This window comes from Diadema antillarum, unplaced genomic scaffold (genome assembly GCF_040938485.1).
Source record: "Diadema antillarum isolate AM-2024a unplaced genomic scaffold, OU_Dant_1.0 seq00000475_RagTag, whole genome shotgun sequence".
Classification (NCBI taxonomy): domain Eukaryota; kingdom Metazoa; phylum Echinodermata; class Echinoidea; order Diadematoida; family Diadematidae; genus Diadema; species Diadema antillarum.
Window position 1 is genome coordinate 357,706 of NW_027271442.1, and position 121,896 is coordinate 479,601.

Here is a 121,896-nt window from a genome sequence, read left to right on the forward strand (position 1 = left end):
ACGAATTGCGCGCGAAATTCCTCTTTCCGCTCGTCCGGTATGCAGGCATATTGGTAGATGTTGACAAAATAGCATAGAGCCATCAGCGAACGTTTGTACTTGTTGGGATGATTGGGGTTCTCTATACAATTTTTGAGCAGGGCCTCTATACAATCGTCGAACCTCTCATTGCCTCGAAGCTTGATTCGTCGCACACGGGAAAATTGTTCCTCGCTTGCAATTGTCCGACATGCGCGTAAGATTGTCTCGGTGTCTACGGCGTGAAAGTCGGAAGGAAATGTGTCCTTTATCACCGTTAATAGCAGTCGTTCGTCTAAAGCACGTTCCACTGAGGGTCCGTCAAGACAATGTCGGGCAGGCCGGTCTCGAGCCCCAAGGCCCTGTAGACCACTCTCACAGCGGCCTCTATCCCCTCCACGTGTCTCCCTATGTTGACTCTTCTTTGTTCCAGCTGCTGTTGAGTCTCTCCCCTCAGAATAAATTTGATGTACTCCAGGAAAAAACCGCACTCGACGAGATCTGGTCTCATCCAGAGCACCCTGCCAACGTAAGGGTACACTCTCTCCACAGTCATTGGGTCCAAATGATGAACCGCCTGGAACACTTTGCGCTGTGGATCTTCGGGAGTACCGTCTATTGGAGAATCTGGCACGTTTTGCACCCGTTTCAAGACTTCGATGAGAGTTAGATACTCCGTCAACATCAGCAAGTCCACCTTCTCCACCGTCCTCTGCATTTCGGGACACCAGGTGTTGGCGATATTCGGCTGAGACATTCTGTAACATGTGATGCTCTCGGAAGGTTTCAAATTGAAATGTGTCCCTCTCGCATGTTCTTCGAGTTTTTATTCTTTTGCTTTGCAAAGGACGCCACCATCTCTTTGAATATGTATGAGGCATCTATTGTTTTATGCAGGACGAGTCCGAACCCGTCACTGGCTCCAGGTCCAGTTTATGTATTTCTTTATTTAAAAATTCTTTTGTCTTCGCTCGCGTACAAGCGTGGGTCAGAGGACAAGTCCGAACTTATCGTGAACTTGAGGTCCAGTCTTATGTATTTCTTTGTTTTTCTAGTCTTTTGTCTTTGAGTGTGCGAGCGTCGGTCTGAGGACAAGTCCGAACTTATCGTGAACTTGAGGTCCAGTCTTATGTATTTCTTTGTTTTTCCAGTCTTTTGTCTTTAAGTCCCCGAGCGTTGGTCAGTGGACACGCCCTGACTTTTCTCTTCGATTGCGCAAGCATTGCGCAAGCGTCGGTCAGAGGACACGCCCCCATTTTTATGTATTTCTTCGTTTTTTAAAGTTCTTTTGTTTTCGATCGGGCGAGCGTCGGTCAGAGGACAGGTCCGAACTTGTCGGAGTGACGTCATCAAATCAAACAAATGTCATGCATACGATTGCAATCGTCATTATGACCATTTCGACCATTGCCTTCGAAAATATCTCTCGATGTGAGAACAAAAGAATATGATGAAACAATGACGCGGATTCTTAAAACAATAGCATATTTTTCATAATTCATTCTTCATATTTCATATCGATCCATAAATATTCATATTTCATAATCATCATTCATCGTTCATATCTATAATTCATATCTCATGAATATTCATCTTTCATTTTTCATATTTCATACATTCTTTTGTTCTTTCCTATTTCTATTGTTATGCAAATATCCATAATTCATATCTATTATCATAATTCATCGATTTATCATAATTCATATCGTAATCCATCTTTTTATCATAAATCATATCATAATCCATATTTTTATCATAAATCATATCATAATCCATCTTTTTATCATAAATCATATCATAAGCCATATTTCATAATTCATAATTCTTTTGTCTTTTCATATTTCTTTTGTTCTAGAACAATAGAAATATGAATCATATTTTTATGACGCTATACGTACACCTATACTACTAACATATAGGTAATCTATTGCAAGCTAAATGAATGTTTATGCCGTCGAAATGAGCACAATGAAAATGATATTTGTCACACTACGTCAAACTGGAAAAGCATTGGCGGCTGAAAACGGAAGTGAACTTTCACCTACAATTACGAGTAGTCACAGAAACAAGTTTTTTAACACCCTTAGAGGTAGAACTTTCTTCATCTATAGGAGGTGTTTGGTATCTGAATATTTGTTCATCTTACCTGAGGTGATATAAGTCCATCAGGTGTGAAGTTTTGTGTTTATGAGTATCTTTGTCATCCTCCAACATAGAACGTGCTAGGAGAGTGATGAGTGTCGTGGTATAACGTCCCCACTACGTTACAGTAGAAGGGTTGCATTATAATTACCTTTGCTCATTTATTCAATCTGATGTCTTCCTTGTGTAAAAATGACACTGGATATATAAATTAACTAATCTTGACGGTGGAAGCAATGAATGATCGTAAGACAACTGACATAATTAAATCGTCTTTTCAGGTTTATTTTCTTCCATATCAAGGCAGAGGAAGCATTTCAAGTTCGATTCCTTATAATACGTATGGTCGTATAAGCTTTGCAAAATGAAGAGAGTATCAGTAGTAAAGATGATAGTCTGTGTAGGAAAGGCATTTTGACTGGCTCGCTGACCATTTACTGATTTTCCCGGACATGTTCGATTTCCCGACCGACGGAAGTGACAGTCCATTTCTCCTTCGAATTCACGTTAATAATACGACGCTATTAACAATTTTTTGCAACTGTTTAAGAGAATCAGTGGTGAAGATACATTTCGAATTTTCCCTTCATCAACACTTTCAAAGAAATCGCCATTTAATCTTGATAAGAAGATGATGCCATAAGGAATAGATGAGCAGCAATATTAACTGACAAAGGCAGACAAAGTCCAAGAGTACACTGGCCATACTAAATTATTGCAGCTGTAGCACTGGCACAAGTACATGCCCCGGCTATGCGGGTGAGTACATGCGGTTTGATATCTTGAACACGTTCCAAAACACACACGCCATGTAACACGAAGGGCGAAATGGTACAGAAATTCTTCTTGCATCGGCGTCCACATTAGAAGATATTTATATTAAGCTTTGAGCAATATCAGGTGAATTGTTTCGTGAACTTTTTGTCGTCTTCCTTCATTGTAATGATGAATGATTAAAAAAAAGAAAACTCAGCCTCGCAATAATGTTTCGAAGAATTCACCGGTAATAATCATTCATCGAATGTTTATGATAATTCATACAAGCCCTACGATACACAAGTAGGCATACACAGATTATGCAATTGTTATTGTTGCGCATGTATTGACTGTTCTCTTGATTTTCCACTGCAGACTTTCTGTAAATGAATTTCAAACTGGGCGATACATTGCCACAATAATACATGACATTGAATTGCGTATGTCCTCGCTTTTCTTTTGGGTGTGTGCATATACGTCGTTGTATTACGTGATTGTAGCCCAGGCGCTAATTCCTGTAAGGGGCTTAATTAAGGAGTTCGTTCAACCCACCCCGCAGAAAAGATTTGACCACACAGGGTGGTAGATGGGACCTAAATGAATACCCCCAGGTAGTATGTGATTCAAAATTGTGGTATCAATAAAATTTTACAGGCCTTTTTTCATTGTTATTTGTTGGAGCAAACGTAAAACAGTCTGCGCAAACCAAGACTATTACACTCACCAATGGCACTTGCAGGAAGCTCTATGGGACGTATGCGTACAGTGCAAGTGGCGCATGTAGTAGTCTTGATGCAGACTTTTTTTCCGAATAAAAAAGGGTTTGTGCCTGCAAACTAACGGAGCTGTCATACCTATCCGGGCAGCTACGCCGGCTTGTAACGAGTAGGGATTTTCCAGCACGCAGGAGAATTTTTTTGCGGGTGGACAAGGATGTTGGCGAGTTCCGTACTTACGTCTTACCTGCTAGACGCGTGCTACTTTCCTGTTACTTGCGTGTATTTCATGTGACCTGCGTGAAAGCATCGAAACCGACCGGTTTTCAGTTACGAGCGACATAGTACGGGGACTGCAAAGTACCTGCGTTGGAGTTGCCTGCGAGGTATGCCACCATTTCAAGGGCCTCTTACTTGTGTTCTGCGTGTACCTCTGCGGGCAACCCCCCGCGACTCACCCGGAACAAGTTTTGAGCATGCTCAAGGCCTTATCAAACCGTGCCTGGGGAAGGCTTGCGGGTTGACTTGCGGGAGAAAAAAAATAGCTACCCGGAGCTCCCCGCAGTTGGACCGCACCTGGCAGTACCTGTCCGGTATCTCGCCCTTACGTGCCCGGAGGTGCGGACGCTAGTTCGATACATTTATCCGCAGCCAAGTTTTGAGCATGACCAAAACATTTTCCGAGTGAGTCGCGGAGATTGCCTGCAGAGGTCCACGCAGAACACCAGCACTCTGGGGCCCGTAGCTGCCGCAAGTCGCAAGCAGTTTACCCACTTGAAGTACCTAAGTTGCCCGTGGATCTATCAAAAATCAATTTCCTTTAAAAGGATTCCTTCACCAAATTGTCAGCCCTTATTCGCTACCCATGCGCCTGACACGCAGGTCACACGGAATGCACTTAAGACGAACGTATAAGTAGCACGGGTCCACCATGTACAGGATGCACGTGAAACTCGCCCAAAGCCTTGTCCGCCCGCAAAATATTGTCCTGTGTGCAGGAAAACCCCCACATGTAACAAGCCCGCGTACCTTCACGGAAAGGTGTATCAGGGCCTAAACTTGACTGCGGGTAAATAGGACTTGCGTGCGCAACTCCGGCTACCTACGGGCGAGATTCATACTAGGTAGTGTCATGTGCGGGTTATCTGCGGGGAATTCCGTGTAGCAAAAATAAAACCTCATCATTCTTCGCAAGTCGCACGCAATGCTTGCCCGGAAATGTGTAATAGTACGGTCTTTTCTTTTCATGCCAAATGGTAGGTGACGCTGGTCGCTATCATTTTAAGTAGATTGTTGAGAAGCAAATGTGGGAAGACTGAACAGAAAGTATCTTTTAAAAAGAGATGAAAGCTTGAAATTTGGCATCAATTTTCCAATGTGTCATAATATCTTAAGACAAAAATAACATCCTCACAAAAATTCAAGATAGTAACCATCAAAACATCAAAGTTGCCATTAATGTGTTACGTTAAAGTTAATTCTCAACCTAAGATTTGATAAAATTGCCATTTAAATAAATAGTTTTGCTGTCTATTCGTGTTCATACGCATTCGAACAATATTATACTAATGAAAATCATATTGAGGCCCCCTTCAATTTTTTTTTCTTGAATGTTACTCTATTGGTGTACAAGCATAATAATGATGATGTTACTTTTACAATAATTTCGGGGTCAGACAAATTTCTACTTTACTATAGTCGATTATAATTTTGCCACAGCAAAGTAGGATAAAGTGAAAAAAAAAAGATATCTGGAACCCAGACAGATTTGTTTCCTTTGCCTTTCGTGCACATCACCCATTGTAGATCGGATCTTTAACTACCTACCTCAAGACTAGAAGATTAGCCTGGATAAAAGGGAAAGGACGCTCAAGATTTTTCCCTCATTCTCTCCTTAGCATTAATTCATTACTGCACATTTTGATACAAATTTACATATTCATCATGATTTTTCATTTTATTCCATTACTTCTTTTACAATAGCTTACGAACACAAAAGTATGACTTAAATACAGCGTATGTGTATATTCCTTCTTTAGAAAGGAATTTATCTGCATTCTTGAATAAACTTCCTTTAAGAACATGAACAATCAATTGCTTTCCTCTGCTCTTTTCCAAGGTTGTTTCGAATTACCATCGCTCTGTAAACACTCAAAAAGCTAACAGTAGAATATCATTGGCTTTGCTCTCTGTATTCACATACATTTTTAAAGGGAAATTTGTGTCCATACATTGCTAAAAACTACATTTGCCTGTACTTTGAAGTCAAATTTGTGTTGGAGTACGACGGATGCAACTTTTTCATGCATTTTACTATTTGAAAATGATGGCTTCCTTTCAATGGCCGTTTTCTCAAAATGTGTTTTATGTGCCTCTGTTTACAAATTTTGCTGTATAACTTGAGAATGCTGCAATATTTTCTTCCCGTATGTGGTACACTTATGCAGAAGGACGTGCTTATTGAGCTTTTTGAAAATATGGGCTTTAGTTTTTAAGTTATTGACAGCTGAATCCTGACTGGATAATACTGGGTGTCATGGCAACAGGAGAAAACTTTTTTACAATAATCAATAAAAATGTGGGTTTTTTTTAATTCCATCTGTCTACAAAAAAAGAATGAACAAAAAATACCAAAGTTTGCAGCAGTAGGAGGCATTTTTGGGGTTACCAATCACCTGTAGGCATCCGGTTACCATGGTTACCATGCACAATATTATACCTTACAATGTATCCCATTGTTTTGCTGACATCTCTAGCAACATGGACATATATGGTTTTATGAAGTTTTGATGAATTATTCATGAAATAAGTGCAAAAAACTGTGATTATTTTGTCATTTTCAGTGCCAAGCGTCACCAACCCTAGTCTAGTTTCTAGCCGTTTTTATTTCGTCTTTATTTTTCCGAGTTGTAGCTGGTGTATGTGTAGAAGCCCGCTGTATTGTGCTAAGCCGAGTGAGGGTGCATACCCAGTGATTGCAACGCCCGAACGGTTCGGGCCTCGCAATCACTGGGTATGCACCCTCACTCGGCTTGCTTCAACTCGGAGGAAATAAAGACGAAATAAGAACGGCTAGAAACTAAACTACACTGACCCCCAGCTTGGCATGAAAAGTTAGTTTGCAGGCAAAAACCCTTGTTTGTCGAAGAAAAAGTCTGCGTGCGCTAAGACTACTACACGCACCACTGGCTCTGGCGCCTGTAGCGAGTGCTAGTGGTGCGTAGTAGTCTTGGCGTGCGCAGACTCTTTTTTGAACAATACGGTCTTCTCGCAACTAAAGTGGCCTGTAAAATCTTATTGATACCGCAATTTGGAATCACATACTACCTAGGGGTGTTCCACAGGGTCCAACCAACCACCTCATGCAGTCAAACCTTTTCTGCGGGATGGGTTGAACGAAGTCATTTTTTTCTGGATCCCTGCGCCTTGACTATTATGAGTGTTTTTATTTTTTGGTCACTTTACAGTGAGGCTGGTTGGTGGATCAAGCGAAAGGGAAGGCCGAGTTGAGATATCGTGTAACGGGCAGTGGGGCACGGTGTGTGACGATTATTGGGATATCAACGACGCGCACGTTGTCTGCAGAGATCTCGGCTACTCATCGGCCTCAGCTTATTATGGGTCAGCGCACTTTGGACAGGGATCTGGACCAATCTGGTTTTCACCTATTGACTGTGCTGGAACTGAGAACTCTCTTCTGCAATGTCCACGTGCTTACTGGGGATGTCATGGTTGTAACCATGGTGAAGACGCTGGTGTGAGATGTGAGGGAGACAGTAAGTTCACTCAAGGAATTCAAGACAGTTTTACCTGATGCCAGTCAAAATGACGCTAATTTCTACGCTTATATTCAGGCACTTTATCATATCGGTTTTATGGGTAGTAATAATGCCATCTACCCTCTTCAATTGTGATTTGTTTTCGATTTTCTTCCCACAATATTGACTGTTTTGCTGCAACAAGTTCTTTGCCTTTAAAATCATTATTGCAATAACAGTTATAGCAAAATAAACATTCAGGCAAATTTAACCAAGGTGTTATTGTTGTTACACGTTGTCATTGTAGATTCTGAAGAAGGGTAATTAGCCCGAAAGTTCATTTGTGACCCTGCACCTCAAAACAACCAAAAACGTCGCCATATATGGATTTTTAGTTAAGGGCAGATTCTGAAAGAGCAGACTCTAAGCTTTACAATGATGTACAACTAAATTCAAATTGATTCTCCTAACCTGTATAAATACTGGAAAGAAAGCACACACTCTGAAAAGTGTGAACTGAGAAAAGAGGCTCTGAAGTACAGGGTCTATTCAAGTGCTTAATCTTTACTAAGCCGTGCTACCTGTGCCATGAAAGGGACAAAAACATGATGTTTACCACTGTAGCACCAACAACTAAGGGATATTCAGATTAAGCTGCAATTGAGCATGGTCTATTATGACATTCTGACAATGATCAATTTCAACTTTCAGAGCAGTAGCATCATTCTTTCAAAAGCTATTAGAGTTGAAAGTGAAGAGGGTGCAAAGGATTTTCAAGAAATGAAAGGGGCCTCTTAGAAAAATCTGATTACAATAATAGCAAAAAAGGGGTTGTAGGAAAACTGCAGAAAACCCACTTTCTCATTCAATCTATGATCCCAAACTCAAGAATAATGTAGAAGAAGAATAGCTCTTTCAGAAAATATGGAAAACTCAAAATTGACTTGGTTCACCCATTTCACCTTTCTTGAGTCCTCACGTAAAATCAAGGGGTGCGACTTTTTGTTTGTTTTGTGGTGCACGGTCACAATTAAAGGAGTTGCAACTCAACATTGCAGCCACGTCTCTCGTCCAAGTTTGTTGGCAATATATTTAACTGTCCTTACGACGCCAAGCCATGTTCTGGTTTAGTCCATTGCTATTATTCATGATACATTTGAAAGGTATATCACTTGGTATATGAGACAGTCTTCAGTATAGATTTTTTTTTCTCAAAGTCAGTTTCTGTTCCTCGAGTGGCTTTGTATTAATGTGTAAAGGACAGCTGATTTTGCGACAACACCTATATTTCCAACAACAATATTGTCCGAGTACACTCAGACTTGTCCTCAGCGGGGGTGGGGTGGGGGTGATTACATGCAATGCAATGATTCCAAGTACCATATTCAATCATCCCGTACCATATCTAATAATAGCTGCACCTGTGACACATTCAGAAATAAATAACAATAATTCATATCTTCACTCCATTATTCACATCCTTCAGTTATCTAAAACAATGCAAAACACTCAGCAAAGAGTGATTAAAATAACATACAACAAAAGTAAATTTCAGGTCTATGGATGAACGAAAAAGAAGTGATAAAAAAATTTGCCTCGATATTTGGACTTTTAGAAGGCATCAACAAAGTACTGCGTTTATACAACGAGACGTATAGCGCCACGAGGCGACGGTATGCCGAATATTTGTCTCTGCTTTTCGTATCGCACACAATCAGGGCTAGTATACATGAACATAATGGACCCGGCATTGGACGCGATCTTGAACTTTAGTGTCGTGACTCAGACTCTGCCTTGGACAAGGCTACATTAGATTAACTTCATTTTATATTTTTCCATTTGTGACCGTGCACCTCAAAACGAACATAAAGTCGCATACACTGATTTTGCGTGAGGACTGAAAATAAGTGAAATGGGTCAACCAAGCCGAACTTGACTTTTTCATATTTTCTGAAAGAGCGGGTCTTCTTTTACATTATGCTAAAATTTGATATCATAAAACGGGCAGGAAAGTGTTTTTTTTTAGCAGTTTATCTCGAACATTTTTGGTAAAATAGTGTGATTAGGTGTGTCTTTAGAATCCCTTTTTCATTTCTGAAAAACCTTGTCCACACACTTCACTTTCAACTCTAATAACTTTTACAGGGATAGGGCTACTGCTTTGAAAGTTGGCATTAATTATGGACAGAATGGGTTAATGAGGCATGCTTAATTTCAGTTTAATCTGATAATCCTTTCATTGTTGTTACTCTGGTAGTTTACTTCCTGTTTTTTTGTCCCATTCATCACACAGCCAGCACGGTTTGGTAAAGATTAAGCGCTTGAATAGACACTGTAGTTCAGAGCCTCTTTTCTCAGTTCACACTTTTCCAGAGTTTGTGCTTTCTTTCCAATATTTAGATAGGTTAAAAGAGTCCATTTGGTTTGAGTTATACATCATTTTAAAGCTTAAAGTCTGTTCTTTCAGAATATTATTATGGCCTTAACTAAAAATTCATGTCTGGTGACTTTTTGTTTGCTTTGAGGTGCAGGGTCACATTTTATCTCTTATCTATGCATGATCATGATTAGTTACAACCGAATTGAATTGCTGACACAACTAATAGTATAGAGGCTACTATGTAATCCCGTGAGATTTTTCTGCCAAAATTGATTTTTGGGGGGCTAACTTTGTCAATTTTGGGGTGCTAAATCCAAAAAACTTTAGTTCCATTTTTTCTGACCACGTCTTCAGCCGCCATTTTGAATTTCAAAATGGCCGCCATAGAAAACTGTAATTTTATCCATATCTCATTAGGTGAGCCTTGTAAAAGCTTCAAATTTGGTGCAAAATGCATGGTTGCGATGTCAGACACTCTGGTATATCTGTTTCTGATATTGTGGATTGTTTTCAAACAATTTGTAGGCTGCCATCTTGAATTTCAAAATGGCCGCCATAGAAAACAGTATTTTGAACCATATCTAATACAGTGAGCATTGTAGACGCTTTAAATTTGGTGCAAATGCATGGTTGTGATGTCAGACACTCTGATATATCGTTTTCCGATATTGTGGATTGTTTTAATACAATTTATAGGCTGCCATCTTGAAATTGAAAATGGCCGCCATAGCAACTTTACCCATATCTCAAGTTGAAATTACTGTAGGAGCATCAAATTTTCAGTAATGCACATGCTTGTGGTGTCCTTTCCAGCTTTCCAGTACAGCTGTTTCCTATTGTAGATCATTACATAGGCCACCATCTTGAAATTCAAGATAGTGGCCATAGAAAAGCATATAATAGGCCTACTGTGGTAAGCGCCTAAATGAATTTGCCAAAATTGTCCTAGTTTAACCGATTTTCAGGTCACGCAGAACGACAGCCATTTCTTAAGTCAAAATGGCCGCCATAAATTCAGACTGTAATGACGAGGTTCCAATGACGTCATCAAGCCATCTTGAGGGGCAAAAACTGCGTGAAGGGGGGGGGGGGGGGGGGGGTCCCATACCACCAGGTTCCCATAAGTGTGGACAAGCGTGTAAGCATTACATTTCACGTCCCATAATAGCCAATCGGGTATGTGGTTCGCGTATACGTAATATGTTTTTGCCTCTCAAGCAAACCATTATTTGGTGTCGTAGAACCTCGTTAATAGTTATATTTAATCCCAGTTATTAAACAGTTTGCATAAAAGCAAGCATTGATACGATTAAAGGTGATCTTCAAAAACTTGATGTTGCCTCGAGAGAATGAAGACAAACAAGGAAAAGTCTTGTACTGGCAAGAAATGCCATGGTCACCCTACCAGGTATCCCATTCACAAGCTTTATCTGTTGACCATAAAATGAAACAACTCATCAGGGAGCTCATTGATTATTGCTAGATGTATTTCCGTAATAACACAAAATGAATAAGGAATGCCAATGAGTAGGTTTTTTTTTTTCTGATTGCTCTTGTGTTAGTCATCCTAAATTATCACGACTTCCAAGTTGCTTGTAAACTGCTGTACTGCCAATGATTCTAAAACTACAAAGGAGCAATAATATCTCCGTTTTGTGGTACTTTGGATGCATCAGAATTCCTCAACAATTTCGAACACCACCACACGAGGGTATTCTCAAAAATGGTCACTGCACTGAAACTGCGGGGTGATGAAAGTGGTGTTTGGCAAGTATAGGTATCGGAAACATTCAAGGAGAATATTCTAGAAAGAAATGAAAAGGGAAGTTTTCATGTTCTGTACTAAGAATTTGTATCTGAAAGAATAAAAAAAAAATCTGTCTGGGATGATATGAGAGAAACCAGACATTCAGATCTTGCAATTTTTTAAGTACAACGTGTAAGATTGGATCTTATAACACTTCTACCAATACAACAATCTGATAGACCTGTCATTATCCAGTCATTACTGGACGATACAATTATCGGAAGTTATAAGTTCTACTGTTCTGTGGAATTCAATAATCATTCTTCATCTCACAATTTTATGGCTTTCTCCTCATTCTTACTAACAAAGTTTACTTTTTTTTATAATCATGCATTAGAAACCCACAAAACTGAGCCAAATAATCAGCCTGAAAGTTGAAATACTAATCAGTCAATTCCACCTGACACAGAACGTGGGAGAAAAAAAGAAACAAAGGGTTCATCAATGAAAGATGCCATGGGAGCTGTCACCCGTCACAACGAGGAAGCAGATAGACCTATCCATATTCCATTGCATGTATTAGATGCTACTTCAAGAGCAGCAGAGAATTTCAGAGATATTGATGATTAGTACGTATAGACACTAACATGTTCATTCTCCTAATGGATCTTTGCTTTCTGCTCCATCACTGGAAAAGAAGATGATAAAGTACAATATTGACATTGTTGAGAGATTATGTTCTGCGAAATTGTTGCGAAAAAAAAAAGGTCTGCTTGGTCATGCCTTTCATGGCGCAGGCTGGAGTTGAAAATTTGAGGATAAATCAAAAAGCAGATGGGTCAAGAATTCTCTAAGCCTAGAATCATGCAGAATTTCCAATAACACAGTCCATGCCTTACAGAAGTTGGGCGTGGATGACTTCAACCTGGACAATCTCCCGCTTTGCTCTCGTAGAGTCTTGATGCAACACATCCAGAGAATAAACCTCGTAAACTTTCACAACCTAATTTGTGCCTCTACTTACAGGGGAATATAATAAAGATATTAACTAAGTAAATTTCCGATAAATTTTCTTGTACACGGTTAATATTGTTTTATTTAAACTCTACAACCAAATCGTCTAAATGGGGGCATTTTGTCACTCATACTGTACACAGTTACTGAGGTACTTTTGAAAGTCATTTGCTTTGACACCAGAATCACATGATTTCCCATTCACAAGTTTTACCCAAATGCAATGGTCTTAAAGGAATGTTTCCCTTGGCAGCCATTTTGCATTTCAACATGGCAGTATACCTATACAGGAAGCAGTCCCGCCTATACAATAATATTATTATTTATTGAAGTGATTGACTTAAACATAGGTCCTACATGAAAGTGCTCCAGCATGCTTGAGTTTGCAGGGTAAAGATCTTACAGCACCAAATGGGTCGAGATCCGTTTTCAATTTCAATGCAAATAATTCATAATTACAGAATGTATATAGTTATGTGTGTCTGTGTCTGTGTAAAAGAATGTACAATGTACACCACCATAAACATTGATATGCCTGTAATTTGCTTGTAACCACAGATATTAGCTGAAAATCAGCCATTTTGAATGATAAAATGGAAGCCTTAAAAATTATCTGCAATTTTAGGGAGGGGATCAAAGTGCATCTGAATGTTCAACATCATGAGCCTGGTTTATGCCCGAAATGTGAACTTTCTGTATTGTTTACAACATGAAATATGGGTCAAAATATACATTCTAGTTAGAACCTTAAATACTACATACGACATGAGATATAGGCACAATTACATTTGCTATGGTGGCCATTTTGAATTTCAAGATGGCTGCCAACCAAAATTATCCATCATTTAAAACAAAAATGTATACATTAACATGTCTGACATCATAAGCATGTTTTTTGCCCCGCATTCATACTTTTCTTAATGCTTCAACCTGAGATACAGGTAAAAATACATTTAGCAATGGCGGCCATTTTGAATTTCAAGATGGCAGCCGTCAAATTGTATTAAAACAATCTACAATATCAGGAAATGGTGTATCAGAATGTCTGACATCATAAACATGCTTTTTGCATCAAATTTGAACCTTCTATGATGCTCACATTATGAGGACTGGGTCAAAATACAGTTTGCTATGGCGGCCATTTTGAAATTCAAAATGGCGGCTGAAGACGTGGTCGAAAAAAATGGAACCAAAGTTTTTTGGATTCAGCACCCCCAAATTGACCAAGTTAGCTAAAAATGTCAATTTTGACACGAAAATCTCACGGGATCCAATATTTCGACATAGCAGACTGTAATATAACCGCCAATGTCATATTGGTTACTTTCTCTGTTTAAAGGAACCGCCAACGTAGACACGTACGCCATTCGTAGCGAGCTGACATTAACTCCGACTGTAGCTGACCATGAGGGCGTCTTACAGTGCAACCTTCTCAGCAGTGAGCAGTCTAGGACATTGCAAGTCCAACGTAAGTAACAAAAATACTTTTAAGAACAGACTACGCCAATGATATCATGATTTAATGTTCCCAGTGCATGTATGCTTCCCTCATTTGCAGCTTGTCGTTTTTCAGCTTTGTGTGTGTGTGTGTATGTGATGGTTTTCTCAATCAAAATTGCGTGCTTGATTCCAGTTACAATATACGTTAATATACGTTAATAAATTAAGAACTCCAATTTCTTAGGTACAACTGTGAATATTTCTCCGATTGATATGCAAAAAGCGTGTGCGGGGGGGGGGGGGGGGGGGAGAACCGGCTGTGATAAACACACACTCAATGATACAATAAGCCATTTCGTAGCTCTTTTGCGCATTTTGGAAATGATTTTTTTTTTTCTCCTCATACTGCATACGCTTGCCCAATTTAACAAGCAATGAATTTCATTATGAAACGAAGAATTAACTTGCGTTTACCTGGTTACCGGAAAGGCCAATAAATCAATAAAGCATTCAGTCTGGATCGATAGTGTGATGTTTGTGATGCAATGTCACACAAATGCATGTTTTTGAAGGCAATATACCCTGAATTAGCCTTTAATCTAGGGTTACTTGAATATTAATCTGCTTAAACCTCCTGGTTGCATGACAGACGCTCCCGCAGACAATATCGTCTCGATCAAGATAGTTGACAACGAGGATGGACAAGAAACTAATGGTCTCCAGATCACATGTCACGTCGCCCCAAGTGACCAACCATTTCCACTCATCGGGACATACGAGATTGCAATCGATGACGTCATTCGGTCATCTTCAAGCTCCCCATCGGTGACCCTTGACCCTCCCCCTAGTGGATGCGTAGACATCTCCTGCACTGGAATCAACGAGATCGGGAGGACGACCACTACACGAACTCATTGTGTCAGAAGCTGTGGTAAGTGAATATGTACAATTATAGATCTTCGTGCGATATGCACTAATTCTTTTCACATCCAGAATGAAAGGATATCAAGAGATCAGAGAGAAAGGCCATATCTTAAAAAGAGAGAGAAAAAAATGTATAAAAACGATTTTGTGTTTAAACGTGTAATAGATAGATTTTTAAGTTTACCTTATAAACTTTCTCATCGCAAATTTCAATTTTTCCCAAAGTCTGTTTCAGTTTCGGTAAATCTGTATAAATGAATGAATGAATAAAAATGAATGAATGGTTTATTGATCATCAAACTTCGCAGCCGAATGACTTAACTGCGTCTGATTTACATCGATAAGAATAGATCACTTATACAAAACACGACCAAATACAATCATTACGACAACAACAACAACAAATCATCAGTACATCAATAATGGCAATACTAGATAGACTGAAGAGTATTAGACATACATTGCTTTATTGATATTGATAGTTCTTTGATGAAATATGGGTAATAAGTGACATACTTCTCTATGTATAGGCCTACATTAAAAATTTTGTTTTTAAATAACTTCATATCATCGGTGCGGTCGGTATCTTTAACGAGAGTATCAATATTGCAATCATCATATAGGGTGTCATGGTAAGATTTAGAGGAAATGGATGGAAAATGTCGTAAGGGCTTTTTACACTTGCAAATTTTTGCTTAGTCCAGTACCAACGGTGGGGCTTAGGGGAGGGGGGGGGGGGGGGGGGGGGGCTTAGCCCCACCGTTGGTACCGGACTTTCCTTGGCCCACTTTCTGTTTACACTTGTTTTTGCCAAAGTGGGCTAGCCCCACCGATTATCCCGTACTATCTGGCACTGCAAAATAGCAGAGTTAGCACCGCAATTGCGGTGCCAAGCAAGCGAGTGTAAACAGAACGAAAAAATAATCCGGGGCTAAGCGACAGAGACGAAGTACGACCCCCACTGACCAATCAGAAACGAGGTAATCAAGTGCTGCCGGTGCGTGCGTGTACTTCTACAGTGCACAGCGTAATCACGAACACGAATACTTATGTGGTATGGAAAGTACGGGACTAAGAAATACGAGTGTAAAAAGGTACATTTTCTCCTTAGCCCAGGACAAGAGCTTGGTACGGGATTTAGTGGGGAGTGTAAAAAGCTAAAAAAATTGGTACGGGACTATCGATAGTCCTGGGTCAGAGACAAGTGTGAAAAGGGCTGAAAAGTATAAGCGATAATATTCTCTCGGGGGGGGGGGGAGGATCAAAGACATACGCTTATTAAGAAAATTTACGATGGTGATGATACAATGATTTCGTCAATAGCAAGAGGTTATAAGTGTAATTACGTTTAAATATAATTTTAAACTAATAAACATTTCTTTTGAATCCAACAAGCAGAGTTTGACAATTTGGTACCAAATGATATTCAGGGTATTGTCTCAGAAGGCAAAGAAGTTTGGTGAAGGTTTGATCACACGCATTGAGTGTTAAAGGGGATGGCTAGTAACTGATCAGTGGGAATCAGTGGGAATGCTGGGGGATGATTGTTCCAATCCTTGTGGGATTCTTTTAAGAGCACATTATATATGAATATATATAATATATATATATCTATATATATATATATATATATATATACGAAGAGTTTGTTCGCAAAAACCGATAAGTCCATATTTGCCGAATGGAGATATTTGCGATTAAAGGTCAAGAAAAATAAAGAGAATAATAAGAAAATATTTGGGTTTTTTTTACCATAACTTCAAAAATGAACCTTTATATGTAGTGACCAATATATCATTTAAAAGGTATTATTTTGTACTTCATGACAGAGACCGTACTTCAAAATCTTCAAAAATGGACTTATCGGTTTTTGCGAAGAAACTCTTCATATATATATAAGGAGAAAGAGTCTCAAGTAGGCCTACGCCGTGGATCCAACGAGAAGTTTTTTATTACAAAATGTTCGGTCTGCCTCAGACCTTCGTCAGCGTAAAGACAATGATAGACAATGATAAACATGAATCACAACACCACAACATCATAACAATGCTATGCGAGTCATGCGCGTAGTGCGTTGCCCTGGAGATGCGTTGACAAGGAGAGCGCTGATACGTATGCAGCTTAAGCAACACTTGTGGAGAATAGGGGCATGGTAGAAAATGATGTACGATAATCAAAATCTCAATGAAGACTGAACTCAGACTCAACAAAAGTTCCAAGTGCATGTTCATATCATATATATGCTATATATACATTGCTATACATACGTCCATGTAATATTAGACTTTAGCGACTTCATTTTTTTTCGTAGATAAACATCGAAGAAAAGCATGTACTGACGAATATCGAGCATTGATTATAAGTGGAGAAGAGATTGAAAGAAATGAGCTAATAATAAAACCAGTTATCAGAACATCTATTTACTGTGATGATAAAGATTATGACAAATTTGCGGATAATCAAAACATAATATTTAGCATAAAAATTTAGTAGACAATATATATATATATATATATATATATATATATATATATATATATTGTTGTGTGACAATAATTTGCTTCAGAATGGTCTCATATTCAAGTAATGTGCAGTTTAATGTTTCCAGATAGGCATGCCTGTACAATGACAGGGCGATCGTTTACGGGCCGGTATCATTTCCATAATGAGTTTTACACTTTTTTTTTTTTATGAGTGTCATTGGGCCTACTAGTTCTATAGTATTGTTACTCCTTTACCTATCTCTAGAACACAATTCTACCAATTATTGTTACGGATGTATTTATCTACCCACAGAAACCAGTGGCGAGCCTCCAGCTGCTGATATCTTGTCGATCAAGACTTCGGAGTTCCTGGACAAAGACCGTCAGATGAATCTGCTAATCCTGTGCAGAGCGAACCTGAGTGACCAGCCGTACCCGTACCTCCATTCGTATTCAATTGGAGTCGATGGGACCATCCTGTCCAACGCGAGCTGGACCTCGGCCGTCCTCAGACCACGCCCAAACAGGTGTATTAATGTCACGTGTTCCGCAACTAATGGCGTCGGAATTACTTCCGCTTCGACGAGGCACTGTCCGAGGGGTGAGAAATTTATCTCTCTCCCTGCCCCCCCCCCCCCCATCAGATCGTCTGCTTGTCACACAATGATTATACAATAATGTGTAGTAATTCAGAACTCTGTGGTTCAGTCGGTGATTTACCGAATTCTATTCCTTTTCAGAAGAGTGATCGTTTCCCCATTTATCAAAACAAAGCGGGCAAAAAAAAAAGCAAACGATTGTGAATAAAACCGGGTGCCATTTACAATGAAATCCATGCAAAGAATCCATGCATACAATCGGGCAACCTAGATTCACATTACGTTTGCTTATATTGTGGACCGCGAAATATATTTCACGAGTCCCCAACTCTCATAGATTTAAGGATTATATTGGCCCAAACAGACCACCAGGGGCAAAAGGTTAGGGCTGAGCTTCGTAGAATTATACATACTAAAATATTGATTTTTAACAAACAAACTTTCGTGTACTTTTAAAACTTTTATTGTGAACATAAAAAAAAAATGATCTTCGACGACATCTTTCTCTATTCCTCAGACCCACCTGCACTTGATATCATCTCGATCAAGGTAGAAGAAGACGAGGATAACTGGGGACCGAGTCTCAATATCTCGTGTCACGTGGATCCGATCGATCAACCGTTTCCACCGATCGGTGTGTTCGAAATCACCGCTGATGGAGACATTTTGTCAAGATCCAACTCCTCTTCAACGATCATGGAAGATCAACCCAACCGGTGTATCGATATATCTTGCACCGGTATCAATCAATACGGGGAGACGGTTTCTATGCGGAATTATTGTCCACGGAGAACAGGTAGGTTTCTTATGGGTTCTGATTATAAAGAAGGTGACACTGCCACTGAGAACAGGTATAGGTTTGTTATGGGTGTTGGTTATATAGAAAATGGTAACAGCATATCTTGAATGTCTGAAAGTCTGTGTATTAATGTATGTATATGCTTTATATGTTTTGTGCTCTGTATAGTCCGTTTTTTGTGGAGATTATAGGAAAAGGAAAGAGCGAAAATTGAATGAAATGTTTGAATCGATATCTGCTTTAAAGTTAGATTCAAATTACATGATTGATGTTATGTTTTGACACAATTTGTCGAAGAGATGCTTGTTGTGATTAATGTTGCTTTGCTTTGGGATGAAGACAAATCAATTATGTTGTTCTTTGCTCTCATAGGTCACGCACCCCCCGCAAGTAACATCCTCTCCATCGAGACCCAGGAGATCGAAGGAAGCCAGGTCATTCTCGTTATCACGTGTCACGTCAGGCTTCAAGACCAGCCGTTCCCACACCTCCACACTTACACCATCGGAGTCGACAACACCACGCTTTCCTCGTCCAGCTGCGCCTCGGCTCTCTTCAGACCACGCCCTGGCAACAGGTGCATCAATGTCACGTGCTCTGGGACGAACGGGATTGGCTGGACCTTCACCAGTGTTGAACACTGTCCAACTTTTGACTTGGAGAAAGGTATTAAAGTCAGTGCGAGGTACTCTGATGATGACTCAATGTTCAAGTTGACGTTCAAAGATTAAATTTATTTTCGTTACCATCAAATAAACAAAGAAAACTATATACAATGCATAAGCAGAACGTATCTGTAATTATTGAAAAACTTAGATTACAAAATACTAGTAATAATGAGTAACAAAATTAAGAAAATTCAATTATTTTTTTAATTTACATAATATGATCAGCCATAAGCGAAGAGATAAATATATTTTTACATCGAACAAGGAGTCACCGTGTATTCATAACTCTAAATCTATTAAACCAATTTGCCTAGATTTTGTAAGACATGTTCTAATAGTAAAAGTCACTCGAAACCAGGAATCTCTGTGTTTGTTTATCAGTTAAAATTTTACTTCAAAGAAACACTCAAAGACGGTGTCAAACATTATTACATCCTGTAGATGATACGACCAGTTGTTGACGAGAAATCTGGGGTCTTACTGTCTGGACTCGGAGTGAAATTTCACCATAACATCTTTATGATTCTTTTTCTGTTATGTCGAAATAAGTTTTTACTCCCTTAATATCTGGTCATGTCTTACAGGTCCAATTGCTGGTCTTCGTCGAGGAGTTCTTCAGCAGCCGTCGACCACGTACGCCCTGCTTGTCGCCGTGTTCTTCCTGTCGTTGTTGACCTGTGCGACAGTGATCGTGAAGAGGAGAGAGATAAGTCTCTCTTGAAAATTAAACGCCTTGTAATACATTCCAGTCGTCTTTTATTGACTTGACTGAGTCCACTGAGAAAAGCTGAACTTTCATTTTCAATCTGCGTTTCTTATATTTAATCTATTTTCCTCTTTTTATAATGAGATACTTTTTAGGTTTCCTCATGTGTTTTTTTTTTTCATAAATTGAACACTACATTTGCCTGTTATTCTAATCCTGCTCTTTACAAAACCACGGATTTACATAACAATGTAAGACAGGAAGTTTCGATTACTGTATTGCCAATGTAGGTTTCGTGCGATTAGCTTGTTTTCCTAGATATATGCAATTGTGACTTACTGTGAAAGTTTTAGGTTTAAATCGATAAATTTTCTGTCATAGCTAGCATATATCTATGTGTATGTATTTCTATCAACTTATCAATTTATCGACTTTATTGGAACATGGATGTCGATTCGTTTTCAGAACTGGCTGCGACGTTTTGCTGCTACTTCCCTCCCAAATTCTCCTACATCGAGTGAGAAGCAGCATAAAAAAAAATACCGACAGACCTTTATCTATTTTAATGGAAAGGGGGGTGGTGCAAAAAGTCACACCATCCGTGACACTGCACCACAAAACCAACAAAAAATAGCCAGACATTAATTCTTAGTTGAGGAAGGATTCTGAAAGAGCACGCTCTCAGCTTTAATGTATAACTCAATTCAAATGGACTTTCCTAACCTCTCTAATTATTGGAAAGAAAGCACACTTTTGTGTGAATCAAGAAAAGAGGCTCTGAAGTACAGGGTGTATTCAAGCGCTTAATCTTTACCAAACCTTGCTAGGTGTGTGATGTATGGGATAAAAAAAAAACATAATGTAAATCACCGTAGCACCAACGATGACGGATTGAGCATGCTCTTCTAACACATTCTGTCCATGATTAACACTAACTCTCAAAGCAGTAGCATTATCTTTTCAAAAGTTTATCAGAGTTGAAAGTGGAGAATGTGGAGTGGAGATTTTTCAAGAAATGAAAAGGGGCCTGTAAGATGTACGTGATCTCACAGCTCTATCAAAAAGGGGTCATAGAAAACTGTCGAAAACTAACTTTCCATTGATTTTATGATTCTAACCTCACAAATAAAGTCGAAGAAGAATAGTTCTTTCAGAGAATATGGAAAACTAAAAAAGACTTGGTCGACCTGTTTCACATTTTTTATGAGTCCTCACGTAAAATCAAGAGTGCAATTTTTTGTTGGTTTTGTGATGCACGGTCACATTATGTTCTGCAAAAGGGGCGAAGGAACAAAAACAAAAAAAAAACAAAAAAAAACAAAACACCAAACCCAATATTTCACGAAAAAGTTGGGGGGGGGGGGCAAAACGTCACACAATTTATGTTCTGCAAAAAAAAAAGTGCGGAGGGAGCTGCCCCCCCCCCCCCCATTTCACCAGCCCTGTCTTAATACCTATTGGTATATTCACAGCAATGTTGATAAGAGAACAAGTTATGGTTAGTTTAGTAGTAAGATTTTATTTTTGGCTAATCACTACATGATTTCAGTCTTGTTTCGCAACCGATTAACCGAATCCTGTAACATTGATGTAGCCTATACATATTGGAGAAAGTATGTTACCCAGTAAAGAGTAGTAGCGATAAAGATTGAGACTGATGCCTTCTATCTCTCGTTTGGTTTCATTAATGTGTTTTCATCTGGTCGAGAATGTCTCATACTAAGTCGTTTGTGTGTTTGTGTGTGTGTGTTTGTGTGTGTGTGTGTCTGTGTGTGTGTGTGTTTTTTTCTTTTTTTATAGTATCGTGACATACTTATTACACATTACCGAGGCAGGGCAAAAAAAAAAAAAAAGAAAAAAAAACGATTGTAATAATGTTGAGGCAAATGTATTTTCTACACTTACATTTCTGTCTATTCGCAGTTTGCAGTCATATGATATGATTATGATGGAAACCATGTCGAAAAAAAAGGACGAAAATTACAATTTGGGAAGTTTCCAAAGAGATGTACGCTATATCTACAGTACCAGATTATGACACTCCTTCCTCAACTTACCGCTGTCATTTATACAAATAGGTTAGTGTTAAATGTGTTTATGTTCAATTATGTTCAATTTCTCGTCAACTGCGTTGTGTTTGAGGTCATTCTTGGCTTGTTCCAAACCGAATGTTAGTTCTGTATGATATCTCTCTCTCTCTCTCTCTCTCTCTCTCTCTCTTATAATAATTATGTGTAATGTGATGCGTGTGCATGTGTGTGCGTAAACGGGAAAGCTGTGTTCAGCAATGATAGTAAAATCCGACCTGCATTTCAAAGAAAAGTTGGATAAGATTGCAGACTTTTTGTTCACTTGTTATCATTCATGTGTGTGTGAGTGTGTGTGTGTGTGTGTGTGTGTTTGGTCTTTTTTTAGAATTTTCACTTTTGCATTCGATCAATTTCAAAGAGTAATATCAAAACCTACAAAAGTAATAGAAACTTATCAAAGTACGCATATCATAAACATGAGTGTAAATAATAAACCAGTTTACAAAGTTATGCATAAGAAAATCAATGACACAAATTGACATTACAGTCATCTTTATTTCATATTCATATTCATGTAATAATCATACACATCAGTGAAATTATGTAGCATAAATGCTATATCAGAATATTCCAAACATTTTAGATTCACTCTGAAAAAAAAACAACAAAAAGGCTACGCTCTAAAATACAGTTTCTTGTATTTCTTATATTTACTGCGATGGACTAAGATTCATTAAAAGCATCTAGCCCTCAATTTGTGAATTTTAATTCATCGCACAGCATTTGTATACTAGGAGCAAAACAGAGATATATTTGGAATTTGGAAGTCATTGCCCAAATGCCGTGGGCTGTGCTTTGAATAAAGGTCCAGTATTCACAGTGTGTCGATGAGGGGCAATCAAGCAATCACCAAAACAAAGAAAACTGTTTCAATTGTGTGTGTTTTGGTTTTTTTTTTTTGGATTTTCTTTCTTTTCATTATTTCTAGTATCCATTGCATCTGCAAACTGATGAGCCCTACCAACCAGTAGAAAGGGTTGTCGTTACTGAACAATCTTCTTTCTCATTCTGTCTATTAAAGTGAAATCCCATAAGGACATCTTTATTACATGCTGTGCTAAAATGGTTACCAGTGGATTTTTGGCTGCATTCACCAAGTAATTTGAATTTGCCCAGGTGGCCCTTTTTGGCGTATTTATCGTCTTTCTTTTTTTCTCCACTACTCACAACGCTCTGTAATTATGTCTCACCTTTTATAAATGTTTCCCACAGGTCGCAATCTCATTCAATAATAAAGACCAATTTGGACATTTGATTTCATTACTTTGCATAATTTGCAAAATCTTTGCCTGTGTTATCGATTAAACATCGCACGAAAATAGCGTCAATCTTGAAACTAAGAAAGATGAATTGAATTGATGAGAAATCGCGGTCCCAATTGAATAGGTTGCCCAAAATGAGGAATGAAATGGGGTTATAACATAAGGGGGTTATAAAAGGAAGAATAAAGAGATAAAGAACCTGAGGAATATTTCAATAAGGCAAAACTTCTTGAAAAAGTAGCAGACAACTGAAATATATATATATGATATATATATATATATATATATATATATATATTCAGATGAAGACTGCCAAAGTTATACCTATACATAAGAAAGAGGAGAAGAATGATGTCAATAATTACGGACCGATATCGTTATTAACTTCAGTTTCCAAAATGTTGGAAAAAATAGTATACATCCGAACTGTCACTTTTATTAATATGAGTAATATATTTACGAAATTTCAGTTTGGATTCAGAGAAAATCACAACACCACCCACGCTTTTGTGGAAAAGATTACACATGCACTTGATACATTTTCACATACAATAGGCACCTTCCTGGACTTTTCCATGGCTTTTGATACGATTAATCACGATATATTTCTATTAAAGTTATCTTATTGTGGTATTTGTGGAAAAGCCTTGCAATGGTTAACGAGTTATCTATCTGACAGATTTCAATATGTACATGTTTACGGTTTTGATTCTTCTATGAAGAAAATCGAATGTGGCGTTCCACAAGGGAGTTGGTTAGGGCCACTGTTATTCATAGTTTACATTAATTTTTTTTTTTTTTAGATCTTAAGATAAACTGTCTTATATATTATTTGCGGATGATTCCAATTTTTTTTAGTCCCACCCTGACCCTAATATTTTAATTAGTACAGCGCATTATGAATTAAAGAATGTCGCACAATGGATATATGCAAATAAATTGTCACTGAGTATTGAAAAGACAAAGTATATTTTTGTTCAGTAATTCCTTAGATAGACTACCAGGTAATGTTATATTTGACACTACTCCCCTAGAAGAGATTTCGTTTATTAGATTTTTAGGTGTTTGTGTTGATAATAAGTCATCATGGAAGTTTCATATAAATAATAATTGTAATGTAATCGCACGTAACATAGGTATAATGAATAGATTGAATTATTACCTCCCTTCTTCTGCTTTGATACCGCTTTATTCAAGTTTGGTATTGCCGTATTAGAATTACAGAATTCTTGCTCGGGGGAATACATATTCGACATTGTTAGACAAACTTTTTCTTTTGCAACAGATGGCGCTCAGAATTGTTTTTAACCTTCATATCCGAGCACATACTGTTTCACAAACATTGAATGTATCAATAGCAATAAAGGAGTTCGAAAGAAACAACTCCTTAGTTTGAAAAAAGAAAAAAAAACTGCCTTCAGTAGCTTGTAAATCCAATGCGCAATGTGTTGAACTTTTCATAGATTTCATTTAAGAAATTTCCAAACTTATGTATTGTTGTATGTATTGCATGTGCCCAGTTACATTTCGAATTACTGCTTTCAAACAAGACAGGAATATTGAAAATGTTTGAATATATGTTTAATATATAACAGTTGTTAGGGTGCTTTACCAGCTGCTTCAAATTCATTTTCGTCACATATTTTAGAATATTTTGCCTAGTTTGCCAAGGGGAAACAAACGAATGAAAGAGATTGATAAGACTCAAATAAACTTATTTTCCCTTTTATCTTTTCTACGAGATCAGCAAAAGAATCAAGTCCGTACTTTATATCTGAAAAAAAAAGATATGTATATAATTACATGCACAGATGCATACACTCACATTCATGAATTTCAACACATGCATTAAATATGTGTGCATGCATTTTAAAGGTCTGCATGAGAAAGTTGATCGCTGTATCCGTGCACGTATCTATTGCGCCTGCTGGCTGTCATAATATCTGGTATCTTGTATTATTAATGGAGGAAGTACAGTGCGATTATTCACGTCAAGGAATCTGAGAATGACAAAAGTCAACAAAAACCGGTAACATGACGAGCAGTGAAAACACGATCAGTGAGACATGAGATGGTACAACCATAAAGCATTATGTCAATAGACAGGGAGAAATAGTGTAGGATTTAAGAAGCTACATGATCAGGGCTGACAGGCAGTGTTTCGTTGCCCATCATGACATATGTCGTCCATTTTCACAATAAAGACATTAATGTCCCTTTGGCATTACCCTATTAACCAAATTTAAATCGTATTCGTTTGTGTCATTTTCTCTATTTTGTTTTCTTTCATCTGCCATACTGAACTGAATAAAACGGCGCACGTTATTAAACATTTCTTTATAGATAATCCTAGGCACTGTTAAGTCAAAATATAGAATCGATTTTAAATGTCCTTAATACACAGCCTGCCATAAACTTGCAGTTGAATCCTACTTTAAAATCAATTTTAACTCACCATGAAACAGGGCCCGGGTACAATAAAGAGCTGGCCACCCGATTCTGATTACGGATAATGATTTGCACCATGAATCAAATACATTGCATTAATTTACCTCCAATTTACATTGAAAAGCCTTTATGATATGTTCTTCTTTTATGTTCTTTTTCAGATCAATACATTTCGTAGTAACTCTCTTTTGTGTTGATAGCTGTAAATATGTAAAAGTTTTCAACATGTTGGTTAGTAAATTCAGTATATCCTGAGTCATATTTATATGTATATATATATATATATATATATATATATGATATAAATACATTTTTATGATATAATTTCTATCATGAAGAGATCATGAAATTAGAATCATCTCGGGTAAAATGTAAGAACCAGGCGTCATCAAAATCAAACACACACACACACACAAAAATCGTGGCAGTTTGGGAAGCAGGTAACTGAATGACACATCACAATACGCGGACTAATCTTGTGGATTTTATCATGTGACATGCCTCTTTCATATGCACGCATGGTACTAGTGACTCGATAAAAGCCAGGCATTTTATTAAATGCACGCATGGTACCGAACCGAACGAGGCAGAGAAGTTTATGTTTGGAGATTGGTGAATTTTTCAACTTCTCCCATTTGTCATAGAGATACTTGAGAGTAGGTGTGAGGATATCAATCAACCAATGCAGATTTTTTTTTCTCTTCGAAATATTGATATTCATGTTATCATATTCAAGCGTATTAATCAACTACTGGTTAAAACCATGTAAATCAAAAATAATGACTTTGGGTTTGATAGGTCTCACCTCACTTATGTTCATTCGTGATATCATTGCTTAATCTATCGATTGATTGATTAATTGATTGATTGAATGATTTTTATATTTTTAAATCATACAGGAATCTTCTCACAATGATTGACAGCCGAGTACTGGTGCTGTTCGGGCTTCATTTCATATACATTCACCTCGGTGGTAAGCAATCCTTTAAGACTTAGTTTATTTATTTTCCATCAACACTGTACATTTTTGTTCATTTTGATACGTATTTCTGTGTACATCCTGAAAGTCTGAATCAACAGGATGAAAAGACATGATGAAAAGACCTGCTGAAACTTTATAATCATAATGTTCAGTGGAAATTCAAGGGTAGGCAAGAAATTCCTCAAACTCATGAACATAATTATCTTACTGTTTCATTTAGTTTGAACATTTTGATGTATATCATACCATCGCATCAATTGCATTCTTCATTTAAAATATCAATTTCATTTATCCATTATATCATATCAGGAAAAACATAATGATAATGATGTTATATCATCTTTTCCCTGTGCAATATAATTATGTGATTGCGAATAATGGATATAAATGTATTATTCAGGCAGACACAGTAGACATTTATCCCATAAAAGACATTTTTCCGACTTTTTCCATAAAAGACATCCCATAAAAGACATTTTGTTCGACTTTATTGAGATCTAACAGTCGATCTTCCTACATTTCATTTTCAGCTGGAATGACGTTGAACCTCGAGGTACCCTCGCCTCTCCGGGCTGGCCGTGAAGTCACCGCGGTTTGCACAGGAAATGATGTCTCAGGCTCGGCTGTACCGACATGGTTTTTGAATGGCGTCAATATCTCAGACGGCTTCACTACCACTAGCGAAGTCTTTGTGGAAAATACAGTACAACCTACATGCGGCACTAGATAGAATGATGACTTTTTAGGCAAGGATCTTTGAAATCTGTTATTTTCAGAACCCTAAGATGCTGTCTGGACCAAGTTGATGTCGTAGTTTATTCGAACAGAATTTTCGAAAGAGCGTGAAAATGAAGACTTTTAGGCTTAGTTTTCGTTGCACATTTCTGCTCCTTGCTTCCGTGTGGTCACATCTTGGCACAGGGGTATATCAGAATTAAGTAGACGTGATGCAAGAGCTGGATTGGATGTGTTCCGTGTTACAACACGAAAAAAAAAAAATCAAACATACACACACACGCATCCCCCCACACGTACATATATATATATATATATATATATATATATATATATATATATGTCCATTGATGAATAATGACATGGCGTTATAGACAGTGCACTTAGATGAAGGAGACATGTTGTGATGCATTCTACAATATACAGAGGGCAAATGGCAATTAAAACGCTCTTTTTTCTGCCTTTTATTTACTATCGTATCCTACAGATGTAGTCTCACTCTAATTTCAACAGAAAATGATTTTTTTTAATTAAATTTCAATATCTACATCAAGGGCAAAGAGAGAGGACGCCTAAAAGAAAAAGAGGTGAATCTGCTAACTCCGACGGAAGTCACCTTTCACCTAGTGCGATACCCTGGATGGGTACGCTCACATCTATTCCGAAGGCAATGCATTCATTACACATAACATGATTCTAAAAGACGAAGAAATACATCTTCTATCCACACACAGCTATAGAAGGCAAAGATTTGACAGATTTTAGGAGAGAATGAGTGTAATTTTCGTCTTCCATACATTAGAGCCGAGAAGAGAGAAAGGGAAGAAAGTTTACAGACTCTCAACGGACACTCTAATTTGTGTGTAGATGTAGGGAGAACATGAAAATTAAAGAAAAACTACTCATAAACACAATTTAGGAAGAAAACATACTAGGACTATAAATGAAACCCTAATGTACCCTCATAATAATGATTTCGCTTACAGATTAGAAATAATTGATGAAATAAATTAGAAAACGCACCTCTCAGTTCATGCCCACAATGTTGATGATGATCCCCATATTCTGTGAAGAACTCAATGCGCATGTTGATCGGATATGAACTTTGACCAATATCAAGAGAGCGAAACAAAACGGTCTAATTATTTATCTTCAGAAACACCGTCTACAGTCGGTTCATACGGCACCCTGACCCTATAGAATCACTATACTTAACGTTGCAACCTATTTTTCCATTGTCATATTCATAAACATGATAAATATGACTTTTTTAGGGCATGGTGGTAAATGCTTTCAAGAGCAACATTAAGCAGGTTATGAAGCTTTTATAACGGACCATCTACGGTTTTAGACGGACCGGAAAAATATTCAAAGAGATCAAGAAATGCACAGAAACCTATGCCGGAACTTTCTGGAGTGTAGACTAGTCTAGGAAGTCGTAACTTTACTTGTAAGACTAACAAAAAGCTGAATCAAAAGGTTGTCGTTGATGTTGAGAGACATGCATTTTCTGCCTATTGCTTATAAAGATTACAATTAACATTCTTGTACTCGTCCAGACTAGTATTTTTGAGGTCACAAAATAATCAATGCTGAATCCGCGTCACTTGAAAGAGTCAAGTCAGCAATGGCATCGATGCCACACCAAGTGTGTAGAATATAGGTAACCGATTACAAGCGTAATTAATGTTTCCATTGTCGAAATAAATATAGCGATAAAGATATTTGTCACAGGGACTTCAAAAGGGAAAAGCATTGGAGTTTGAAAACGGAAGTGAACTTTCACCTACAATCACGACTAATCACAGAAACAGGCGTTTTAACACCCTGCAGGGTAAGAATTGTGTCCATTTAAAATAGGCGTCTAGTGTTTGAATACTTGTTCATCTTACCTGAGGTGATATAAGTCCATCAGGTGTGTAGTTTGGGGTTCACGAGTAACTTTGTCATCCTCCTTCGTAGAACGTGCTGGTAGAGTGATGTGTGTCATGGCATAACGTCCCCACTACTCCAGAGGTAAAAGGACCGCATTATGATTGTTTTTGCTCAATTATACAGTTTGATGTCTTCCTTGTATATAAATCACACTGAATATGAAACTTACAGACATTGACTGTGTTAGCGATGTAAGTTCATAAAACAACTGACATTAACAAATTGTGTTTTCATGTTTATTTTCTGCCACTTCGATGTAGGAGATGTTTCATGTTTGATCCTTTGTCTCACTCCGTTCTAAATAAGCGTTTCAAAATAAAAAGAGTATCAGTATTGGTGATAATAACTGGCTCTAGGAAAAGTGTTATGACAGGTTTGCTGACAAGCAGCTGATATTTCCAGACAGGTTTGAATTCCTGATGGACGGAAATGGCAGTCCCTTTTTCCACCGATTTCATGTTAATAATATGTCTGGTATTAGTCATTGTTGCTTCTGTCTTAGTGAATCAGTGATAAGGATAAGTCTCAACTTATTCCTTTTATCCACATTCTTCAGGAAATCATCATTAAAAACTCGATAAGAACATGGTGCCTTGCGATATGGATGCAAGGCAATACTGACTGACAAAGACAGACCAAGTCCAAGAGTACAGCGGCCACACTATATAGTTGCGACTGTAACACTGGCTCAAGTACGTGTCCCGGCTTTGCGGGTGAGTACATGCAGCTTGATGATTATGTTGACAACGTTCCAAAACACACACTTAATATCCGGGTAAAATTAAAAAAAAAAAATGATTTGTTTGAATGAATGAAAGTTTTGATGTTACATCTGTCCACATTATATTTCTTAGATCTTTACTTTTGTTGTCTTCCTTTCTTGTGGAAAAAAAAAATGACTAAATGAATTAAACTGAGCAATTCGGAAGGCTTCACCAGCAAGTATCCATCTAGTATTTTTTCATTTTTTTTTATTGCTCCATATTCCACATTTCAACAAATAAACCATAAGCATAACACGAAGAAAATTCATGGATGAATTGACGAAAATAATACAGCATTTAAGACAATTAAACATGAAATATGAGGAATCTACATAGAAGCATTACTTGTAGGTTGGTAGTGGTTAATGATTCGATCATACAAGCACAAGAATACACATATCAGATCACACATGCGTTATTCTTTTGTGTGTATTGACTGCATCTCTATTTTTTCAATACAGACATTGTGTAATAGAATTTCAACCCTGCCGATAAGTAGTAGAATAATACATCATATTGACTTCCGAATGCGTGGGTTTTTTTTTTTTTGGTTTTTTTTTTTACTTGTTTGTTTGGTTGGTTGGTTGGTTGATTGGTTGGTTGTTTGTGTTTTACTTTTTGGTCGTGGTAAGACGAATCGATACATTCTTTTCTCATAAATTGCAGTGAGGCTGGTAGGTGAATCAAGCGAAAGGGAGGGCCGCGTTGAGATATCGTGTAACGGGCAGTGGGGCACGGTTTGTGACGATTGTTGGAGTATCAACGAAGCGCACGTGGTGTGCAGAGAGCTCGGCTACCCATCAGCCTCTGCTCATTATACTGAAGCCCATTTCGGGGAGGGATCTGGACCTATCTGGCTTGACCCAATCAGATGTGATGGAACGGAACAATCTCTTCTGCAATGTCGGCGTGCGTACTGGGGATGTGAAAATTGTGAACATACTGAAGACGCTGGAGTGAGGTGTGAGGGAGACAGTAAGTTTATTCCATTAATCTACGGAACTTAGATTCGTAGGCAGACACAGAAGCAGCCCATGCTATACTGTCAGTTGTCAAGGTACATAGGATAAAAAGGTGTCGTTTCTCAATTATGTTCAGTAGGACTGATCATGATTATGCCTATTGAAAGTGCCTTTATTTTTCTTTTTAGAGGATTCAAATATCTAGTATTACATGTCACTCTTCATAGTAAATGACTTTCCTGACGGTGTTTGCATGTTGTCATGGTGTTTTTTTTCTTTCTATAAAGCATCATATTATCAATGCCATATTCAATCAAAATCCAACCTCAGGTTTAATTCTAGTACATTTCTAATGCATACACTTTACAAATTATATCTTATTAAAATGTTGCAAAGAATGCACATGGAACAGCTTCAATCACAAAGTATATTACAAAGTTCATGTAGGGCCTATAAATGAATTGAATGACCAAAAAAAAAAAAATTATACCCTGCAAGGATAACAAACAAAAAGGTGATATGATGACCTTCAACGCGTGTTAAGAACTATAACGATAGCCAGAATCAATAGCAAATAATAACTTTTGACTCGATTGTTCACTTTTCCTCAAACCTTCACGAATATGTACTACTAATATTGCTGCTCTCTCTCAATTCGCATTCGTATTGGGGTTTTGGATTCCTTCGAAATAATAACGGGAAATATGTGTCATAGGACAGACGAAGATGTGACGAGATAAATCCGTCCGCCCGGGAAAAAAATCCCTAAGAGATATTTAACGTAGCCAAATAGCTGCTGTAGCCGAATAAATGATGGGTTTAAAGCTTGGGAAATTTCATTATTAGTATTATCATTATCATTACTATTATTGTTATTATCATTATTATTGTTATTGTATTTTTAGAATTTATATGATTTGAACCACACGTGGACTCAAAGTAATTTCACTAGAGCACGGACTTGGACAAGACTAGAATGTTTGACCTACTAGGACAAAATTCGACTGATGACATGCATTATATCACCGAAGATGATTAAATCTCAATAGCGACATATTGGGTGGGGCGGGGGAGGAGACCGATCCTTCAAAATATTCAAATATAAGCGAAACAGAAACGTATAAAAAAACTAGATGTTTTATATATATATATATATATATATATATATATATATTATGCATGTAGTTTTTTATACGTTTCCGTTTCGCTTGACATGAAATGAGAAAAGTTGTAGAGAAAAACAAATGTGTTGATCTATTATTATGCTATGTTATTACTTTTTAACTAATACGATTATGTTTGACAATAGTTCTTAAAGATTTCATTTTCAAGTAGGCTAAATACATATCTTGTCAAATCAGACTGCGATCTATAACTAGATGATGTTAATGGTTCAAAGGTCTTCCTTGCGGTAATCAAGTAACAATATTTTTGAAATTTCAAAATAATTACTCGTCATATATTATTCTGGTTCCTCACTCTCTCTCTCTCTCTCTAGGAACCGCCAAAGTAGATACGTACACCGTTCGTAGCGAGCTGACATTGATCCCTACCGTAGCTGACCATGGGGGCGTGCTTCAGTGCAGCATTCTCAGCAGTGAACAATCAAGAACGCTACAAGTTCAACGTAAGTTCTCTTAAAGCTATAAATTTTAGTATTGGAAAATATTAGATCATAAATCAACTTTTTTGGAATAATATCATTCGTGGGATATTCAGGGATGTAATTTAGATTACTTTAGATACTAATTTAATAATGGTTGTAAAAAGACAAGCTATCAAGTTTAAGAATTTAGATGAAGGGAAAACCTTGATAATTCTGTAAATTACAGTAAGGAGTACGGAGTAAAACACACGCGCACAAAAATGCCAAACTTGATTAAAAAAAAGTGTTGGGTAATAAATCTGCTTTTAAAGAAAGTTGATTTATTTTACCGTTTTTACTGCTTAAAATCTGCAGAATATCAAAAATTGTTTAATATTTTTCTCAACCAATTTTTATTGAAAAAAAAAAAAAACGTTAATTGTGCATGTAGCCGCTCCATTATTTTGTCCCATTAAATAGTGATTTTTTTTTTTGTCAATAAATATGAGCAGTAGTTGGTTGATGTGTTGATCGTAAAATGGCAAAAACGAAAATGCAGTTTAAATTTACGGGTATACCAGGTTCCCGTACAAGCAACTGATATACGGAAACCTGGTATACCAGTTTCCCAAGATGAGGATAAGAGTGCCTGCCTTCGCGGCATAAATTCACGTTTCTCTTTTGTGCTATAATGCCCCACCCTATGGGTTTGATAAAAAGATCAGAGTTTATTATATCAGCACTTGTTCTCTGTCTGTTGGAAAAATGCGTGTATCACAGTATTTTACTTTTTTCTGATTTAGTTTACGCTTGCTCTGCTATAAAGCTGGTATGAACATAGTCATGTAGGTGTTAGCGATCAAGGCTGAGGTAAGTAGATTTCTGTGTTCGCTGACCCCAGTAATTGTATTCAAGTGCCTGGTTTTGTGTAGAACAAGAGAGTCTGAGAGCCCATCAGCGCACGCTCTATTCATACCTCGCACCCAGTCGATATTTCCATTATTCAAAAGCACATGCAGTTGACCTTTGAGAGGGGATACTGCTTGACTGCTTTCGCACAGGTGGATTACCAACCTGTCCGTTCTCTTTCGACTGGCAAAAAGAATCTCGTTACCTGGCATTAAAGGCACTCAGAGAATTGCAGAAGGAAAGGGTTAACGCCATGGCACATTTCCTTTTAATCGTTATCAATGTTTATAACTTTTCTGTTATTTTAGCAAGTTTAGCAGTTTACATCAAAATGGAGTCATTCTTGTTACCCGATCACTAATACCGGGTATGTCCGCCCCTGACATGTATCAGGAGCTGCCGACTTCGTGGCATGTTGTCAACTAGCGTGTCGACGCACTGCATCCCATTCTCCCATCTGTTAAAGCGTCGGCCATTTCCTGCAACTTTCAATAATAGCATCTTTGTTGTCCATGGCTCGGCCTATGGATTGCCATGCAAGCTCGGTTGGGTGTATATCCGGCGAGCACGATGGACACATCATCTGCACACCTCCTTTTCCACAAGAAATTCCCTTCTGTGGCCTTGTATTGACCAGTGATGAGGTCGAGCAGAAAGAAATTCTGTCTTTACCTTTCATGTGGAAGGCAGTCCCCATATATACAATTGTATGTTCACCCCTTGCATTTACCAGGAGTTGCCGACTTCGTGGAATGTTGTCAACTAGCGTGTCGACGCACTGCATCCCATTCTTCCATCTGTAAAAGCGTCGACCATTTCTTGAAAATTTTCAGGAATAATATTTTTTTTTTTTTTATGGCTTAGCCTACGGCTTCCATGCAAGCTCGATAGGGTTCATATCCGGCAATACTGACATAACTACTGTCCACGTCGTATTCTTCAAGAAGTACCCTTCTCTGCCCTAATGCTGTCTTAGTTTGCAGGCACAAACTTTTGTCGGTTGTAAAGGAGTCTGTGAAAAACAAACAAACAAACAAAAAACGCTACATGCACCACTGGCACTGTCCGCTGGGGCGTGCACTGTCCCAGCAGCTACAGTGGAGGAATTATACATGAAAACACTCTGAAAAATTGCTCTGGCACAGACTCTTTTACGACCAACAAGGGTTTGTGTTTGCAAGCTATTGCTGTCTGGCATTGTAGTCGAGCAGTGATGAATTGTGTCTATTCCCTTGCATGTGGAAGGCAGTCATTTTGGGACTCCAAGATATCCCGGTGCGCGACGGTGTTGACTTTTCCTTCCATAACCACCAGTACCGTTTTTGATGGTTTGTTTAATTATTTTTGTTTGTTTGGGGGATTTTTGTCACAGTGATGGATGGCGGCCCATATCGTCACTGAGCCGCCACCACCTTCATTCGTCTCGGTGATGCAGTCATGACGAAGTTTCTCCGCAGGTAATTCTTACGAACCCTTTGTCTCCCATCTGTTCAGTTGAAGATGTAACGACTCTCGTCTATGAAGAAAACATGTCGTCATTGTCCACGGTGAAGCATAGGTCTCCTGTGCTCCAAAGCCCAGCGAAGACGAGCAACTCTTTGGCGAACAGCCATTCGTAGACAGAAACCGATGAACTTGGTAACCATGTTGGAGCAATCTCCGACTAACGGTTGCCGTGATGTCTCTTCCATAAGCAACAAAGATGATTTATGGGCATATTACAGTTTCTTCTTCTGAGATTTAATACAGTTGTAGTTTGCGGTCATCCTATCGCGTGGCTTAGATTGGATGTCCTGATGGTTTTCTTAGCCACACTATCCGAACCTCACATTGGCGTTTCGGGATCTTACAGATTGTACTCTGTGATGTCCTGAGGATAATTCATTCTCGATATAATTTTGTTTGAAGCCTTCCTGCCGCAGTGCTGCCGCTCTCTCGTGTACTTTACATAACGTAGACAGGTATAGCCAAGGGATCACCTCTACCGATTTTCATTGCAAACGATTCAAAGAGCTCAAAAAACCTGCCTCGACGAGACGGAATTCTCCATGCAAAGGATTTCATAGTCTCGAATAAACGAAATTAATACGTAAGACACATGTCCACAATGTTAGGACATTCCCTGTATATTTGGGACAGGATGCATACTTACTCATCTACCTTTTCTGTTTGTGTAGACTATAGCAAATACTAACAGAAACGTTTGAATTAAGTCTAAAATATTTTATTCAATGTTTATGACCAACAGTGTATAAAATTAGATAGTATAACCTTAGGTAGACTTTAATCAGCAGTGACCAGACTAGCTGTCTCCCTTTGTTAACGTGACAGATGCCCCCGGGGATAATATCATCCTCATCCAGATCCATCATCTCCAAGATGAACACGAAACCAATGACCTTAACATCACGTGTCACGTCAACCCATGTGACCAACCATTTCCACCAATCGGGACATACGAGATAGCAATCGATGACGTCATTCAGTCATCTTCAAGCTCCCCCACCGTGACCCTTGACCCTCTTCCCAGTGGATGCGTAGAAATCTCCTGCACCGGTGATAATGAGATCGGTAGGACGACCACCACACAGACGTACTGTACCAAAAGCTGCGGTAAGAGGACATTTCTAAATTTTGAATCCTCCTATGATATTTATCACCAAGTATCTATCAGACTCCAAAGCCATCCGAAATTTTGTAATACTTGATATTGTCACTACGTGCCGTAAGCTTTGGCTTTGATAGGAACACTTGTGATTTGATGACGGTCATACCCACTATTGGGAGATTTGGAACTATTATCAATGTCACTGGTCTACTGCCATTACAAGGATTTCAAATAAAACCAGCATGCACTAGTTGGATAATTTTGTTTTTGTTACTAGTGTCACCCCTCTGACTGCCTTTGGAGCGTAATTAGTTATAACATTGTAGCTGCATGTCTTTCATTTTCACTAGAAACCAGTGGCGAGCCCCCCGCATCTGATATCTTGTCGATCAGGACTTCGGAGTTCCTAGGCAAAGACCGTCAGATGAATCTGCTAATCCTGTGCAGAGCGAACCTGAGCGACCAGTCGTACCCGTACCTCCATTCGTATTCAATTGGAGTTGATGGGACCATCCTGTCCAACGCGAGCTGGACCTCGGCCTTCTTGAGACCACGCCCAAACAGGTGTATTAATGTCACGTGTTCCGCATCTAATGGCGTCGGAACTACTTCCGTGTTGGCGAGGCACTGTCCGAGGGGTGAGCGAAAGGAAATTCAAAAAAAGTATCTCTTTCTCTATCATCGTCTTCGCGTCATAAAGTGAAAGAGCGATTCCTTGTGTCAAAATCCTTTGCGGAAAATTTTCTAGAAAATTTGGAGATTCGTTTGCAATGGTCTGAACTAATTTGGGACTTTATGGATTGGCGGCAAAAGCTTGGAATATATTCTGTGATTTACCGAATTCGATCTCTGCCCAGTAATATGGACTTTCCCCTTTTATCTTGCTTTAGCGCTTTTCCCTAAGTTAGAATCGCTTGACGTATACTAAACCATGAAACCAATTCTAGATAAACTTTACATGGTCATTATTACTTAATTAAGGAAACACTATATACATACCTCCTTGATTAAGTAATTATGTCGTTTTTTAACTTTATTAAGTCCTTTCCATTTGCCTGCTTTAGCACTGGCATTGTTTTATACATATTTCCAACACATGATGTCTATGAAGCCAGATACATGTATAATATGGTTAAAACAATAAATTATGTTACTCCTTGACAATTTTGGTAAAGTTTCTCTTTTTTGTATCACATCCCATGTATATCTCTTTCCATTTCTCAGACCCACCTGCGCCAAACATCATCTCTATCAAGGTAGAAGAAGACGAGGATAACTTGGGAACGAATCTCAATATCTCGTGTCACGTGGATCCGATCGATCAACCGTTTCCACCGATCAGTGTGTTCGAAATCGCTGCTGATGGAGACATTTTGTCAAGATCAAACGCATCTGCAACGATCATGGAAGGTCAATCCAACCGGTGTATCGATATATCGTGTACCGGTATCAATCAATTCGGAGAGACGGTTTCTACGTGGAACTACTGCCCACTGACAACAGGTAGATTTCTTATAGCATCTAGTAATAACATAAAGGATAATAGATGATGTTTCTTATTTGACAGAGAGTTCATGTTTAAATGTGTTGAATTACTTTCAAACATTTCGGCGTTTTGGTTTCTTTATTATGTTTTGCCTAGGCAAGTTTTATAGGCTTGTTATGGGTGGACATAAGTAAAATAAAAAGAAAACAAATGACTTGTTTGATTTCATATATTCTTTAAAGTGAGATTATTTTATGATTGAATATTATCTACTTTTTGTTTTGACTGAACTTGTGGAGAATATGTTTGTTCTGCTTTTATATAAAGACAAATACATTGCGTCTTCTCTCATAGGTCAAGCGCCCCGAGCGAGGAACATCCTCTCCATCGAGACCCAGGAGATCAATGGGGAAGGAAGCCAGGTCATTCTCATTATCACGTGTCACATCAGTCTTCAAGACCAGCCGTTCCCACACCTTCACACTTACATCATCGGAGTCGACAACACCACGCTCTCCTCGTCCAGCTGCGCCTCGGCTCTCTTCAGACCACGCACAGGCAACGGGTGCATCAATGTCACGTGCTCTGGGACGAACGGGATTGGTTGGACCTACACCAGTGTTGAACACTGTCCAACTTTGGGCTCGGATAAAGGTATTAAAGTCAGCGTGAGGTACTCCGATGATGATTCAAAGTTCCAGTTCCAATTTTGAAATTATTTTCATTACCATCAAATAAACAGAGAAAATTATATAAAATGCTTAAAACAGAACACATTTGTATTAATTACAAAATACGTAAAGAAGTCATGGAGTGTTTTCATAAACTCTAAATCTATTCATATATTTATCATATTTATAATTGTATTATTATATTTGACTCGATTATGTAAGACATGTTCTAATAGTCACATTCACTCGAAAGCAGGAATCAGTGTGTGTGTGTGTGTGTGTATTTGTGTGTGTGTGTGTGTGTTTGTTTGTCAGTTGTAGTTAACTCCTAAGAAACACTTAAAGACGGTGACAAACTTATACATTATTGCATCCTGTAGGTGATACGACCAGTTGTTGTATGTAAGTGGACGTGAAATCTGGGGTCTTACAGTCTGGACGCAGAATGAAATTTCCCTATAACGTCTTTGTATTTCTTTTTTCGGTTCTGCCGAAGTAATTTTCAATATCTGGTCCTGCCTTACTACAGGTCCAATTGCTGGTCTTCGTCGAGGATTTCTTCAGCAACCGTCGACCACGTACGCCCTGCTCGTCGCCGTGTTCTTCCTGTCGTCGTTGACCTGTGCGACAGTAATAGTCAAGAGGAGAGAGACCACTGTGTTTTGAAAATTAAACACCTTGTAATACATTCCAACCTTTTTTTTTTTCATTGCTTCCGCTAAACTTATGTCTTCAATCTGGCTTTCTTAATCATGACAGGGATAACCATGTTTGTTTTTTCGTCTATGATAGGATACTTTTTAGTTTTGCTTCATGTTCTTTCTTAAACACTACATCTGCGTCTTGGTGTAATCCTGCTTATTACAAAACCCCAGATGTTCAATTCATTTACGACAGGACGTTTCGATTAATATATTGCATGTGTATAGATTTCATGGTACTTGCTTGTTTTCACAAAATATGTAACATTGTGACTTGTTTTGAAAGTTTCAGGTTGAAATCTTTATCTTTTATAATGATAATAATAAACTGTTATAAAGCGTTCATATTACGTAAAAGGATACTCATGAAGCCGTGAAAAGAAGCTTCATTGTTCTCTTCTTTCCTTATATAATTAGGCCCACCTGTTTATCACTCATGCCATGTGCTGTTTTATAACTATCATGATATTCATCTTTTTAATATCATTTTTAAATTTATGACTTTTGAACTTGGTTAGAATAAGAAAAATGAAGATTTCTCAGTTTTTCCAACTTTTTTTTTTGCTATTTATTCTTTCCATTGCTTCGTAATAAAAAAAAATGTAACAATATGATGAAAAAAGGGAAAACGCTATTATCAAATATCTCTATTCATATTGCTTAAACCGTTGTTTATTTTTGTTTCGGACCTCTCTAAGTAATGAAATTTCATAACACTGATATTGGAAAGTTGTTGAAGTTTGAAAGATGTTATTTTGCTTAATTACTCCATGACTCCTGTATTGTTTAGTTACTTGTAACTGATAAACCGAATCTTATAACGTGGATCTATTTTATTTTATTGTGCAAAGGATGATACCCAGTAAAGATTGAGAATGATGTCTTTTTATCTGTCATCTGATTTCATTAATGTGTTATACTGCCAGGAATTTCTCGTATTGGTTCTTTTGTGTGTGTGTGTGTGTGTGTGTGTGTGTGTGTGTTTAAAATAAAATCATGACAAACTGATGGCATATTACCGACTCATGGGGAAGAGAGAGAGAGAGAGAGAGAGAGAGAGAGAGAGAACTTATAGTGATAAGTGCAATCCTGTATTTTTTAACACCTTTCTCACAATTTAAATTTTTCTATCCGCAATCAAATGTCATATTTGTGTCCGAAAATTTTGTCGACAATTACAGTTTGGGAGGTTTCAACGTATGGTTGTATATATGTGACCCGCTACAACAAAAGGATCCGAAAGTCGGGGGAGGACAATTTTCTGACATGATATTATTCCTTACTCTTCTACTTTAATTGCATATATAGCACAACTCATAAAAGTACTCGGTTGCGGAGATATCGATGATTTTATTAGCACCTGTCAAGTGGTCGAGGAAATCAGAGTTTCGAGAAAAATGCCTTCAAAGTTTTCCTCTTGACACTATCATGATCAAGGGGAGGCGAGACAGTTTTCATCGCTTGACAATAGAAGGCATGCTCTTAGCGACCTCCGCGATGTTCATTCAAGCTTAGCGCCAGCGGTCTGCGCACGACAAATCGGTGATCTGGATGCCTTGCACTGACCAATAAGATCACTCCCTCGTCGCTAGGGGCAGAGTCTAGCTGCGGCTCTAAATCCAAATCTTCGGACACGTTTCTGTTACGTTGAAAGTCGGAAAATCAAGGGCCCAGAAAAACGCTGATTTCCTTCCTTTCCTTTGATTATTTAGCTTCGAAATTTCGGCAGATGATAGACAAAACACTAGACTACAAAATTATGCCGAAAACAGAAATGCGATTGTTTTGACCAATTTTAATGATGTGACTTTAAAGTTGATTTTCTCGGCTCACTCGTCAGCGACTTTAGGATCCTTTTGTTGTAGCAGGTCACATTATATAGAATAATTATTATATACATGTATATGATTATACAGTACTCTCCGCATAATCGGGTAGGCTCTAGCAGAGCGTTTCTTACCCGATTAAGCGGAGTACCCGATTAACAGTAGAACACGTCTCATTCACAATTGACATACACAATGTGTATGTACATGCATTGTACGCTGCACCAAACACCTACATGGTATGCATAAAACGCGTTCTTGCACAGCACATTATACATACCTTACACTTGCTCAGTCACGAGCAATAATTTACACTCTTTTTACGGACAAATGTCTTTAGAAAACTTTGTCATTTGACTATAGACTCCTCGCTAACACGCAGGCGTTCAACACGTCTCTTTGCGTGCACTATAGCCACGTAGAACGTTGAGTTACTTTTCGAGAAGTGACGGAAGAAAAGCAAAATTATGGAGCTGGTGCATGGCCTGATTTTCTTTGCAAACTTCTCATATTGCGAATGTTGTTGCGGAGCAAGAGCGGAGCGCAAGTGTGTTCAACTCCTGTCTATCTATGCAGTTGTGAGTGCCAGCTATGTTCGTTTACGTGTGGAAAGACGGTACTGGTACATGTGTTTTCATGTTAAATCACTCCCCAAATGATCGGTCTTCTTTGCAAATTAAGCAAAGAATGCGATAAGCAGTGGAAAATTTGACATTCATGATTTCTTAAAGTGTTATATCTGCGATAAAATATGGGTAGAAATTAGACTAGAAGAAATTGTTTACCCATTTATGCAGAGAGGCAACCCGATTATCAGGTAATTTTAATGTGCAATGGAATTGATTTTGACATTACTACCCAATTAAACGGAGTACCCGTTTAAGCGATACCCGATTACGCGGAGAGTACTGTAATACGGATGTATACATGCACACATTATTGTATGCACAAATTTAATGTATGCCTGCCCAAGTAGGTGCATGATTGCCTGTGAAATTCAATTCTTGTATCTGTGTGCACAAATAGTGACTGTCTTTGTATGTAGTATCGTGTGCATCAAATAGAGGAAGTACAGTGAGATTATTCACACTGAGGAATTTGAGTATGACAAAAGTCAACAAAAACCGGTAATATGCCGAGCAGTGAAAACACGATCAGTGCGACATGAGATGGTACAACGATAAAGCATCATGTCAATAGACAGAGAGAGCTAGTGTAGAATTTAAGAACCTATATACGTGATCGGATACTCCAGTCACTTGAATAGCTCGTACATTCTCACACTCCACAACTGATACAATTCCAACATAATTCCCCGCAGATCGCTTACATTTGCCCTGATATCAACGTTGTTTGTCTATCACTCTTTCCCAACTTTTTTCCTTTCCTCTTTCGTAGTTTGTTTTTTTCATAAAAAAAAACTATATCCTCATAAAAATATGAACACGGGACACGACTTTATGAGTAGGCTTTGTAACATAATAATGTTGTTAAATGCGTCGTGAAGCAAGCGCACGGATAACATTTACTGTAATTTGCTCAATTGGCAATGTTATGCTTTTTTTAATGTATAAGATCGAACAACATTCGCAGTAACTTTTGTTGTGCTTGATAACTGTGAAGCCCTATAATCTCGCAAATTATGATTTCAAAACTCCGAAAACGTGAATCCTAAAAACCATATCATTTACCTTTTTTTATAATTTTTTTTTTAATCTGTCTGCCAATCGACTTTTTTAATTACCAGATCATCACCACTAAGTGCCATCCAGTTACTAGCTACGAAACGTTTTGTTTTTAAGCTATATCGTACTTGAAACACGAACAAAGTAAGTAGGGATTTTCTTCGAACTCCAAAAAGCAGATACAAACCAGGCAATAAATTCAATTTATTAGGCTTGTTTCACACATATTTGTTAAAGCTTGATGAAAGTAATCGATGTATTTTATTTATCATCATTATGTGTGCATAGCTTAGTTCTAATACTTAACATGAGTATGATAGAGACACGGGTGTGAAATCCTGTAATCCTTCAGGAAAGTATAAGATGAAGAGCGTATCAAATGACAATACAACAGAAGGGTCAGATGCCGCTTGAATAAAAGGTAAAATAAAACAAGAGTGAAAAAAGAGATGACCCATCACTTCACGCGGAAGAATATTGTTCATTTCATATGTTAGTTGCCTCTTTCGCGTGCATATACATGAACCTATGACTCGGGAAAAACAAGGCAATTCCACCACATAACGTTTTACTGGGTTTAACAGCGACTTTGTGGTAAAAGAATTAGACAAGTTTATACCTTGGCAGCGGCAAATCTTACAGCATCGAAACAGTCACAGAATTTGTCCTCATTTCGAAAGAGTGATACTCGCTTTGTTTTAGGTGTTGGGATAATCTCTATCAAACCACTCTTTTGGGGTTTATTCCCATGAACAGTAATGTTTTTATTCCAGCTATATACATTTCTCATTGTTAAGTCACGCGGTTAAACTCAATGAACTATTGAATACGCTGAGATTTCTCTTTCTTTTTTATTGCTTTGCTTATTTCCTTTCGTGCTCATTTTATATCATTATGTTGTTTTGTGTAGTCCAGTTTAGAATACAGCATTTAAATACAGGTATGATTAATACACCTAATTGTCATTCTATCCAGAAGGTAGAGAAATATTCTCATGTTATCGAGGGATCGAATCACAATGATTGACCACCGAGCGCTGATTCAAGTCGGGATTCTTCTCGTCAACATTCAACTCATTGGTAAGTAGTACGATATTTTTTTTAATCTTTTTTTGTTAAAGAATTTATATATTATTCAGCTATTGCATTATCACAATTTGTTTTCCTTGAATTGATATTCACTTCTGTAGACAACTACAAAGTCTGAAGCAAAAAAAAAAAATAAATTGCTGAAAGATAAAGACCTGCTGTGAATCGACAATCAAATAGATTATCAGATGAGGGCATCGAAAATTGAAAACCGATAAAAACTTAAGTTTATTGCTTTTATTGAGTGTGAAATAATGATTAAATTATATTCTATCAACTCTATTGTTGAATTTAAGGCAATTTCTTTAATATTATTTTAGGAGAAGGGTCATTCTTCTGACCTAATTCAATTGTGGTTGTGAACAATATCTTTAGTATCAATAATGGATGAATATTTACAAATGGGTATAGAAAAGATTTTTTTTTCAAAATTTCATCATGTATAATTTTATTTTGGATTTATCAAACGATCTTCCTGTATCATTTTTGTAGCTGGAATGACGTTGAACCTCGAAGTACCATCGCTTCTACGGGCTGGCCGTGAAGTCACCGCGGTTTGCACAGGAAATGACCTATCAGGCTCGGCTGTACCGACTTGGCACTTGAATGGAGTTCAAATCACAAACGGCTTTACTACCACCAGCGAAGTCATTGTTGAACCAAATAATATACATGTAGTACCACCATTGCGCGTTAGACAGAATGGCAATTTTAAAGCAATGGACTTTAAGATCTATCATTCTTTAGAGTCTTAGACATTCAATGAAACAACTTGATGGCACAGTTTATGTCTACGGGATTCTCGGACCAGCGTGAATATCCAGACTTTTGCACCTCAGTTTGGACGCAGGTTTCTGCTCCTCGCTCCCACGGCAGCGTATATCACATCTTGGCATAATGTAATATAACATTTACGTATACTTTATGAAACAGCTAAGAACGCTACACACACACACACACACACACACACAAACACACACACATACACACACACAATGATCACGTGGAGATATGGGAATATAATTTTTCCTCTTGTTCTGTATAATAATGGCGTCAAACAACCATTGCATAGGGATTAATGTGACGTCGTCTCTATAACAAAGTGTTATAGCCAGCATAAATCAATTATGAATGGAACGACCGAAAAAAATCAAATGTTTGAAGTTACACTTATTACAGTTATTTATAATGACTCTGTCTTTTGCATGGCTTGGGCTGTGAATTAAGGAGTCAGAGTTTTTCCTGTCGGTATATCTGATAATAATTATGATGCCTGAGTTATTCTAGAAAATACAGACACAATTGCAATTTCCGTTTGTAATTCATTAGTTTATTCTGGTGATACTGCATTATTCTCGTTTCAACAAAAAGTGAAACTTGCGAAAGGGAAATGACAATATTCAAGAGAAATATGAAGAACGCTTCGAAATTGAATCTGGCAGCCCGGACGGAAGTTACCTTTCACCTAGTGAGACACCCTTCATTGATATCCACGCGCTTGTTCCGAAGATAATGCTCTCATTTCAAATGACATGATTTTAAAAGAAGGACATATAGTTTATCTACCAAAACACACGAGCTTTAGGCGAAGACTTTATGGATTATAGAAAAAAATGAGTGTAACATTCGTCTTCCATACATCAGAGCTGAGATGAGTGAAAGGAAGAAACTTGACAGACTGTCAGCGGACACACTAATTTGTGTAGATATAGGGAGTACCTGAAAATTAGAGAAAAATGACTGAGAAACTCCTTCTACAAGGAAACATACTAGGAAGGTATATGAAATCACCCTGCACCCTGATAATAATGTTGTTGCTTGCAGATGATGAATTTTCAATGAAACTACATTAAAAAAATCGACTAGCATTTCGTCTGTTTTCGGATAATGGATATCAAAGGAAATTTTGTCAGCTCCAAAACAATGCAAGGAAATTCAGCTGGCAGTATGAGGGTGGGCGTGGTTTGGCAGCCTCAGCTAAGTATCCGATATCACGATCAGGTTAGTTTTGGCAGTTGCGCAGTTCTTTCCCTTATGTCAAGTCACTTTTAGGGAAACTTATTATTACTCCTTTTCGGATTACAATTAAACTATATCGAACGAAACCAGTGCATACACATAGCGAGGATCTTTCTCTCGTGTGAAAAAATAATACTTTGCAATACTACCCATTCTTATTTACAATTATTTATCCCTCCCTTCTTCATCTCTCTCTCTCTCTCTCTCTCTCTCTCTCTCTCTCTCTTTATCATCAACATCTCTGCAGCCAGAAGACGACTTCAGCCATCTTCAATTAAATCGTACAACTATGATAATTTCCCAACCCCTATACCCTCAAAAACACAAATATGACAAGTCTTTCTGACCCTTGCAACAAAGATTTGGATCGCATTGCATCTATAACTACTGCCCTACTTTGGCAAAAGGAAGCTAGTGACAATCATCTCATGAGAATGTTATACTTGTTTCCTTTTGCCAAAGTTTTATAGACTAATCTTTGTAACAAACTTTAAAAAATGGCAAAAGGAAGCAAGTTACGATGATATCATAAGGATGTTCCTTGCTCCCTTTTGCCAAAGTATTTTAGATTGTGTTTGAATATAAATTATTTGGCAAAGGGGAGCAAGTTACAATAATCTTATTAGGTTGTAACTAACTTTCTTTTGCCATTTTTTCCATGTAATTTTGTGCACTTGCTTCCTTTTGCCATCCGAATATCTCAGAAATGGGCCAAAATTGCAAATTTTGGATTTTTCAGATAAATGGAGCATGCCTCAGATATGCCAAATGAATAAATAAGTCAATATCCATAAAAAATGTCGCTTGCTTCCTTTTGCCAGAGTAGGGCAGACTAGAAGTGCATATCTGGCATATCTCTGAAATCCTTGAAACATACCGTACTATTTTTTTCGTAGAAACCTTACACGATGGTATATAAAATAGAATGCGTGTTATATAAAGCAGCAAACAAGAACCTTTGAAAAATATAAAGGAGAAATTCACTGATAAGTTGGCGTCCATGAACCACTGTTTCTCCTACTCCAAGATACAGTGCATAGTGAGTGATTATTGTTACTGATACTGCCAATAGACCATGAACCACTATTTTTCCTAAACCAAGATACAGCGCGTAGAGAATAATAATCCTAACCGACACTGCCAATCAAATTTCCGTTCACGCCCACAATGAAAATGAATTTATCCGTATTCTTATAAGAACCCAGTGCGAGCGTTGATCGGATGTGAACTTTGACCGACATTCAAGAGAGCGAAACAAACCGGTCAGATTTTTTAATCTTCAGAAACGCTGTCTACGTTGGCTTATACGGCAACCTGGCCGTAAAGAATCACTCTGCAGAACCATACAGCATACGTTGTCATTCCCGTATTCATAATCATGAAAAATGTGCTTCTTTCGAGGCATGGTGGTAAATAATTCCAAGTCAGACATTTGACAGGTTATGAGGCTTCGATAACGGACCCTCTACACTGTGATTAGACTGACCGCAAAAATATTCAAAGGAATAGAGAAATGCAAACAAGCAGTGTTGAGAATGCCTTGAGTGTAGACTAGTCTAGGACGATGTACCTTAAACTTGGAAGACTGACCAGATGTTGAAGAAAATGGCCTTCATTGGTGTTGGGAGACATTCGGTTTCTGCCCATTGCTCATAAAGGTTACAATTAACATCATTGTACCAGCCGAAACTTGTGTTCTTGAGGTTACAAAAAGTGATCATTGCAGAGTCTGAAGATCTGGAAATAAAAGGAAAAAGAGCAATCGATGGGATGCTTCTTGTGTAACACATAGGCAATCAATTGCAAGCTTAATGAATGCTATATGCAGTCGAAATAAGCACAATGAAAAAGATATCTGTCACACAACGTCAAACTGGAAAAGCATTGCCGGCTGAAAACGGAAGTGAACTTTCACCTACATTAATGAGTAGTCACGGAAACAAGCTTTTTATTACCCCTTAAGGGTAGAATTTCCTTCATCTGTAGAAGGTGTCTGGTATCTGAATATTTGTTCATCTTACCTGAGGTTATAAAAGTCCATCAAGTGTGAAGTTTGAGGTTCATGAATAGCTTTGTCATCCTCCGACATAGACCGTGCCGGGAGAGTGATATGTGACATGATATAACGTCCCTACTACACTGGGAGTAGCATGACCGCATTATAATTATTTTTGTTGAATTATACAGTTTTTTATCTTCCTTGTGTTAAAATGACACTGAATATATAATTGACAAATCCTGATGGGGAAAGCAATGAAAATTCTTAATACAACTGATACAATTATATCTTCTTTACAGGTTTATCCTCTGCCACATCAATCCACAGGAAGTGTTTCATGTTTAATCCCTTGTCTCTCGCAAGTCACGCAAGTTTCCCAATATGAAGAGACTAACAGTAGCAATTATGATAATTGTCTCCAGGAAATGCATTATGACAGGTTTGCTGACCAGTATCTGATTTTCTAGGGCAGGTTTTAAATCCTGAGAGACGGAAGTGACAGTCCATTTCTCCTTCGAGTTCATGTTAATAACATGACGCTATTAACAATTATTGCAACTGTTGCAGGGAATGACTGGTGAGCATAAATCCCGATTTTCCCCCGTCATCTTCACTCTGTAAGAAATTGTCATTTGAGCTCGATAAGAAGATGATTTCTTGTGGTATGGACGACCAGCATCACTGACTGACAAAGGGAGAGGAAGTCTAAAAATATAGCGGCCACGCTAAATTATTGCAGCTGTAGCAGTGGTACAAGTACGTGCCCCGGCTATGCGGGTGAGTACATGCATGCGTCTTGATATCTTGACAACGTTCCAAAACACACAACAAACATGCAGGGCAAAGAGAAACAGACATTGGGTATCCTTTTCCTTTCTACTTCCTTTTTATTAGATGAACAATAGTATTGAAAAAGTAAGTGTTCATCGAATGTATAAAGATATGTCCATACCTAAATCATACACAAAAATGATTATAAACACACACACACGTTTCATCGCGTTAGTTTATCGATGGATCATCTAGTTTTCTAATACAGACTTTTCGTAAGCGAATTTCAAGTTGAGATACATGGTAGAATGATACGTCACAATTATGCATGTGTTCATATATCTTCTTCGTGGTTGATTGCTTGATGATATGTTGTGTGTTGTGTGAATATGACTAGTCTGCGGCATGTATTCCCCACTCTGTTCCTCCAGTAAGGTTAGCTGATGGATCAAGCGAAAGGGAGGGCCGAGTTGAGATAAGGTGTAACGGTCAGTGGGGCACGGTTTGTGATGATTGTTGGGATATCAACGACGCGCACGTCGTGTGCAGAGATCTCGGCTACCCATCGGCCTCAGCTCATTACACTAGGGCACATTTCGGACAGGGATCTGGACCAATTAGGCTTGACGACGTTGGCTGTACTGGAACGGAAACCTCTCTTCAACAGTGTCCTCGACCATACTGGGGATGTGAAAACTGTGGTCACCATGAAGACGCCGGAGTAAGGTGTGAGGGACACCGTAAGTTTGAATCTTTTATTCGCAAAAGTCAACTTCCAGCCCCTCATGATAAAGGTATTATGCATAATCAATAATACATACATAATTTCATGGGAAGTGTATCTGAGAACCTACGCAATTGACGTTTTCCCTTTGTGTTTCGACATTTGTACAAGACATACTTGATATAAAGACCAAACAATGAAGCAAAGCGGTCAACATAATCATGCAAAAACTTCAAAGCGTACTTGTAGTACATATATGAAAATATCAATCTTTGTACTTGATAGGCAACATAATGTCTAATTGAAGTTAAATGACCCAATTTAGATATCAATTCGCCAGATGCTAGGCTTTAAATCAATATGTAATTGGCCTACTTCATTCCAAGGAATATATCTATATAAAAATAAAACAAAAGTCAGAAAAATGTACAGGTTATAAGACTAAAAAACAAACAAACAAACCACAAGTATATGTTGTTTTTTTTATATGATATGTATATATATACACACACACACACACACACACATATATATATATATATATATATATATATATATATATATAGTATATATATGAAGAGTTTGTTTGCAAAAACCGATGAGTCCATTTTTGAAGATTTTGAATTACGGTCTCTGTCATAAAGTACAAAATAATACCTTTTAAATGATGTATTGGTCACTACATTTAAAGGTACATTTTTTAACATTTTCTTATTATTCTCTCTATTTTTCTTTACCTTTATATATATATATATATATCGTATATAATGAAATATACAATGTTGCTGTTTTATGGTTCTGGATATTTGAAATGTATATCACTTGGTATCTTCAAATAGTCTTCAGTCTAAATTTTTCTAAGACTCAGTTTGTGTTCCTCGAATGGCATCATTTTGACAATCAGTCGTCACGGCGTGCGAATCTCGCACAGAGCGCAGAGGACGTATGCACGCTCGGAGCGGTCATGAATACATAATTAGCTGGCAGTGTTCTTTTTAAACTATCGTTGTGCAGCCCCAGCATAACATTTACAGCTCATTTTTACAATAAATGAAAGAAGAAAGCTCAAGGTCTAATTTAATGACAATGATTTGATAATACTGAAAAGGGAGTTAGGGTAAAAATACGAGTAATTTCGCGCGTTGAAATTATAAAATTTAAATCCGAAAGAAGTGGGTCAAATACGTTCTTAACCACCTTGCATCTCTTTCAAACTAAATAAGTAGGATACTTGATTATCTTATTCTCAAAATATGGAAAAATCAAATCACTCTATCTTTTATACCTCATGGGATCCAGCAAATTACAACAGTATGTCACATCGCTCTTTGTTCGAAATCGTCCATTAGCGCATTCGTACAATGGTGGATCGTGATTGGTCAGAAACGACGGTAGCATCACATTATCACATTGTCTGCTACTGTCGTTTTTTTACTTCCTGTGTCGGGTATCGAAGACTGAAAATAGGCTTAAACGTGTATATAATAGGTTTATTCTGTCATATTCTGTCAAAAATTCGTAGATAATTATTTAAGGATTCGTTATCGCCACTTTGTGTTCGAATGGATTTGTCATTTATTTGACTACTTGCAGATACGAACACGTCAGCAATTTCACATGTAAAAAAAAAAAAAAAAAAAAAAAAAAAAAAAACACTTGGGTTCAGTTCCGTATACTAATATTTGAAGAGTTTGTTTGCAAAAACCGATAAGTCCATTTTTGAAGATTTTGAAGTACTGTCTTTGTCATAAAGTACAAAATAATACCTTTTAAATGATATATTGGTCACTACAAATAAAGGTACATTTTATGTTATGGTCAAAAGAAGCACAAATTTTCTTATTATTCTCTTTATTTTTCTTGACCTTTAATTGCAAATGTCTCCATTTGGCAAATATGGACTTATCGGTTTTTGCCAACAAACTCTTCATTTATGTTACGATGTTTCTCATGCCTTTTCTTTTCTGAAATGTTCCATTGTAATTTTCTTTTCATGTTTAGTTTTGCATCAAGTTGTCTTGCAAGTAACGGTTTGATAAACAAAACAACTTTGCGTCTGTTTGTTTCCTTGGACATTCTCACTCCTTAAAATTATATTTCTGGTTTTGATGATTTATGTCCGCTAGATTATGATTCATCCATTTATTTTTTTTTTCTAATTGTTTTTTTTTTTAACTGGAACTTGGAAGCTGCAGGTAGGGACTACTGGTGATTTGCATGAATGTAAATCTTAGATAATCTGATGAACTATTAATCATACCACATGTTTTTATTATCATTATATTATTATTATTATGATTATGATGATGATTATTATTATTATTATTATTATTATTATTATTGTTATTATTATTATTATTATTATTATTATCATTCTAGAGCCCGAAGGCCTGGATTCATGAAGCAAGCAGTTTCGTTTTCTTTTCAGAGTGATTATTTAAGATGTTAATTTCCCCCTTTTTTGTGGTGGTGGGGGGGGACCCCGATTCCACAGAAGACTCTCTGGAAATGAACAATTATGAACCAGCATAGAATCAGAAGCATGTCATTGAACAATCTCCCTGATAATTGCATTTAAATGTTGGCAGCTCTATATTATGAATGCAAACACCCCCCCCCCCCAAAAAAAAACACACACACACACACACACACACACACACATCTCAGAGAGAGAGAAAGGGAGAAGGAACATGAACAAACACTCCCCTCACACAGCAACAAACATTAGTGAATATATTTGACTACACAATCAAGCTAAAGAGGAAGAAACCTAAATATGATAATAAACTTGTGAGGAAGAGTTTAGAAAAAAGCAAGTTTTTTCTATTTGTGGACAATACCACCACAGAAGTACAGAGGAATACATGAAATGTAAAAGAGGTACACAATGTGCACAAACCATGTGCAATTCATCCATCAAGGTGTAAATAATGTGAATATCTTGACTTCGGCGATCGCAACTTCCGGAGCGAGTCTCTTTTTAGTCAGTTTTTGAACGAATTGTTAAGTTACTTCCAGATATTGCATCTTTTCGATTTTTAAAACAAGTATCGGTATATGCTTCTTCTGCCGAATTAAAAAAAAAAATAGAGTATGAAAAGTTTTATATCAGCCAGGATCCAGCAAAATAGAGGTTTATGTTTCGAACACATCAAAACTACGAGCAAAATATAAGGTAAATTTAATGAGGGATTAAACATTCAAAATATTTTTAAGTATGGACAAATTTTATATCAAAATGAAGAGTACGAAACGGGTAATTGGACTCACCCCACCATGTCAAAATCGTATACACTAGCGCTAACTGCATGGCAACTGTATTGGAGCTTGTACAGAGTCTCGCAAAATCCCGTGAAGCCTCAAATTCGCGAGACGGTCATGCGCATTGAGTAAACACTGGCACACGGAACCTCATTATGCCTAATTTGCATACGGCGTGACGACTGACTGTTGATGGGTTAATTACATGCAATGATTTTATGTGCTATATCACATCATCACGTACCATATCTAAAGATAACATTGATTTTCTGCTTCACTTCATCATTCACATCCCTCGGTTGGCTAAAACTATAGAAAACACTCAGCAAAGAGTGATTAGAATAACATACAACAACAGAAAATTTAAGGTCTCAGGATGAACGTAACAAAAGAGATAAGAATTGTCCACCTTGATATTTAGAACTTCCAGTAATCATCATCAAAGTAATGGGTCCATGCAATGAGACGTAGCGCGGCGAGGAGACGGTATAGTCTACTAGTAATTAGTGAGCGGTTTGAAGTTGCTTCTGCTTTTCAATATTGAAAAGTCTAGTACACATGCACGTGTTGACCCGGCGTTGGAAGTGGGCTTAAGTGTCGTGACTCAGACTCTGCCTTGGACAAGGCTACATTATATTACTCTCATTTATTTTCTTTTCAATTATTTTTTTTTTTTGTCGTTTATATGCATGCCCGTGATCAAGTTACAACCGAATTGAATTGTTGACACAACAAACCGCGAATGTTATTTCGGTTCCTTTCTTTCTTTTAAAGGAACCGCCAACGTAGATACGTACAACGTTCGTAGCGAGCTGACATTAAATCCAACAGCAGCGGACCATGGGGGCGTGCTACAGTGCAGCCTTCTCAGGAGTGAACAGTCTAGAACGTTACAAGTCCAACGTAAGCAACAAAAATGCCTTCAAGAACAGGCTGTGCCAATGATATCACTAATATAAATGCTTCTTGTGATTCCCTCTTTCAGCTCTTTTTTAGCTTATTTTTGGAAAAGATTTACTCCACCCAAATTTCGTGCTTGCTTCCGGTTACAATATACGTTAACATATGTAAATATGTTAAGAACTCCAATCTTCTTAGGTACAACTCTGAATATTTCCCCGATTGATATGCAAAAAGTGTGTGTATGGGTGGGGGGGGGGGGAGAGAACCGACCGTCATAAACAAACAATCAATTATACATTAAGCCATTTCGCAGTTAGCTATTGTGCGCACTTTGGAAATGACTTTTTTTTTTCTCAGATGGTTAAAAACTTTCCTCGCTATCAATGCGACATACTGCATACGCTTGCCTAATGTAATAAGTAATGGACTTTATATTCAAACAAAGAATAAACTTGTGTTTATCTGGTGAAGGAAAGGATTCGTAAATCAATAAAGCATTCAGTCCCGATCGATAGTGTGAGGTTTGTGATGCAAGGTAACACGAATGCATATTTTTGTAGGCAATATACCCTTAACTAGCCTTTAATCTAGGGTTACTGAAATAACTTATCTGCTTAAACCTCTTGGTTACATACATGACAGACGCTCCCGCAGACAATATCATCTCGATCGAGATCGTTGATGACGAGGACGGACAAGAAACTAATGGCCTCAGGATCACGTGTCTCGTCAACCCCAGTGACCAACCATATCCACCAATCGGGACCTACGAGATTGCAATTGATGACGTCATCCGGTCATCTTCAAGCTCCCCTTCAATGACCCTTGACCCTCTTCCCACTGGATGCGTAGAAATCTCCTGCACTGGTATCAATGAGATTGGTAGGACGACCACCGCACCCCGTAGTCATTATGTGAGGAGATGTGGTAAGTGAATAATAGATCTTGTACGATATGCACCAAGTCTTTTCACATCCAGAATGAAAGGATATCAAAAAATCCGCAAGATTTCATCTTTAAGCCCCAGTCACATAATGCTCTGCGTCCGGCGTTACGTCCAAAAAAAGTCATTTTTTCCGCGGACCCCCGCGGATCCTTTGCCGTCACCAGAAATTTGTACAAAACATGCGGGCAAAAAATGCGGGCGATACGGACAGATGCGAATTCTTGCGTCCACTTGCGGATATTCTTACGAATTGGCACATAATAGTTCTGAGCACTTGCGGAGAGTTGCGGATATTTTCGGATAGTTACGGATAGTTACAGAATGTTATTAATAATTATGGACAATTTGGTTTTCTCTTACGATTCCTGCTAAGTCAGTGTATTATGACAGCAAGGTTATCATATTTTGGACTGTCTTACATTGTACACTGGGGAAAACTGAAATTGAATTACGTACAAGTTGTGAAAAAATCGTAATCCTTTAATTTGCTTTACAATAGTAAAAGATATATGAAATTTTGAACTTGAAGTTTGAATTTTGTTTGTGCAACTCAAATATGAATAAACGTCATAAATGTAAAGAATATATGTGACCGTGCATCACAAAACGAACAACAAGTCCAACACACTGATTTTGTGTGAGGACTGAAAATAGGTGAAATGGGTCAACCGAGCCGATCCTGACTTGGCTACCCTGGGTAAATAAGGCCTTATCATTATTATTATTATTATTATAATTATCATTATCATTATTATTGATATCATTATTATTATGATTATTATAATTATTATTCTTATCATTATTATTATTATTATTATTATTATTGCTATTATTATTATTATTATTATCAACTTCAGTTTAATCTGATAATCCCCTCATTGTTGTTACTCCGGTGGTTTCCATCCTGTTTTTTGTCCCATTCATCGCACAACCAGCACGGCTTGATAAAGATTAAGCGCTTGAATAGACACTGTACTTCAGAGCCTCTTTTCTCAGTTTACACTTTTTCGGAGTGTGTGCATTCTTTCCACTATTTAGATAGGTTAGGAGAGTCCATTTGATTCGAGTAATACATCATTTCAAAGCTTAAAGTCGGCTCTTTCAGAATATGCTCTCAACTAAAATTTCATGTCTGGCGACTTTTTGTGTGTTTTGTGGTGCAGGGTCACATATAACATCACTATACCACAAACAAAATACAATATAGATCGAAAAATTAAACATTAGAGTAAGAAATTATTACTACTTGCAGTCATGGAATAGACAAACTGTGGTTACGCTGTCGTTGTTCAGCGATATTCATGACTTACTGGGTTATGTTAAGGAGATATTCATGATAACGCAAAGCTTATTAAATTTACAGACAAAAAAGACATCAAAACTTTCAAACACCCCTCCCACACCCAAGTACAATTTCAAGTCATCTCTTGAAATAATGTATTTTCTGTTTGAATTTCTTGTATGCATGTAATTTTGTAATGCGCAGTAGAGTATATTATTATAGTAGCTGCGCAATATAAATGTCCATTATTATTATTATTATTATTATTATTATTATTATTATTATTATTATTATTATTATTATAAAAATGTAATACACATTCGATGGAGCGTAAAGTGCATGGGTAAGACTATAGAGAAATATCAAATTCGTTCTTATTTTCTATAGTTGCCCCTGTCCCACACCTTCCCCGGCCAGAAAAGTGAATAAAATGCTATCACCCCATCCCCTACCCAAAATATTGCTTTTTTTTCGAAAATGAAGAGTACAAGAAAAAAAAGTTCAGCACCAAGAGTCAACCGATGTCATGAGTATACATGGTATATGGGTGTCACTTAAAATTACCATTAATTGTGGGAGAAATTTCATAATTTGACCATGCAGTTCTGCCTCTCCACCGCTTCGACTGTGTTGTAGCATTCCTTCAGGTAAAGGCGCTGCAGCTGCTTGGCAACATGAGTAGTGTGCCTTCCCACGAGTCTCTGTGTTCCCATGCGAGTGTAAAACTGAAAACGTCGAAGGACGTAATTGTCCGCAACATCCGTAGCTGTCCGTAAATATCCGTAAGCGGATGAAACTGTTGTTATACGTTAACTTGCGGTTAATTACGGATACTTACGGTGGACGTAAGCGAACGCTAACGGACGGAAGGCAAATTTTTTTGCGGATGGTCTGCGTCCAATCCACGGGTAGTTACGTTCAGTTACGGATAGCTACGTTTGGTTACGGTTACTTGCGTAAGTTTGCGTCCATGGCGTCCCTCTGCGAAATTTTGAACATTTCAAAATTTCGCAGGTTCGGCGACGTCATTTTGCGTTTCTTTACGGAAGAGTTACGGACAGTTGCGTCTACATACGTCCCTGCGGATGCCTGCGTCCACGATGCGTCCCTCTGCGTCCACTCATTCGTATCTATCCGCGGCGGACGTAATCCATCGTAAAGCACTGTGTGACTGGGGCATAAAGAGAGAGAGAAAGAAAAAAGTGTTTTCCAACCGGTCAGTCTTTAAACGTACAATAGATGAATTTATAACTTTACGTTATGAATTTAGTCCTCGCCAATTTCAATTTGTCGCAAAGTCTGTTCTAGTTTTGGTAGATCTGTGTAGATTGAAGAGTGTTGGCCATAATTATGATTTCTTGATATTTTCATTTTCATCTTCTTTTCTTTCTTTTTTTATGTTGACTTGTTGATGAATTACAGGTAATGGGTGGCATTCCTCAATATATATATAAAAAAAAATGTCTGAATATAACTTGATATAATCCGTGTTCTCGGTGTGTTTCATGAGAACATCAATGACCACTATGGTAGGGTGTCATGGTTAGATCTAGAGCAAATTGGATCGAAAATGGCGGGAAAAAAACGCGGTATTCTCTCTACTGGGGAAAAATAAAATAAAATAACTGAAGGTATTCTAAATGCTGCTAAAGATTGTTGTAAATAAATATACACTTCTTGTGACCCCCATAAGCACAGTTTGACAAGCTTTTACCAAATGATACTCAGGGCGTTAAATTGTCTCAGAATGCAAACCAACGAAAAGCAATCATTCATCTTATTCCGAAGAAAAATCATAATCGATTATAATCGAAGAGTTGGCGATCCATCCCTATTCAGAACACAGATTACAAGCTTTCGGTAAAATGATTATAGCAATGTTTAGGCTGAGATGATTAGTTCTGATCAGACCGGTTTCATAAAGGGGCATTTCATTGGTTAAAACATGAAATATTACTGACTATGCGGCCACGGTTTTCAATGAAGGAAGATGAGTGATGTGATAATACATCTTTCCGGATAAAAAGGATGTATTATCACTCACTCGTCTTCCTTCAGTCATCTTTTTTCTTTTGTGCTGGGGACTTTGGCCGGTGTGTACTATAGTATTATGCTACGGCATTTTCTGCGCCAATCGGTACTCTAAAAGCACAGAAAAGATTAATAATGAAACGGCACGAGTGTAAACTCTGTGTGGTTGTTACTGGAGACAAATATATTTATCTAAGCTGAATTCAGCAGGATTGGATCTTTTCATACCAGGACACACGAAGCTTTGTTTTGTTTCTGCTTCTGTTTTCTGTCACGATCTTCACGTAGATGTTGATGTCCTACTGTCGGGAGCAAATTAGAGGAAGATGAAAATAGTATACTTATGGGGGTGTTTGTGTGAGTATGTGTGCGTCTGTCTGTTTTCCTTGTTTTGTTTTTCTTCTTTTTTGGACGTAATTTTGTATCCATTCATCCGTTCTTGGATTGTCTAATGCTTCAAGAAATGCTCAAGAATTCGTTCATTGGAAAAAGATTTTTTTTTCCCATGCTGTCTCATGCTGCTTTAATAACAAATATACCTCTTATTCCATGTGTTACGTTTAAAGCAAGATTTCTGCAATGACGACACTAATATCACTACACTTAACACTGCATCTGCCTTCTTTACCTTTCAGGGACAACCAGCGGCAACCCTCCAGCAGCGAACATTTTGTCTATCGAGACTCTGGATTTCCAAGCTACAGATCGTACAATGAATCTGTTAATCATTTGCCGCTTAAACAGAAACAACCAGCCGTATCCGTACCTCAATTCATATGCAATTGGAATTGATGGGACCATCCTGTCCAACACGAGCTCATCTTCGGCCATCCTCAGGCCACGCCCAAACAGGTGTTTAGACGTCACGTGCTCCGCATCGAACGGTGTCGGTATCACCTCCACGTGGGAAAGGCACTGCCCGAGGGGTGAGCAGTGGGGAAATTTACTGATTTAACGTTTTCTTTACATTTTGTCTCATTCCTTTTGTAACAATATGGTTTCCTCTCGTCTTTACGGAAGCATTTTAAGCGTCATTCTCTTTGACGACATGGCGAGATATTTCATTTTGTCAAGTCGACTTATTACTTTATATCATGTCGACATATCAAGATAATCTTATGTTACTTTCCATGTCGACTTACCAACTTAGATATCAAAGTCGCCATGGTGACATAGATTTTCTCGCCATGTCGACTTCTTAAAAAATGTATGTCGACATGGCGACATATATCATGTGTCGCAAAGTTGACTTCCCTAAAAGTCGTGTGTCGACATAGAGACATGCATCATTTTCACAATTCAACTTCTTCATAGATAGATGTCGACATGGCGACATACATTATCACGCCAAGTCTATTTGACAAGATAAATTATCTCGCCATGTCGTCAAGTAGAATGACACTTAAAAGCTTCCGTACGTCTTTCCCAGCAGCTGGTGTAAAATCTGTAGTCATCTGTGAAAACTTTGTAATGATTTGCCGAAACTGAGAACTCAGTGGTGTATAGTTCAGAACGCCTGGGATTTTCATGATCTCGAAGATTCCCCTTTGGTGAAGTAGGCCTACTATTCCTGAATCAAGTATACAACAAATGGGCACCTACTAAATTTACGATGATATTAGGGTTATCAAGAAGACCGGAAGCAACGCGTAAAACAAGACCGAAGTCAAAATATGTCCTTTATTGTTACAAGTGTAATCATTTCTATGAGTATGATAGATAAAGTCATGGAAACTGCATACCTACCATTAAAGGTCTGTGTTCCGTTGGGTAATCGAGCTTGGGTTGCCTGAACCGCTTTGACATCTCCGTGGCCGAGCGGTGTAAGGCGTTGGCGTTCCATGCCAAAGACCCGGGTTCGATTCCCGGCGGCGACCAATTTTTTCCAACTCTTGCACTTTTTCTCCGAAATGTAGGGTCAGTATGAGGAATAATAATTTCAAAGCTATGCACCGTTTGCTCCTTCCTTCCTCGTGTTTCATATATATATATATATATATATATATACGTAGTTCCAATATACAAGAAAGTAATACTCCCTAATAATAAGTCTATTGCTTGGTAATTTTTGTCACAGATCTTCCGGCGAACGATACCATTGTGATTCAGATCGCTGACCACGAGAACGGGCAGGAGATAGATGGCATCAAGATCACGTGTTTCGTCAACCAACGTGACCAGCCATTTCCACCAATTGAGACATACGAAATTGCAGTGAATGACGTCATCAAGTCAGCTTCAAGCTCCCCTTCCTTGACCCTTGAAACCCGTCCGAGTGAATGCGTTGAAATCTCCTGCACCGGCATCAACGACATCGGTAGGACAATCACTACAGAGACATACTGTCCAAGGAACGATGGTAAGTCAGTATGTGTGATCTTAGGGTGAGAATCTGTCCTGTTTCGCTTCATTTTCATCCACTTTCCACCGTGATACCAGGAAGGTGGACGAGGTCTCTTCCCACCTCCATTGTGATTCTCCCTGTTGTGGTGCATGATAATTATGTGTATGATAACCACAGCTGTGGAGTTGAAATTTTACATTATTTTAAACCTTCAATGGAGTGTGTGTGTGTGTGTGTGTGTGTGTGTTTACCCTAAGCAAAGCCGTATGCTAATTTAACAATTTAGTTATGGCAGTTGCCCAGAGTTTTTAATTATGCCTTCGTCACATGTAAAATAAGGATTATGTCATACCCTCCAAAAGACGTCTAACGTTCAAACGTCTTTTTTGTTTCTAGCACGTTACATGGGGTGCTAGGTGAAGATCATGAGGTATTTACCTCTGTTGATTTGTATTATCTTCGCACAGTGTTAACGTTCGTCTCGCTGCTTCGACACAATTCTGTGTGTGTGTGTTTGTGTGTGTGTGTGTGTGTGTGTGTTTCGATCAATTCATATATATATACATATATACATATTATATATTTTATTGATCGAATATTGGAACTCTTATATAGGTTACAAAGATTTTTCGCAGATTAAAGTCTGTGGTTTTAGGTGGTTCATTATCTTACTGTGTCCACGAAAACTATAAAACACACACACACACACACACACACACACACACACATACACACACAATACGTAATAACCATGGTAATGATGTTAACAATTTTTTCAGTTTTAATAGTATCCAATATCAATATCTTTACAAATCCGATATCTCCGAGATACATGGAATGCTGTACAGGGTTACCACATGCCACACACCCTTCGAAACTTTTCATTTGATGACGGGTATCATCCCCATAATGAGTTTTACAGTTTTTATGATTGTCACTGTTGTGCTCCAAATGCGAAAATTAACAATAGCACTAGCATACTTCTATAGTAAATGTTACTCCTTTAATGATCTCTGGAACACCATTCTCCCAATTATTGTTACGGACGTATTCATTTACCCGTAGAAACCAGTGGTGAGCCTCCAGCTGCTGATATCTTGTCGATCAAGACTTTGGAGTTCCTAGACAAAGTCCGTCAGATGAATCTGCTAATCCTGTGCAGAGCGAACCTGAGCGACCAGCCGTACCCATATCTCCATTCATATACAATTCGAGTTGATGGGACCATCCTGTCCAACGCAAGCTGGACCTCAGCCGTCCTGAGACCACGCCCAAACAGGTGTATTAATGTCACGTGTTCCGCAACTAATGGCGTCGGGATGACCTCCACGTTGGCAAAGCACTGTCCCCGTGGTGAGCAATAGAAAATTGAGAAATGCTTCTCTCTCCCATTGTCTGCTCGTCATTCAGTTATGTTTCAACTTCTTAAATCAAATCGGAACATGATGGTCTCGTATTTTTGAAAACTGTTTGCAATGATCTGAACTTATTTAGAACTCTTTATTTGAGTCGGGGAGTCTCTGTAATTTACTGAATTTCTTCCTTTTTAGATTGGTGAACTTTCCCCTATTTATCAAGACAATCTGGCAAAAGAAAAAGGAAACAACGTTTGTGATTGAAAACGGATGCCATTTACAATGAAATCCATGCAAAGAATTCTTTGTTTTGCTCAAAACATTTCACTCATAACAATTATTTGAAGAGTTTGTTTGCAAAAACCGATAAGTCCATATTTGCCAAATGGAAATATTTGCTATTAAAGGTCAAAAGAAATAAAGAGAATACTAAGAAAATTTTTGCTTCTTTTGACCATAACTTAAAAAATGTACCTTTATGTAGTGACCAAGATATAATTTAGGAGGTATTATTTTGTATTTCATGACAGAGGTCGTACTTCAAATTCTTCGAAAATGGACTTATCGGTTTTTGCGAACAAACTCTTCATTTATTCATATTTTATGGAAATATACATGTATGATATGCCTAAATTATATTATGCAATCGCGCAACCTAGATTCACATTACGTTTGTTTTTATTTTGGACCGTTAAATGTATTTCACGAAACGCCAAATTGTAGATTTAGACATTTTATTGACCCGAATAGACTTCCAGAGGCAAAAAGTTATAGGGCAGAGCTTCGTAGAATTACACATAATCAAATATAGATTTTATTAACAAATAATCTATTGTGCACTTTTAAAACTTTTATTGTGAACTTTTTTTTGATAAAATCAAATGCATCTTAGACCACATCTTTCTCTATTCCTCAGACCCACCTGCACTTGATATCATCTCTATCAAGGTAGAAGAAGACGAGAATAACTTGGGAACGAGTCTCAATATCTCGTGTCACGTGGATCCGATCGACCAACCGTTTCCACCCATCGGCGTGTTCGAAATCGCCGCTGATGGAGACATCCTCTCAAGATCCAACGCCTCTTCAACAATCATGGAAGATCAACCCAACCGATGCATCGATATAACTTGCACTGGTATCAATCAATTCGGGGAGACGATTTCTATGCGGAATTATTGTCCACTGAGAACAGGTAGGTTTCTTATGGGTTCTGATTATAAAGATGGTGATACTGCCACGGAGAACAGGTATAGGTTTTTTATGGGTTCTGGTTATATAGAAAATGGTAACAGTATACTTTGAAAGTCTGAAAGTCTGTGTTTTAATGTATTAATATGCTTATATTAACTCTTCTATTTTTCTCGGTCATCTTTTCTTTGCTTTTGTTGCCTGCATAATCCGTGTCTTTGTGCAGGTTATAGGAGAAGAAAACAGCGAAAATTAGAATGAAATGTAAGAATCGATATCTGCTTTTAAGTAAGATTGGTTCAAATTACATGATTGATTTTCTGTTTTGACACAATTTGTCAAAGAGAGGCTTGTTGTGATCACTGTTGCTTTGCTTTGAAATGAAGATAAATCAGTCATCTTGTTCTTTGCTCTCATAGGTCATGCGCCTCCAGCGAGTGACATCCTCTCCATCGAGACCCAGGAGATCGAAGGAAGCCAGGTCATTCTCGTTATCACGTGTCACGTCAGGCTTCAAGACCAGCCGTTCCCACACCTCCACACTTACACCATCGGAGTCGACAACAACACGCTTTCCTCGTCCAGCTGCGCCTCGGCTCTCTTCAGACCACGCCCTGGCAACAGGTGCATCAATGTCACGTGCTCTGGTACTAACGGGATTGGCTGGACCTTCACCAGTGTTGAACACTGTCCAACCTTTGACTTGGAGAAAGGTATCAAAGTCAGTGCGAGGTACTCTGATGATGACTCAATGTTCAAGTTGACGTTCAAAGATTAAATTTATTTTCGTTACCATCAAATAAACAAAGAAAACTATATACAATGCATAAGCAGAACATATCTGTAATTATTGAAAAACTTAAATTACAAAATACTAGTAATAATGAGTAACAAAATTAAGAAAATTTAATTATTTTTTTTAATTTACATAATATGATCAGCCATAAGCGAAGAGATAAATATATTTTTACATCGAACAAGGAGTCACCGTGTATTCATAACTCTAAATCTATTAAACCAATTTGCCTAGATTTTGTAAGACAAGTTCTAATAGTAAAAGTCACTCGAAACCAGGAATCTCTGTGTTTATCAGTTAAAATTTTACTTCTAAGAAACACTCAAAGACGGTGTCAAACATTATTACATCCTGTAGATGATACGACCAGTTGTTGACGAGAAATCTGGGGTCTTACTGTCTGGACTCGGAGTGAAATTTCACCATAACATCTTTGTGATTCTTTTTCTGTTATGTCGAAATAAGTTTTTACTCCCTTAATATCTGGTCATGTCTTACAGGTCCAATTGCTGGTCTTCGTCGAGGAGTTCTTCAGCAGCCGTCGACCACGTACGCCCTGCTCGTCGCCGTGTTCTTCCTGTCGTTGTTGACCTGTGCGACAGTGATCGTGAAGAGGAGAGAGATAAGTCTCTCTTGAAAATTAAACGCCTTGTAATACATTCCAGTCGTCTTTTCCTGACTAATCTATTTTCCTCTTTTTATAATGAGATACTTTTTAGGTTTCCCTCATTTTTTTTTTTTTTTTATAAATTGAACACTACATTTGCCTGTTATTCTAATCCTGCTCTTTACAAAACCACGGATTTACATAACAATGTAAGACAGGAAGTTTCGATTACTGTATTGCCAATGTAGGTTTCGTGCGATTAGCTTGTTTTCATAGATATATGCAATTGTGACTTACTGTGAAAGTTTTAGGTTTAAATCGATAAATTTTCTGTCATAGCTAGCATATATCTATGTATATGTATTTCTATCAACTTATCAATTTATCGACCTTATTGGAACTTGGATGTCGATTCGTTTTCAGAACTGGCTGCGACGTTTTGCTGCCACTTCCCTCCTAAATTCTCCTACATCGAGTGAGAAGCAGCATAAAAAACCCGACAGACCCTTATCTATTTTAATGGAAAGGGGGGTGGGGCAAAAAATCACACCATCTGTGACACTGCACCACAAAACCAAAAAATAGCCAGACATTAATTCTTAGTTGAGGGTGGATTCTGAAAGAGCAGGCTCTAAGCTGTAATGTATAACTCAATTCAAATGGACTTTCCAAACCTATCTAATTATTGGAAAGAAAGCACACTTTTTGGAAAAGTGTGAATCAAGAAAAGAGGCTCTGAAGTACAGGGTGTATTCAAGCGCTTTATCTTCACCAAACCTTGCTAGGTGTGTGATGTATGGGATAAAAAAAAAACATAATGTAAATCACCGTAGCACCAACGATGACGGATTGAGCATGCTCTTCTAACACATTCTGTCCATGATTAACACTAACTCTCAAAGCAGTAGCATTATCTTTTCAAAAGTTTATCAGAGTTGAAAGTGGAGAATGTGGAGTGGAGATTTTTCAAGAAATGAAAAGGGGCCTGTAAGATGTACGTGATCTCACAGCTCTATCAAAAAGGGGTCATAGAAAACTGTCGAAAACTAACTTTCCATTGATTTTATGATTCTAACCTCACAAATAAAGTCGAAGAAGAATAGTTCTTTCAGAGAATATGGAAAACTAAAAAAGACTTGGTCGACCTGTTTCACATTTTTTATGAGTCCTCACGTAAAATCAAGAGTGCAATTTTTTGTTGGTTTTGTGATGCACGGTCACATTATGTTCTGCAAAAGGGGCGAAGGAACAAAAACAAAAAAAAAACAAAAAAAAACAAAACACCAAACCCAATATTTCGCGAAAAAGTTGGGGGGGGGGGCAAAACGTCACACAATTTATGTTCTGCAAAAAAAAAAGCGCGGAGGGAGCTGCCCCCCCCCCCCCATTTCACCAGCCCTGTCTTAATACCTATTGGTATATTCACAGCAATGTTGATAAGAGAACAAGTTATGGTTAGTTTAGTAGTAAGATTTTATTTTTGGCTAATCACTACATGATTTCAGTCTTGTTTCGCAACCGATTAACCGAATCCTGTAACATTGATGTAGCCTATACATATTGGAGAAAGTATGTTACCCAGTAAAGAGTAGTAGCGATAAAGTTTGAGACTGATGCCTTCTATCTCTCGTTTGGTTTCATTAATGTGTTTTCATCTGGTCGAGAATGTCTCATACTAAGTCGTTTGTGTGTTTGTGTGTGTGTGTTTGTGTATGTGTGTGTCTGTGTGTGTGTGTGTGTTTTTTTTTTATAGTATCGTGACATACTTATTACACATTACCGAGGCAGGGCAAAAAAAAAAAAAAAAAAAAAAAAAACGATTGTAATAATGTTGAGGCAAATGTATTTTCTACACTTACATTTCTGTCTATTCCCAGTTTGCAGTCATATGATATGATTATGATGGAAACCATGTCGAAAAAAAAAGGACGAAAATTACAATTTGGGAAGTTTCCAAAGAGATGTACGCTATATCTACAGTACCAGATTATGACACTCCTTCCTCAACTTACCGCTGTCATTTATACAAATAGGTTAGTGTTAAATGTGTTTATGTTCAATTATGTTCAATTTCTCGTCAACTGCGTTGTGTTTGAGGTCATTCTTGGCTTGTTCCAAACCGAATGTTAGTTCTGTATGATATCTCTCTCTCTCTCTCTCTCTCTCTCTCTTATAATAATTATGTGTAATGTGATGCGTGTGCATGTGTGTGCGTAAACGGGAAAGCTGTGTTCAGCAATGATAGTAAAATCCGACCTGCATTTCAAAGAAAAGTTGGATAAGATTGCAGACTTTTTGTTCACTTGTTATCATTCATGTGTGTGTGAGTGTGTGTGTGTGTGTGTGTGTGTTTGGTCTTTTTTTAGAATTTTCACTTTTGCATTCGATCAATTTCAAAGAGTAATATCAAAACCTACAAAAGTAATAGAAACTTATCAAAGTACGCATATCATAAACATGAGTGTAAATAATAAACCAGTTTACAAAGTTATGCATAAGAAAATCAATGACACAAATTGACATTACAGTCATCTTTATTTCATATTCATATTCATGTAATAATCATACACATCAGTGAAATTATGTAACATAAATGCTATATCAGAATATTCCAAACATTTTAGATTCACTCTGAAAAAAAAACAACAAAAAGGCTACGCTCTAAAATACAGTTTCTTGTATTTCTTATATTTACTGCGATGGACTAAGATTCATTAAAAGCATCTAGCCCTCAATTTGTGAATTTTAATTCATCGCACAGCATTTGTATACTAGGAGCAAAACAGAGATATATTTGGAATTTGGAAGTCATTGCCCAAATGCCGTGGGCTGTGCTTTGAATAAAGGTCCAGTATTCACAGTGTGTCGATGAGGGGCAATCAAGCAATCACCAAAACAAAGAAAACTGTTTCAATTGTGTGTGTTTTGGTTTTTTTTTTTTTTGAATTTTCTTTCTTTTCATTATTTCTAGTATCCATTGCATCTGCAAACTGATGAGCCCTACCAACCAGTAGAAAGGGTTGTCGTTACTGAACAATCTTCTTTCTCATTCTGTCTATTAAAGTGAAATCCCATAAGGACATCTTTATTACATGCTGTGCTAAAATGGTTACCAGTGGATTTTTGGCTGCATTCACCAAGTAATTTGAATTTGCCCAGGTGGCCCTTTTTGGCGTATTTATCGTCTTTCTTTTTTTCTCCACTACTCACAACGCTCTGTAATTATGTCTCACCTTTTATAAATGTTTCCCACAGGTCGCAATCTCATTCAATAATAAAGACCAATTTGGACATTTGCTTTCATTACTTTGCATAATTTGCAAAATCTTTGCCTGTGTTATCGATTAAACATCGCACGAAAATAGCGTCAATCTTGAAACTAAGAAAGATGAATTGAATTGATGAGAAATCGCGGTCCCAATTGAATAGGTTGCCCAAAATGAGGAATGAAATGGGGTTATAACATAAGGGGGTTATAAAAGGAAGAATAAAGAGATAAAGAACCTGAGGAATATTTCAATAAGGCAAAACTTCTTGAAAAAGTAGCAGACAACTGAAATATATATATATGATATATATATATATATATATATATATATATTCAGATGAAGACTGCCAAAGTTATACCTATACATAAGAAAGAGGAGAAGAATGATGTCAATAATTACGGACCGATATCGTTATTAACTTCAGTTTCCAAAATGTTGGAAAAAATAGTATACATCCGAACTGTCACTTTTATTAATATGAGTAATATATTTACGAAATTTCAGTTTGGATTCAGAGAAAATCACAACACCACCCACGCTTTTGTGGAAAAGATTACACATGCACTTGATACATTTTCACATACAATAGGCACCTTCCTGGACTTTTCCATGGCTTTTGATACGATTAATCACGATATATTTCTATTAAAGTTATCTTATTGTGGTATTTGTGGAAAAGCCTTGCAATGGTTAACGAGTTATCTATCTGACAGATTTCAATATGTACATGTTTACGGTTTTGATTCTTCTATGAAGAAAATCGAATGTGGCGTTCCACAAGGGAGTTGGTTAGGGCCACTGTTATTCATAGTTTACATTAATTATTTTTTTTTTAGATCTTAAGATAAACTGTCTTATATATTATTTGCGGATGATTCCAATTTTTTTTAGTCCCACCCTGACCCTAATATTTTAATTAGTACAGCGCATTATGAATTAAAGAATGTCGCACAATGGATATATGCAAATAAATTGTCACTGAGTATTGAAAAGACAAAGTATATTTTTGTTCAGTAATTCCTTAGATAGACTACCAGGTAATGTTATATTTGACACTACTCCCCTAGAAGAGATTTCGTTTATTAGATTTTTAGGTGTTTGTGTTGATAATAAGTCATCATGGAAGTTTCATATAAATAATAATTGTAATGTAATCTCACGTAACATAGGTAGGGCCTATAATGAATAGATTGAATTATTACCTCCCTTCTTCTGCTTTGATACCGCTTTATTCAAGTTTGGTATTGCCGTATTAGAATTACAGAATTCTTGCTCGGGGGAATACATATTCGACATTGTTAGACAAACTTTTTCTTTTGCAACAGATGGCGCTCAGAATTGTTTTTAACCTTCATATCCGAGCACATACTGTTTCACAAACATTGAATGTATCAATAGCAATAAAGGAGTTCGAAAGAAACAACTCCTTAGTTTGAAAAAAGAAAAAAAAAAACTGCCTTCAGTAGCTTGTAAATCCAATGCGCAATGTGTTGAACTTTTCATAGATTTCATTTAAGAAATTTCCAAACTTATGTATTGTTGTATGTATTGCATGTGCCCAGTTACATTTCGAATTACTGCTTTCAAACAAGACAGGAATATTGAAAATGTTTGAATATATGTTTAATATATAACAGTTGTTAGGGTGCTTTACCAGCTGCTTCAAATTCATTTTCGTCACATATTTTAGAATATTTTGCCTAGTTTGCCACGGGGAAACAAACGAATGAAAGAGTTTGATAAGACTCAAATAAACTTATTTTCCCTTTTATCTTTTCTACGAGATCAGCAAAAGAATCAAGTCCGTACTTTATATCTGAAAAAAAAAAAGATATGTATATAATTACATGCACAGATGCATGCACTCACATTCATGAATTTCAACACATGCATTAAATATGTGTGCATGCATTTTAAAGGTCTGCATGAGAAAGTTGATCGCTGTATCTGTGCACGTATCTATTGCGCCTGCTGGCTGTCATAATATCTGGTATCTTGTATTATTAATGGAGGAAGTACAGTGCGATTATTCACGTCAAGGAATCTGAGAATGACAAAAGTCAACAAAAACCGGTAACATGACGAGCAGTGAAAACACGATCAGTGAGACATGAGATGGTACAACCATAAAGCATTATGTCAATAGACAGGGAGAAATAGTGTAGGATTTAAGAAGCTACATGATCAGGGCTGACAGGCAGTGTTTCGTTGCCCATCATGACATATGTCGTCCATTTTCACAATAAAGACATTAATGTCCCTTTGGCATTACCCTATTAACCAAATTTAAATCGTATTCGTTTGTGTCATTTTCTCTATTTTTTTTTCTTTCATCTGCCATACTGAACTGAATAAAACGGCGCACGTTATTAAACATTTCTTTATAGATAAGCCTAGGCACTGTTAAGTCAAAATATAGAATCGATTTTAAATGTCCTTAATACACAGCCTGCCATAAACTTGCAGTTGAATCCTACTTTAAAATCAATTTTAACTCACCATGAAACAGGGCCCGGGTACAATAAAGAGCTGGCCACCCGATTCTGATTACGGATAATGATTTGCACCATGAATCAAATACATTGCATTAATTTACCTCCAATTTACATTGAAAAGCCTTTATGATATGTTCTTCTTTTATGTTCTTTTTCAGATCAATACATTTCGTAGTAACTCTCTTTTGTGTTGATAGCTGTAAATATGTAATAGTTTTCAACATGTTGGTTAGTAAATTCAGTATATCCTGAGTCATATTTATATGTATATATATATATATATATATATATATGATATAAATACATTTTTATGATATAATTTCTATCATGAAGAGATCATGAAATTAGAATCATCTCGGGTAAAATGTAAGAACCAGGCGTCATCAAAATCAAACACACACACACACAAAAATCGTGGCAGTTTGGGAAGCAGGTAACTGAATGACACATCACAATACGCGGACTAATCTTGTGGATTTTATCATGTGACATGCCTCTTTCATATGCACGCATGGTACTAGTGACTCGATAAAAGCCAGGCATTTTATTAAATGCACGCATGGTACCGAACCGAACGAGGCAGAGAAGTTTATGTTTGGAGATTGGTGAATTTTTCAACTTCTCCCATTTGTCATAGAGATACTTGAGAGTAGGTGTGAGGATATCAATCAACCAATGCAGATTTTTTTTTCTCTTCGAAATATTGATATTCATGTTATCATATTCAAGCGTATTAATCAACTACTGGCTAAAACCATGTAAATCAAAAATAATGACTTTGGGTTTGATAGGTCTCACCTCACTTATGTTCATTCGTGATATCATTGCTTAATCTATCGATTGATTGATTAATTGATTGATTGAATGATTTTTATATTTTTAAATCATACAGGAATCTTCTCACAATGATTGACAGCCGAGTACTGGTGCTGTTCGGGCTTCATTTCATATACATTCACCTCGGTGGTAAGCAATCCTTTAAGACTTAGTTTATTTATTTTCCATCAACACTGTACATTTTTGTTCATTTTGATACGTATTTCTGTGTACATCCTGAAAGTCTGAATCAACAGGATGAAAAGACATGATGAAAAGACCTGCTGAAACTTTATAATCATAATGTTCAGTGGAAATTCAAGGGTAGGCAAGAAATTCCTCAAACTCATGAACATAATTATCTTACTGTTTCATTTAGTTTGAACATTTTGATGTATATCATACCATCGCATCAATTGCATTCTTCATTTAAAATATCAATTTCATTTATCCATTATATCATATCAGGAAAAACATAATGATAATGATGTTATATCATCTTTTCCCTGTGCAATATAATTATGTGATTGCGAATAATGGATATAAATGTATTATTCAGGCAGACACAGTAGACATTTATGCCATAAAAGACATTTTTCCGACTTTTTCCATAAAAGACATCCCATAAAAGACATTTTGTTCGACTTTATTGAGATCTAACAGTCGATCTTCCTACATTTCATTTTCAGCTGGAATGACGTTGAACCTCGAGGTACCCTCGCCTCTCCGGGCTGGCCGTGAAGTCACCGCGGTTTGCACAGGAAATGATGTCTCAGGCTCGGCTGTACCGACATGGTTTTTGAATGGCGTCAATATCTCAGACGGCTTCACTACCACTAGCGAAGTCTTTGTGGAAAATACAGTACAACCTACATGCGGCACTAGATAGAATGATGACTTTTTAGGCAAGGATCTTTGAAATCTGTTATTTTCAGAACCCTAAGATGCTGTCTGGACCAAGTTGATGTCGTAGTTTATTCGAACAGAATTTTCGAAAGAGCGTGAAAATGAAGACTTTTAGGCTTAGTTTTCGTTGCACATTTCTGCTCCTTGCTTCCGTGTGGTCACATCTTGGCACAGGGGTATATCAGAATTAAGTAGACGTGATGCAAGAGCTGGATTGGATGTGTTCCGTGTTACAACACGAAAAAAAAAAATCAAACATACACACACACGCATCCCCCCACACGTACATATATATATATATATATATATATATATATATATATATATATATATATATGTCCATTGATGAATAATGACATGGCGTTATAGACAGTGCACTTAGATGAAGGAGACATGTTGTGATGCATTCTACAATATACAGAGGGCAAATGGCAATTAAAACGCTCTTTTTTCTGCCTTTTATTTACTATCGTATCCTACAGATGTAGTCTCACTCTAATTTCAACAGAAAATGATTTTTTTAAATTAAATTTCAATATCTACATCAAGGGCAAAGAGAGAGGACGCCTAAAAGAAAAAGAGGTGAATCTGCTAACTCCGACGGAAGTCACCTTTCACCTAGTGCGATACCCTGGATGGGTACGCTCACATCTATTCCGAAGGCAATGCATTCATTACACATAACATGATTCTAAAAGACGAAGAAATACATCTTCTACCCACACACAGCTGTAGAAGGCAAAGATTTGACAAATTTTAGGAGAGAATGAGTGTAATTTTCGTCTTCCATACAATAGAGCCGAGAAGAGAGAAAGGGAAGAAAGTTTACAGACTCTCAACGGACACTCTAATTTGTGTGTAGATGTAGGGAGAACATGAAAATTAAAGAAAAACTACTTATAAACACAATTTAGGAAGAAAACATACTAGGACCGTGTATCAAACCCTAATGTACCCTCATAATAATGCTTTTGCTTACAGATAAGAAATGATTGATGAAATAAATCAGAAAACTCACCTCTCAGTTCATGCCTACAATGTTGATGATGATCCCCATATTCTGTGAAGAACTCAATGCGCAGGTTGATCGGATATGAACTTTGACCGATATCAAGAGAGCGAAACAAAACGGTCCATTTTTTTATATTCAGAAACACCGTCTACAGTCGGTTCATACGGCACCCTGACCCTATAGAATCACTATACTTAACGTTACAACCTATTTTTCCATTGTCATATGCATAAACATGATAAATATGTTTTTTTAGGGCATGGTGGAAAATGTTTTCAAGAGCGACATTAAGCAGGTTATGAAGCTTTTATAACGGGCCATCTACGGTTTTAGACTGACCGGAAAAATATTCAAAGAGATCATAAAATGCACAGAAACCTACGCCGGAACTTTCTGGAGTGTAGACTAGTCTAGGAAGTCGTAACTTTACTTGAAAGACTAACAAAAAGCTGAATCAAAAGGTTGTCGTTGATGTTGGGAGACATGCATTTTCTGCCTATTGCTTATAAAGATTACAATTAACATTCTTGTACTCGTCCAGACTAGTATTTTTGAGGTCACAAATAATCACTGCTGAATCCGCGTCACTTGAAAGACTCAAGTCAGCAATGGCATCGATGCCATACCCAGTGTGTAGAATATAGGTAATCGATTGCAAGCGTAATTAATGTTTCCATTGTCGAAATAAATACAGCGATAAAAATATTTGTCACAGGGACTTCAAAAGGGAAAAGCATTGGAGTTTGAAAACGGAAGTGAACTTTCACCTACAATCATGACTAATCACAGAAGCAGGCGTTTTAACACCCTGCAAGGTTAGAATTGTATCCATTTACAATAGGCGTCTAGTGTTTGAATACTTGTTCATCTTACCTGAGGTGATATAAGTCCATCAGGTGTGTAGTTTGGGGTTTATGAGTAACTTTGTCATCCTCCTCCATAGAACGTGCTGGTAGACTGATGTGTGTTATGGTATAACGTCCCCACTACAACAGAGGTAAAAGGACCGCATTATGATTGTTTTTGCTCAATTATACAGTTTGATGTCTTCCTTGTATATAAATCACACTGAATATGAAACTTACAGACATTGACTGTGTTAGCGATGTAAGTTCATAAAACAACTGACATTAATAAATTGTGTTTTTATGTGTATTTTCTGCCACTTCGATGTAGGAGATGTTTGATGTTTGATCCTTTGTCTCACTCCGTTCTAAATAAGCGTTTCAAAATAAAAAGAGTATCAGTATTGGTGATAATAACTGGCTCTAGGAAAAGTATTATGACAGGTTTGCTGACAAGCAGCTGATATTTCCAGACAGGTTTGAATTCCTGATGGACGGAAATGGCAGTCCCTTTTTCCACCGATTTCATGTTAATAATATGTCTGGTATTAATCCTTGTTGCTTCTGTCTAGTGAATGAGTGATAAGGATAAGTCCCAACTTGTTCCTTTTATCCACATTCTTCAGGAAATCATCATTAAAAACTCGATAAGAAGATGGTGCCTTGCGATATGGATGCAAGGCAATACTGACTGACAAAGACAGACCAAGTCCAAGAGTACAGCGGCCACACTATATAATTGCGACTGTAACATTGGCTCAAGTACGTGTCCCGGCTTTGCGGGTGAGTACATGCAGCTTGATAATCATGTTGACAACGTTCCAAAACACACAGTTAACATCCGGGTAAAAGAAAAAAAAATGATTTGTTTGAAAAAATGAAAGTTTTGATGTCACATCTGCGTCCACATTAGATTTCTTAGATCTTTACATTTTGTTGTCTTCCTCTCTTGTGAAATGACTAAATGAATTAAACTGAGCAATTTTTCGGAAGACTTCACCAGCAAGCATCCATCTAGTTTGTTTTCATTTTTTTTATTGCTCCATATTCCACATTTCAACAAATAAACCATAAACATAACAAAAGAAAATACATGGATGAATTGACAAATACAGCATTTAAGACAATTGAACATGAAATATGAGGAATCTACATAGAAGCATTGCTTGTAGGTTGATAGTGGTTAATTATTCGATCATACAAGCACAAGAATACACATATCAGATCACACATGCGTTATTCTTTTGTGTGTATTGACTGCATCTCTAATTTTTGAATACAGACATTGTGTAAAAGAATTTCAACCCTGCCGATAAGTAGTAGAATAATACATCATATTGACTTCCGAATGGGTGTTTTATTTTTTTTTTTTACTTGTTTGTTTGGTTGGTTGGTTGGTTGATTGGTTGGTTGTTTGTATTTTACTTTTTGGTCGTGGTAAGACGAATCGATATATTCTTTTCTCAAAAATTGCAGTGAGGCTTGTAGGTGAATCAAGCGAAAGGGAGGGCCGAGTTGAGATAAGGTGTAACGGGCAGTGGGGCACGGTTTGTGACGATTGTTGGAGTATCAACGAAGCGCACGTGGTGTGCAGAGAGCTCGGCTACCCATCAGCCTCTGCTCATTATACTGAAGCCCATTTCGGGGAGGGATCTGGACCTATCTGGCTTGACCCAATCAGATGTGATGGAACGGAACAATCTCTGCTGCAATGTCGCCGTGCGTACTGGGGATGTGAAAATTGTGAACATAATGAAGACGCTGGAGTGAGGTGTGAGGGAGACAGTAAGTTTATTCCACTAATCTACGGAACTTATCGATTCGTAGGCAGACAGAAAAGCACCCCATGCTACTCTTGTCAAGGTACATAGGATCAAAACGTATTTTTCTCAACTATGTTCTTGAGGACTGGTCGGGGGTTTTGCCTATTGAAAGTGCCTTTGTTTTCCTTTTTAGGGGATTCAAATATCTATATTACATGTCATTCTTCATAGTAAATGACTTTCCTGACGGTGTTTGCATGTTGTAAATGTTTTTTTTTTTTCTATAAAGCATAATATCATCAATGTCATATTCAATCAAAATCCAACCTCAGGTTTAATTGTAGTACATGCCCAATGCATTCACTTTACAAACCATAATCTCATCAAGATTTTGCAAAGGATGCACATATGAAGAGTTCGGTTTCAAAAGGTACTACATCCATAATTTCAAGTTCTGAGAAAAACGAGATTTTTTAATTATCATATTTAGCAAGCTCAGACTGGAATGCTATTTCCCCCTATTATACTGCTAGGTGATACAACACTAAAACCACTCTCTGAGAAAATCCAGGCCCATTCATTTATTTTCTATGAATTAAACATTTTTATATTTTTGTGGATGTAGTACCTTTTGCAACCGAAAGTGGATGTAGTACCTTTTGAAACCGAAATTTCACATGCCTGAGATATATCTGGTGTGATGTTATGACGTGTTTCGCGGATTTATTTATCAGCAATGGTGTTGATGGGGATGGGATACGAGGTCAAGGGGGCCTAGGTAATTGACAATGCCCTGCCCTATTTAGCATCAAGAATAACAAACCAATGTGCATCGCTAATGCCCTACTTCTCCCTTGCTGACTAATGTTTTGAATGAACGACTGTCATTGGTCATAAGCATGGGGGAGGGGGGGGGATCCATTATGCGTGACCAGTTATAGACGGGGAGGGGTCACAATATCTCACCAGGTGATTTCTCTCTTCCATTTCCTTTTGTTTTTCTCTCACGAGCTTTACCTCAAGATTTCTTATCTTTTTCCTCTTTGAATTAAATTTTTGGCTATTTTTCTCTCTGTGAATTGTCCCTTCACGTGTCTCAAGAATACTGTATTTATTATCTTTTCTTCGTTTTTTTTTTTTTTTTTTTGCAATGTAACTTCTAAGGGAAAGGTGGAAAAGCAGCATCTGAATGTGCTGTATTTTCTCAACGGTGTAATTAAATTCATTACATGAATTTCATTCTTGTATTTTCTTTATCAGGTAAGATAAATTTGATAATCTAATAGCTTATCAAGACCGTCGATGAGTAATATGACCACCTATATTAAACGCACATTTGGTATTACCTTTGTGACATTGTATAAGCAAAAGGTGTCATTTACAAGAATGAATATAAATCTAGTGTTCAAAGCTGTATGTCACAATGTACTTTCAAGCCCTGAGGCCTGGTACTTGACATCATGCACGTATAGAATATCACAGCATACCCACAGGTAAAGCACTGTTGGTAGGATGTCAGAATTTCATGCCGCTGTATACATCTAACAAAGTAACTTTGCTTTCAGACTAGTTGTCAAACACTTATTAGCTGTTAAGCTATTTATGTAAGAAATAGACCATACCTACAAAGTGTCTGTACTTTACTCTGGGGACAATTAATGGCTCAAACTCAACACACTGCTAGCAGTAACGCACGGTACCGGTAACTAACAGTAGATGCAGTATGTGGGACTACATGAGAGTCTCGTAATTTCTCCAGTTTTCCCTTTGCTCTTGTCGACTGCTTTTAATTCACGATCCTTCTCCTGGGATGGTTTGTTTTGTCAATGAGTTCTCCTTCATTTTCCTACATTGCTTGATAAAAATGTAGTGAGTTTTTCAAGATATTGGTCAGATTTGCGTGGTGATTTTAACGGAAAGCCAGAAAGCCAGAAGCCAACCTCTTTTGTTTACAGATTAAGTCAGTACACAATGGGAGAGGGTCAAGCCAATGCTGCACTCTGATTGGTCAATTTCCCGATGATGTCATTGGAGTGGATGTAGTACCTTTTGCAACCGAACTAAAATGGATGTAGTACCTTTTGCAACCGAACTGATTTTTGAATGTAATTTTTTAACACTTTCTGGTTGGAAATTCAGCTTTTCGTTATTATAGGTGTAAAGAGGTCCTTAAAATGAGTACATCAAGACCAAAAAGTGGATTTTGATGGAAAATGGAAGTAGTACCTTTTGCAACTGAGCTCTTCATATAACAGCTTGAATCACAAAGTATATTACAAAATTTATGTAGGGCCTACAAATGAATTGAATGAAAAGAAAAAAAAATGTATACTTTGCAAGGATAATAAAAAAGTGATATGATGACCCTTAAAGGGATCGTACAGTTCTGGTTGAGACCTAATTTCAGGTTTCTAACATTTTTATGTGAGATAATGAGAAATCTCATATGAAATATGAAAGAGCATGCAATTTTATGAGGAATTCAACGTTTATTTGATAAAAATTGGTTTTGAAATGGCTGAGATATCCAAAAAAGAACGATTCTAATAAAGTGTGGGACCCACACTTTATAACCATCGCTTTGTTTTACTTTGTTTTTGGATGTTTCAGTTATTCCAAACCCGATTTTCATCAAATAAACTTTGAATTCCTCTTAAAATGGTATGCTCTGTGCTATATCATAAGTGTTTTCTTGGTATCTTGCAAAAATTCGAAAGCCTATTTCTCATCTCAACCAAAACTGTACTATCCCTTTAACACGTGCAAAAGTTTATAACGATATCCATAATCAACAGTATATTATACATTTTGAATCAATTGTTTACTGTTCTTAAAAACTTCATTAATAATCACGTCCTACTTAAATATTGCTGTTTTTTCTTAATCCGCATTCATATTTGGGTTTTGGTTTCCTTTGAAATAACTAGAAATGTGTGTCATAGGACAGACGAAAAAGTGACAAGATAAATCCGTCCATGTATTCGTAGAAATTTGGGGGAAAACTATTTCCTATATAAAGAGGTAGTTCAGATAGCCAAATACATGTACTGTATCTCAATAAGTGATGGTTTTAAAGCTTGGGATGTTTTTATTACGATGATTTCATATTTAGAGGACATATGATTTGAAACAGACGTGGATTCAAAGTGTTTTGACTCGGACTCGGTCTTGGATGACACTAGAATGTCTACTGATGACACGCATTGTATCACCGAAAAGGATTAAATCCCCAAAACAACAACAGTAATAGTCACTGGGTGGGGTGGTGGAGGAATATATCCTTCACACTATAAAAAATGCCACATTCAAATATGAACATTATTTATCATTTCCCCTACTACGTCTATATTTGTTACAAGTTTTATGGATTAGACAGCACTATAATAGCTGCTCTGGAAATGCGATTCTTCTCAAGTTCGCTAATATGATTCTTTTTGACAAAAGTTCTTAAAGAGTTCATTTTCAAGAGAATATCTTGACGAATCAGATTGCGATCTATAACTAGAGGATGTTAATGGTTCATGGTCCTTCCTTACGGTCAAACAAGTTAAGATTAATATTGAATTATCAAAATAATGACCCGTTTAATATCATTTTGCTTCCTCTCCCTCCCTCTCTCTCTCTCTCTTTAAGGAACCGTCAAAGTAAAAACGTACAACGTTCGCAGCGAGCTGGCATTAACTCCGACGGTAGCTGACCATGAGGGCGTCCTTCAGTGCAAGGTTCTCAGCAGCGAACAGACCAGAACATTGCAAGTCCAACGTAAGTATATTTCCTTTAAAACAATAATTTTGGGGTTGGAAAATATTGGGCAAATTCCGCATGATTGAGATAAGCTTTTTTGAATGATGTAATTCGAGGGTTATTCAAGATTGTTAGGCTACTTTATGATATTGTTTAATGGTTGTAAAAAGACAAGCCATCATGTTTAAGAATTCAGATCAAATAAAAAACTTTACTAATCCTGCAAAACACAGAGAGGAGTAAAATACACACGCACTTTCCATGCATCACTTTGACGTTTCAGGATCTCACAAATTGTACTCTTTGATGTTCCGACGATATTCTAAATATTATATTTTTTGAAGCCCTCCTGCCGCAGTGCTGCAGCTCTCTCGCGTAGTATTTTGCATTAGACAAGGAATAGCCCCGGGATCATCTCTACCGATTTTTATTGCAAACGATTCAAAGAGCTGAAAAAACCTGCCTCGACGAGACAGAATTGTCCATGTAAAGTATTTCATCATCTCAAACAAACGAAATTATTACGTAAGACACAATTTCACAATGTGAGGACATTTCCTGTATAATTGGGAAAAGGATACGTATTTTAATACTCAAGTACCCTTTCTGTTTGTGTAGACTAGCAAAAACTAAGAGAAACATCTGAATTAAGTCTAAAATATTTTATTCAATGTTTATGATCAACAGTGTATGAATTTAGAGAATAACCAACCTGAGATAGACTTTAATGAGCAGTGACTTAACTAGCTGTCTACTTTTGTTAACGTGACAGACGCCCCCGGGGATAATATCATCCTCATCGAGATCCGCCATCTCCAGGACGAACACGAAACCATTGACCTTAACATCACGTGTCACGTCAACCCATGTGACCAACCATTTCCACCAATCAGGACATACGACATTGCAATCGATGACGTCATTCAGTCATCTTCAAGCTCCCCCACCGTGACCCTTGACCCTCTCCCCAGTGGATGCGTAGAAATCTCCTGCTCTGGTGATAATGAGATCGGTAGGACGACCACCACACAGACGTACTGTACCAAAAGCTGCGGTAAGAGGACATTTGCAATTTTGAATCCTCCTATGATATTTATCACCAAGTATCTATCAGACTCCAAAGCCATCCGAGATTTTGTAATACTTGATATTGTCACTACGTGCCGTAAGCTTTGGCTTAGGAACACTTGTAATTTGATGACGGTCATACCCACTATTGGGAGATTTGGAACTATTATCAATGTCACTGTTCTACTGCCATTACAAGGATTTCAAATAAAACCAGCATACACTAGTTGGATAATTTTGTTTTTATTACTAGTGTCACCCCTCTGACTGCCTTTGGAGCGTAATTAGTTATAACATTGTAGCTGCATGTCTTTCATTTTCACTAGAAACCAGTGGCGAGCCCCCCGCATCTGATATCTTGTCGATCAGGACTTCGGAGTTCCTAGGCAAAGACCGTCAGATGAATCTGCTAATCCTGTGCAGAGCGAACCTGAGCGACCAGTCGTACCCGTACCTCCATTCGTATTCAATTGGAGTTGATGGGACCATCCTGTCCAACGCGAGCTGGACCTCGGCCTTCTTGAGGCCACGCCCAAACAGGTGTATTAATGTCACGTGTTCCGCATCTAATGGCGTCGGAACTACTTCCGTGTTGGCGAGGCACTGTCCGAGGGGTGAGCGAAAGGAAATTCAAAAAAAGTATCTCTTTCTCTATCATCGTCTTCGCGTCATAAAGTGAAAGAGCGATTCCTTGTGTCAAAATCCTTTGCGGAAAATTTTCTAGAAAATTTGGAGATTCGTTTGCAATGGTCTGAACTAATTTGGGACTTTATGGATTGGCGGCAAAAGCTTGGAATATATTCTGTGATTTACCGAATTCGATCTCTGCCCAGTAATATGGACTTTCCCCTTTTATCTTGCTTTAGCGTTTTCCCCTAAGTTAGAATCGCATTGTTTAATACATATTTCCAACACATGATGTCTATGAATCCAGATACATGTATAATATGGTTAAAACAATAAATTATGTTACTCCTTGACAATTTTGGTAAAGTTTCTCTTTTTTTGTATCACATCCCATGTATATCTCTTTCCATTTCTCAGACCCACCTGCGCCAAACATCATCTCTATCAAGGTAGAAGAAGACGAGGATAACTTGGGAACGAATCTCAATATCTCGTGTCACGTGGATCCGATCGATCAACCGTTTCCACCGATCAGTGTGTTCGAAATCGCTGCTGATGGAGACATTTTGTCAAGATCAAACGCATCTGCAACGATCATGGAAGGTCAATCCAACCGGTGTATCGATATATCGTGTACCGGTATCAATCAATTCGGAGAGACGGTTTCTACGTGGAACTACTGCCCACTGACAACAGGTAGATTTCTTATAGCATCTAGTAATAACATAAAGGATAATAGATGATGTTTCTTATTTGACAGAGAGTTCATGTTTAAATGTGTTGAATTACTTTTAAACATTTTGGCGTTTTGGTTTCTTTATTATGTTTTGCTTAGGCAAGTTTTATAGGCTTGTTATGGGTGGACATAAGTAAAATAAAAAGAAAACAAATGACTTTTTTGATTTCATATATTCTTTAAAGTGAGATTATTTTATGATTGAATATTATCTACTTTTTGTTTTGACTGAACTTGTGGAGAATAGGTTTGTTCTGCTTTTATATAAAGACAAATACATTGCGTCTTCTCTCATAGGTCAAGCGCCCCGAGCGAGGAACATCCTCTCCATCGAGACCCAGGAGATCAATGGGGAAGGAAGCCAGGTCATTCTCATTATCACGTGTCACATCAGTCTTCAAGACCAGCCGTTCCCACACCTTCACACTTACATCATCGGAGTCGACAACACCACGCTCTCCTCGTCCAGCTGCGCCTCGGCTCTCTTCAGACCACGCACAGGCAACGGGTGCATCAATGTCACGTGCTCTGGGACGAACGGGATTGGTTGGACCTACACCAGTGTTGAACACTGTCCAACTTTGGGCTCGGATAAAGGTATGAAAGTCAGCGCGAGGTACTCCGATGATGATTCAAAGTTCCAGTTCCAATTTTGAAATTATTTTCATTACCATCAAATAAACAGAGAAAATTATATAAAATGCTTAAAACAGAACACATTTGTATTAATTACAAAATACGTAAAGAAGTCATGGAGTGTTTTCATAAACTCTAAATCTATTCATATATTTATCATATTTATAATTGTATTATTATATTTGACTCGATTATGTAAGACATGTTCTAATAGTCACATTCACTCGAAAGCAGGAATCAGTGTGTGTGTGTGTGTGTGTGTGTGTATTTGTGTGTGTGTGTGTTTGTTTGTCAGTTGTAGTTAACTCCTAAGAAACACTTAAAGACGGTGACAAACTTATACATTATTGCATCCTGTAGGTGATACGACCAGTTGTTGTATGTAAGTGGACGTGAAATCTGGGGTCTTACAGTCTGGACGCAGAATGAAATTTCCCTATAACGTCTTTGTATTTCTTTTTCGGTTCTGCCGAAGTAATTTTCAATATCTGGTCCTGCCTTACTACAGGTCCAATTGCTGGTCTTCGTCGAGGATTTCTTCAGCAACCGTCGACCACGTACGCCCTGCTCGTCGCCGTGTTCTTCCTGTCGTCGTTGACCTGTGCGACAGTAATAGTCAAGAGGAGAGAGACCACTGTGTTTTGAAAATTAAACACCTTGTAATACATTCCAACCTTTTTTTTTTTCATTGCTTCCGCTTAACTTATGTCTTCAATCTGGCTTTCTTAATCATGACAGGGATAACCATGTTTGTTTTTTCGTCTATGATAGGATACTTTTTAGTTTTGCTTCATGTTCTTTCTTAAACACTACATCTGCGTCTTGGTGTAATCCTGCTTATTACAAAACCCCAGATGTTCAATTCATTTACGACAGGACGTTTCGATTAATATATTGCATGTGTATAGATTTCATGGTACTTGCTTGTTTTCACAAAATATGTAACATTGTGACTTGTTTTGAAAGTTTCAGGTTGAAATCTTTATCTTTTATGATGATAATAATAAACTTTTATAAAGCGTTCATATTACGTAAAAGGATACTCATGAAGCCGTGAAAAGAAGCTTCATTGTTCTCTTCTTTCCGTATATAATAGGCCCACCTGTTTATCACTCATGCCATGTGCTGTTTTATAACTATCATGATATTCATCTTTTTAATATCATTTTTAAATTTATGACTTTTGAACTTGGTTAGAATAAGAAAAAGGAAGATTTCTCAGTTTTTCCAACTTTTTTTTTTGCTATTTATTCTTTCCATTGCTTCGTGATAAAAAAAAATGTAACAATATGATGAAAAAAGGGAAAACGCTATTATCAAATATCTCTATTCATATTGCTTAAACCGTTGTTTATTTTTGTTTCGGACCTCTCTAAGTAATGAAATTTCATAACACTGATATTGGAAAGTTGTTGAAGTTTGAAAGATGTTATTTTGCTTAATTACTCCATGACTCCTGTATTGTTTGGTTACTTGTAACTGATAAACCGAATCTTATAACGTGGATCTATTTTATTTTATTGTGCAAAGGATGTTACCCAGTAAAGATTGAGAATGATGTCTTTTTATCTGTCATCTGATTTCATTAATGTGTTATACTGCCAGGAATTTCTCGTATTGGTTCTTTTGTGTGTGTGTGTGTGTGTGTGTGTGTGTGTTTAAAATAAAATCATGACAAACTGATGGCATATTACCGACTCATGGGGAAGAGAGAGAGAGAGAGAGAGAGAGAGAGAACTTATAGTGATAAGTGCAATCCTGTATTCTTTAACACCTTTGTCACAATTTAAATTTTTTCTATCCGCAATCAAATGTCATATTTGTGTCCGAAAATTTTGTCGACAATTACAGTTTGGGAGGTTTCAACGTATGGTTGTATACATGTGACCCGCTACAACAAAAGGATCCGAAAGTTGGGGGAGGACAATTTTCTGACATGATATTATTCCTTACTCTTCTACTTCAATTTCATATATAACACAACTCATAAAAGTACTCGGTTGCGGAGATATCGATGATTTTATTAGCACATGTCAAGTGGTCGAGGAAATCAGAGTTTCGAGAAAAATGCCTTCAAAGTTTTCCTCTTGACACTATCATGATCAAGGGGAGGCGAGACAGTTTTCACCGCTTGACAATAGAAGGCATGCTCCTAGCGACCTCCGCGATGTTCATTCAAGCTTAGCGCCAGCGGTCTGCGCACGACAAATCGATGATCAGGATGCCTTGCACTGACCAATAAGATCACTCCCTCGTCGCTATGGGCAGAGTCTAGCTGCGGCTCTGAATACAATCTTCGGACACGTTTCTATTACGTTGAAAGTCGGAAAATCAAGGGCCCAGAAAAACGCTGATTTCTTTCCTTTCCTTTGATTATTTAGCTTCGAAATTTCGGCAGATGATAAACAAAACACTAGACTACAAAATTATGCCGAAAACAGAAATGCGATTGTTTTGACCAATTTTAATGATGTGACTTAAAAGTTGATTTTCTCGGCTCACTCGTTAGCGACTTTAGGATCCTTTTGTTGTAGCAGGTCACATATATATATATATATATATATATATATATATATATATATATATATCATATACATGTATATGATTACAATACGGATGCATACATGCACACATTCGTATGCACACATTTAATGTATGCCTGCCCAAGTAGGTGTATGATTGCCTGTGAAATTCAATTCTTGTATCTGTGTGCACAAATGGTGACTGTCTTTGTATGTAGTATCGTGTGCATTAAATAGAGGAAGTAGAGTGAGATTATTCACACTGAGGAATCTGATGATGACAAAAGTCAACAAAAACCGGTAATATGACGAGCAGTGAAAACAAGATCAGTGAGACATTAGATGGTACAAGGATAAAGCATCATGTCAATAGACAGGGAGAGCTAGTGTAGGATTTAAGAAGCTACATGATCGGATACTCCAGTCAATTGAATAGCTCGTACATTTTCACAACTGATACAATTTCAACATCATTCCCCGCAGATCGCTAAGATTTGCCCTGATATCGACGTTGTTTGTCTATCACTCCTTCCCAATTCTTTTTCTTTCCTCTTTCGTAGTATTTTCATTAAGAAAATATATATCTTCATTAAAAAAATATATGAACGTGGGACACGACTTTATGAGTAGGCTTTGTAACATATGTTGTTAATCGCGTCGTGAAGCAACCGCACGGATAACATTTACTGTAATTTGTTCAAGTGGCAATGTTATGCTTTCTTTAATGTTTAAGATTGAACAACATTCGCAGTAACTTTTGTTGTGCTTGATAACTGTGAAGCCCCTATAATCTCTCAAATTATGATTTCAAAACTCCCAAAACGTGAATCCCATTGCACAAAGCATATCATTATCTTTTCATATAACATTTTTTTTTCAATCTGTCTACCATTCAATCAATCTTTTTTTTTAAATTACCAGATAATCACCACTATGTGTCATCCAGTTACTTGCTACGAAACGTTTTGTCGTTAAGCTATATCATACTTGAAACACAAACAAAGTAAGTGGGGTTTTTTTCCGAACTCCAAAAGGCAGATACAAACCAGGCAATAAATGTAATTTATTAGGCTTGTTTCACACATATTTGTTAAAGCTTGATGAAAGTAATCGATGTGTTTTATTTATCATCATTATGTGTGCATAGCTTTGTTCTAACACTTAACATGAGTATGGTACAGACACGGATGTGGAATCAAAATCTGTAAGGAAAGTATAAGATGAAGAGCGCATCAAATGACAATACAACAGAAGGGTCAGATGCCGCTTGAAAAAAAGGTAAAATAAAACATGAGTGAAAAAAGAGATGACCCATCACTTCACGCGGAAGAATATTGTTCATGTCATATGTTAGTTGCCTCTTTCGCGTGCATATACATGAACCTATGACTCGGGAAAAACAAGGCAATTTCACCACATAACGTTCAACTGGGTTTAACAGCGACTTTGTGGTAAAAGAATTATACAAGTTTATACATTGGCAGCGGCAAATGTTACAGCATCTAAACCGTCACAGAATTCGTCCTCATTTCGAAAGAGTGATACTCACTTTGTTTTAGGTGTTGGGATAATCTCTATAAAACCACTCTTTTTTTTTCTATGAACAGTAATGTTATTATTCCAGATATATATTTCTCATTGTTAAGTCACGCGGTTAAACTGGATGAACTATCGAATACGCTGAGATTTTTCTTTCTTTTTTATTGCTTTGCGTGTTACCTTTCGTGCTCATTTTTATATCACCATGTTCTTTTTTGTTGTCCAGTTTAGAATACAGCATTTAAATACAGGTATGCTTAATATACCTAATTTTCATTCTATCCAGAAGGTAGAGAAGAATTCTCATGTTATCGACGGATCGAATCACAATGATTGACCATCGAGCGCTGATTCAAGTCGGGATTCTTCTCATCAACATTCAACTCATTGGTAAGTAGTACGATATTTTTTTTTAAATCTAATTTATACATTATTTAGCTGTTGCATTATCACAATTTGTTATCATTGAATTGATATTCACTTCTGTAGACAATTACAAAGTCTGAAGCAAAAAAGAAAATGAATTGCTGAAAGATAAAGATTTGCTGTGAATCGACAATCAAATAGATTATCAGATGAGGGTATCGAAATTGGAAAACCGATAAAAACTTATTTTAACTTTATTGCTTTTATTGAGTGTGAAAAATTAATTTATTGTATTCTTTCAACTCTATTGTTGATTTTATGGCAATTTCTGTAATGTTATTTGAGGAGAAGAGTCATTCTTCTGACCTAATTTAGTTGTGGTTGTGAACAATATCTGTAGTTTCAATAATGGATGCATACTAACAAATGGGTATAGAAAAGATTTTCATCATGTATAATTTTATTTTGGATCTATCAAACGATCTTCCTGTATTATTTTTGTAGCTGGAATGACGTTGAACCTCGAGGTACCCTCGCTTCTACGGGCTGGCCGTGAAGTCACCGCGGTTTGCACAGGAAATGACGTATCAGGCTCGGCTGTACCGACTTGGCACTTTAATGGCGTTCAAATCACAAACGGCTTTACTACCACCAGCGAAGTCATTGAACCAAATGTAGTACCACCATTGCGCGTTAGACAGAATGACGATTTTTAAAGCAATGGACTTTAAGATCTGTCATTCTCAAGAATCTTAGACACTCAATGAAACAACTTGATGGCACATTTTATGTCTACGGGATTCTCGGACCAGCGTAAATATCCAGACTTTTGCACCTCAGATTTGACGCCAGTTTCTGCTCCTCGCTTCCGCGGCAGCGTATATCACATCTTGGCGTAATGTAATATAACATTTACATATACTTTATGAAACAGCTAGAAATGCTACACACACACACACATACACACACATGCACACATACCCCCCCCCACACACACATACATATACATACACACAAACACTCACACATACACACACACAATGATCACGTGGAGATATGGGAATGTAATTTTCCCTCTTGTTCTGTATAATAATGGCGTCAAACAATCATTGCATAGGGATTAATGTGACGTCGTCTCTATAAGAAAGTGTTATAGTCAGCATAAATCAATAATGAATGGAACAAAAGAAAAAATAAATGTTTGAAGTTAGACTAATTACAGTTATATAATGACTCTGTCTTTTGCATGGCTTGGGCTGTAAATTAAGGAGTCAGAGTTTTTCCTGTCGGTATATGTGATACTAACTGTGATGCCTGATTTATTTTAGAAAATACAGACATATTTGCAATTAAATTGGGTTTTTTTTTTCTGTTTGTAATATATTAGTTTATTCTAGTGATATTGCATTATTCTCGTTTCAATAAAAAGTGAAATTTGCGAAAGGGAATGACAATATTCAGGAGAAATAATTATGAAGAACCCTTCGAAGTTGAATCTGCTCACCAAGACGGAAGTTACCTTTCACCTAGTGAGACACCCTCGATTGATATCCACGCACTTCTTCCGAAGATAATGCTCTCATTTCAAGTAACATGATTTTAAAAGAAGGACATTTAGTTTATCTACCAACACACACGATCTTTATGCGATGATTTTATGGATTATAGACAAAATTGAGTGTAACATTCGTCTTCCATACATCAGACCTGAGATGAGTGAAAGGAAGAAACTTGACAGACTGTCAGCGGACACACTAATTTGTGTATAGGGAGTACCTGAAAATTGGGGAAAAATAACTGAGAAACTCCTTCTACAAGAAAACATACTAGGAAGGTATTTGAAAGCAACCTGCACCCTGATAATAATGTTGTTGCTTGCAGATGATGAATTATCAATGAAACTACATTAAAAAATTGACTAGCATTTCGTCTGTTTTCGGATAATGGATATCAAAGGAAATTTTGTCAGCTCCAAAACAATGCAAGGAAATTCAGCTGGCAGTATGAGAGTAGGCGTGGTTTGGCAGCCTCAGCTAAGTATCCGATATCACAATCAGGTTAGTTTTGGCAGTTGCGCAGTTCTTTCCCTTATGTCAAGTCACTTTTAGGGAAACTTATTATTTCTCCTTTCCGGATTACAATTAAACTATATCTAACGAAACCAGTGCAACAAAGATTTGGATCGCATTGCATCTATAACTACTGCCCTACTTTGGCAAAAGGAAGCAAGTGACAATCATCTCATGAGAATGTTATACTTGCTTCCTTTTTCCAAAGTATTATAGATTAATCTTTGTATAAAACTTTAAAAAATGGCAAAAGGAAGCAAGTTACGATGATATCATAAGGATGTTACTTGCTCCCTTTTGCCAAAAAAAAAAAATAGATTGTGTTTGAATATAAATGATTTGGCAAAGGGGAGCAAGTTACAATAATCTTATTAGGTTGTAACTAGCTTTCTTTTGCCATTTTTTCCATGTAATGTTGTGCACTTGCTTCCTTTTGCCATCCGAATATCTCAGAAATGGGCCAAAATTGCAACTTTTGGATTTTTCAGATAAATGGAGCATGCCTCATAACAATATGCCAAATGAATAAATAAGTCAATATCCATAGAAAATGTCGCTTGCTTCCTTTTGCCAGAGTAGGGTAGACTAGAAGTGCATATCTGGCATATCTCTGAAATCCTTGAAACATACCGTACTATTTTTTTTCGTAGAAACCTTACACAATGGTATATGAAATAAAATACGTGTTATATAAAGCAGCAAACAAGAACCAAGAACCAAGAAATATAAAAGAGAAAGTCACTGATAAGTTGGCGTCCATGAACCACTGTTTTTACTACTCCAAGATACAGCGCATAGTGAGTGATTATTGTTACTGATACTGCCAATCAACCATGAACCACTATTTTTCCTAAACCAAGATACAGCGCGTAGAGAATAATAATCCTAACCGACACTGCCAATCAATTTCCGTTCACGCCCACAATGAAAATGAATTTATCCGTATTCTTGTAAGAACCCAATGCGAACGTTGATCGGATGTGAACTTTGACCGACATTCAGGAGAGCAAAACAAAACGGTCAGATTTTTGAATCTTCAGAAACACTGTCTACGTTAGGCTTATACTGCAACTTGGCCCTAAAGAATCACTCTTCAGAACCATACAGCATACGTTGTCATTCCCGTATTCATAATCATGAAAAATTTGCTTCTTTTAAGGCATGGTGGTAAATAATTCCAAGTCAGACATTTGACAGGTTATGAGGCTTCGATAACGGACCCTCTGCACTGTGATTAGACTGACCGCAAAAATATTCAAAGGAATAGAGAAATGCAAACAAGCAGTGTTGAGAATGCCTTGAGTGTAAATTAGTCTAGGACGCTGTACCTTAAACTTGAAAGACTGACCAGATGTTGAATAAAATGGCTTTCACTGGTGTTGGGAGACATTCGGTTTCTGCCCATTGCTCATAAAGGTTATAATCAACATTATTGTACCAGCCGAAACTTGTGTTCTTGAGGTTACAAAAAGTGATCACTGCAGAGTCTGAAGATCTGGAAATAAAAGGAAAAAGAGCAATCGATGGGATGCTTCTTGTTTAACACATAGGCAATCAATTGCAAGCTTAATGAATGTTATATGCAGTCGAAATGAGCACAATGAAAAAGATATCTGTCACACTACGTCAAACTGGAAAAGCATTGCCGGCTGAAAACGGAAGTGAACTTTCACCTGCAATAACTAGTAGTCACAGAAACAAGCATTTTAAAACCACTTGGGGTAGAATTTCCTTCATTTATAGGATGTGTCTGGTATCTGAACACTTGTCCATCTTACCTGATGTGATATAAGTCCATCAGGTGTGTAGTTTTGGGTTTATGAGTATCTTTGCCATCCTCCTCCATAGAACGTGCTGGTAGAGTGATAAGTGACATGATATAACGTCACCTCTACATTGTGAGTAGAATGACCGCCTTACAATTACTTTTGCTCAGTTTTACAGTTTGATGTCTCACCATGTGTAAAAATTACTCTGAATATAAGATTAAGTAATATTGATGGTAGAAGCAATGAGAGTTCCTAATACAGTAGATACAATTAAACAGTCTTTTCAGGTTTATTTTCTGCCATTTCAATCCACCAGAAGTGTTTCCTGTTTGATCCCCTGTCTCACGCAAGTCTTGCAAGTTTCCACAAAATGAAGATATTAACAGAAGCAATCTTGATAATTGTTCCTATGAAATGAATTATGACAGGTTTGCTGACCAGTATCTGATTTTCTAGGGGAGGTTTTAAATCCTGAGAGACGGAAGTGACAGTTCATTTCTCCTTCGAGTTCATGTGTAAACATGACGCTATTAACAATTATTGCAACTGTTGCATTAAATGACTGGTGAGGAAAAATCCCGATTTTTCCCCTTCATCTTCACTCTTTGAGATATCGTAATTTGAGCTCGATAAGAAGATGATTTCTTGTGGTATGGATGACCAGCAACACTGACTGACAAAGGGCGAGGAAATCTAAAAATACAGCGGCCACGCTAAATTATTGCTGTAGTAGCGGTGGTACAAGAACGTGCCCCGGCTATGCGGGTGAGTACATGCATGCGGCTTGATATCTTGACAACGTTCCAAAACACACAACAAACATGCAGGGCAAAGAGAAACAGACATTGGGTATCCTTTTCCGATCTCCTTCCTTTTTATTAGATGAACAAAAGTATTGAAAAAGTAAGTGTTCATCAAATGTATAAAGATATTTCCATACCTAAATCATACACAAACATTATTTTAAACACACACACGTTTCATTGTGTTAGTTTATCGATTGATCATCTAGTTTTCTAATACAGACTTTTTGTAAGCGAATTTCAAGTTGAGATACATGGCAGAATGATACGTCACAATTATGCATGTGTTCATTCATCTTCTTCGTGGTTGATTGCTTGATGATATGTTGTGTGTTGTGTGAATATGACTAGTCTGCGGCATGTATTCCCCACTATGTTCTTCCAGTGCGGCTGGTTGGTGGATCAAGCGAAAGGGAGGGCCGAGTTGAGATAAGGTGTAACGGGCAGTGGGGCACGGTTTGTGACGATTGCTGGGATATCAACGACGCGCACGTCGTGTGCAGAGATCTCGGCTACCCATCGGCCTTAGCTCATTACACTAGGGCACATTTCGGACAAGGATCTGGACCAACTTGGCTTGACAACGTTGGCTGTACTGGAACGGAAACCTCTCTTCAACAGTGTCCTCGACCATACTGGCAATGTGAAAACTGTGGTCACAGTGAAGACGCCGGAGTAAGGTGTGCGGGACACCGTAAGTTTGAATCTTTAATTCGCAAAATTCAACTTCCAGCCCCTCATGATAAAGGTATTATGCATAATCAATAATACATATATATTTCGTGGGAAGTGTATCTGACAACCTACGCAATTGACGTTTTCTCTTTGTGTTTTGACATTTGTACAAGATATACTTGATGTAAAGACCAATAAATGAAGCAAGGCGGTCAACATGATCATGCAAAAACTTCAAAGCATGCTTGTAATACATATATGAAAATATCTATCTTTACACATGATAGCACCATCATGTCTAATGGAAGTTAAATGACAAAATCTAGACACCAATTCGTCAGATGCCAGGCTTTAAATCGATATCTAATTGGCCTATTTCATTCCAAGGAATATATATATAAAAAACAACTAAAATGAAAGTCAGAAAAGTGTACAGGTTATACGGCCAAACGTTGGCTTTACATTATGTTCATTTTTCTTCCGTTTATGATCTCCGATTTTATACTGGTAAAGTGATGACGGAGAACAAATATGGATTCGATTTTATTTTCCAATAAGCGTCATATCATGGTAGGTGGGAGTGCTTCTGACCGTGTATGTGTGTGTGTGTGTGTGTGTGCGTGTTTGTTTTCAAAATTTCTTTGCGACAATGGCAATGACAATCTTTATTTTGGGCTTTTTGACACTGGTAGCAAATTCTCGAGTGTGTATTTATGATACAGTGTAGCTGTTTGTAGCTGGGTGGTTATTGAAGAGCGTGTAATATTGATCGTGAGATTTCTTGTTCCAGACAGAGTGTGCCTTCGCAGCACTCGGGGGTTGTGTTCTCGTTAGGAAAAGCCTGTTGGCCTCTTTGCCTATTCCTTTAGAGGGGAAATACAACCGTGATTGATTCTTCACCGAAGACGAGAAAAAACAATGATTTCATTCAGTATGATATGTATAAAATATATATATATATATATATATATATATATATATATATGAAGAGTTTGTTCGCAAGAACCGATAGGTCCATTTTCCTGATAATCAATCGACATATACTGTGATTTAAGGAATTGTGGGACCAATCTGAAGATATAATCAGTTTATAACAAAACGCAATATAACTCGGACTATTTCAGTCTAAAATCAGTGTTTTGCGACAAAAACCGAAAAGTCCACTTCTCGTTTTGTTGCAAAAGCCGATAAGTCCATATTAACCAATCAGCATGTCGTATATGTGTCAGGGGATTTTATTGCTTATGCTATGTTATGCATGCTGTACAGTAACTATGTAGGACTACATACACGCACTATACGGACTCCGCTATAAGCATGCAGGCTTCAGCGCCAGCGTCGCGGATACTGCGTGCTGAGCTAAATAATTGTGTATGACAGCAAGCTTCTAGAGGCTACCCAGCTTTCGTCCAACCCGGGACGAAAATGGGAGCGCAAGAAATGAAATATACCGTTGCTAAGGCAACGCAGTTTCTACACATTCGAAACATGGTGTCCTGTTTCCCTTGTTCCAAAAAACAGCGTGTGTGCCGAATTGCATGAGCATTGCTACAAAACATGAGGAAGTACTTTGATCCTAATATATTTTGTCCTGATTTATTTTCATTTTCATTATTGGGTTGCCATAGCAACGCAATTTCCTACACATTCACAAAACGTCTTCAACACCACCATTGACCACACCAGTGTGTGTGTACCAAAGTTCGTGAGCATTTCGATTGAGAAAATGAGGAAATTCTGCGATCCCGATTTTTGTGATAATAAGCCGTTTACATATTATTACCATAATGTGTTGTTACCATGGCAGCGCAGTTTCCAACGCACTCGAAAAAATGCCCTGCACATCTTCATCCCGACACTAATATTTGTGTACCAAGCTTCGTAAGCATTTTGCTTGAAAAATGAGGAACTTTTTCGATCCCTAGTGATTAATTTTCCCGATCATTCGCCGCAGTATACTGTTACCACGGCAACGCCGTTTTTGAGCCATGAAGAATGTGATTTTCAAATTTCAAATTTCATGATCATTGCTCGAAAAATGCTGAAATACCTCGATTACCAAAAGCCATTCAATGATTTTATGACCATAATATGCCGTTACCATGGCAACGCAGTTTCCAATACATTTGACAAGAATACAAAAATGTCTTGCATATCTCCATACCAGAACCAATGAGTGTGTGCTAAACTTCTCGGCCATTGCTGAAAACTTGAGAAGACTTGCAAGGCACCTGTTTTATACTGCGAGCGGTGAACTTGTCGGCTTTTGCAACAAAACGAGAAGTGGACTTATCGGTTTTTGCCGCAAAACACATCGAAGAGTACAAAAATTTCAATTTTTCCCTTTTTTGTGTAGATTTCTAAAAAATTAAACCTTCTATTACGTAGGTAACCGACATTTATATAGTCTCTACATCATTCGCGTTCTACGCCAACAGAATGTAACGAAAAATAGTGATTTAAAAGAATTCAACAAAATGGACTTATCGGTTTTTCCGAAATTACATATATGAAGAGTTTGTTCGCAAAATCCGATAAGTCCATTTTTGAAGATTTTGAAGTACGGTCTCTGTCATAATGTACCAAATAATAGGCCTACCTTTTAAATGATGTATTGGTCACTACATATAAACGTACATTTTTGAAGTTATGGTCAAAAGAAGAAACAAATGTCTTACTATTCTCTTTATTTGTCTTGACCTTTAATCGCAAATATCTCCATTTGGCAAATATGGACTTATCGGTTTTTGCGAACAAACTCTTCATCTTTAATAGCATATACGCATATATATATATATATATACATATATATATATATAATATTATATATACATATATATTCATTACAATGTTGTTATTATAAGTCAGGATATTTGAAATGTATATCACTCGGTATCTTTAGTCTTCATTCTAGATTTTTCTAAAACTCAGTTTGTTTTCCTCGAATGGTTTCGTTTTAATGGGTTGATTACATGCAATGATTTCATGTGCCATATCACATCATTCCGTACCATGTCCTATGATATCCGCACCTGTAACACATTTAGAAGTAAATAACAACAATCTACAGCTTCACTGCATCATTCACATCCTTCAGATATCTAAAATATAGAACGTACTCAGCAGAGAATAATTGAATTGACATGCAAGAATAGGAAATTTCGGGTCTCTGCATGAACGGAAAAGAAGTAAAAAAGTTTACCTTGATATCTGAAACTTTCAGTAAGCATCAACAAAGTACTGTGTTAATGCAGTAAGACATAGCTCCACGAGGGGACGGGAATGCCAAAATAGTAATCGAGGGGTGAAACTGTTTCTGATTTTCGTATCGCACACTACTCCTGGGCTAGACTAAGTATGCCTGCACATTTTGAGCCGGCAATGGACGTGGGCTTAAACTTTAGTGTCTTACCCAGAATCTGAATTGGACAAGGCTACATTATGTTACCTTCATCTTTTTCTTCATCTTATTGTGTTTTCGTATCTATGAATGGCCATGATCAAGGTAATTGACACAGCACACCGTCAATATTATCTTGGTTCCTTTCTCTGTTTTAAGGAACCGCCATCGTAGATACGTACAACGTTCGTAGCGAGCTGACATTAACTCCGACTGTAGCTGACCATGGGGGCGTCCTTCAGTGCAACCTTCTTAGCAGTCAGCAGTCTAGAACATTACAAGTCCAACGTAAGTAGCATAATCTATCTTGAAGAACAGGCTGTGCCAAAAATATCATTATTATACATGCTCCTTGTGTATGTATGCTTCCCTCTTTTGCAGCTTGTCTTTTTAAAGCCAATTATGTAGTATTGAAGTAGACAACTCCAATATTCTTAGGTACAACTCTGAATATTTCTCCGATTGAAATACAAAAAAAAAGGGGGGGGGAGGAACCGGCTGTCATTTCTAGTCGTGAAATATTGTAAGGATGTGCTGGGTTTTCACCTTCAATGGCTGCTCATGAATTGACATTAAAGTATCACTTTCATATCCCTTTGACATTCCTTTTCTTAACGGCTTCCAACACATCTTGTAATATTGATGGTAATCACGCATTGCCTGACTGAACGCTGGAAATGGATAATAAAAAGAGTGAACATTTCATAGGAGAGTGGTTGCTGACGTTCAGAACATAAATGAACAAAATAATGTCTTCACACTAGTGACACTATAAAAAATTAGAAATCTCTGTACATGATAATTAATATTAGGTATGTACAATGTTGATTGCAGACAGAAAAAAAAAACAACAGATCAAACGAAAAAACTGAAACTTTACGTATGCAGTTAAAAGCACAGCAATCTGTCAAGAATTCATGTATCATACTTATTATACCACATCATTTGTAATGCTGTGTATTGTATACATTTATATACTTGTATAGATCAGTTAGATGATATAAATCGTCATTTGTAGCATCAATAAATAATTCAACTTCAACTTTAACTTTATTTTCGTTTCCACAGGGAAAGTTACATACAATGCATTAACATAACATACCCTCTAACAATTTCAAAAACGTACATGTGATCACGAGTAACATCATAAATTCATTTTCTAAGATAGATACATATGCATAATACAAGGATTGGAATGAAATGGAGGGTTCCACTAAAAAGCAAAGCTTGTAGGTTATGGGACCCTCGGAAAATACATAAGAGAACAAATAATGACTTAATGAAACTTCAAACATTATATGAAACAAAATCAAAGAAACCAATGTTAACTGACATGAAATCAACTTAGGACGGAAAAAAAAGAAAACAAAGGAAAAAGAAGATAAAAGGGGAAAATGAAACTACAACACGCGCCATCGTGGACACAAGCAGACTGGATTTCATGATGTAAGTGTAATGATATGACGCCCCCTGGATTGATATTGCGAAGGATTGGGTATATATACCAGTGTGAATGCAGAAGACCGGACATACAAAAAAAAAAAAGAGAATAGACATACTGTTATACGGTACAATAAGATTAATATCTGAGGAGGAGTTATGTTAAACAGATTATTTTTCTCTAATAAAAAAAAAATTCTGTATAATTGCTTAATGCTTGTAAAAAAGAGAGGACTTGATTGAGACAATAAAAACGAACCTAATTCGGTTGTATATCATAAGATTTCAATAGAAATGATTTTAATTTGTTCTTGAAAGAGTTCAAAGTTTTCTTGCTGATACTATCGTTGGGAAGTGAGTTACAATACTTTGCCCTTCGTAGATGAAGGTGTTCTGAGCCAGCAAAGTTCTAAAAATGGCAAATGGAATTCATTCGATCGCCTTGTTGGATAACTTTGAATGGATTGATTTCTTAGAAAAATTGTTTCAAATATATTGGGAAGATTATTTTATTATAATTATTTATGAATTGTCCTAAATTAAACAATTATAAAACTTTGATTTTAGATATTTTGTTTTAAAAAAATAACGGGTCAGTATGAGACAAAAATGCAGTGTCACATATGATACGGAGTGACTTCTTTTCGAACAGGAGTGATTTATCTAAGAGTGTTTGATATGTATTTCCCACACAAGAATAACATTACTTAGATAAGGCAATATGAGGGATGAATATAATGTAAGCAGGAACGACAAAGGAAGACAAAATTTGATCCTGTTAATTATACCAATATTTCATGAAATAGTTTTACATAAACTATCAATATGAAATTTCCATGAAAGCTCATTATCAACTGTCATTCCCAGAAATTTAACATAGGATACATTTTCCAGTGGAGTACCATAAAAAATAATGTCAACAGATAGTGCCTCTATGGAGTTGCTAAAAAGCATATATTTTGTTTTTTGAAAATAAGAGATAATTTGTTTGGTTTTATCCATTGAACGACATTTTCTTAGTCAGAATTTATTGTATTTACAAGGGTAAGAGGATTATTATACGGAAAAAAAATGAGTCATCCGCAAAGAGAATGAAAGAAAGAACATCTGATGATCTACAAAAGCCATTTATATAAACAAGAAACAGAAGCGGACCTAATAAACTTCCCTGTGGGACCCCACATTTAACATTTAACATTTGTGAGTTACAACCATTTAAAGAGACATTTTGCTTCCTGTTCATGAGGTAGCTCCTGAACCACGTCAAGGCCTTCCCGATCACTCCTCAATGGTGTGATTTATTAAGTAACATATCATAATTAATGGTGTCGAAGGCCTTGGAGAAGTCCAGGAACAAACCTATGAGATGTAAAGATTTGTCGATAGCATGTGCCACTTTTTCTACAAAAGTCAATAATGCATGTGTAGTGCTATGTTTTTCCCTAAATCCGAACTGAGAATGTAAGAGTATATTATTGAATTTCAAAAAAAGTAATAGTCCTTTTGTAAACAATGTTTCAAGAATTTCAGACAATGTACATCACAAAGAAATTGGTCGGTAATTATTAACATCTAATTTGTCACCTTTTTAAACAAAGGGATGACTTTTGCTATTTTCATACTTTCAGGGAAGAGCGATAAATAACATATGTGAGCTAAAGGATCCGCAATTGAAGATATTATCCCCCTTCAACAAAAATTACTGATGTCATCGTGTCCAGCACTTTTTTTTTTTGGAGCTAAAATCAGAAACAATATTGATTATTCCCCGATTATATGTTGCACTAAGAAACATTGAACTGGAATTTGGTGGACCTACAAATTCAGAAAAGTGTTTTGTTGAAGGAGGAATGTTGCTTGCAAGATTTTCCCCAATTGAAGAAAAATGCTTATTCAAAATATTACAAATTTGATGAGAATCTTCACAAATTCCATCATCAAATCTAATTTCAGTAATATTAGACTTATTATTAGATATATTCCTTGCTTGCTTTAAAACTTTCCATGTATTTTGCATATCATGCCTGTCAAAGTGTAACTGCTTGGTATAATATTTTTTTCTTTTCAATAGGTATAATTTTCGTCAAAATATTTTTATAACTAGTATATTTTAGTTTTGATTACTCAGTAGGTTTCATTTTAAATTTGTAATATGAATTGTTCTTTCTATTTATTGAACGCAAGAGCGATTTAGAGATCCATTGGAGCCTGGGTATTTTCTTTTTTTGTAGTTAGATGGTTTTTCTCCACGTTTTGGAATATGGATGTCAAAGAGTTAAATAAAAATATGCATAAAATATCCAAAAGACAAATTAACATCATTTGTGTCAAAAATACAAGACCAGTCTGTCGTGTGTAAACTAGCACCTAGACTTGCTATATTTTCATGTGTAATTCTTCGTCTTAATATTAAAACAACTAGACTTATTATCAATAGTAAGTATCATTTAAAAAGAAACTAGTCGAGATGGGGAAATGATCTGTAATATCTGAAATTAATATAAAAGAATCGGGAGGAGGCAGAATATTACAAAAAAAAAATGTTATCAATAAGGGAGGCGAATTCATTAACTATACGTCTGGGCTTAGATATCACAGGTAAGAAAGAAGCAGATAAATATATTTCCAAAAAAATTGTGACCTATTATTTTGTTTTAATAAATCTATATTAAAATCTCCCATTATGAAACATTTTTATGAATACAAAAATAAATAATTAATACAGTACATATTCGATCTGTTACAACGAAAGACTGGTTGATCTCAAATTATGAAGGCATCCATAGTTATAATTATCTAAAAATGTTAAGTTCAAAAAACAATAAACACACGCAATGAAACAAGAATAAGCCATTTCGTAGTTAATAGCTCGTGTCCACACTTTGGAAATGACCTTTCTTTTTTTTTCCCCTCTCAGATGCCCTGGGAATTCACTCGCTATCAATGTAGCATGTCGCGTAGGCTTGCCAAATGTAACAATTTATGGAATTCATATTCAAACAAAGAATAAACTTGCGTTGACCGGGTGACTGGAAAGGCCCAAAAATCAGGAATTCGGGAAGAATCCATTAATTGCTTTTCACTGAATACATTAACTCACTTTTTTTCTATTATCATTGCTAAATGCAATACTTCAATGTACTCTCTCTTGCTGTCAGGGGATGTGTTGACAAGCACTATTTGTGACCGTGCACCTCGAAACGAACATAAAGTCGCACACACTGATTTTGCGTGAGGACTGAAAAAAGGTGAAATGGGTCAACCTAGCCGAACTTGACTTTTTCATATTTTCTGAAAGAGCGGGTCTTCTTTTACATTATGCTAAAATTTGGTATCATAAAACGAGCAGGAAAGTGTGTTTTTTTAGCAGTTTATCTCCAACATTTTTGGTAGAATAGTGTGATTAGGTGTGTCTTTAGAATCCCTTTTTCATTTCTGAAAAACCTTGTCCATACTCTTCACTTTCAACTCTAATAACTTTTGAAAGAATAGTGCTACTGCTTTGAAAGTTGGCATTAATTATGGACAGAATGTTTTAATAAGGCATGCTTAATTTCAGTTTAATCTGATAATCCCTTCATTGTTGTTACTCTGGTGGTTTACTTCCTGTTTTTTGTCCCATTCATCGCACAGCCAGCACGGTTTGGTAAAGATTAAGCGCTTGAATAGACACTGTACTTCAGAGCTTCTTTTCTCAGTTCACACTTTTCCTGAGTTTGTGCTTTCTTTCCAATATTTAGATAGGTTAGGAGAGTCCATTTGATTTGAGTTGTACATCATTTTAAAGCTTAAAGTCTGCTCTTTCAGAGTATGGTCCTAACTAAAAATTCATGTCTGGCGACTTTTTGTTTGTTTTGAGGTGCAGGGTCACATTTACAAGGATTACATGAATAACTATTTAATTTTTCTATGCTTATCTCAGTGTATTTAAAAACCGACATGCTTGTTACGGCAAATTACCTTTTTTTCTGCTCATGCGCACAGTAGGAACAACAAAATGATGTATAAATTGAATGTATTAATTGGATATAAAATGAAATTTGCCTCATAATGAAAGACACCTTATAATATGTCGATGCAAAGCAGCAACGCCAGATCCTTCATACAAGAACAACAAAGAAAAACATTTCCTATTCAAATTCAAATTCAAATTCAAATTCCTCGAAATTCAAACAGGAGGGAATTTTAAAACATTCAGCTGTCTACCCTTTTTATGTCTCCGACTTCAACAGGGTAACATACGTCGGTTTACAGTTCGTTATTCCGAAGGTTTGTGAATTCGGAGGTTCGTTAGACAGTAAAACGAATAAATTTCATTATTCAGAAAATGAAAAAGAATTGTCATTTCAAGGGTATGTTAATTCGAAAAGCGAATAAGGTTCATAATATCAAAGGTTCGTAAGCACGCACCTTTTTTTCCATTTTCGGATTAAGGAACATTTGGGATGACGACACAAATTTTCATATCTGAAAAACCCTATTTCATTGTCTTATCATCGAATTTCTAGGAATTCGTGCGTTTCGGAATATATCCCGTATCATACTTCGGCAATATAAACGTGTACAGAAAAGAACATCATGTCAAGCCTTAAAACAGTTTATAACTCGTTAACATTTGATATTCCTGATCAGCGAGAAGAAGTATTATACAATTAAACTCCCAGAAAGATTAAAGTCGTATTGAATTTTAAGGGACGTACAGTGCAAATGCATGTTGACTTATATAGATACATAATATCCTGGTCACTTATATGGCAAAAAAAAAATTGAAATACAATACATAATTTATTTCATAATAATGCCGTGTAATACATGATTAACAAAATACATCCTAGTGTAGAGAAGAACTTGCATGTTTCCCTGAAGCGTCATTTGTTAATCACAGTAGTAACATGGAGACACGCAAGAGAAATATCACTGGCAGAATGTTGGTCTGGAAATTTTGTGTGGGCGTATCCAAGTAATCTGAAGGAACATCATAGCAAAAACAAACAAACAAACAACCAAAAACAAAAATGCATTGTATTGTGAGTCAACAGTCAATATGCATCTGCATTGCATAGTCCCTTCAACGTCTTTTAGACGCACTGCCTCACCATCTATGGTGCTCTCTTTCCCCCCCCCCTCTCTCTCTCTCTCATTCTCACACACACACACACACACACACACACACACATACATCAAAATACACAATTGTGATCTAAAACTCCATAAAATTAGTATGAAAAGATTGTCACATCAATGTAAAGGTTGGTACACTTATTGAGTTCACAGTCCCGAGGGACAGTGTGAGGTTTGTAATACAAGGTCACGCAAATGTAAAGTCACCATACCCTGAAACAGACTTTAATCTTAGTTTATTTGAATATCAATCTGCTTTAAACCTGGCCACGTGACAGACGCTCCAGCAGACAATATCATCTCGATCGAGATCGTTGATGACGAGGACGGACAAGAAACGAATGGCCTCAGGATCACGTGTCTCGTCAACCCCAGTGACCAACCATATCCACCAATCGGGACATACGAGATTGCAATCGATGACGTCATCCGGTCATCTTCAAGCTCCCCCACCGTGACTCTTGACCCTCCCTCGAGTGGATGCGTAGAAATCTCGTGCACCGGTATCAACGAGATCGGCAGGACGACCACTGCACCCCGGACTCATTGTGTAAGGAGCTGTGGTAAGTGAATATGTACAATCATAGATCTTGTGATGCACTAAATCTTTTCACATCCAGAATGAAAGGATATAAAAAAATCAGCAAGATTTCATCTTAAGAGAGAGAGATTAAAAAAAAATGCTTTCAAACGGGTCAGTCTTTAAACGTGCAATAGATGAATTTATAACTCCACGTTATGAATTTCAATTCGTCGCAAAGTCTGTTTTAGTTTTGGTAGATCTGTGTAGATTTCAGAGTGCTGGCCATAATTACGATTTCCTGATATTTTCATCTCTATCTTCTTTTCTTTTCTTTTCATATTTGATTTGGTTTCCAATGGAGGAAGACGAGTGATTTCATAGTGCATCTTCTCGGATAAACAAAAAAAAAAAAGATGTATTACCACATCACTAGTCTTCCTCAGTCATCCTTTACGTGCCGGGGACTTTTGGCGGTGTGTACTAGTATTATGCTACAGCATTTTCTGTGCCAATAGCTACTCTAAAAGGACAGAAAAGGTTAATAATGAAACTCTGTTTATTGTCATCGGGGACAAATATAATTATCTAAGCTGAATTCAGCTGGATTGGATCTTTTCATTCCAGGACACACGAAGCTTTGTTTAATTTCAGTTTCTGTATTCTGTCACGATCCTGACATGGCTGTGGATGTCCCGTCGTCGGAAGCAAGAGGAAGATGAAAATAGTATACTTATGGGGGTATTTCTGTGAGTGTGTGTGTCTGTCTGTTTTCTCGCGTTCGGGTACGCGTAACACAGTACAGTAGTCATCAGGGACGACCTCTTTTGTTTGTCAGATATGCATTGACAGGACTACATAAACTGGAATTTCTTTGTGAATAGCATGAATATGGCTTCTGTTCTGTTTTTCTTCTTTTTTTTTGGCGTAATTTTGTATCCATTCATCCATTCTTGGATTGTCTAATGCTTCAAGAAATGCTCAAGAATTCGTTCATTGGAAAAAACATTTTTTTTTTCTTATGCTGTCTCATGCTGCTTAACAAATATCCCTCTTATTGCATGTGTCACGTTTAAAAGGATCGTACAGTTTTGGTTGAGACCTAATTTCGGATTTGTAACATTTTTTGGTGAAATAATGAGAAACCTCTTATAAAATATGAAATAACATGTAATTCTATGAGGAATTCAACGTTTATTTGATGAAAATTGGTTTTGAAATGGCTGAGATATCCAAAAAAAAAAGAGCGATTCTAATAAAGTGTGGGACCCACACTTTATTACGATCACTTTGTTTTACTTTGTTTTTGGATGTTTCAGTCATTCCAAACCAGATTTTCATCAAATAAATTTTGACTCCCTCTTAAAATGGTATGCTCTGTACTTTATCATAAATGTTTTCTTGGTATCTCGCAGAAAGTTAAAAGCCCAATTTTCATCTTCACCAATACTGTACTGTCCCTTTAAAGCAAGATTTCTGCAATGACGACACTAATATCACTACACTTAACACTGCACCTGCCTTCTTTACCTTTCAGAGACAACCAGCAGCAACCCTCCAGCAGCGAACATTTTGTCTATCGAGACACTGGATTTCCAAACTTCAGATCGTACGATGAATCTGCTAATCATTTGCCGCGCAGACAGAAACAACCAGCCGTACCCGTACCTTAATTCATATGCAATTGGAATTGATGGGACCATCCTGTCCAACACGAGCTCATCTTCGGCCATCTTCAGGCCACGCCCAAACAGGTGTTTAAACGTCACGTGTTCCGCATCGAACGGTGTCGGTGTCACCTCCACGTGGGAAAGGCACTGCCCGAGGGGTGAGCAGTGGGAAAATATAGTGATTCAACGTTTTCTTTACATTTTGTCCCATTCCTTTTGTAACAATTATGGTTTCCTCTCGTCTTTACGGAAGCTTTTCAAGCGCCATTCTCTTTTATTTTATATTATATATTTTATGTTATTTTATATCATGTCGACATATCAAGATATGTTACTTACCATGTCGACTTATCAACAACCAAGATATCAAAGTCGCCATGGTGACATAGATTATCTCGCCAGGTCGAATCCTGAAAAGTGTATGTCGACTTGGCGACACATATTTCATCTCCAAAGTTGACTTCCCTAAAAGTCGTGTGTCGACATAGGGACATACATAATTTTCCCAATTCGACTTCTTCATATTAAAATAGATGTCGACATAGCGACATAGATTACAACGTTCAGTTGATTTGACAAGATAAAGTATATCGCCATGTCGTCAGGTAGAATGACACTTAAAAGCAGGCTGCTTCCATACGATTATATTAGGGTAAACAAGAAGACCGGAAGCGACGTGTGGAAAAAAAAAGACCCGGATAAGTCGAAATATGTTCTTTATTGTTACAAGTGTTATCATTTTAATGAGTATGATAAATAAAGTAATGTAAATTGCACACTTACCATTACAGGTTTATGTTCCGTCGGGTAATCGAACTTGGGTTTGCCTGAACCGCTATGACGTCTCCTTGGCCGAGCGGTTTAAGGCGTTGGCGTTCCATGCCAAAGACCCCGGTTCGATTCCCGGCGGAGACCATTTTTTCAACTCTTGCACTTTTTCCGAAGAGGAGGAACAGTGTGAGGAATAATAATGTTAAAGCTAGCTCCTTCCTTCCTCATATTTCATATATATATATATATATATATATATATATATATATTGTTACGAATCCTGTTGAGACATAATTCACGATATAGCATTTACATCATATGTTCCGTATATTCCATTTTTATTCCATTTTTATTCATTCATCTTTATGTATTGTATCGATTTACATTTGAATTAATGTTGAAAGTAAACTGAGGCTCTATATCATGTCTGCTTCTCGTCCTCGCTCTATCCTTGTTCTTTTCGTCCTTGCTCGACGATCGGCCTCTGTCATCGTGCCATCCTTGCTACTTTACTTTCTCCTGCTTCTCGTTTTCTGCTGACTATTATTTCTCCCCCACGCTTTCTTTTCATTTCTGCTCGCTTGCACTTTCGTCTCACCTTCCCTCGAGATTTCTCTGACTCTGCAACTTCCGCGTCCGCGAGCAGTGGCCTCGTGTCGTAAAAAGCAAGGACGCCGCATGCGACCTCGCTCTTACGTAACGAAAGGACGCGTCAGCATGCGACCTCGCTCTTACGTAACGAAAGGACGCGTCCGCATGCGACCCCAGCTAAGGACAGGGTCGCGTGAGGACAGGGACACGTACGGCCACGCCCTCGTCCTCACAATGATGGACGGCGACAGCTGGCCGTAAGGTCAGATTGTTTTCTCCCAGCAAGGCCACTCTCGCGGCCGCTAACAGGTGACCTCAGTATAAATAGACTTGTTTATGCCTAGTTGAGGAGTCTTTTCGTTTAGGAGTTTCAGCATGTAGATCAATAAGTTTTGTTCGTTGTAATGTTCGTGGTGGAAATAACTTTCTTCACAAATAAATTGGACAAACTCCATATGATGCCTCCTGTGGTCTTTGTGACGTGTGACTCTAATACTTCTTGTTCCGCAATACCTTACAATTAATTACATAATTTCCAGTACACTGGCTAAACCGTAGGCACGCTTACTAACCACATAACGAATTTTGAGGAGAGTAAGCGAGTAAAGGAAGCCAAGTATCCTCAGCTTACCAATCGCCCTCTCCATACCAAAATTTCGTTACACTGGTGGCAGCGGTGGGATTCCTTGAACTTCAACACGTGCCTCTATTAATTTTCAATTTTAAATCAAATTTCTGAAACTCGAACTATGGCTCGGAGGAAACTTAGGAAAGCGGAGATGGAGCAGGAAATCAAGCGTCTCGAGAGCGAGTTGGAAGAAGCCAACAAACACCTACCGCACGACTACGAACACGAGTTCGAACACGACCGGCATCAAGCCAGAGAGACTGACAAGCAAGGGACCCGGGCGGCTTCCACTCGTGTGACTGTTAGCCTCCCCCCGCAAGAACATTACGATGGACAAGGCAGACCGTGGGAGGGTTTCATCTTCTCGTTTCGCAGCCTAGCTCAAGCATGTCAGTGGGACGAGAGGGAACAGCGCTTTCGCCTGTTAGCGTGTCTTCGCGGAGACGCTGCGGACTTTGCATTTCAACAGCTGAGCGCGGAGGTAGTCAACGACCTCGACAAGCTCATCACAGCACTGGAGAGCCGGTTCGCTGCACGAAAGACCCCAACGGCTTTTGTTTCGCAACTCGAATCACGTCGGCTTGGGCCAAAGGAGACAATTTCCGATTACGCGGCGGACATCCGACGGCTGACAACCTTTGGCTATCCGACCGCGGATGCTGCGACCATGGAGATGATTGCCACACGGCACTTTTTGCGAGGGCTGGGGGACAACTCGATGTCGATGACGATTGGTATGCAGGAGCCAACGACTCTGCAGGAGGCTAGGGATATAGCCGAAAGATACCACCACCTGCGCGAGGAGGCCGTCAGAAACACATCTCGGGGTGGAATACGTTCAGTGTCGTCATCGGGGTCGACATCGGTCTCGGAGGAGAAATTAGTTAACCTAATGTCGACCCTCGAGACCCGAATCACGCAGCTATCTGAGGAAATACGAACCCAATTTCGACAAGGAAATAATGACTCCCGCCAATACCAGGGACAGCCCCGTGATCGACCTCGGCCTCGATCGACTCCTCTCCGCTGCTATGAATGTCAAGAGCTAGGGCATTTCGCTAGAAATTGCCCCTATCGACGGTACTCTCCACGAGACAACATGCCCCAACAATTCAACCCCGCTCCTTCTCCGTCGAATATCACCACCCAGGGGCAAGGAATGCCGCAGTGGATGTCGCAGCCGCTACCGCCATCGTCAATACCTCCGCATCACCAACAGTTCCTGCATCAGCAATCGCATGGCCCACCCCAAGTTACCCAGCAGGCACGCCAGCAGCAGTCGTCAAGTGGCCAACCAGCCAGCATGGATCGCTCATCGGGAAACTGATGTCGGGCGGCTTCGTCGACCAGGGCCCCGCCCGAACTAGTGAAAACGCACCTAGGATTATTCGTGTTAATGAAAGTACAGGAATAACTGCCTACATTAATGCAGATGTTAATGGTGTTGTGTGCAAATTATTGGTCGATTCCGGGGCGGCAGTGACGATTATTTCAAGGAAAATTTATGAACAAATGCCGGAAGATTCCCGCCCAGATTTGCATCCCCCATCTGAACATATCCAGCTCCAGGCCGCGGATGAGGGGCTGCTGACAGTACACGGTATAATAAAAGTAAGTGTAAATATCAAAAAGGACCAGTTTACCTGGGATACATATGTAGTTGATGTGTATGATGATGGCCTGTTGGGCTTCGACTTTTTGCATCATTTTGACTGTGTGTTGGAAGCTCGTCATGGACTTCGAATTAATGACCATTTGTACCCAATAGAACTCACAAATGACAGTGGCAATCATGCTGTATATGTTAAACATGACGTAACAATTCCCCCCAAATCAGAGTTCATCGTCCCGGGGGTTATCGATGAATTACATGGTTTTCAAATGTCGCTCGCGATAATTGAGCCCATTCCGAAGGCAAGTGACAGACACAACCTCAATGTCGCGACATGCCTCGTGGATGTTACCCGGGATGACATCGATATTCCCATACGCGTCGTTAATTTGACGGACAACGAAATTAATTTGCACGAGGGCACACGGATAGCCACCGCGGATAGTATTGATGAATTTCATGAATTTTATGATCGTGAGGACAATACTCAGGGACGCGTTAATGTTGGTATTAGTAATGTGAAAACGAGTACAGCTCTAAATAGTGAAAGCCCGACGAGCGAATGGTCGGATGATTTATTGAGTTTATACGATCGTTCGTGTGAACATGTTGATTTGCATGACAAAGACAAACTTTTCAAATTGTTTGAGAAGCACAAATCAATATTTGCAAATTCACCTACGGATCTCGGACGTACTTCTATCGTTCAACATTCCATTGACACAGGGGGCGCCATGCCCATAAAGCAACGTCCGCGACGTCCACCTCGTGCCTTCGTGGACGAAGAAGACAAAATAATTGAAACTCAACTAAAGGCTGGCATCATTAAGGAGTCAACCAGTGCCTGGTCGAGCCCTTTGGTATACGTCAAAAAGCGCGATGGGACAACACGGCCTTGTGTCGACTACCGAAAGCTAAATGAAGTTACCCGGAAGGATGCCTACCCCCTCCCCCGGATTGAGGACTGTCTTGATTGCTTGGGCGGCGCCAAAATATTTTCAACCCTCGATCTTCAATCCGGGTACTGGCAGGTCGAGATAAAGGAGGAAGACAGGCCAAAAACTGCATTCAGTACCCGGAGTGGCCATTATGAATATGTAACTATGCCTTTTGGTCTATGTAATGCCCCCAGCACCTTTGAGCGGGCCATGGAGCTCGTTATGAAGGGACTCCAGTGGCGTACCCTAATTCTCTATTTGGACGACATAATTGTGATGAGCTCAACATTTGAGGAACACATTCAGCGTTTGGATGAAGTACTTTGTCGTCTTGGAAATGCCGGCCTTAAACTAAAACCAAGCAAGTGTCACATGCTTCGATCCGAAGTCGCGTACCTGGGCCACATCGTGAGCGAGGTCGGCATCAAGCCTGACCCCGAAAAGGTTGATCGGCTACGAATCTGGCCTACACCAGCATCAGTGAGTGAAGTAAGATCTTTCCTAGGACTGTGTTCTTATTACCGCCGATTCATTCGTGGATTCGCGACAATCGCCGCTCCCCTGAACAAGCTGTTGGAAAAATCAAGCGAATTTGAATGGAATGATAGATGCGAAGATGCATTTAATCAATTGAAAATTGCGCTCACGAGTGACAGCGTCATGGCTTATCCGAATGATCACGGGGCATACATTCTTGATACGGACGCCTCAGCATCAGGAATAGGCGCCGTGTTGTCGCAAATACAATGGGACGACATCGCCCAGTGTGAGGTAGAACGCCCAATCGCCTTCGCTAGCCGGTCGTTAACGAGGACGCAACGGAGATACTGCACGACGCGTCGCGAACTTCTAGCAGTCGTCTCATTTGTGCGCCATTTCCGCCATTATCTTTTAGGGAGGAAATTTCTCATTCGCACGGATCATTCATCCCTTCGATGGATAATGTCATTTCGTGAACCTACCGACCAGATGGCCCGCTGGCTAGAGATTTTATCGCAGTTCAATTTCGATATCGAACATCGAGAAGGAAAGAGGCATAATAACGCGGACGCAATGTCACGACTACCGTGCGTCCCGGATAGCTGCGACTGTTACGACAGGGACAGCATATTGGAGGAGCTCCCTTGCGGTGGATGTTCCGTGTGTCGAAAACGGCATATCGCGTGGTCGGATTTCTTCGAAGAAGACGACGTCGTCCCTCTTTCTGTGAATAATGTTCGATCGTCGTCTAAAATTTCTCATGGTCTGAATGCCGTGGAGCCGCCATCTACTATTATTGACCTATCTTGTTTGGATAATGTAACTGCCGATAACTGTGATAACCACCAAACGGGGTTGCTGTTTGATGTCGGGACATTTATGTGGATTATATCATGTCTCGTTGTCGTGATCGGATGTTGTTGTTCCCATTGTGATTTGTGTACTATAATGTGCTATCTCTTTGGATTACTTGTAGTTAGCGCTATGGGATCATGTTTTGTGTATTCAATCTGTGATGTGAGAGAGTTTGTGAAAAAGATCCGATGGCCCCCACCTATAAGGTTCTCGGAGTTCGTATCTCGAGTCGGAAGGATTCGTCGTCACCACGCAGCCGACGTAGCTGAAGCTGATAATCTGCCCTGCACCTCTGACACAGGTGCCCTAGCCGGTACTGTTTCCGGGCAGCAGGGAGTCGTATTCAACAATGTAAGCCGTGAGGTGTTGATCGCTATGCAACGGGACGACCCCGACATTGGGATCGTCGTCGACTGGCTTTTGAAATCACAGGAAAGACCCGACCGTGGACTTGTACATAATAAGAGTCCAGCAGTTCGGAATTTGTGGCTATCATGGACGCAGCTGACCATCATTGATGGATTACTATATAAGCGTCACGATACGAATAGCAAATTGACGTCGACATTACAGCTTGTGGTTCCCGCCGAACTTCGAGATGATGTTGTTAGGTCTAATCATGCTGCGGTGATGTCAGGTCATCTCGGGGTTAAGAAAACCTATAGCCGCATCCAAAGAAGTTTTTATTGGTATAATATGAAACAACATGTGCGTTTGTTTATTGCTAACTGTGCTAAATGTGGGGCGCGAAAGCGTCCAACAACGAAACCGAGGGCGCCTCTCACTGAGCACATTTCGGGAGCGCCAATGGACCGAGTGGCGATTGACATTATGGGGCCGTTCCCGACTAGCATTAAAGGGAATAGGTATGTCCTTGTCAAAGTGGATCGAGGCATATGGCATTCCGGACCAATCGGCCCGAACTGTAGCCGACGTGGTCGTACGCGAGTTCGTCTCACGGTTTGGAACGCCTTTCGAGATCCACTCCGACCAGGGCAAGACATTTGAGTCACATTTATTTCAGGACGTATGCAAATTGCTTGAAATAAATAAAACAAGAACCACCCCTTATCACCCGTCTGCCAACGGAATGATAGAGCGTTTTAATCAAACTCTCGCGAATATGATTGCATCATTTGTGGATAAACGACAGTTAAATTGGGACGAAAACTTAACACTTCTTACTGCGGCTTATCGTAGCAGCATCCATGAAAGTACGGGGTTTTCCCCCAATTTTCTCATGTTGGGACGTGAGGTGCGAACGCCAATTGAGACTGCACTAGGCATTGATCGGCCGGATGCCGAACACGGCAACTATGACGACTTCGCGGTCGACCTCGTAACGACCATGGGGGAGGCAAGCCGCCTGGCCCGAGAACACCTATCGGCGACTTCGGCCAGGCAGAAGCGAGATTACGATGCCAGGCTTTCAGTTAATAACTACAGTGTTGGAGATTTTGTCTACTATCTAGACACTACGAGACAAAAAGGGTTTTCCCCGAAGTTAAAAGCCGCGAACTGGATTGGGCCTTGTGTGGTAACGCGGAAATTCAGCGATATCATCTTCGAAATTCAGTCCCAACCAAAAGGAAAGCGGAAAGTGTTGCACCATGACCGGTTAAAGCCATTCGTAAGCACAACTATTCCCTCTTGGACGCGGGAACTGTCCCGAAAAGTTGTTGTCGGCCTTTCCCTAAACAATAAACGACAGGCTGGAACACAAACTAGCATCAAGGACGCTCTTCCTCCTCGCCGATCAGCTCGCGCCTCAAGGATGCCAAATCGTCTCAAATTGTAACCCCCCCCCCCCCCAAAAAAAAAAAAAAAAAAAAAAAAAAACGACGTGGGGTAAGTGCTGACGCTAAGATTTGCTGAAGACTGCGTTTTCTCGGCTGGATGGGGGCAATAAAATACCTTCACTGAATTCATGTTGCCTCCCTGATGTTTCATCATTTGAAACGGGACCCTAATATCGCGAACATTGTGTACAACCATCTGATTTTTCTTCTCCCTCTCTGTTAATTGGAAATTACCAAATTGTCATGACACATGACACGATTATTGCCTCCTTTTGGACAATGAACTGAGTGTGACCAAAAGGGACACTGAAAAGAAAATGTACGTATATGGTGTTCAATTCTCTTGTTTGGAATCATGCTTTGATGAAGTATATAATTTTCTGTCGCTTGTAAATCGAAAGGCGCTACTTTCCTTGGAGTTTTAATTTACCTTTGTGTCCAATATAGCGCACTCTCGTGTCTCTCTAATGACATGTGTGATGCGTTCGGAAACTCACGATGTATGGATTTATATTCAATTATGACATACTAGAACTTTCTACTGTATTTTTCTCTCGTCTTCTTCCTCTTCTCTCTGTTTTTCCTTCTGTCTCTCTTCTTACTTCCTTTATTTCGTTGCATAATTTGTTTGAATTATGCGCATTATACTTTTTGTTTCTCGGTCATGAAGTTACATTTTATCATGCAGTTATTTTTGTTTTAGACAAAGTATGCCATTAAGTATTTGCTGTGAAGTTTTATCATTTACACATTTTCATGATCATTACTTGTACAGATTTTTTTTTCTCCTTTCGTGCATTCGTTCCTTTACTTATGGTAGCGCCATTGCTCGCTCTTGAATTTCTTATATCCATCTACTTCTTTCTTTTGCTTTCTTTCTATCTGGCCTGTCACACCCCTGGTCTTTTACTCACTGGTTCCTTCGTCTGGCTTTTCTCCTGTTTACACTCTCCGTCGTTTCACTTCTTCACTTCTCCGTCTTTTTCTTGTAATTCATCGTCGATCTTTTCTGAGGAGTACCTCGGGCTTCTCGATTTCTTTCATTTCTTTGTTTTGTTGTTGTCTTTTCCACTGGTGCTTTCTGTGCATACATTTTGATTTAATTTGTTTTGATTTGATTTGATTTTATTCGCGCATTTTGAATCACGAACAAGGTTATGATATTGTTTGTGTATATTATGTTTCTGCATATGGGAAACACTCATTTGTTTCGCGTCATTCCTTTGAAAGTGTTAATTTTCGTTGTTTGGGATACGTTTGTTTTTTTTTTAACCTTAAAAAAAAATCTTCCTCCTAAAAAAAAAAAAAAAAAAAAAAAAAATGTTACGAACAACTCGGCCATGGGACTTATTTTGGCTACTAATCATCTCCTGGCCGGGGGTCTATCGGCCAACTGGAGCGCATTTATCTGGTAATTTTATGCGTGTTACGTAAGGAAGAATGTATCCTTGAGTGTAGTATTTCTCAAATCTTGTCGGTGAGCACCTGTAGTAATTCATTCCTTCGCCTTCGTAACTCTTCCGATGTAAATACCACTTTGTAAATAGCTGGATTTGTTTCGTAGGTTCGTTTTTTTCTCGAGCTTTGTGCACAATGATGGTCTTGTTCAGTCCAGTCACGTGCTCTTGTCATGACGACTGTTTGATTTTCCGCAACGATGATCATACCCTTCCAAATTCGTGGTGATTTTCATGCTATTTTTTTTTAATGCGTTGTTAGTACATACAGTAAGCCTGTTGTCGAAGTTGCTTTAAGTTATTAATTAGAATCGATTTTCCCATATTACTTTTGTGCCCATCTGGTTCTCCTACTTTGTTTCCCTTGCCTTCCCTTATCTACTAGTCTTTACATCCTCACTGTCGGCACCTATCTTGGTTCGCTCTCGAGATTTCATTTTGACTATTCGGGTTTTATTTAGCTCCCCATTTCCTCATTATTTTCTCCTCTTTCGACTTTTCCAAGTTCTCTTTCATCCTGCTAAATGCATTTATTCCATCTCTATCACTGCGATGTATATAGTGTATATAGCAGTTCCTTTCGTTTGAATTTTCTTGCAACGTCATTGCTGAGGGCAGCAATATTTTCGAAGGAGGGGGATGGTGTTACGAATCCTGTTGAGACATAATTCACGATATAGCATTTACATCATATGTTCCGTATATTCCATTTTTATTCCATTTTTATTCATTCATCTTTATGTATTGTATCGATTTACATTTGAATTAATGTTGAAAGTAAACTGAGGCTCTATATCATGTCTGCTTCTCGTCCTCGCTCTATCCTTGTTCTTTTCGTCCTTGCTCGACGATCGGCCTCTGTCATCGTGCCATCCTTGCTACTTTACTTTCTCCTGCTTCTCGTTTTCTGCTGACTATTATTTCTCCCCCACGCTTTCTTTTCATTTCTGCTCGCTTGCACTTTCGTCTCACCTTCCCTCGAGATTTCTCTGACTCTGCAACTTCCGCGTCCGCGAGCAGTGGCCTCGTGTCGTAAAAAGCAAGGACGCCGCATGCGACCTCGCTCTTACGTAACGAAAGGACGCGTCAGCATGCGACCTCGCTCTTACGTAACGAAAGGACGCGTCCGCATGCGACCCCAGCTAAGGACAGGGTCGCGTGAGGACAGGGACACGTACGGCCACGCCCTCGTCCTCACAATGATGGACGGCGACAGCTGGCCGTAAGGTCAGATTGTTTTCTCCCAGCAAGGCCACTCTCGCGGCCGCTAACAGGTGACCTCAGTATAAATAGACTTGTTTATGCCTAGTTGAGGAGTCTTTTCGTTTAGGAGTTTCAGCATGTAGATCAATAAGTTTTGTTCGTTGTAATGTTCGTGGTGGAAATAACTTTCTTCACAAATAAATTGGACAAACTCCATATGATGCCTCCTGTGGTCTTTGTGACGTGTGACTCTAATACTTCTTGTTCCGCAATACCTTACAATTAATTACATAATTTCCAGTACACTGGCTAAACCGTAGGCACGCTTACTAACCACATAACGAATTTTGAGGAGAGTAAGCGAGTAAAGGAAGCCAAGTATCCTCAGCTTACCAATCGCCCTCTCCATACCAAAATTTCGTTACAATATATATATATACGTATATATACATATACAAAAAAGTAATACTCTCTAATCAGAAGTCTATTGCTGGTTAATTTTTGTCACATATCCGTCGGCTTTTAACGCTTGTCAACTGACAGATGCTCCGGCGGACGATATCATCGTGATCCAGATCGCTGACCATGAGAACGGGCAGGAGATTGATGGCATCAAGATCACGTGTTTCGTCAACCCACGTGACCAGCCATTTCCACCGATTGAGACATACGAGATTGCAGTTGATGACGTCATCGAGTCAGCTTCAAGCTCCCCTTCCTTGATCCTTGAGTCCCGTCCGAGTGAATGCGTTGAAATCTCCTGCACCGGCATCAACGACATCGGTAGGACAATCACTACAGAGACATACTGTCCAAGGAACGATGGTAAGTCAGTATGTGTGATCTTAGGGTGAGAATCTGTCCTGTTTCGCTTCATTTTCATCCACTTTCCACCGTGATACCAGGAAGGTGGACGAGGTCTCTTCCCACCTCCATTGTGATTCTCCCTGTTGTGGTGCATGATAATTATGTGTATGATAACCACAGCTGTGGAGTTGAAATTTTACATTATTTTAAACCTTCAATGGAGTGTGTGTGTGTGTGTGTGTGTGTGTGTTTACCCTACGCAAAGCCGTATGCTAATTTAACAATTTAGTTATGGCAGTTGCCCAGAGTTTTTAATCATGCCTTCGTCACATGTAAAATAAGGATTATGTCATACCCTCCAAAAGACGTCTAACGTTCAAACGTCTTTTTTGTTTCTAGCACGTTACATGGGGTGCTAGGTGAAGATCATGAGGTATTTACCTCTGTTGATTTGTATTATCTTCGCACAGTGTTAACGTTCGTCTCGCTGCTTCGACACAATTCTGTGTGTGTGTGTGTTTGTGTGTGTGTGTATGTGTGTGTGTGTGTGTTTCGATCAATTCATATATATATATACATATATACATATTATTTATTTTATTGATCGAATATTGGAACTCTTATATAGGTTACAAAGATTTTTCGCAGATTGAAGTCTGTGGTTTTAGGTGGTTCATTATCTTACTGTGTCCACGAAAACTATAAAACACACACACACACACACACACACACACACATACACACACAAGACGTAATAAACATGGTAATGATGTTAACAATTTTTTCAGTTTTAATAGTATCCAATATCAATATCTTTACAAATCCGATATCTCCGAGATACATGGCATGCTGTACAGGGTTACCACATGCCACACACCCTTCGAAACTTTTCATTTGATGACGGGTATCATCCCCATAATGAGTTTTACAGTTTTTATGATTGTCACTGTTGTGCTCCAAATGCGAAAATTAACAATAGCACTAGCATACTTCTATAGTAAATGTTACTCCTTTAATGATCTCTGGAACACCATTCTCCCAATTATTGTTACGGACGTATTCATCTACCCGTAGAAACCAGTGGTGAGCCTCCAGCTGCTGATATCTTGTCGATCAAGACTTTGGAGTTCCTAGACAAAGTCCGTCAGATGAATCTGCTAATCCTGTGCAGAGCGAACCTGAGCGACCAGCCGTACCCATATCTCCATTCATATACAATTGGAGTTGATGGGACCATCCTGTCCAACGCAAGCTGGACCTCAGCCGTCCTGAGACCACGCCCAAACAGGTGTATTAATGTCACGTGTTCCGCAACTAATGGCGTCGGGATGACCTCCACGTTTTCAAAGCACTGTCCCCGTGGTGAGCAATAGAAAATTGAGAAATGCTTCTCTCTCCCATTGTCTGCTTGTCATTCAGTTATGTTTCAACTTCTTAAATCAAATCGGAACATGATGGTCTCGTATTTTTGAAAACTGTTTGCAATGATTTGAACTTATTAAGAACTCTTAATTTGAGCCGGGGAGTCTCTGTAATTTACTGAATTTATTCCTTTTTAGATTGGTGAATTTTCCCCTATTTATCAAGACAATCTGGCAAAAGAAAAAGGAAACAACGTTTGTGATTGAAAACGGGTGCCGTTTACAATGAAATCCATGCAAAGAATTCTTTGTTTTGCTCGAAACATTTCACTCATAACAATTATTTGAAGAGTTTTTTTGCAAAAACCGATAAGTCCATATTTGCCAAATGGAAATATTTGCTATAAAAGGTCAAAAGAAATAAAGAGAATACTAAGAAAATTTTTGCTTCTTTTGACCATAACTTCAAAAATGTACCTTTATGTAGTGACCAAGATATAATTTAGGAGGTATTATTTTGTATTTCATGACAGAGGTCGTACTTCAAATTCTTCGAAAATGGACTTATCGGTTTTTGCGAACAAACTCTTCATTTATTCATATTTTATGGAAATATACATGTATGATATGCCTAAATTATATTATGCAATCGCGCAACCTAGATTCACATTACGTTTGTTTTTATTTTGGACCGTTAAATGTATTTCACGAACCGCCAAATTGTAGATTTAGGCATTTTATTGACCCGAATAGACTTCCAGAGGCAAAAAGTTATAGGGCAGAGCTTCGTAGAATTACACATAATCAAATATAGATTTTATTAACAAATAATCTATTGTGCACTTTTAAAACTTTTATTGTGAACTTTTTTTTGATAAAATCAAATGCATCTTAGACCACATCTTTCTCTATTCCTCAGACCCACCTGCACTTGACATCATCTCTGTCAAGGTAGAAGAAGACGAGAATAACTGGGGAACGAGTCTCAATATCTCGTGTAACGTGGATCCGATCGATCAACCGTTTCCACCGATCGGTGTGTTCGAAATCACCGCTGATGGAGACATTTTGTCAAGATCCAACTCCTCTTCAACGATCATGGAAGATCAACCCAATCGATGTATCGATATATCTTGCACTGGTATCAATCAATACGGGGAGACGGTTTCTATGCGGAATTATTGTCCACTGAGATCAGGTAGGTTCTAATGTGTTCTGATTATAAAGACGGTATTACTGCCATTGAGAATAGGTGTAGGTTTGTTATATGGGTTCTGGTTATATAGAAAATGGTAACAGAATATACCTCGAATGTCTGAAAGTCTAGTTTTAATGAATTGATATGCTTATATTAACTCTTCTATTTTTCTCGATTTTTCTTTTCTTTGCTTTTGTGCTCTGTATAGTCCGTCTCTTTGTGCAGGTTATAGGAGAAGGAAACAGCGAAAATTAACATGAAATATTTGAATCGATATCTGCTTTTAAGTTCAAATGACATGAATTTCATGTTTTGACACTATTATTGTCGAAGAGAGGCTTGTTGTGAACACTGTTGCTTTGCTTTGGGATGAAGACAAATCAATTACTTTGTTCTTTGCTCTCATAGGTCACGCGCCCCCAGCAAGTAATATCCTCTCCATTGAGACACAGGAGATCGAAGGAAGCCAGGTCATTCTCGTTATCACGTGTCACGTCAGTCTTCAAGACCAGCCGTTCCCACACCTCCACACATACACAATCGGAGTCGACAACGCCACGCTTTCCTCGTCCAGCTGCGCCTCGGCTCTCTTCAGACCACGCCCAGGCAACAGATGCATCAATGTCACGTGCTCGGGGACGAACGGGATTGGTTGGACCTACACCAGTGTCGAACACTGTCCAACTTTGGGCTCGGAGAAAGGTATTAAAGTCAGAGCGAGGTACTCCGATGATGATTCATTGTTCAAGTTAACGTTCAAAGATTAAATTTATTTTCATTATCATCAAATAAACAGAGAAAACTATATATAATATTTAAGCAGAACATATCTATAATAATTGCAAAAACGGAAATTGCAAAATACATGTGATAATGAGTAACAAAAAAATAATGAAGAAAACAACATTTTACTCTTTTTTTTTACATTTACATATGATTAGCCATAAACGGAGAGATAAATATATTTTACATCAAAGAAGTCATGGAGTGTATTCATGACTCTAAAGCTATTAAGCCAGTTTGCCCCGATTTTGTAAGGCATGTTCTATTAGTAAAAGTCACTCGAAACCAGGAATCTGTGTGTGTTTGCCAGTTGAAATTTTACTTCTAATAAGCACTCAGAGACGGTGTCAAGCATATACATTATTACATCCTGTAGGTGATACAACCAGTTATGGACGAGAAATCTTGCGTCTTACTGTCTGGACTCGGAGTGAAATTTCACGGAAACGTATTTGTTTATCCTTTTTCTGTTGTGTGCAAATAATTTTTTACTCCATTCATGTCTGGTCCCGCTTTAAAGGTCCGATTGCTGGTCTTCGTCGAGGAGTTCTTCAGCAGCCGTCGACCACGTACGCCCTTCTCGTCGCCGTGTTCTTCCTGTCGTTGTTGACCTGTGCAACAGTGATCGTGAAGAAGAGAGAGATTAGTCTCTTTTGAAAGTTAAACGCCTTGTAATACATTCCAGTCGTCTTTTCCTGACTTTACTGAGTCCACTGAGAAAAGCTGAACTGTGATCTTCAATCTACGCTTCTTAAATGGAATCAGGGATGTTCATGTTTCCTTTTTTTTACAATGAAATACTTTTTAGGTGTGCTTCATGTTTTTTTAATGAACACTACATTTGCCTGTTATTCTAATCCTGCTTATCACAAAACCCCATATTTATTATTATTTAAGACAGGAAGTTTAGATTACTGTATTGCCAATGTACATTTTTTGCGTTTAGCTTATTTTCAAAAAGAAAATGTGACCTAATTTGAAAGTTTCAGGTTGAAATAAATACAATTTCTATCATGACTAGCATATAGCCATGTGTTTGTATCTAAATGAGCATATCAATTTGGCACTTCCTTGAAATACATAGCAGTAGGATTTCTCAATTTTTGCAACTCGTTTTAATTATTTTTCTGCTGCTTCTGACGAAATAAAAGGAAAATAAAATACATCAATAAAATGGAGAAAAGTTACAAAACGTCTTTATTCTCATCGCTTAAACCAATGTTAATCATTGTTGTCATCTTCTCTGAGTAATATCGTTGAAAAGCACTGATACATGTATTTGAGAACCCTGTCGAATATGCTTACAGGGGCGGTGCTAAGTTTTTCGAAGTGATGGGGACGACTTTATTGGAACATGGATGTCGGTTCGCTTTCAGAATGGGCTGCGACATTTTGCTGCCACTTCCCTCCAAAAATCTCCTACATCGACTGAGAAGCAGCAAAAAACGAAAAAAAAGTCAGACCCCTATCTATTTTACGGAAAAGGGGGATGGCAAAAACTTATACCATTTATGAGCCTGTAAGTAGCCAGACATTATTTTTAGTTAAGGGCAGATTCTCATAGAGCAGACTCTAAGCTTCAAAAATATTTATAACTTCATTCAAGTGGACCTTCCTAACCTATCTAACTATTGGAAAGAAAGCACACACTTTGGAAAAGTGTGAACCAAGAACAGAGGCTTTGAAGTACAGGGTATATGCAAGCGCTTAATCTTAAGTAAGCGGTGCTACCTGTGTAATGAATGGGACAAAAAAACACAATGTAAATCACCATAGCAGCAACAATGAGGAATTATCAGATTAAGCTGATTGAGCATGCTCTATTAACACATTCTGTCCATGATTAATGCCAACTTTAAAAGCAGTAGCATTTTGCTTTCAAAAGTTATCAGAGTTGAAAGTGGAGAATGTGCAATGGATTTTTCAAGAAATAAAAAGGGGCCTGTAGAACATACCTGATCACACTACTCTACCAATAAAAGGGGTCGTAAAAAAACCCATTTTCCCATACATTTTATGATCCCAAATCAAGAATAAGGAAGAAGAAGACTAGCTCTTTCAGAAAATATGGAAAACTCAAAGATGACTTGGTCGACATTTTGCACCTTTTTTGAGTCCTCACGTAAAATCAAGGAGTGCGACTTTTTGTTGGTTTTGTGATGCACGGTCTCATTTATGTTCTGCAAAAGGAGCCAAGGTACAAAAACCAAAACCAAAAAAGCAAACCTAATATTTCATGAAAAAGTTGGGGCGGGGGGGGGGGGGGGGGGGGGGGGCAAAAAGTCACACCATTTATATTCTGCAAATAAATAAAAAAATGTGTGGAGGGGGCTATCCTCCCCCCCCCCCCCCCCCCCCCCATTTCACCAGCCCTGTCTTAGGTCTAATACCTATTGGCATAAGTTCTCATTTCACAGCAATGTTGATTAGAGAACAAGTTACAGTTAGTTTAGTTGTAAGATTTTATTTTGGTTCATCGCTGCATGACCCCAGTCTTGTTTCGTAACCGATGAACCTAATCCTTTAACATTGATGTAGCCTATCCATATTGGACAAAGTATGTTACCCAGTAAAGAGTAGTAGCGATAAAGATTGAGACTGATGCCTTTTATCTCTCGTCTTGTTTCATTCATGTTTTTTTTTATATAGTCAGGAATGCCTCATACTGGTTCGTTTGTGTGCGTGTGTGTGTGTGTGTGTGTGTGTGTGTGTTTACAGTGTCATGACATACTTCTCACACAATACCGACCCAGGAAAAAAGGGGGTTATAATAATGAGGGATAGTAAGGGCAATTCTGAATTTTTTAATACCTTTATTTGTACAATTACGTTTCTGTCTAGTCGCAAGTTGCAGTCCTTTGGTATGATTGTGTCAGAAATTGTGTAAAAATTGCCGAAAATTACAATTTGGGAAGTTTTAAAAGTGATATACCCTATGCATCTGCAGTCTCAAATTATAACACTCAATCTTAAACTTAAATGAGAAATCGAGTCCCAAAATAAGTTAGTCTGATAAAAAAGAGTAAAATCTTACGAGTTCAAATGTAACAATTTGACTTAAATCGGATGAAAAAAATAAGGAAGTTATGACATGTAGGACATTTTGAAGTTTTGCTATTTTTTTCAAACAGTTCTAGTACAGTGGATATTATGCAAATGAGTGAGCGTACCTTGCCATTACCTCACAATTTTCCATTGATCGTGTGCTAAAAATGACGAAAATTCAATGTTTCTGTCATTGCAGTCTGAAACATGACGTTATTCCTGGTTAAATAACTTCAGAATAGTGATCAGTTACATATATCAGGATTTGAGCCTCGCGGCATGAAAAAACACTGGAAATTTCAACATTTGAAGTAACATTACTACAAATGGCAAGGTGTGAGGGGACGACATGCTCACTTTTCCATTTGCATTTGTTTCCTCAAAAGTTAGCGAAACTTCAAATTGCCGTAACTTCGTTTCGATCAAAATTTTAACCCTTGA

General features: G+C 37.9%; 1 protein-coding gene and 3 long non-coding RNA genes across 4 annotated transcripts; all 4 read left to right on the forward strand.

The window, feature by feature from the left end:
* Positions 1 to 37,828: 37,828 nt before the first annotated feature.
* Positions 37,829 to 39,701, forward strand: LOC139733423 (uncharacterized). Its single transcript, XR_011711091.1, has 3 exons — positions 37,829 to 37,933; positions 38,271 to 38,570; positions 39,117 to 39,701. It is a non-coding gene; the product is annotated as an uncharacterized lncRNA (long non-coding RNA).
* Positions 39,702 to 43,817: 4,116 nt separating this feature from the next.
* Positions 43,818 to 119,282, forward strand: LOC139733430 (uncharacterized). Its single transcript, XM_071644249.1, has 10 exons — positions 43,818 to 43,878; positions 49,108 to 49,416; positions 53,436 to 53,564; positions 54,207 to 54,491; positions 58,459 to 58,749; positions 59,901 to 60,182; positions 61,233 to 61,520; positions 117,349 to 117,627; positions 118,036 to 118,329; positions 118,931 to 119,282. Exons 1-10 carry the CDS (start codon positions 43,818 to 43,820, stop codon positions 119,065 to 119,067), a joined length of 2,355 nt encoding a protein of 784 aa, XP_071500350.1. The 3' UTR covers positions 119,068 to 119,282.
* LOC139733421 (uncharacterized) lies at positions 74,086 to 78,984 on the forward strand. Its single transcript, XR_011711089.1, has 3 exons — positions 74,086 to 74,242; positions 74,936 to 75,244; positions 78,856 to 78,984. It is a non-coding gene; the product is annotated as an uncharacterized lncRNA (long non-coding RNA).
* LOC139733425 (uncharacterized) lies at positions 81,253 to 82,904 on the forward strand. Its single transcript, XR_011711092.1, has 3 exons — positions 81,253 to 81,357; positions 81,695 to 81,994; positions 82,542 to 82,904. It is a non-coding gene; the product is annotated as an uncharacterized lncRNA (long non-coding RNA).
* Positions 119,283 to 121,896: the final 2,614 nt, after the last annotated feature.

Excerpts from the sequence above, each read along its gene's own strand:
- LOC139733430 (XM_071644249.1), top strand. The coding sequence starts at position 43,818 with ATGATTGACCACCGAGCGCTGATTCAAGTCGGGATTCTTCTCGTCAAC. Across the intron at positions 60,183-61,232 it reads ATACTGTCCAAGGAACGATG|AAACCAGTGGTGAGCCTCCA; the intron begins GTAAGTCAGTAT and ends ATTTACCCGTAG. Across the intron at positions 117,628-118,035 it reads TTATTGTCCACTGAGATCAG|GTCACGCGCCCCCAGCAAGT; the intron begins GTAGGTTCTAAT and ends TTGCTCTCATAG.